General features: G+C 42.0%; 2 protein-coding genes and 1 non-coding gene across 12 annotated transcripts; 2 read left to right on the forward strand and 1 right to left on the reverse strand.

Moving 5' to 3' along the window:
* Positions 1-15,346: 15,346 nt before the first annotated feature.
* Positions 15,347-116,804, reverse strand: LOC120948058 (cytochrome P450 306a1-like). Of its 7 annotated transcripts, none has more exons than XM_049605235.1 (7): positions 114,690-116,804; positions 103,596-109,614; positions 39,487-39,904; positions 20,606-20,751; positions 16,413-16,621; positions 15,838-16,318; positions 15,347-15,746 (listed from the first exon to the last, which is right to left on the reverse strand). In XM_049605235.1, exons 3-7 carry the CDS (start codon positions 39,800-39,802, stop codon positions 15,381-15,383), a joined length of 1,518 nt encoding a protein of 505 aa, XP_049461192.1. In that variant the 5' UTR covers positions 39,803-39,904; positions 103,596-109,614; positions 114,690-116,804; the 3' UTR covers positions 15,347-15,380. The 7 variants fall into 7 exon arrangements, with proteins under 7 accessions (XP_049461192.1, XP_049461194.1, XP_049461190.1 ...); XM_049605237.1 differs by lacking the exons at positions 103,596-109,614; positions 114,690-116,804 and adding exons at positions 39,979-40,098; positions 75,951-76,728; XM_049605233.1 differs by lacking the exons at positions 103,596-109,614; positions 114,690-116,804 and adding an exon at positions 85,513-85,749.
* On the forward strand, positions 28,885-39,480 carry LOC125906437 (uncharacterized). Of its 4 annotated transcripts, none has more exons than XM_049605225.1 (3): positions 28,885-38,621; positions 38,687-38,777; positions 38,866-39,480. In XM_049605225.1, exon 1 carries the CDS (start codon positions 29,650-29,652, stop codon positions 31,672-31,674), a length of 2,025 nt encoding a protein of 674 aa, XP_049461182.1. In that variant the 5' UTR covers positions 28,885-29,649; the 3' UTR covers positions 31,675-38,621; positions 38,687-38,777; positions 38,866-39,480. The 4 variants fall into 2 exon arrangements, with proteins under 4 accessions (XP_049461182.1, XP_049461184.1, XP_049461185.1 ...); XM_049605226.1 differs by having other exon boundaries at positions 38,693-38,777.
* A 13,227-nt stretch (positions 116,805-130,031) lies between the features above and the next one.
* On the forward strand, positions 130,032-130,087 carry LOC125907177 (U6atac minor spliceosomal RNA). The gene has a single exon (XR_007452509.1). It is a non-coding gene; the product is annotated as a U6atac minor spliceosomal RNA (small nuclear RNA).
* Positions 130,088-144,179: the final 14,092 nt, after the last annotated feature.

A 144,179-nucleotide genomic window follows, 5' to 3' on the forward strand; every position in this document is an offset into this window, starting at 1 on the left:
AAGGTAATTGCTGACGCCCCTTCGCTAATATTGCAAAGGTAGTGTTCTGAATCCTCGTCAAACGGTTTTTCTGCGTCTGGAGATTGGAAGCATAAACGGGATAAACTATCAGCTATATTAATTTTGCCGGGAATGTATTTCACATGAAATTTGTACGGTTGTAAGCGAAGTGCCCACCCTTCAGCTCTCGAGCACGCTCTTTTCCCATCTTGATATTTCCTTTCGAATATGTACTCAAGGCTTTTATGGCCTGATAAAATAGATATAGATATAGATAAAATCTTTCTACGGCCCACACTACTGCTAAGGCTTCTCGCTGAGTTTGGGGGTAAACTCTTTCAGGTTTTGTGAGTACTTTGGACGTGAAGCTTATTATTCGGGGTATATTCGAAGGGTTTCTTTGACATAGTACTGCTCCAAGTCCCACAGGTGAAGCATCAACGTAAAGTTCTATCGAGTCCTTTGGGTCGAAGAAGCCTAACCGATGGACGTTTTCCGAAAGTTCATTTTGAAGGCTGATGAATGCCTCTTTTTGTTCTTTACCGAATATTTCAACGTCTCCTCTTATAAACTGGCGCAAAGGTTCTGAACGAGTGGATAAATCGGGAATAAATTGCCCCACGAAATTTATCAAACCCAAGAAGCTACGAACCTTTTCCTTGGTAGCCGGAGTTCTAAAATTATTTATCGCTTCTATTTTCTAGTTTGAGGGGCTAATACCAGCATTTACATTGTATCCCAGAATATCGAGGTAATTAGTTTTGCAAACGCATTTCTCTTTGTTGAGGGTCGCGTTGTTTTCCTTTAATATCGACAACACTTCCGATACTCTTCGGTCATGTGCTTCTTCGGTTTCACCTGCGATTATTATGTCGTCAATGTATATGATAACTCTGCTTATGCCCTCCAACATTTGGCACATCACTCTCTGGAATATTTCGGGTGCGCAGTTAATGCCAAACATGAGCCAAGTAAACCTCATGAGCCCTCTACTTGTCATGAATGTAGTTATACCGCGAGATTTGGGGTGTAACTCTATATGATAGAATGCTGATGTAATGTCCAATTTTGAGAAGAACTTTGACCCTTTTAGTTTGTTTAGAAGCGTGTCGATCATGGGTAACGGGTAGTGTTCCCTTTGTATGGCCTGATTCGGGTATTTCATGTTTATGTAAAGTCTGATGTTGTCCTTCCCTTTTGGGACCACCACCATGGGCGAGATCCATTCTGATGGGCCTGTAACGGGTTCTATAATTTCTTGTTCCAGCATTTCTAGAATTTTTGTATCTACTTTCTCTTCCATAGCCGCTGGGATTCGGAGATAAGCAATTTTTTTGGAGTAATAGATGTATCAATGCAAAGTTTTACTTGTATGCCTGGTGTTCTAGAAGCAAAGTTCTTTCTTCAACTCAAACTTAAAACGTGATCTTTTAACTCGTAGTTTACTGCACTACTTTATTGAACAAAATCTTACAACGTAGCAAAGTAAGTTTCGCGGCGGATCGGTGGTTAAAAAATTTCACGTACGCTTTCTTACGCTTTCTGACTTGATCTCATGGCGCTCGCGCGATGGCCGTTTTTCGATTCGCGCGGCGATGTTTTTTTCTGCTCCCTCTGGTAACGGCAAATCGGCGACGTTTCGGTTCGGCTGTCAACGGCTTATCAATAAACACAAATTGTAAACAACAATTTGTCACTTTTCGCCGACCTCGTTGTTTTCTACAACATTCTCCCGCCCGGTACGTTGCTGGTATACGCAACTTACCCTACTAAAGTCGGCGATCTACTTCAGTCCATCGTTCAACCGTTACGCTGGTGCCGCATCACCACAAATACGTTATGGGTTTGGTGGGTTGACCGTATCGTTCTTCATTTGTTAGGTCTACGAACGTCCAACACGGCTATCTTCGTTGCAGGTCTTTCGATGATTCCGCTTGCTGTCTGCACGGTGGCTCGCCTTACTTGGCCGTCGTTGGCTTTAACCTCTTCTATCACCCTTCCTTTCGGCCAACAATTCCTCGGTAGGTTGTTATCAGCAATCAACACTACATCACCTTCCTCGATCGAACGAGATGGAAGGAACCACTTTGTTCTGCGGGTCAGGGTCGGAAGGTACTCGGCTATCCATTTTTTCCAAAACAAGTTGGCGTTACACTGCGACGCTTTCCATGTCGACTTTACGGCCGTCGCTGTATCATCGAACGGTGCAGGTGGCTTGATGCCGTTTGAGCTGCCCAAGAGTAAGTCATTCGGTGTTATCGGTGGTGCCAAATCGTCGTCTAACGGCACGTAAGTCAGCGGTCTCGAATTGATGATCATTTCTATTTCAGCCATGGTAGATTGCAATACTTCGTCGTTAGGCAGACGTGGCAATTCGAGTTGAGCGAAAACCTTTTTCACTGACTGGACGAGGCGTTCCCAGCAGCCTCCAAAATGTGGAGCGGCCGGCGGGTTAAAGGTCCACTTCAAATCAGGGCTAGTAAACTCTTCTATCAAAGTGTTTTCGTCGACACTCTTTCTGGCCTCCTTGAGCTCTCTCGAAGCTCCTACGAAATTCGTACCTCGATCACTAATGATCTCTCGCGGCGTTCCACGCCGAGCGATAAAACGCCGGATCGCCAGGATGCATGACGAACTCGTCATTGAATGCGCGATTTCTAGGTGGATGGCTCGTGTTGTTAAGCAAGTGAAGATCACTCCCCAACGTTTCTCCACGCGGCGACCAACTACTACGTTGATCGGCCCGAAATAATCTATTCCGGTACATGTGAACGCACGCTGAGCTATAGCCGTTCTTTGTTCAGGAATGCACCCCATCAACGGCGGCTCGGGAACAGCTTTCCGATTAAGGCAGTGTTGGCAGTTTTTTCGAACCCGTTTATACTCCGATAGCAATCGCGGTATATAGAATCTGGATCGCAATTCATTGATGACGGTCTGATGGTTGCAATGTTGATATATCACGTGGTAGTGATGAATGATTAAATCTGTCCCTACATGTCGCCTGGGCAGTATCACGGGCATCCGAAGCGGTTCGTCCACTGCAGTGCAGTTTGCAAGCCGGCCACTTATTCTCAACACACCATGGTCGTCGAGTGTTGGTGAGAGTTTGTACAGTACGCTACATTTTTCGATGCCTTTTGACCACGGATGTTTTAATGTTGGAGGATTCTCGAGGCACTTGATTTCTTGCGGAAATGCTTCTCGCTGAATTTGCTTCAGTATTATCTGTTCAGCTCTTTGAAGCTCTTCTTGTATCAGCGGTTCTGTTGCGATCGGTGTTTTATTGGCCCTATGAGTGCAATTGTTCAAAAATCGAACGACATATCCAATGCATCTCAGAAGTCTATTCCACTTAGAAAATCGATCGATTTGGATGAGTGGCTTAGTTGTGACATGGAACAGCAAGTTGCGACGTAGTTCTTCTGCTGTATCATCTGGTCGTGTCGGTGAAGCTGGCCAATCGCTCTCCGGTTGCCATAGAAAGCTCGGACCCTTGAGCCATCTGCTGTTGGTGCTTAAATCGGGTATTTTTGCCCATTTCGTACCGTCGTCTGCAACATTGGCTTTCGTTGATATCCACTGCCAATCGTCTACTTTGGTCAACTCTAGGATTTCTCCGACTCTGAAGGCCACGAATTGACTGTATCGTCTGTGATCTGAACGTAACCAACAGATGACGTCCCTTGAGTCCGACCAAAAGATTGTTCTTGTGATTGTTAAACGATGTGATTTGTGTATCGTATGTGCGAGCCGTGCGCCAATCACTGCTGCCTGCAATTCTAAACGGGGAATCGATAGAAACCGTAGCGGTGCTACTCGAGTTTTTGAACCTATTAGAGCGCATTCTATTGTTTCTCCTTCTTCAAATCGGAAATAGGCAACCGCTGCCATCCCGTTTTCACTTGCGTCGCAGAATATGTGAAGCTGTACGTTACGAGGTAGGGCCGACGTACGCTGGCGGTAGCACCTTGGTATTTTGATCTGGCAGACGGCAGGTAAAATGCTAGTCCACCTTTCCCACTGTTCTGCTAAACGGCCGCCAATCTGCTCATCCCAGCCGACACCAGCGCGCCATATTTCTTGCAGCAATACTTTCAGGAACATCAACACGTTCCCCAATAGACCCAAAGGATCGTAAATCCTCATAAGGATACGCAGCACTTCGCGTTTAGTCGGCAGTTTCGCTCCTGCCAGTAACTGCTCGTCGTTTCTAGGTGAGACTTTGTACATGAATGTGTCGGCTTGCGTGTCCCACCACATTCCCAATACCTTTTCTGTTCTCGCATCTGTGCCAACGTTAACATCCTTCTCTATCTTTACAGGTACATCTAGCTGTTCCATCACCAAATGCGAGTTCGAGAGCCAGTTTCTAATCTCGAATCCGCCTTTCGCATGCACGTGACGTACGTCCTTCGCCAATTTAATTGCTTCGTCTTCAGTTTCGACACTGGCGAGCATATCGTCGACGTAATGCTCCTTGACAATACATTCAAAGGCACGAGGAAACTCATCTCTATACTTTTCAGCGTTCAAATTCTTTACATAATGCGCGCAGCAGGGCGAGCACGCCGCCCCAAACGTCATAACGGTAACAACATACACGTCTGGAGCCTTATCAGTCTCGCCACCGTTCCATAGAATCATTTGACTGCGCTGATCCTCGGGTCGCATAGCCACTTGAAAGAACATCTCCTTGATGTCTCCTACTACGCCTATTCGATGCTCTCGGAACTTATACAGGACCGTCAGGAGGTCTACCAGCTGATCTGGACCTTTGAGCAGGAACGTGTTTAAACTGACTCCGTTAGACTTGGCGGCTGCGTCGAACACTATACGGATTTTTCCTGGCTTGTTAGGATTCGTTACCGGAAATGTCGGCAAGAACCAGTCTGTATTCCGTGTATCAGCTATTTCGTTTGGTGTGAGGCGCCGGATGTAGCCCTTTGTTTCGTAATCGTTCATCTTGTCGATGATAGCAGCTCTCAACACCGGATCTTTTTGCATTTTTCTTTGCAGGCATTCGAAACGTCTTATGGCCATGAGTTTACTTGGTGGTAGCTGAACATTGCTATACTTCCACAGTAAACCTGTTTCGTAACGATTCCCTTTTAAATGAGTCGTGGTTGCAAGGATCTCCAACGCCTTTTCATCATCTTTAGAGCCAACTGGATGAGGCGATTTAGTAATGCCCATTGAATCGATCGCAAAATATTTCTTAAGCTCAATATCGATTCTATCGTCGATGCTATCTACACACGGGCAAACTTGTGGGCTATGATGGTTTAAGAAGCCATTCGTGCCATTACCGGTATTCGTTGGGTACGATCCATACACTATCCAGCCCAATCGTGTCTTGGCGGCAACAGGTTCATGTGGCTTTCCCTCACGGTATGTCATCGGATTACCTAGATGGCAGTTATCCATACCAATGAGAATCCTAGGCGTGATGTCAGTGTATGAATTAAGCTTTAAGCCTCTCAAATGCTCGAATGTGCTTTGAAGTTTATCTGTGCTAAGTGACTGTCTCGGTAGCGCCAGACTCTGTACGGTATGCACATTTGGTAAGACATACACCTTGCCGATTTCATCACGTCCTGACAAACTTAACGATACCCTCATTGAATTCTTCTCCTCTCTTTTCTGATTTCCGGTCCACCAGAGGCACAACGGATGAGGAGTTCCTTGCAGGCCAAGTTCTTCTACCAAAGCATGTTCGACGAACGTGGCGGACGAGCCGTCGTCCAAGAACGCAAACGTATCAACTTTGCGGCCATTGCCATGAAGTGTAACCGGGACATAACGGAAGAGTGGCGGCTTCGCTAACGCGGTTTGGTGGTGGTTGCTCATATGGTGTCCGCCGGTTCCGACTGATAGCGCTTCGGCTGTGGCTCTCCGACCATCATGAAGCAATCTGTTGTGCAGGAAAACGCAACCATTTGTGCCACACGGCGTTCTTCTTTCACAACGATTAAAGTGTCGTTCAAGACATTTGCGACAAAGATGTTTCTCTCGCACTGCTCGCCAACGGGCGTCTATGTCCATGGCAAGAAAATCAGGGAAGCTTTCTACGTTGGCGCATTGTTGTTGGCATACTGGGCAACGTGGTGTGGCTCTGCTGGAACTCGATGCAGTGTGTCGCGCTGGAGCAGCAGTGAGATGCGCATTCACGTGTCGATGTTGCCTGTTCGCTGTGGCATTCGATGCAGTTCTTGTATACGGACTTTCTGGGACGTGTACCGAGGAAACAGTCACCAAACTGGCTGCTTGGACCAAATGATTCAGCCAATCATTGAAGCTCGACAACGTAACTCGTCCCAAGTTCATTTGATGACATCCCCAATTGAGCTTTAGCGATGAAGGCAAGCGCTCCGTCAGCTCGTATAACAAAGCCACGTTGAACATGTATTCGTCGAGACCTGTGGCTGTGATTGTCGCACAAAGATTCTGGACTGCGATCCCAAAGTCTATCAGCGTATCGAGACGATCCTGTTTAGGTGCGGGCATGGCGCGCACCTTGTTTACTAGCGAGTGAACAATAATCTCAGGACGACCGTAGAGCATTTTTAATGTGCTGATAACATTCGGTACATTGGACGGATGCATCAAGAGGCAACGTACTGACTCCAACGCCTTTCCCTTCAGAGCCTTTTGAAGTCGGTCTAGGTTGTCCACATCACTGTAGACGTACTCCTCCGTGGTGTATTCGAAGGAGGAAAGAAACATCGGCCACTCTTCGGGGTTGCCGGCAAACGTCGGCAAGTCCCGTAGCCGTACTCCACCGTGTCTAACCGTGTATTGCATCTGCGAAGGATCAAAGGCTGAGAAAACATTCGCCTGAAATCTTTCCGGAACGATACTCACGCGTGGTTGCTGAGAAGACGTTCCCTGATGACCAGTTGCGCTTGTTTGCTGATGCGTTGTTCCCTGATGACCGGTGGCCTGGAACGATTGCATCAACTCGTTCCGTTCTCTGAGCTGCTTGATCTCCAGGTCTTCTAAAGCTCGCTGTAGGTCACGATCTCGATCAGGCTGCGTGGCTGGAGGCTGGCTGGGTCCAGCGTTCTGGTCTGCGTCTCTACGCCGAGTTGCAGAAGTGCTAGCTCGCGCGTTGTAACGCAGAAAATCCGGGAAAGCAATGCTCGATCGAGACGGTGCGCTCGCAGGTTCACGGTCCGTGTTGCCGCGGCCAGGTGTACCTTGCGTTAATCTCCGCGGTACGGGCACGGCCGAAGGAAGGAGCACATCTTCGGCGGTTCCCTGGCTGACTGGGGAGACCGTGCCTCCACATTGCGCATTCAGCGACACTCCAAGGCCCCGTGACACACTCGGGCTTAACTGAGCGATTTGCGCGGTTAACCGGATGAAGCTTTCGTTAGCCTCCCTGGCTTGCTGGACCAAGTCCTGTATCGAAACAGTGTCTTCCTCTAACTCGTGCACCGGGGAAAGTTGTCGCACTGTCGAATTCGCGGCGGGGTTGGACTCAGCGTTCTCGCGGTTCATGTTCACTCAACTAAGCTTCACACGGGGCTTTCACAAATTAAGAAGTGAAATTTTTTAAAATGTTCTAGAAGCAAAGTTCTTTCTTCAACTCAAACTTAAAACGTGATCTTTTAACTCGTAGTTTACTGCACTACTTTATTGAACAAAATCTTACAACGTAGCAAAGTAAGTTTCGCGGCGGATCGGTGGTTAAAAAATTTCACGTACGCTTTCTTACGCTTTCTGACTTGATCTCATGGCGCTCGCGCGATGGCCGTTTTTCGATTCGCGCGGCGATGTTTTTTGCTGGTAACGGCAAATCGGCGACGTTTCGGTTCGGCTGTCAACGGCTTATCAATAAACACAAATTGTAAACAACAATTTGTCACTTTTCGCCGACCTCGTTGTTTTCTACAACACCTGGACATTTGGGGAAAGGGTTACACTTGCTGTGTAAGCTGTTGAGGCTTAGACCGACTTTAAGAATTTTTAGTTCTTCCGCTGTTCGTTTACTTAACAGAGACTTGTGCGCCCCTTTTACTACTGCTTTTACTTTTACTACTACTTTACTGCTCCAGAGTCAATAAGAAATTCTACTGGGTATGTATCAATTTTACAAGTTATTATACAGCTGTCACTGCGATTAGCCTGTGCTGGGGTATAAGTGATTTCCATATAATTAGTGAATTCATCAAGCTTAGTCGTGCCGAAACTCAGGTTAACATATTACTAGGATTCTACTAGCCCTCGTATGATCATTTCTACTTATCCAATTATCTTATCAGATATTCCCCCTCCGTCAAGTACTTACGTTATCATGTTGTGCGTTTACCTCTCTTGTAGGACGCGTCTCTTGTGCAGTAGAACGATCCATCTCTCGTATGTTGTTTGTCGATCTTGGTTGCTTCCAACCATAGGAAGAATAAGGCTGTCGTCGTTTGTTGCTGCATTTTCGGGCAAAATGTCCTATCTTTCCATATTCGTTGCATCGGGCTTTCCGGGCAAAACAACCGGTGGATTCTCTTGTGTGCTCACGAGATCCGCACCGATCACATTCCGGTGACATTGCGGACGACCTTTTGTTTCCTGTGCGATCGTGTCTAATGTGTGAAACAGACGCTGCTTCGTGCTCATTATTAGAAATTACTTTCTGCTTTGCAAGGATTTCCCTGTTGAGTGCGAATTGGCTAATTCGTCCAACTTCATGACATTTTCAAGCCCTTTATCTCGGACTTTAATGTCTCTAGCACCTGCCGTAATTTGATGAAGAATTTCTTTCTCTTCGCGCATTCCGAAATCGCATTTCTTCGCCTGAGTGCGTAGTTTCAGCATGAACTGATTGAAGGGCTCATCTGCCTGCTTAATATTTCTAAACACCTCCAACTCTATGCGTTCGTTTCGTTTTCCTACGAAAAATTTGTTTAGGCGTTTGATGGCGTTGTCAAATTCAGGTGTTTCTTGAGCCGCAAATGGCACCTGTGATGGGATGATCTCGTCCTCAGCTTGGCCTAGGTTGAAATATATGCGTTGAAGATCTCTTCCTCCTCGGGCCAGCATATACACGAATTACTCATGCTGTGAAAGTGGCCCTTTTAGTTCCAATATTAGGAGAAGAGCTCGCAACCACTCTTCCCATTCCGTACGTAAATCAGAACAGTTTACGTCGGAATTGAAGGGTTCTAGCGGAAATTTTTCAGGATCCATCTGGAAAAGCATTGTTAAATATATGTACTGTTGAAACCTTTGGTACGATCGACGTACGATTGTGTTTGGCCATTTATTTGATTATCCAAATTTCAACTAGTTTCATCTCAACAACATTATAGAGGTTAATTGATTACATGGGCTTGTTTCTTAAGCTGAGGTTAAGGCGGTCTCACTATTTCTGTGTTACTTCCATCTCACTTCGACGCTGCGGGTACATCCGGACTCGTCTTGTGCATTTCAATCATGCCGTTCTCACTCGTTCTCAATACTCGTTCTCACTTCTAAATAATTCTTCTCACTTCTACGCTGCGACTATCACCGGGCTCGTCTGTTTTACTTTGATAGTACCGGGCTCACTTGTGAGTGAGCTTTCTCACGTCAACGCTACGACTACCACCGGGCCCGTCCTTTGTGCTTCGGTTGACCCGGACTTCCTTCTCGAGAATCGTTTGTTTCTGACACTACGGGTACGTTCCACCAGTCTTGTCTTTTGTAGTATTAGTATGATTGTTCTTTTTTCCACTTGCACGCTACGGGTACACCGGTGGACAAAAAGATAGGAAAAAAAATTGTTGTGTGTTTTTTTGCGTGCAATAGGTGTGTCATCGCCAACAGTTGTTGTTGTTGTTAGTATGGTTTAGAGAGGCTTTGGCTCCTGCGGAGTTCGTTGGCCTCTTATCACCAACAGATCGAGGCGTATGTTGTTGGTAGTATGGTTTAGAGGGGCTTTGGCTCCTGCGGAGTTCTTTCGCCTAACGTTCGAGGCGTACTGAATTTGCAATCGCTGTTTGTTTGCCTTTTATCGCATTTGTGGTGCGCTACTTATCTGATTTTTGAGTAACGGCAGCGTTTTTCGGTAGTATAAAAAGAGATCCAAACCGTGTTGCGCTTCATTCTTCATTCAGTGGTAAAGGTGAAAGTTTGCGATTTGAAAATTCCACAAGTTCATCATGGGTCGCGGAAAGTACTGCACTCCAGAGGAGCGGAAACATATTCAGGGTATGTATCGTGAGAACGTGCCTATCAAAACCATCTGCAAGGCGTTCGGCCGTTCGCGGACGTTTGTGGACAACGCCATTCGTAGCGAGGCTACGGGTAAATCCACAGGTCGTTCGCGAAAAACAACGGCTGACGTTGACGCGCAGATGGTTGAGATAATCAGGGCGGACCCTTTCAAAACTTGCAATCGTATTAAGCAGGAGCTTAGATTGCAAGTTTCCGCGAAAACGGTGTCGCGCCGTTTACACACCGGTGGGTTCTGTGCCCGGAAACCACGAAAGGTTCGTAAGCTAATGCCGCACCACGTAGAAGAGCGCATTCGGTTTGCCGAAGAGCATTTAGCTGCATCCATCTTTTAGTGGAGCAAAATATTTTTTTCGGATGAGTCCAGAATCAATCTGGATGGTTCGGACGGCACTAAATACGTCTGGCGCCTTCATAACAGGCGTATGATCCAAAAAAAAATACTATAAAAACCCTAAAGCACGGAGGCGGCCACGTAATGGTGTGGGGTTGCTTCTCCTGGCACGGCCCGGGTCCTTTGTTCCGTATCAAAGGAACACTGAACTCGGAAGGGTATAGAAACATACTACGTCGTAAGATGTTGCCACACGCCCGACAAAAATTCGGAGACGAAGAGCATTACATCTTTCAGCACGATAACGACTCAAAGCATACATCGCGATTAGTTAAATGTTTTTTGGCAAACGAGGATGTGCAAGTTCTACCGTGGCCTGCGTTGAGTCCAGACCTCAACCCGATTGAGAATATGTGGTCAACTCTCAAGCGTCAGCTTAAGAACAAGCATGCACGTTCTGCCGATTCGCTATGGAGACGCTGCAAGGCTATGTGGAAACGCATACCCAGAAGCGAATGCCGTAACCTCATCGGCGATATGGCCCTACGCTGTGAGGAAGTGATAGCGAATAACGGTCAACACATTGACCGTTAGAATATGTTTCCGCTCTGTGGAACACCGCAACACCACCTCCCAACAACCACTTAAACAGTCCTTTTCAGGGCTATAAAAAATATTTCGGAAAAGAACTATGTTTTTCGGTCACAGAAAAAAGTTCCTATTTTTATGTCCACCAGTGTACCACCGGGCTCGTCTCTTGGTAGATTGATTTTACTGCTTCTTATTTACCTTCTTCTTTTCCTCGTTTGCTTCGACGCTACGGTTACCTCCAGGCTCGTCTTTTGTGCTTCGGTTGAACCGGACTCACTTCTCGAGAAACGTTCTAGCTATTTCACCGGTGATTAGGATGATTACGATCATGCGTTACTTACTTTCATACCTCGTCGGGGTTCTATGTATGTGTATATAAAAAAGGAATACCGGCTGTGCCAATTGTAGAATCCACTGTTTATTCTGTCGCTTATCCAACACTTGTATAATTCGCCGCTGAAGCACACACGTCCGTTGCGCTCGATCGCTCACGCTTGTCTGCCCCGTTTGCTCTGTCTCCGAACTATCTCCTGTCAAGTACGTCTCGATCTCCCTCTCTCTATATCCTCTCTCTCTATTCGTATTCCTACACTCTTGTTCTGGATTTACAATTTCCCTGCCCTGTGCAGTGATAGCAGCAGAAATGTTCGTCACTCCATTAGGGCAGTTCTGATAACTGTGACCCATTTGCTGGCACAAAAAACAGGATCCTGCATGTCGACGAGGTGAAAGGCAGGTACTTTGGTAGCACCGATTTTGTAGCAATTGTAGCAACAGATTTCTTCTATGGCGTTCTTGTTCATGGCCAGAGAAACATTACAGCGGGATGTCGACGGATGAAGCGATGTTCACTCGTTGTACTGAGTTCTGTTGAGGGCGTATCAGCTCGGATTTGGCTGAATAACGTATAGTAGCGGTGTTTATGGGATCACCAATGCCATCAATTATTATGTTGATCAGTTCTTCCTCGACGATTTCATCTCCGGCTATTTGCTTCATTTCTAAAACATATCTTGCTACTGACTCATTGCAAGAAAGCCGACGTGTTCTCAATTGCCGGTACACGTTTTCAATTGATGGAGTTTTAGCGAAGATTTTAAGAAGCTCCTCCTTAAGTTCAGCATATTTTTCCACATCGATTGTTTTTACGAGCAATGTTGCAGTACCTGTCAGCAACCGACGAGCATTGTAGAATTTGGTAGTTTCATTCATTTTGTACGGATGAAACGCTCTTTCCAATTCACGTAGCCATTCAATTTTGTCTGAATTGTCACCGCTAAATTTCTCGATAAATTCTTCGAATTTCATCATCATTGGTGATTGTGTAACAGGCTCATTACTGCGTGTTTTTAACTGCTTGATTTTTTCTCGGAGCTCGAGAATTTCAAGTCGCTTTCGTAGGGAAGCCACTTCATCTTCGGGAGTTACATAATGTGATTCGTTCTGTGCGTCTTGGTCGATTTCAATACTTGTTGCATTATCTCCACCCATTTCGGCAAGTGCACATTTAACATCAACCTCCGGAAGAGCAGGAGCACTGATGTTTGCAGCATGCTTTCCACGTGCATCGGCCATCGTACTCTTAACCTCAATCTCTGCCGGGACAGAAGCACCACCAACAACGCTGGTGTGTAGCTGGCGAATTTCGCGAATGGTGGCAGCGGGACGTATCGAAATTCCAGCATTTTCAAGGGTGCAAATCATTGTATCTTTTGTTTCCATTTCTGACCGATTTTCCACGGTTGTCCCACTTCTGAGATGTAAATTCCATAAGTCTTAAAACACGTGTTTTCTATCCGAATCTTCAATGTAGATTCGCTTTTCTTTATTTTATTTTTTGACAGTTCATATGACATTTTACATCAAGGTTGTTCGAACGAGACGGTAATATTTTAAAACGGTACTTAAGCTAAAGGTATGATCTCTGCCAAGGGACATATTATACAGATGTGATTTTGTATACTCTACAACAGCAATTTTAATTTATTAATAAATCAATGAAGTAAGCATAGTGTACTCAAAATAATGATCTGAAAAGATTAAATGAAAAGTAGATAGACCGTAGATTATTTCCGTCTACGTCTAAACCGTTGTTATGAAATCTATCCATTTAAATAACTGCTGACAATGTCAATAGTTAATTAATTAGATGTGTTCGAACATACTAAGAATATTTTAATGATTGTGAAATTGTGGAGCAATTTTTGCCAAAAAAACAAAGATGTCAAATAGAAATGGGTTGAAAGATGTTGTTACATGTTGTTCTTTGTTTCTACATTACATACATTACCCAATGTTTTGTTTCATATTTAAGGTATGAGTTTAAGGATATTCCAATGAAACAAACCAAAAACAAACTTCACATAACTTTACGACAGACAAGAATTTTTTATAGTTTTCTTTCAGTATGAGCATCATGCCATAAAATACGTGTTTAGGATCTACTGTCTATTTCCCCGAGTTGCGCGATTTTTCTAATTTTGACAAGTTATTCAAGCCTATCATATACTTCAAACGACTCTCGAATCCATCGGAAGCTCCAGAATTGAACGGAAGAATATTTGGTATCATATTCGCCGTTCGAATCGATGAAGGTTTCGTCGACTTTTTTGTTCTTGTTCCAGCGTGCTTGACAGTTGGTCCAAGCAACCGGTGAACCGAGTAAGTGTAAACAAACTGATTGAGCACTTATTCTTTTAAATAAATAATTTCCAAATTTTTGTTATAAATGGGTTAAATGTGAGTGATAAAAATGTTATTAGACATGTGTTGAATATAATTATAAATGTAGACAGCGGTCACAGTTAATTAAATGGTTGAATTTGCGTGTTTCCGACAGCTAGGGCTGTCGGGAGAAAATCACTCGAATCTGCCTACTCGATCGACATATATGATACCAATTTATGCTTCATCAACTCAAAACTGCCGGCGGAAAAGCAACTTAAAAGATAGCAAAATGAACAAAATGAACATTCGAGTGAATTTTCTTAAATGCCGAACGCAATATGATAGGCCTGATTGTCTAATCAGTAAATTTTCACCATCAATTGTTTGTTTTTTGTTGTTAATTTTATTTTTTTTAATATACACAGTTATCCAAATAGCCTGCATGTATTAAATAAATAAATATATCCCTAGAACGCATTATTCGCATAAAGACAGTACATCATTATCGGGTTTTCATATAAGAGACAAGATTGGTTGAGTTTATAAAATAATATACTGATATATTTAATATAAGTCTTACAATTATGTATGATGTAGTGTGTGTACAATTCTAAGTAGCCGGTCTGGTGGTACAGTCGTCAACTCGAACGACTTAACAACACGCCCGTCATGGGTTCAAGCCCCGAATAGACCGTGCCCCCATACGTAGGACTGACTATCCTGCTATGGTAACAATAAGTCATTGAAAGCCAAGCTCACTTCACTAGTGGGTGGGTATAGGCAGGCCTTGACCGGCAGCGGTTGTTGTGCCAAATAGAAGAAGAAGAAGTTACAATTATGATTTCTTTGTGGTTACAAGGAAACAAATAAATGTTGTTGATATTTTGCATGATTTATTTTGTTAGCGTCTATTATTTTTTATATTATTTGATGAAATAGGTTAATAGAATCCACATCACTTATTATTGATGTGTAGGATTGCGCCCTACACTAGATTACCTTAAACTCGCGATTCGAGTTTCAAAGGGAGCAAAAATCAGCACGATACCAAATACACCTCAGAGCGCTGACAAGTGTCAAGTAAGAGCTACCCGCCAAGGACTCTGTACAAGATTGGCCAGCTGGGTGATTTGAAGATATAGAACAATAAATTCTGACTCCACAATCTGTGCTGTTAACTGAATTCTGCATGTATTTCTTGGGGTAGTTATTACAAAGTGCTGTGTTCCGTTAGCGATGTTTACCTTTTGGGGTTTGTACGCTGGCTTAATTTCCCCTCTTTCCGTGAACATACAAATGTTTCCTTATGATTAGCCAATACACCACCCTTTAACCCCATAGTTTGCATAATTAACTATGAAGATGGCGCTACTGTGAAGTGTGGAATAGTTGTGTTATTGCCTCGAGATGGCGCTGCTCTTGGTTTTACGGCTTACTTCGCGTATACAACAAATTGCCTACATTTGGCGCATTTAAATCCTAAACAATTGATATTCATTTTGCTTTATATTTAACAAAAAAAAAGTATAATTATGCGTAAAATTATAATAAAATTGATACAACGTTTTTAACAGTTTTATTTATTATTTTTCGAGAATATAATTATATAGTCTGGGGGAGTTAAGGTTAATCCACAATTTCCTGTTAAATCAATCAACATAGCATCCTCAGGAGATATCCGAATCCAATCGTAATGAGACACTATATTGGCGATGTACAAATGAAGAATATTTCTAGCAAGCTCTTCGCCCAAACACATACGTTTACCGACTTGAAATGGAAGAAAGTAGTTTGGAATGGAGAAGCGCCCCTCTAAATCCAGGAACCGTTCTGGCTTGAAAGTGTTTGGCGCGTTGAATAGTATAGGATTCATGTGCACAGCCCATACTACAGGCATGATCATTGTATTTGATGGAATTTTAAAATCACCAATCTTTATTTCCTGGGAAATATAAAATATAAAGAATAATGTTAGAGAATAAGATCAGAATACGTTGTATTGACGTAACGTGTACTTCAAGAACCATTGTTACCTTAGTTGTTCCATGAGGTATACCAAGCGGAACAACGGTACGAATTCGCTGCACTTCCGCGATGGTTGCCCGTAAATAGGGCAAAGCCTCCACATCTTTCAACGAAGGTGGCTCATTCACGACCAGTCTTTGTCTCAGTTCTTCTCGAAGACGCTTTTGAACAGTTGGATATAGGGCGATATATAGCAAAGCCCATCGAATCGTAGTAAATGTAGTATCCACACCTGCCCCGAACAAGTCTGCCATCAAATGGCGTAGCTGTATGTCATCGCAAAATGCAGCATCCGGTCGACCTGCTTCTTGTCGTTTTGCGGCTTCTTTTAAAAAATATGTTAATATGCACTCCTCCTGCTCTTCAATAAATGTATCACAAGAACGCAACTTGCTTCGTTGATGGGATATCAAAGCATCATAAATAGCATGTGTTTGATGTTTTCCACTGAGAAGAAAATTGATTGTTCTACGAGTAGAAGGTAAATATCTAGAGAAAATAGACGATGTGAATAGAATAGTTATTTAATAATATCTTCAGCTATCTTTGAATCCATGTGACAAAATCAAATTCGTAAATTTACCTCAAAAATGGTAAGAAGTTCACAGCCATAGATACTCCAATATGCTTCACACCTTCTTCTTGAAGGTGCTGTAAATATTTCCATGTAACATTGTTCTTTTCGTATTTTATACCAAAAACTAAATCATTTAATAAATTTCCGAGCACGTGATGTATGATAGGAGATGGGTTTAAACCTTGTGGTGCCTTATCTACCATATTATCAATGTCCTTTCGAAAGGGCGAAAAAACATATACAAGCATGTAAATTATATAGAATGTAACACTTAATTCGAAATAACAAAACTTAGTTAAATAATAACATAAAACACTTAGTTAAGAGATAACAAGTTTTCAAAAATGAACGAGGAACAACTCAAAAACATATTATAAAATTACTATCGCAAAAAAATGCGTTTTTATTGAATACAGTGATTAAATTGAAGCTATGTTCATCGTTAAGTAGTGCGCAAAATGTATGTTAAAAGTATATGACGATAAGCTCTATTGAGCATGTATTATGTAACATAAATGTGTTTTTCTCCCAATGGTTTAGGTAGTCTATATTTGATATTTGTTATTTGTTTAAATTCAACGGACCGCATGGCCCTCTCGAAGCATTACAGTATAGTTCGGTAATCCGCACTTTTTTGAGTCCGCGTTTTGACGTCAATAATATTATTTTTTTAATCATTGTTCACTACTTTTGACGAAACACTGTTCTCATGAATTTAGTTGACAAAAGTACGGATTATCGAGGCGCAGATTATCGAGCGTGCAGATTAAAAAAGTGCGGATTACCGAGCGTATACTGTAATATTATACCTAAAAATTAACATTTTCACAAAATACATGTATACGTTTAGTTATAAAATCAGTCAATCACTCTGTCAATAAAATTAGGACGTAGAAGGACTAACGGCACGGATATTGTTTAGTAGCTCGGCGCGCGACATGTCTGGTTGATGACGATCCAAGGTGGATTTAAAAATATCAGGTGGTGGACTCTAGTGCATTTTGACAATTCGTCACTTGACGTAAGGTCCCCAGGATTCAAACTTTGTTTACATTTTTTAAATTTGTTCATATAATTTATCTATCCCATTTTTTCGATTAAATATTCTTTAAAAATATATTTTGGACTTGTTTTGGACTGCGAGTTCTTATTTAACATTAAAACATAGATCAAAGTGAGTTATTTTGTATTATTCCGTGAATTTATTCTATAAATCATCGTGTTTTCGACATTTTTGATGATAAAAACTAAGAAATCATTATTTTTTTTCCAATTTTCACATTAATTCCTCATTATCTACGAGCCGCATGGACAATTTACGTGAAATAAGAACTCTTACTCACATGATTTTAAATTTCGTGCATAAACAAATTATAAAATCTTTTGTTAATAAATCTCATATTTTCGATAAAATCAATAGACACACAAAAATCAACATAATAACAAAGAAATCTGTTCTATTTGCTAAGCTTTGTATGCGGAAACCAATGTTTAACGGTTTTAAAATGACGTAAAGTCCCTTAAGAATGGCGACCCCCCAAAGGCCCTTATCCACCACCTGATATTTTTAATCCACCTAGGGTAAACGTACCTATAGTGGTGCTAGTACCAATAGTGGTGGTATTGCACTAAAATGCGTCTCATACGATAAATTAACAGTAGTTAAGTTTTTTTATGATAGTGTGAAATGTTCTCTAGCCTTTTACAAAGGATTTAAAAATGAAATGGGGCCATTCCGTTTCTTAGTGACCGAAAAATCCATTATTTTGTGAAAGGTATCAACATTTTTCCAAAATCCTTAGGATTTCATAACGATACTCATATTCTTGTCAACGTTCTAAATGACCACATAACAATGCAATTATTAGTTTTTTAACATAATTGTTATCAAATTATATTGTTTTATTCAAATTCATTGGCTTTTGACCATATTTACGTATTTTTAGGTGTTGTTTACGATAGTGCCATTATAGGTACACCAAACAGGCATGTTCCTATAGTGGTCCTAGTTCTAAAATCAATAAAAACAGCTAATTTTAGATTTTTTTCGACGACATTTTTGACATGTCGTACTGTTTTCATTAAAATAAGCAACAAAAATTAGTTTTCTGTAAGTAATTTATGAAACAAAGGCCAAAATTCGCTTATGTGGCTGAGTGAAAAATCGACTTCAAATCAAGCAAACTCTTCTGAGTATGGATTGACGACAGGTGTTATTCAGTACTTCAGTCAATATTTTCATCAACCAAATTCATACATTTTTTACGATCAAATTACGAAAGATATCATTATTATGGCAATAATCCAAGCTATTCATACGAAAACAGCTTCAAAACTAAGTTATATTGATATTATACACTGTTTTGAGGCATCCTTGTTTACCACCACTATAGGAACACAATACGACGACTATAGGAACCATACCTCCATTATAGGTACAACGAAGCAATCACAAAAATATGTATTTTTTCGTAAATTCGATGTGTTTTATGGTAAAAATGGTTGTGATTGCGAAGATAAAACATATTCCAACTGTTATGTGTTGACATATTCAGAAATTGTCGTTTCTGACACTTTAAATCCATTAAAATACATCTGTACCACCACAAATTGCACCACTATTGGTACATTTACCCTAGATCTAGTTCGGAGAGATCAACGACCGGCATAGTCTATCTGAACACTCCAGAAGCGCAAGACAAACCGCATGAACTTGCGCTGGAATGACTCCAAACGGGCCAGAAGAACTCCAAACAGTGCAGCTGATGGCCACCATACTACCGACGCATTTATTCTTAACATTTATTCTAGTGCCGACTGCACCAAACCGCAGTACAGTGTCTTGATGCAGACCGGATCAGTGATGCCGCGTATAGTAGGTGGCTATCAGGAGGGATCATCCGAGTTACATCATTTAGAAAAATGACGAACAGTGGGGCCCTTCACGATTCTAGTTAGCTTTTTGTTTGGAGTTTGACAGTTCGAGGCTGAAATCATGTAAACTCTCCATACAAAACCACACACAAAACTAGTCTGAAATTTTCAGTCTAGATTATTCTAGCCTCAAAGCTAGAATTAGATTCAAGTACCTGCTCGAAAAATGGCAAAACAAGGTGGTATTAACATTTTTCCCAAGGTGCATTATAGAGATCAAGTTATGGAATCTAGAATCAAATTGTATGAAATCAAGATCGTCTCATAGCATGTTGTTTATAACCAAATTTGAACATCACTTTTTGACAGGACGGGAGAAAACTTTTGCTCAAACAAGCTTTCTGGAGGCTTAACGAATACATAAAACACTTTTGAAATCTTCATTCTGATATAGAAGCGATAAAAATCAGCCTAAATTAAAATTCATGCACCTGAAGCTGCATATTATACTCAATTGATATTTTCGAGCACAAATAACCGGGAATTTGAGCAAAGTACCTTAAACTGGAGTCTTGAACTTCCCTTAAACTGCACAAGTTTAATGGAATTTAGAAAAAGTCCTTTAAAATCAACTGTGATGTGGCTTTTTCGTTACTTTCTTTTATATTCGCTCGGAAATTATGTTTCCTATCGTTATAGTTGGTCACGTAGCCATTATATCCTTTAAAAATAACGATTTTTATAAAATAATGTCATACTAAATTAGCTTTTGTTTTTCATCAAAAACCAAAGCTATGAATGTAACATGAGTTCAACCGCATCGTAAATCGAAAGAAGAAAGTCTAATTTACGAACACACCAAATCTTGGCATTTTCAACACACTTGATCACACACAAATCAATAATTTCAGGCGTATCATGTACTTATTGAGCAGATATGGTAAAACAATTTCGAGAAAATGTCACTAGGGGAAGCTCCACTAGTTGGGTATCTCACAAACATGGTTGTTGAAACAAAACCTGTTGTTTATTTCATCGATGACGCTTACGTGAAAATAAAACACAAAGAAAAATAACCCCCGGCACCGTAGCATAAGGAAGCTGCTTAGGCGCTATTTAGAAGGACCACCTGGAACTTTTATGCAGTTTATCTACTGCAAAAGGCGAATTCAAGCAGTGATCTTTAGCATGCCAAAATTGGCTGCTTAAGCAATTCTGGCTATTTGGGTTAAAACCACAAACCAGATGTTGTTAAATCGTGTGGATTGACAACTATAGCGTGGGACCGCCCCTTGTGTATACAGATACTGTAGTATTCAATTTACCTGAAGCATTTCGATAAGTCCAGAATTAATTCTCCGTTCAAGATTTAATCGAGCACATCCATACTTAACCATTCCCAATTTACGAAGCCAATCGATTGATAATCGGCGTTGATCGCGCCATAAATTGCCTTGAGCGCAAATGATTCCTGCAATAAATTTGTTTAAATGTTTGTGAATGAATTTGTGAATGAATTTATTGAATAATTTTACTATAAATGGAATTATTTTACGATTTGTAAGGGCTATCGATATGAGAGCAACAACAAGGTAGGTTCAATTCCTTTTATTATTTTACATGGTTTTAGAGGATCATATAGACATTTTCAGCGAGTTGTAGATTCGTTCAGGCATATGATAGACTCTTTCAGCGAGATATAAGGCCCGATTATTAAACACAAATTGTAAAGACAAGTTGTCAAAATCGGAAGATTTGTATTATGACATCCGTTTGTGTTGTGTGTTGGAAAAATAAAATTTGACGAAACACAAACTCACAAGCATACTGCCAAGATATGTACAGTAGAACGTCGATTGTCCGGGTAGCTCGGGACCGGACCAAGGTGTATATATTTAGAAGGTTGAGTTATTTAGAGCAATTTGACATTTCTCAACATGACACTTCTCTTCCATGGTCCTCGCGGGGTAGGAGGAGGTGGGGAAGAACAAAACAAGGAAGGGGGTGTGGGTGTTGGTGTTGCGAGCATTATTTACGTTCAAAGCTTTTGGTTCCTTCGTGCAGTTCGGCTGGTGTTTATTTGATCTCTGTTGGCTTTGAATTGAAATTGCTAGGAAGTGTGTTTTCGTTGGTTATTTTTTAGTTATAGTGGAATAGAATTATCGCTTTATATCGTTCTTAGGTTTTCGGATAAGTGATAATAGCTATAACTTGCTTAGATGTGTAGATTCTTTATGAACCGCATCAACAGTTCTTTGAATTAAATTTTTGCTCATAATTTGTTTGGATTTTTGTGCCTTTTTTCCAGTTATTTTCAATTAAGTTAGTTAGGTTTTTAGTCTTTTAAGATTTACGTTAAGTGTAGTTTTATTTAATTTCAAAAGAACTTAAAATTTTTCAATTTTTATCATGCCTGTTCCGTGTTCCGTTTCATTGTGTGGTAACAATCCACGCAATGTAAAGAAACGTGCATTGGAAATTTCTTTCCACATTTTTCCAAACTATGACCCTCTTCGACATGCATGGGTTCAGTTTTGTAACCGGGAAGAAAATTGGGAACCTTCGAAAAGGGACGTTATTTGCTCAGCACACTTTCAAGAAAGCGATTTTCAAATGCCTGAGAGCGGTATTGTTGGAGGTAAAGTGCTTAGAAGGACTCTTTTTCCTAACGGTAAGTTTTTATTAGCTTATTTTCCTAATGATGATACAACTAACATTTTATGTTTCTGTTGGCTTTTAGCGATTCCATCAATACACTCTGTATTATCATCTGAAATAGAGAATCGGGAAGAGGTTTCTTCTGAAAATTTTGTTCCTTCAACTTCCGACACTTTATTGGTAAGTGATGTTTCGAACATACCACAAAACACCAGCACAGCGTTTTTAAAAGAAAATATAAAACTGCGAGAGGCAAACAAAAGGCTAAAAGCCACATTGAGCCACATTGCTTCTGAAAATTATCAGCTAAAAAAAAAAGTACAGGACCTAGAAAAGGAATTAAATTCAATTAAAAATAGTAGTATCCCACCGAGCGATCTAATCCCCAAAATGAAGAACATGTTGAAATCTACTCTAACTTCAAATCAAGTTGATTTGATAATAGGGGAGAAAAAGCGTGTTAGATGGACAAAGGAGGAAGTCAGCCGTGCTCTGACATTGAGGTATTTTGGAAAAAAGGCATACGATTACGTAAAAGATGATTTAAAAATATATTTACCATCACCCTCCACTTTGCAAAAATATGCCAGAACCTTTAAGTTGCGTGAAGGTATCCTAGAAGACGTTTTAGTTTTCATGGGGAATTTTGTTAGTTCTTTGAGCAGTAGGGATGCCGAATGTATTCTTAGTTTTGATGAGATGAAGATCAAAAACGTAATGGAATATGATCCGTCGGCAGATGAGGTTATTGGCCCATATAATTATATACAGGTAGTAATGGCCAGAGGCTTGTTCAAGAATTGGAAGCAACCAATCTATATTGGTTTTGATAAAAAAATGACGGAAGAAATTCTCATGAATATTATAATTAAATTGGATGAGAAGAAAATTAACGTTGCTGGAATTGTGAGTGATAACTGCTCAAGCAATATTAGTTGTTGGAGAGACCTCGGTGCTCATGATTATACTAAACCATACTTCGAGCACCCAATTACAAAAAAAAATATTTATGTATCGCCAGACGCGCCGCATTTGCTTAAATTATTGCGAAATTGGTTTATTGATCATGGGTTTGTATTTAACGGAACAATTGTCACTGCACAACCTTTGCGCGATCTAGTGGAAGGCAGATTAGGAGCGGAGATAACTCCTCTTTTTAAATTAAACACAGGACATTTGGAACTATCTAGTCAAGAACGCCAAAATGTACGCAGAGCAGCAGAACTGTTGTCTCGAACTACAGCTGTATCATTAAGACGATATATGCCAAAAGAAAAAGAGTTAGCTGACATTATAGAAATGGTAGATTTATGGTTCAGTGTATCCAACTCATTCCATCCCAATGCCAAATTGCATTACAAAAGATCGTATACTGCTAGTGAAGACCAACTAAAAGCTTTAGATGACATGTTTAATTTTATCGCAAACATGATAGTTGTAGGCAAAAAAAATATGCAAGTATTTCAAAAAAGTATATTAATGCAGATTAATTCTTTAAAAATGCTGTTTGTCGACATGAAAGCAAAGCACGATATCAACTATTTATCCACGCATAAGGTAAGATCATAAAAAATATTTAAATAATTACACCAACCAATTTAAATAATGGTTTTTATCGTTTTCGTTCGTATCTTTTCAGCTTAATCAAGACCTGTTAGAAAACTTTTTTTCTCAGTTGAGACAAAAAGGTGGTACGTATGACCATCCATCTCCTTTAAATTGTATATACAGAATACGTCTAATGATTCTGGGGAAATCGCCAAGCGTATTGAAATCGGTTACAGATAATGAAAACAACAAAAAAAAATATTGAGCCTGATGTATTTGTCACATCAGCTGATTTTGAAAATGAAACAGACCAGCTAAATGAAATATGCGTTAGTCAAGAACACTACGTATCAGCTACCATATTTCATGAAGCTGAGATTGTTCCTTCCCTTCTGGATTTTGATGCGACAGACGCAGACGATGAGTTTAGCGCAACAAATTTTGACTCACTGTTTATTTTAAATGAACAGGAGAAGGATGGCCTTGAATATATAATAGGCTATATTGGTCGAAAATTTAGGGATAAATATCCATATTTAGGACAATATACGTGTAATTTGACAGAGGACCATTGCTACAGTCAACCACAGTCTTATGTTGAACACATATCGGCTGGAGGTTTATACAAGCCATCCGCTAGCTTCCTTGACCAAGGATTGAAAATGGAGGAAATTTTTCAAAGAACTCACAAGGATGGAAAACTAATTCAAAGTAAACGAATTGTAAATACATTTACAGACCTCCTCCAAACACATTTCCCTGATTTCCCAATAGAAATTCTAAAAACATTTGCTAAACTTAGAATAATCATGAGAATGAGATTCCTCAATATAAAAAAAGAGGAAATTCGAAGGAACAAAAAAAGAAAGACACCAATGGAAAGACAAGCGGCTAAAAAATTTAGAAGACTAGTGAATTAGTCGTTGTATGCATTGCAAACTGTTGCTCATTTTATTTATTTATTTATTTATTTTTGTTCTTGTAACTTTGATTTTAGTTTTGTTAACTGTTACTTAGTTCTGTTTTTTGATATTATTTATGTTAACTTATTATTTTGAATGGCATCATTCTTGATAGCTTTATTGGAACAAACTGTGATATTTTATTAATAGATTACAAAACTCATTAATTTAAAAGATCCTGTGCTAAAATACTGTGGTAGTCCCTAGCTGGTGGAGTAATCGGAACCGGCTGGAGCTGCTGGAATCTTTACAAACTTTCTAAACTATTTGATATAGTGTGACCTCAAAACGTATCACCGAAGTTAGTGTAATGCCGTTGGAATTTATATTTTGGTATTAAGTATAGACAAAATATAGTATTAAGTGCAACTTAATACAGCACTAAAAATAATAACAAAATTTAGAGCCGGTCTGAAGGTATATACGATACACGCGCTGGCTCCAAAAAGCCCGGACGTGTATGACTACAATACAAGTAAGAAATGGCTATCTGGTTGTGTCATACAGTAATCTGTGAAGACTTTATAAGCCAACATGACCTCGCAGAGAAGAAAGAAGAGCACAGGCGGAAATAATGTCAAAGTCTATATGTATAGATATGTACAGAGTGCAGAGAAACATACTATACAAACTGAACTATATCACACCAAAGACATTACACTAACCTAAGTCACACGTAAAGATGTCGATCTGTATTATTCATTTTAGAATATTTGTAACGCTGTCATCGGCTCCGAACGGTTTATATTATTCCAACGTGTTGGTAGAATTTCGCTAACCTTCCAAAGTAGCTTTCGATTGTGGTATTATAACACGGGTACGGAGGTAGTTATCATTTAAATATAGTCTATTAAAAGTAAAATTTCATCAAACTGGATATTGCTGTAGGCGGAGTAAAATGCCGCAAGATTCTTATAATGAACTATATGCAACGAAAACGAACAAAATAAGTACAAGCTACCTTTCTAGTCTGACCATTGTGATATGATACATGTTAATCATAAAGTGCTGAACTTGTAGCTATACATTAGATTTCAAACGTAGGATTTATTAAATTCAAAAAACAGGTATTGACCTGTTTTGTGAACGAACTCAAATTGAAAGGTAACAATACTACAAATAAATTATTTTTTCGAATCAGATCGAATTCCAAAACCAAATGTTTATGTCTACAATTCATTACTTTCACTTCTGAGATATAAATACTGTAAGTATATGTTTCGTCTTTGTTTGGGGGTGATGAAGGGTTATAAAAATATATAATGGAAATTTAAACTCACGTCGATCGGGTGCGCGGAATAAGCACAAATGCATTGATTTCTTTTGAGAATTATATCATCTCCAATTATTCTTTCCTGAACGGAAGTTTCCGTTTACTTCTTTTTGTACTATTTGGCTACCATTTGTGTGTTTATGACTATTGCTTTCGGTCGATCGAGTTTGTGTTCTGATATACCATTACATCCCTCTCATTATCTGTATATACTCTACGCTCAAGAAAGAATGTGTTTCTGCGTATAATAAAGCGTTTTTTTCACTGCACGTTTTTATCTGTAAAGAAGTAAAGAAAAAACTTGAAAGAACAAATAAAAGGAACTATCTGTCGATTTGAGCGAGATAGAAACCACTCACCGGAAGGAGATCACTGTTTTCACACCACCAACCGAAATATCACAATGTAGGATACCAATCTGCAGCGCCACTGGTCTTCAATCACTACCGGGTAAAAATACATTAGCAGTATAAAACTGCTTCTACGTAACCATGCAATGACGATAACAATATTGGTGGATGCTTAAGCTTTAACCAGGAAATTACATAAAACCTTTAAAGATGGGAAATATATAGTTCATTTGTAGAAAAACAGACGAAACCGTTGGAGAGCTAAAAGAGAAGAAAGAACGACTGATGAACTGAAATATTAACACGGAAGCTACTTGCGGATAATGGCTTTGTGGCTGGAAAATCGTTCTGGTCCTTAAGTTGGGTCAACAGATACGTTCGGTGGCCAAATCGAACTAGGTAGCTGTAGTAGACGAAGGTGCGAGACCATGAGCAGTTTCGGAAACTCTTGCAGCAGCTCAAGCCGCAAAGTGGTTTTAACACAGGCTACGTGATAAGCTGGCGAAATTTTAACCTATTTCAACGGAAAATCGTCGTTCATGTGATCGATTAGGTCGAATGATGGATAAATAAAATCACAAGTTAATTAAAATGAACTGAACCGAAACTATTCATCGGCTGCTTGTTTCTTCTTGTTTTGGGCGAACCATGCGAGCTTGTAAACAAACATTGACAGGTCTCCCCCACAATATGGCGCCCAGAAAAAGCTATAAAAATCAACCTTCTAAATATATACACCTTGGACCGGACGGTTGCCGGTTAATCGATTTGCACGGATAATGGTCCTAACTAGTAATATAAAATTATTATATTACTAGTTTTTGATAAGTTTTATGATTAAACCAACTTGAATAAATCGATTAATCGTTATTAAAATATTATTTTAATCAATGACTACAGGTTTAACAATTGTTCATGAACAAAAATGAATTTCGAAAATACCCTTAGACACCTCAGAGGTACACAAAAATCTGGTTGCCCACTTGACTATCGCTGCAAATGTTCGCTGTACAGTCTGTTCCCGAGTTACGCGGTTTCTGCGTTCCCGACGAATCCGCGTAACTCGAATATCCGCGTATGTCGAATTTCACGTTTTTTGATTAAAATACTATTGATTACTCGGAGTTTTTGATTTAATTTAGTTCTTTTATACACTTTATCATTTATTTGAGATAATTCGTGCAGATAAATTCTAATATTTCTGGCTTTTAAGCGGTTTCAATTTGTTAGCCAAAATGCCATTTATACCTAACTTGAAGCAAATTGTACTGATTTGACATTTAATCTGTCAAATTTAGAAAACCGCGTATCTCCGAATCCGCGTAAGTCGAGAACCGTGTAACTCGAGAACAGACTGTACAGGCGTCCCCCGAGATACGACTGTATTTGGGACCAAAAAATGTCCCAAAGCAAGGCGTAAGTCGAAAAAGTCGTATGTCGAATATCTATGAATATAAAGTTTATAACCGAAGTTGAAGAGTTGAAATCTACAATATCGTGTAATTTGGATAAAATATTGTTCGAGAATGTAATAATTTATTCCAAAACCGTTCACCATATAGATATTCAAGATCGGGTAGTTTTGAAATCTTTCGAAATGTGTGTATAACGGTTCAGTGGATCAGCACAGAAACTCAAAAAAATACATAAATTTCTTGTCAATGACACCTTTGAACTGTCAAAATCAAAATCGTCGTATCTGCGAATCGTCGTAACTCGAAGGGGTCGTGACTCGGGGCACGCCTGTACGTTTAAACCGCTGTCACATTTATGCGCACGGTTAAGCCACATTTATCCGCCCCCGGATAATCGACGTTCTACTGTATTATGAAACACAAACGGAAATCTAAAATTGTCAAACTGTTTTCCGTCAGCTTTTTGTCACGGAAAGGCGCCAATCTCAGATTGCTTGACCTACACAACACAACAACAGAGTTGTTGCTGTTGCTTTCACGACAAAATATAAGTGTTTTATTTCAGAAAATAATCAAATTTTAACATTTTAAACAAAAATATGTGTACTGCCATATCCATTCAAATGGCGATAAGCTGGAGATACTGGTAACGTGCTGCTGTTTTGGGTTAAGAAGCTACTGTTATTTCATTCATCTGTTGTTCTTCGATGGTAGTCGAAAGATGAAGGGCTCACGCACTCGGTTTGCGTTCAAAAGCATTGGTGTTGATGACAGCGCCGCATAATTAGGTCATCACGGCCTGGGAACTGACCGACCGAATGAAAACAATTGTAAGCAAATCTAATGTAAACAATATCGACCAAATAAAAACTGCTGATCGCGATCGATCAGCAGAAAATTAGTATATAAGTTAGGAATAAGCATGAATAAATCGACTTTCAAGCACAAGAACTCAAAGACTAAGTTGTTTGTCTGTTCCAAGCCAAGTCGGACGGTAAAATCCTCCTGTCTTGGCGCTTCCCAACGAGTTCAGACTCGGTGCGGAAAATATATGGTGGCTCCAGAGAGGATTAGTAGAGACCTCGCAACGTACAAGTCGGAGGTTAACTTCCGATATTGAAACCCAGAGTCGGCAGGAACATACAAGTCGGAGGTTAGCTTCCGATCTTGACGAACGTATTCCTGACCAATAGAGAAAAACAACCGGCGCTCCAACGGAGGAAGGTTCGTAAAAGCGGAAAACATCGCGAATGTATAATAGTAGCCAAAAACGTAAAGTGCAACAAACCAAACGAGTGCAAAAAAAAACGCCTGAAACAGTGCTTAGGAAGTCCAAGGCACAGAGACAGAATTCAGTAAGGCGCCGTACGATCACCGATATATTGTGATTGAATAAAGACACCGGTGGTAAAAAAAAAAAACGACGTTCGCTATATCGTTTCGGTCGTACCACAGGTTTGTAAACAAAACAAAAAGGGTGTGTGTGTGCAGTGAAACGCAACCTCAGAAAGGGCGTTTAAAAACGGACGACCTGAGAACATCTGATCGAAAATCATTACGTAGCGTACTAGTAACAAAGTGCAGTGTAAACGATTACGCGTGTGGCACACATTCGCAGTGAGAACGTAGTAAAACCCACAAGACGCTAACGACCGCGGTTTACGGACGTTCCCGTAAAGCACCGGCAGTGTACTCCAATTACAACAACACAAGTAAATGTGCGGATCAAGAAAAGATCAACAGTTGGGGAGTGTAAGAATACGGGACGTGCATACAAAAAAGAAATCTTCGAGCTAAACCGTATCCGGCTTTAGCATTTCCGGGAAACCACAAACATAAAGGTGTTGATAAGAGTGCGAACTAGTGGAGTAGTACGTGTCCAGCTTATTGACGTGTGTTGATACGGTGATCGGTAGCCAATGGTCATCGCCCCGGAAGACCCGATTATCCAACGAAAAAGCGTGGCGGCAATACTACCCAAGCAGCGGATCTGAAGGCGACCAGAAGACAGGGGTACTGACGACACCGCGGGGGATCACCTGAAGACGACCTCGAGCAGGATAAGCAGGGGCGTTGTAAGAGCAGCAACGCCACGACGACACCCATCCAGATAGGCAGCGACAGCCCAGTTACTTTATCCACCGGTTACGCAAAGTGAGTAGTATGGATATCATATTTAAAAGCAACCCGAAAGGCAATTGCAAGCTATGCAAGAACCCCGATGAGTGGGACACACAAGTTAATTGTATTGAGTGTGACAGATGGTTACATCTCAAATGTCTGAAGCTAGAAGGTCCCGTTAAAAAATATGTGTGTCCAAAATGCTACACAATAGCTGAGGAACGCAAGGGAAATAGGGAGGCCTTAATGCAAACAGAGAGGCTACTAAAAGAAAAAACTGAAGCGGAAAAAAGAACTAGAGAAGAAAACGAAAGGTGTGAGAAGGAAATCGAAAGACTAGAAGACATATTAAGAAATGAAGAAATACATAACCAATCCGACACAACTCACCTACAAGACGACCTACAGACACTTACAACAAACGTAAATAAAATGGCAAACTTGGGTTTTGCTCCACGCAAGAAGACAGTTTTAAAACTTCCGGATTTCTATGGCAATTATAGAACATGGCCTCGTTTTAAACTACTGTTCGAAGAAACCACTCGAACAGAAAAATTTACGAATTTGGAAAACCTTACACGGCTCCAAATTCACCTTAAGGGAGATGCATTGCGATCCGTTAGCGGGTTGATGTTGAACCCAAGTAACGTGGATGCAATCTTGGAAAGATTGGGGAGGTTATATGGCAACCCAGTTAGCATTTTTAACGCCTTACTAAAAGACCTTATGGTGGTTAAACGGGCATCTTTGGAAAATCCATCTTCGATTATTGAGTTCTGTAACGCACTGAATAACATGGTGGAAAATATGACCATGTTGAACCAAACGGAGTACTTGATGGACCAAAGGCTCCTTACAGATCTGGTCGCAAAACTCTCTCCGGACCTTAAAACCAGGTGGCTCAGAGATTCACTTAACGAGGAAGGTGACAAAATCAAAACCTTGAAAGATTTCAGCAAATGGTTGAAACCAACAGAAGACGTGGCGATCACACTTCTTGCTATGGAAGGTGGTCAAAGAGACAGACCGGCGAGGCTGAATACTCACTATTCAGCCAGCCATCAAATTTCAAATAAAAGCTGTCTAATTTGCAGCCGTCCTCATGAAACCATATCTTGTTACAAGCTAAAGAATGCCTCAGTAAACGAAAGATGGAAAATGCTGAAGGAGAAAAACGTTTGCACTAACTGCTGCAAATTCTCTAACCATGCGACCATTAACTGTCGCTCAAGGCCGCAGTGTACAGTGAATGGTTGTAGACGACGACACAACACCATATTGCATGAAGAAAAATTCAACTCAATGGGCACGGCGTCAAAAGCACATTTAAATTTTCATCAAAACTCGGAACAATACCTATTTCAAGTTCTGCCAATAACTGTCTATAACGAAAACAACTCCATCGAAACATTTGCATTGATAGACCCAGGATCCTCAACGAGCCTCATGACAGAAAGCCTAAGACAGAAACTAAATCTGCATGGCCCAAGGAAGCCGTTAACACTTTCGTGGATAAATGGATGCAACCAGGTAGAGGATACAAGCACGTCGGTATCTCTGAAACTCAGAGGTCCAAACGGCAGGCTGCTTTATGTCAAGGACATTAGGACAATAAATGAACTGGACCTACCCACTCAAAGCATCAATGCAAACGTGTTGAAGAGAAAATTTTCCCACTTAAAGACGCTAAATATTTCAAGCTACAAAAATGCTAAACCCACCATTCTGTTAGGACTTCCACATGCTTATTACACGCAAGCTGTGGAGTCCAAATCAGGAGCGCCCAATGAACCAGTGGCACACAAAACACGCATTGGTTGGGTCGTATTTGGAAAGTGCAGAAATGGTGATGCAAAAGAAAATCAACATCTTTTCACAATACAGGATAAGAAAGAGGAGGAAGAAAAGTCAATGAGGGACCTGATGAAAAGGTTTTTTTCAACAGAAGAATTTGGCGTAAGGGAAACTAAATTCACCCCAAAATCAAAGGACCATGAAAGAGTCCTAAGTGTAATGAATGACACACTGAAATATACAAATAATCAGTATGAGATTGGCCTACTTTGAAAAGATCCCAATGTATCCTTACCAAGCAGCTACGCACAGGCGCTAAGAAGGCTCGAAAGTCAAGAACGGAAAATGAAAGGTAATGACGAGATGAAAACCTGGTATAAAAATCAAATTACTGATTATGTTCAGAAAGGTTACGCTCGTAAACTAACACCATTTGAATTGCTGAATAGAGATCCAAAGATCAATTACATTCCCCATTTTATGGTCATCAATCCAAATAAGCCAACTCCAAAACCAAGACTGGTTTTCGATGCAGCTGCAAAGAACGAAGGGATTTCACTTAACTCTACTCTCTTGTCCGGACCAGACGCCACTACGTCAATTTTTGGAGTATTAATCCGCTTTCGCGAATACCCTATCGCCTGTTCAGGGGACATCAAGGAGATGTTCCATCAGATACGGATCCGCAAAGAAGATCAAGTGGCTCAACGATTTTTATTCAGGGATAATCCACGCAACGAACCCCAAGTATACGTTATGAACGTCATGACCTTCGGTGCCACATGCTCTCCTGCTTGTGCCCAGTTCGTTAAAAATGAAAACGCCTTAAAATATAAAGACAAATACCCCACTGCAGTGGAAGCAATAGTAAAAAACCACTATGTTGATGATTATCTTGATAGTTTTCGGACTATCAATGATGCAATCAAGACTATTAACGAGGTTTGCCTCATACATGATAGAGCGCATTTCTTTATGAGAAATTTCGTTTCTAACTGTCAGGAGGTAATAAGAAGCATCCCAGATGATAGATCCTCACAACAAGAGCTGCTGCACATCTCTAATAAAGATATGAATTTTGAGAAAATTTTGGGGCAATACTGGGACAAAACAAACGATGTGTTAAGGTATAAGCTTAAGCATACCCCGTGTTCCATAATTTCAAAAAGAGAAATGCTAGCCTACTTGATGAAAATATATGATCCATTGGGGCTAGCGGCAAACTATACTACGCAAGCGAAGGTCATCATCCAAGAAATTTGGAAAACAGAACTGGATTGGGATAGCCCAGTACCAGAACGCATAATGGAACAATGGCAAAGATGGAAGGAAAGAATAAAGGAACTAGAACACATACAAATACCTAGATGCTACTCGGTGGCTAGCAATATCGAAGTAACTGAGTTACACACTTTCGTTGACGCTTCGGAGAAAGCGTTCGCAGCAGTAGTGTACTTAAGAACATTAACAGAAAAGGGGATTGACGTAAACATAGTGGCGGCAAAAACGAGAGTGGCACCAATAAAACCACTCTCAATTCCTAAGCTGGAACATCAAGCAGCAGTACTCGGAGTCAGACACGCCGAGACTGTTAAGGAGGAATTAAGAATTACCACTGATAGGGACTATTATTGGTCAGATTCCAAAACCGTCCTAGGATGGATCAATGCCGATCCACAAAAGTACAAACAATTTGTGGCGGTAAGAATTGGAGAGATTTTAGATACTACCATTGCTAGTCAATGGAAGTGGGTCTCCTCCGAAAGTAATCCTGCAGACGAAGCAACAAGGTAGTTACAAGAAAATCTATATGGCTGAATGGCCCAGTATTTCTTAAACAAAGGGAAATTGAATATAGGGACCCCAAGCTAATCATTACTCATGAAGAAATCCGTCCAAATCTTATGATTAAAACCATAGAGAAGAGAACATTCAACTTTATAAAAACCGAATGGTGTTCAAATTGGCTAAGACTGAAGAGATCACTGGCAATCAATTTAAAATATATAGAATTTTTGAAAAGCAAGGTCAAGCGATTAGCATTTTCCCCGATAGTAGAAAAGGAAAACCTGGATAAAGCAGAAAAACTCCTATTGCAAAAGGCACAATGGGAGATATACGAAGATGATTTAGTTCAGCTTTCACTCAATGGACAAGTCTCTAAAAATAGCACAATAAAGAATCTCAATCCACAAGTAATAGAAGGACTACTACGAGCAAGGGGACGATTAGCAAATATATGCTACCTCTCCGATGACGTGAAACAACCCATAATATTACCCAAGAGGCATCACGTGACAGAATTGATCATACAGCATTATCATGAACGCTACATGCATAAAAAGATGGAAGCAGTTATTGCGGCAATCCGGCAAAGGTTTTGGGTAATCGACCTTAGGGCCGTGGTAAGAAGTGTGATCAGCAAATGCCAGCGTTGCAAAAATGAACGCGCACGTCCCATTGCCCCGATGATGGCCCCCCTTCCAGAAAGCCGAGCCGCTGTGTTCAAAAAACCCTTCACCCATACAGGTGTAGATTACTTTGGACCCATGACAGTGTCAATCGGAAGAAGGGTAGAAAAAAGATGGGGAGCGATATTCACGTGTATGACAACGCGCGCTATACATTTAGAAATCGCTAAAGACTTAAGTACAAATTCCTTCATAATGTGCCTAAAAAATGTGCAGCATAGGCGTGGAAAGATTTGTCACATATACAGTGACAATGGTACAAACTTCGTTGGGGCAAACAGGCAAATAACGGAACTCATCGAAAGATGTGCAACCAACGGTATCAAATGGCACTTCAATCCCCCGGCCGCGCCTCACTTTGGAGGTGTATGGGAGAGAATGGTCCGAGAGGTCAAGAGCTTGCTGCCAAATAATGATAATATGCCAGAAGAAGTATTAAGATCGGTCTTTATCGAGATCGAATTTATTCTCAATAATAGACCTCTTACTCACATCCCCCTCGAAACTGAAGACGACGAACCTCTCACACCGTTTCACTTCTTGATAGGGTGTTCCGGAGAGGCCGAACCTACGCCAGCCGGGATTTCAGCAGCTGAAGCTAGCACAAACAACTGGAAGAAGGCACAAGTTATCACCCAAAACTATTGGGAACGTTGGTTGAAGGAGTACCTCCCAACATTAGCCAAACGAGAAAAGTGGATAGAACGCTCAGACCCAATACAACCTGATGACATAGTCGTCTTCCCAGACGAACAACGCGTGGGTAGGTGGTTAAAGGGCCGGGCAGTAGAAGTTTATCCCGCTAAAGACGGGCAAGTTAGATCCGCAAAGATTAAAGTTGAAAACGGCGAATACAAACGCCCTGTTATCAACTTATCAGTACTAGAAGTAAAGGGCAAGAAAATTGCAGACGTACCTTCGTGGGGAGTTAAAAGACCGGTCAACATCGCCTACGTCAAGAAATTAGCTGAACAATTAAAAACTCCTCCTGCAAAAAGGAGGAAGCATCTCGTAAAACCTTATAATGGCCCGGTATCTATGCATTATAGGCCTGTTAGCCGCATGGAAACTAACAGACAATCTTTCAGTTAAACCAGTTGAAGAAGCTGGTATATTCTTCGACCACGAAGGAACGCTTCTCTTGAAAAGGGGTGTGTGGGAAACAACCTTCCACACGAAAATACACCCCGAAAATGACACAGAGACTTTACTGACAATAGAGAAAGAGGTGACCACAGTATTCAAGGCACTGAGCGACATGGACACTAATCTTCTAAATTTGAAATTGACATTACAACAAAACATTCGACACGCACTTCAACTCTCACAGCCTGCAGTAAAAAGACGAACCAAACGATCTAGCGGCATATTTGGATTTTTGAAAGGTATTCTTTTTGGAGAAGACGATATTGACGAACAGTTAGCCCTCTTTAGAGCTTCTGAAGACCAGAAATTGAAACATATATCGGAAGACATGACTCATAAAATCAAGCAGGGTGACAGACTTAGAAACGAACTTAATATGAAAATAGACCACATGAACGAAGGTATTAAGAGTCTTAATAAAAGCTTCAATGAAAACAAAAAAAAAACGTACTTATAAAGCATGTCACAGAAACAATCATGCTAGCTGAAGACATAGTACAATACATTACGACAAGGTATCTAGAGTTAGAAATCCAGCCCCTTAGCATATTCGACTCGACGAAAATTTCCGAGAAGATACAATCAAGGTTACCCGATGGGTATATAATTCTAGACCACCCCCGAATTTCTAGCAAAGAGTTATTTAGGGGAGAAATAATAGTACATATTGAAAACGTCATCGTTTCGCAAGAGAGATTCGAAATATTCCATATCACTGTAATACCAAACCTAAAAAACTTTACAACTCTGGACTTAGATGAAAATGTAATAGCTATAAACGAAATACACTATATATACCCTACAGATATTACGCGATACAATAGCACTCATCACGTGTCCTCAGATGTAGCCGTTAGAAGAGATTTGGATTGTATATCCTCATCTTTCAGACATATAAAAACAGAATGCTTGTGTGGTATAAAACCAATTAAAAACTCAATAACCAAATTTGTAAAGCTCTCCCAGCCGAACAAAATCCTATACTACTCTTTTCATCCTAACGAAATATACCTCAAATGTAACAAAACACTGACACATCCCGCGTATCAAGCTGGGGTAATAACACTTAGCCAAGACTGTAAAATACAGACCAAGAACATAGAAATCCAGCCAACCATGAAAATTGAAGCTGTAGAAACAAAAATGTATTTCAAGCCGCTGGCCAAAATACTGAATTTAAGCGCAGAGCAAAAAGAAGAAACAAATAGGGATCAGCTCTATCTCATAATAATTACAAGTACAATAGCCTGCGTCGCCACTTTAATATTAGGAATAACCATAGCATTTATTATCAAACAAGTACGAGCTAAAATGTACACTTTACGCCCCCCGCCGTTTAAACCGTCACCAAATAGTAACCCCTCTACGAGGAATTACGGGGGTCAGGATGTTGATGACAGCGCCGCATAATTAGGTCATCACGGCCTGGGAACTGACCGACCGAACGAAAACAATTGTAAGCAAATCTAATGTAAACAATATCGACCAAATAAAAACTGCTGATCGCGATCGATCAGCAGAAAATTAGTATATAAGTTAGGAATAAGCATGAATAAATCGACTTTCAAGCACAAGAACTCAAAGACTAAGTTGTTTGTCTGTTCCAAGCCAAGTCGGACGGTAAAATCCTCCTGTCTTGGCGCTTCCCAACGAGTTCAGACTCGGTGCGGAAAATATAATTGGATTCCAGCAACTTCTTCAGTGAGTGACTGCTTCAACAAGCAACAACATAGGCACATGTAATTATCACATCTAATACTGCATACACTTTTAGGATCATTCTGCAGTTTGGATCATTTTCATCCAGTGACGGATTTAGGGTGTTGGGGGCCCTAAGCAGTAAAAGGAGTTGAAGCCCCCTGTTGGTGTCGAGGGGGGGGGGAATATTACAATTGGCTTTGAATCAAACTCACCGTAATGGTTGGAGATTGGAATTTAATCCGTATTAAAATTGGAATTTAATAAAATAATCTCTTTAAATGCGTTGGTCGTTAGGCCGGTCTCGTAGTACAATCGTCAACTCGTACGACTTAACAACATGCCCGTCATGTGTTCAATCCCCAAATAGATCGCGCCGCCATACGTAGGACTGACTATCCTGCTATGGGGGGGAATCAATTAGTCACTGACAGCCAAGCCCACAAGTGGGTACAGGCAGGCCTTTACCGACATCGGTTGTTACCAAGACAAGACATGACTACATTATCGGAATTGTCGAAAGATAAAATATCTTGTATAACTTGTTAACAGTGTTGTCAACGTGTAAACGGAAATTTAAACTAAAGTCCAGTGTAACGCCTAGATCACAAACTTCTTGACGACAATCTAACACACTGCCTAACAACGAATTACGAATTATACTTGATCGTTTTTTCAAGTCTATGAAACGAAATAATAAAAAAAACAAGGGCTAGCTCGATATCATTTTTAGACACCATGTACCAAACACCAGGCATGAGTTTCTTCGTCCATGGGGCCCCTATTGGGCACAAACGTTCTGGATGAGACTACTGTACACATTGTTGTATATGCTGGTATTACCATCCACGGGGCCCCTAAATAGATGGGGCCCCCGCGGCTGCTCAGTCCGCGTTCCGTTAAATCCGCCACTGTTCTCATCAGGAGGTAAACACACGGTTTCGAAAAAATATGTTTGTTTCAACTAAATCATGTATTAAACAGCTTGGAGAATGATTATTGGCTATTTTTAGGACATTTAAGAATGAAAAATTAATCGCTACGGCACAGGGTGTAAACAAAACAAATGACAGCACTACAGATTTGCTGAACATGTCAACGCCTACTTCCGAACATTTCTATCAGGCCTATTATTTTACTCGAATGACATTCGATTCCGTCGGAAGCACTCGAGTCGAGCCGGAGAAAAATCGGTATCGTTTTCGCCATTCGTATTGATGAAAGTTTCATCGACATTTTTGTTCTAGCATCTGTGTGTTTGACAGTTGGTCGAAGCAACCGGCGGTCGGAGTGAGTGTAAACAAACGGATTCAGCACTTCTTTAAAATCATTTTTTACCATAATTTTGTTGAAAATGGGATAAATATGAGTGATGAGAGTGTTAATAAACTTATGTCAAACTCAATTACACACATAGACAGTGACTTAAATTCTTTGTGAGTTTAAATTTGCGCGTTTCCGACAGCTTGAGCTGTCGGCAGAAAATCTCTCGCATGCACCTTCCCAACCAGCAAAACCGAAGCTATTGGAAAACTTTCCTGTGTGCCAAAGCGAGAGAGCATGTCTTCTTTCTCTAGATTTTGGACGGCACAACGCCGATCGTGTGGCCTATGAACGAAAAACGGGAGAAGGGGAAACCGATATCCTTCGAGTGACACACACGCATGCATCTGCATGCGTATTCCGCTCAACCGAGACTACACATCTCTCTCGATCTCCCATGATTTTTCTGCTATCGCGCTCATCCGGGTGTTAGGCATCCTCAGTCTGTCCAGAACTTTCACTGTGGAAGGATGTGTTGGAGTGATGTGTGATTTCTTGTGCCCCGTACTTTGCTCGTTTACGTTTTGTGCCGTGTTCCTTCTTCTTCAAATATGGAATGATTTATCCTTGTAAATTTCTAAGGTAAGTTTCTTATCCTCGTGTGTGCTTCAATGGATACATTCAACTTACGCTTGTCGTCTAAAAAGTTACAGTGCACGCGCATGTTAATCGACGGTTGCCAACATCCAGCAAAACGATCGACAGAAGGAAAACGGTGTCCGGTTTTAAAATATAAAGGTAAGCGTTTCTATAATCCTATGTGCAAAATATTGTTTAGTTTGTTATAAAAAACATGGATTAATTATTGGTTAATTTTCATCAACAGATTTCATTACTGATCTTTCGTAGAAGAGCGCACTTCAAGGACGCCTAGGATACGGCTAAACATGCGCAGCACCAGTCCGTGACGTCATTTCCAGACAGGCGCCGGCTGAACACGCGCAGCACCAGTCGAGGATGTCCTAGCGCAGAGGGTAGAGGGAAGAACGAGAGAAAGGGTAACAGAAAGCAACCGCAGCATTTGGAAGGGGTGAAGCATCCTGCCGTATACAGAGTGTGAGTGTGCCAAAACGCATGTGGAAAGAGTAACACCAATAAATAGCATGCGAAAGTGTGCATAAAGCAAAAAGAAAAAGCGTCACTACTACAACCAGCAATCCGAAAATATAAGGGGAGGGATAAATACAAATGTATGCGTAAGCAGGACCAGCAATCCAAGCATTTGAATGTGTGCGTCGGTTTGTGCCGTGCTGAAAGTTTTTACTTTAGCTGCTGCTAGTGTAAAAACTTAAGGAAAGCTTAAAGTAATTTTTTTTTACACGGGGCGCCTTCGGAAATCGTTGGCTGGGATTATAATCAGTATGTATATATGCCTGAACGAATCTAAAACTCGCTGAACATGTCTATATAATCCTCGAAAACCCTGTAATGGTGCTTGTTTACTTACCATGACCTCCCATTATACCGTGTGTAATAAACAAGGGTGCTCGACCGGTGGCTTCATCCTTTGACAAAATGGTTCGAATTAAGGTAGGATCAGTTAGTACTACAGTATAAACTTGTCCCATCCACAACCCGTATGTAGTACCATATTGTCGTGCAAGTCGAGAAAAAGTTTCGTATGGTTTAAGAGGGTCAATTAATGTTAAGCATCCAATGAATGGAAAACCATATGGTCCCGGAGGCTTTTTGTGTCGGCTCAACAAAGTTATGAAGATACAGCAAAACAATAACAAAATTACTAAACACATCAGCATTATCATTGTGTAACTATATAATTTATATGAATATACAGTAGATCCTCGTATAATAAATCCGCTCCAGTAACTCTCTCCTTGTACTTTACTTGAAACTTTGTTTTTAATCTGGAAAAGAGATAGAATGCAAAAAATGTAATGGGACACTGATTAATAGAATCATGAAAATGTAAGTTAATTACATAAACAAAATTAATTTTAAGCAGTCACATATTATGTTTAAGTAATTACACCTCGCCAGGCTCCGGTGGGTTTGCCATGTTGTACGCAAGGAAACGGACCACCCAGCCCGTAAAGTCCTCCTTAAAGATCGTCAACAAGAAAAAAGGAGACGTAGTATGCACAATTTGAGGAGACAGAATGGCATAGAGCGTCCGCTATTAAGGCAGGGGTAACGGATTTCGAACACACCTGTGGCAGGCCAATACCGAAAAGTAGCGCCGGATAAGTAAGAGAGTATGTAATCACATGTTATATACTCCCTGTGTTATGTTAGTTTATATTCACTAGTAAATTTGGACCGGTTATAGCGATACGCAACAGAAACTCATATATGTATACTGAATGCAGGAAATATTTCATTCAAACATCTCGAAAAGCAAAACATTTCTCTTGTGATAATTTTATAATTGCCCTATAAGGCCGAGTTGCTATTTTGGTACTGATTTCTATTCAAATCTTATGTCGGTTCATAATCCTTCCAAATTTTTGCCTTATTTACAATTTTGGTAAATGTTACTGTTTCAATAACATTTGCAATCGTGTTCCAATTTTTTTCTAAGTATTGACTATTCCGTTATCAATGACCATTTTTTACAAACACTTACAACACACACATTTTTAATTTAGTCGTTCTTGACAATTGGAATAGCTACTATTAAACATCATGGCATAAACATCTACTATCAAATCATGGGCCCAACAATACGAGGGGTTTTAGGGTATATCGCGCTCTAATTCTCTAGTCGTCTTGTTCTCGCCTAAAGCAGTTCGGTCCAACCAAACTTTCAGGCCCCCTTCCACTGAACTTCTTGGAGGCTCGGCTATGCTCGAATGACGTCATGCATTAGGCCATTTGTTGTGTTGGTGCGCACAGCTGGCATCAGTCAGGCTTTTTCTTTCTCGCCTGCTGTGCTATAGATAACCAAATTTTGTTGCAGATAAAGTGCAATTTTTTTTTCTTCTAATTTTGATGAAAACCTGATACAGCGAATTAAAAATAAAATTAAAGAAGTGTTAGCAAGCTTTAACTGTGCTGTACAACGCGTTCTTCCTCGATTCGAAGGGCTGCATGCATGTACCGGTGAAGGAGAGTGGTGCATTGAACAACACAACACCAGACCGCAAGCAAGTGTAATCCAGTGATGATCATAATAATAAAGTATTCTTGTAATAAATCATCGTATCTTTCAACTTATATTATTTTTTAGATATAAGATATAGTGCACAAACTATGCCCTTGGTGTTTGCCGCTGTGGGTAGCACTACGTTATAAGTAGACCTCCTTATTCTTTGGTGATTGTTTTCAAGATTGTTTTGGCAGGCTAACCACAATTTTCTGTGTTGTGTTCGTGGGGTTGTGTAACGATCGTGCTGTGTTTATTTCAAAATGGGTATAGGGACTAGGAGGGCTTGTAGGTTTGGCGGGAAGGCCATATTGGACGAACGAATGACATAAGTGGATTCGATTGTGATACGTAGTTTTTCACCCACACTACGACACATCAACCAAAACAGCCATTAGAATTCACACGCATACTTCAACAAATGATCGAACACAGCAGCAAATCATACGATTCTGCTAAAGAATCGTTTTTGAGGTTTTTGTGTCGCTTTTGTTTGGTCGGATCAGTTTGAACCATTGTTCACAAAATCGATAAGGTTCTCATAATTTAAAAAAAATCTTTTTGCATAGATTTGGATTTAAAAAGAAATATAGGCGATTTTTTTTTAAATTTTTGATATTTTTCCAAATTACATTTTGATAATTACTCCTATAAAACTTATTAAACCTTAGAATAAGTTATAAAACACTTTTTAAAAGTCGTTAAAAAAAATACCTGTAAACCCATTCTAGAATATGTTATTTATATTTTTGAACGATTTTTTAATGCGTTAGTTTGCACAAAAAAACAGTTTTTCGAAGTGTCTTTATAGTTATGGTACGACCATAAATTTGTATTTTCGTAATAAGTCGTGAAAAAACGTTTGAAAAAAATTGGAAAAAATATACGAAGATCTGAAATAGTACTCTGCACAACTCATACATTCACTGTTTTTTCTATCTCTAACGGATTTTCCGCACATCGCAAAAAACGACTGTCCATATAGCTGTGGTAGGCACTGTATAACAGTTGGTAGAATATTGGCACTGTATTAGTAAGGAGGGCCACGTGGGTGATGGACGTTGGGGCCCGTGCTAGACGAACCTTGGATGCTTGGTAGCCCCCGGTAATCATATACAGAGGGCCTCATCTATTCTTAGGGCCTTCGGTTAGAGCCTCCGACACTGTAAACCCGCCACGCCACAGGCCTAGCTCGTTAGACGATCGCTGGTAGTCCCAGCAGGCCACAGACGAAACCCCGAAACGGTGACAAACATTTATCCCAATCGGGCTAAGGTTTTGCGTACGGTTATCATAACCGTGCAGTCTGTGTATCTGTTATCGTGCTGGCGTCGCTCGTCACATAAAAAACTAAATAAAATAAAACAAAACTTGTTAATATTTTCATAAGTCTCTTCATATTTCAAAACAAGTGAGTAGTTAGGATAATTTTTCATTATAAAATTTTGCTCGGTTTTTTTTTCAATTTTGCCAACAACGGCATTGCTAACACTAAAAGAGTAAAAAATTAAAGCTTAATTGTTCAAACAATGAGGAAAGAAAACGCATTCAAACCCATTACGAATCCATAAGAGCATCCATTGCACACGGTACAAACATTTTACTATCAATAAAAACTTGTCTTACTAGTCAAAACAGGGGAATATTCATTTAATCTATTTAATGTTTGGTTCCTATTTACGATTGCCAGTTCATTTTGACTGAATTGTTTTGGATTGCTCGTGCAGCTATGCTTCGTCTCGTGTGAGTTTTCGCAATAGCCAACAGAAGAAATACAAGCATAGCGCAGGGATAGTTGTAGTCAATCGGTATTCAATCAATCATTTAGTATGCACCTAATCAGGTCTAAACGTCGGATAACTTCCCGAGCTGCAAACTTACCAGACCGTAATTGGCTGGTCATGTCAATCCCACGATACTGAACGATCCCGCGCGTAAACGTTATCAAGGAAGATGTCTTCAGTGACGTTCTTTTTTGGTTGTTTCACACTGAGTGACTGTTATCTCTTCCAGCACTTTATTGTGCCTATTCGTCTGATTTATTTCATTTATTATATGATAATAAAATCAAAGAGCTGTGCAACGACAGCATGTGTTGTTATGTAGTACTTTGTGTGTAAATATTTTGCGAGTACAACAGACATTTCAGTGTGAAGAGATAATGAAAAAGGAGTTAGGAATGAATGAGGAAGTAGAAGCTTAGATTTAGATCTGTGTTAGGAAAGAACTTAAACCAATTACCTGTGTAATTGGGCATCCACAGGTCTCGGGCTAGTGCGCTATGGCCAATTTCAATTGTGTCAATTTTAGCCTTCCATCTGATTGGCAAACCCTGGCGTCTTCTCATACCGTACCGTAAAAATTTTGACAACGGCGTGTCAAATGTAAAAATGCAAAGTGCTATCTGGCCGCAGGGTAGTTCAAAGTAGCTTAGTTCACCCAGTCAACTTACTTGTTTTTTTTTTTGTTTCAATACATTAAAGAAAAGTTGAAATGTGCTCAATTTCATTTTGTATAGTTTGGCATTAATGTGGCTCTTAAACAAACTGGATAATTCCACTGTTTCGGATGTAGTAGAAATATGGCGCGAGACAAGTAGCTCTGTTATCAATATTGAGCTGCTTTTTGTCGATCGAGACGTTGTCATCTGCTATTAAAAACACCGATATTTGTTAATGTATGGTGTAACAAACATATTATAAAATGGGTGCATACGTGTTGGTTTAAAATTTTTGGTTTATGAAATTACATACAGTGAGGGACGCCATAGTGCGAACAACCGCTACGTTAGAACTGTAGTTTTGCCAAATATCCAGAGTGTTGGCATGCAAGACGGTTAGAATCCTTACCGACCGTGGATTGCAACCGTGTTTCTTGATTGTATCACTCGATTATAGAATCTAGAAGGTAGGTGATAATTTAGCTTGAAACTGAAGTTACGCATAGTAAACGCATAGTAGTATCTATTTTTTCTTTGGTTTAGTTTAGTTTAGTTTAGAGTTTATTAATCGATGCACTATAAAGCCCTCTCGAGTAAAATTTTGTTAACAATAGACATTAGATAACGAACAGAACATTTATATATAATTATTGTTGGTCGCATTCCGAACACTTAAAAATGAAATCAATACCGTTATCATCATTCCAGGCTCATAGATATCGTCAGCTGAATTTAGTAGACGGCACATACAAAAAGGGGGTTGCGAGAGCCAAAGGTTGTTCGGGTTTCAGCGACTGCCAGCATTGGCCGGCGACGGAGTATTCTGGCAGGAACATAGAGGTGAATCCTTGAAAGCAACTCGGGACAACCAATGGTTCTGTTTAAGATTCCCGTGATAAATGTCAGTCCGGCGTGCCTTTCGTACCTTTTTTACAGTAATCAACGTGTGCAACAGGATCTACGCAGATATTAGACAACTTCAACGTTTGCATCGATGGAGCGATCAATTTTATTTTAGTCAAATGTTGTGTATCAACTTACGTTAATGTGTGAAATCGTGTAAGGTTAAAATGTAAATGTTTCAATAAAGTGTTGAAAAAAAAAATATACGCGTGTTTGTGTTTTTGTTTAGCTTTAGATAACAAAAAAATACGCAGCGAGTGTGAGCGATCGCTGAACGAAAGAAACGCACACAGCGCAACACGAAAGCAACAAACACAAGCACACGAAAGGATGCTCGCACATGGGCGCGAGCATTGAGAGAGCGCACCGTGTATTTTGTATGGGAGCGGGAGAGAACCGTAGAACCCGTTCCCGCCCCCTTTTTTAAGCCTAGGAAATCGAAGATCTTCCATCGGCTTAACCCGACAGACAAAGAGAACGAAATTTTCAGGCGAGGGGTAGGTAGAAACACGCGGTGGGGGTCCGGCCCAAGCACGGATCCGAAGTCCGTTGTTTTGGGCTGAGAATTAAAAATGGCGGATGGAGCGCTACCACGGAGAGAATGCGCTCTCTTGCTTGCCTTTAAAATACACGAGGCGCTCTCGCTGTAAAGAACGCTCGCTCGCGCTGTTTCATAGTATTTTCCTCATACCCCTTCCTTACCGTTTCTTTCGGCTTGCGCAGCGCTGAACTGGTACCCCCTCCCACTTGATTCCAGCGAATTGCGCTGCGCTGGACTGACACCCCCTCCCGCTCGTTTCTTTCGTAGCGCGCTGTGCGCTTTCCTTCATTCGGACTTGGTACACCCGAATCAAAACAAAAACTTGAACACATCAAACTTGGTTTATATTTTATCACTTTTATTGCAAATAAAGGGGCATTTTCACACATAGCTTCACACAATCTTGCCACAAAATCACACAAATTCTTAATATAAAAAAATCGTCGTATTTCAAAGAGCCGTCAAACTGCGTGGATCCCGTTGTTGATGTTCGATACAGCAAAAATAAACATTGAAATAAAGCAGCGCATATCACACATTTAAGATAAATGGTGAAAGAAAAGCGCAGCTTCATTTCAATGTGCACAACACTTCAACACTTAGCGAAACTTCGATCGCCCGGGACTTAGGCTAACACGCGCGCAGCCTTTCACGGCGAACGCTTGAGCTGAACTGACGATTTCGTGTGGTGGCAAGAAGGGGAGCGCACAGAGGAACACTCGCTGCACTAGTGCGAGCGAGACACCGATACCCGCATGCCGCTGCGAGAAAACCAAACTGAGCGCGCAGGCTGAAAGTGAACGCACACATTCACACATGTGTAATTGTGTGAGTGCAAAAACTGTGTAGAAACCAAAACACGCTCGCGCCTCCGAGCAATTCCGCGAATTTCCAACCGTCTCCCCATGCTTCTACATGCCCCTCGCCTGAAAGTCGCACACTTTTTCATTCTCATTGCTAGTAGGGAACTCTAGGTTTTTACGCACACCATGATAAAAATTACCCTTGTGTTTGTTTCTTTCGTGTTGCGCTGTGTGCGTTTCTTTCGTTCAGCGAACGCTCACACTCGCTGCGGATTTTTTTTGTTATCTAAAGCTAAACAAAAACACAAACACGCGTAGATCTTTTTTTCATCATTTTATTTAAACATTTACATTTTAACTTTACACGATTTCACACATTAACGTAAGTTGATACACAATATTTGACTAAAATAAAATTGATCGCTCCATCGATCCAAACGTTGAAATGGCCGAATATCTACATAGATCTTTTTGTACACGTTGATTTCTGTAAAAAAGGTACGAAATGAAGCTGCGCGATGTACATAACATGCATAACGAATCATTCGCGCAGCTTTATTTGAATTCGCACAACCCTTGAATACTTGAACACTTTACAAAATCATAACATCAATCGTCCAGGACTTAGGCTGACGCACGTGCGGCCGCTCGCTGCCGATCCTTGAGCTGTACTGACGATTTCGTGTGGTAGCAAGAACGAGAGCACACAGAGGAACTTTCGATGCAGCAGTGCAAGCGAGACACCGAAATCAGCACAGCGCTGCGAGCAGATCAAACTGAGCGAGCTGGCCGAAAATGAACGCACACATTTCCACATGTGTAACTGTGTTAGTGCCAAAACTGTGTCGAAACCAAAACGCGCTCTCGCCTCCGTGTATTTTACACCGATTATCCGCTTAACTCTAGGTTTTTACACACACCATGATAAAATATTCCGCTCGTTGTTTGTAGGGCATGGTCTGGTATACAATCCTCTGCTCTACCGACATCCATTGAAGATATCTAGCATAACAGTGGTCGGCGTACCGCATCCTAGCACTAACCTCATGATGCGATTTTGCAACCTTTGAAGCCTCTTAATTTGACCCTTGTTGCCATCCTTCGCCAATCTACTTATTACTCCACACTTCTTAGCCACTTTAGCGATGACCCAGTCAATGTGAGCGAGGAACTTTAACCTGTCATCTAGGATTACCCCTAAGTATTTAGCCTGTCTAACTCTTTCGATTCGTTCCGAATTTATCACAATAGATGGAGGTTCGTCCAATACACCCGCAGACATCACCATGTAACAAGTCTTGTTAATGTTTAATGCCAGCTTTTTGTGCTTCAGCCATCCATCCAAAGCATTTAAATCGATATTAATCAGAGACTCTGCTTGCTTGATATCTTTGTGCGAGATAAACAGAACAGTATCGTCAGCAAAAAGATTGATCTCACAAGCCTTCAAAACCTGTTTCATGTCATTGATATACATGAAAAACAAAATTGGTCCAAGAACACTACCTTGTGGAACACCAAGGGTGTTTTCTATAGGCTCTGATACAGAGTTACCAAATAAAGTTCTCTGAGTTCTTTCTTTTAAATAACTTTCGAACCAACTGAGCTCCCTCCCCACAATACCAAAACGCCTTAAGGTACAAAGCAATAATGGCCTAGATATTGTTTCAAATGCCCGTTTTAGATCCAAGAAAACAGCAACTATCGATTCTCTCCGATCCATCAACACCCTCCACCTCGCCAGTACAAGATTCAGAGCAGTCTCACAAGAGTGTCCTTGCCGATATCCTGATTGCTCTCGGATCAACAGCTCGCTTCCATTCAGAAACTGAACCAATTGCTCCTTAACTACTGTCTCCAGCACCTTTTCGAACACATGCAACATGTTGATAGGACGAAAATCCTCCACATTGGCAGCTCCGCTCACCTTAGGAATAGGTATTATCAATGATTCCTTCCATGTTTTTGGGAAATTCCACTCTCTAGAGATTCGTTTATCACTATCAAAAGTTCATCTCCTGTCACATGAAAGCAATCCTGTATGGTTGTTGAACTCACGTTCCATATACCTGTGGTTTTTCTCAGGTTGAAACAAATAATCTTTAACTGACTAAGAGTTATTTTTGGAATCTGAAATGGTTTCGTGGAGTTTCTCTATGCGACAAATAATAAGGCTCATTAACATCATCAATGTTTTGATTTATATCCAAAACACTGTTGACAAAAAACGAGTTAAACTTGTTACATATGATGGAGTCTTCAGATTCAATCAAACCGGTAAATTTAACAATAGAGACATGTGCTTCATCTGGCCTTAACATGCTTTTTAGCACTTTCCACAATTCTCTGCTATCTCCTTTGTGCTTATATATCTCATTGCAATTTTTGCGTGTGTAATATCCTGGAGATTTGACCTCTGATAAGACCATAGTGCCCAATATGCCGGATCAGAATATGACCATCACCGTGACAACTATGCAATAATCTGAATGTCAAAATAAAGATCATTCGTTTACGGATCGTTGTACTGACAACACCTTCAGCCTTCTGTTAATTCTTCTGCCTTGCGATTTTGTGCCTTTTATAAGTTCAATGTTTAGTTCAAATCGATAAAACTCGAGGTTTTACATCTCAGAAGTGGGATACGTCTTATCGCCTGCACCTGCTTTTCTGTCCAATCCAGCACGGCACAAGATTGTGTATCAAAGAGTTTGTGTGTTTGTGTGTGAGACGACGCTACCATCTGCCATCACGATGCGCAAAAACGAGAAGCTTCTGTGTGTGCTTGCCGGTATAGGCAGCAAATTCGATGATTAGGCACGATTTGCCTCATGGGTAGATGGCCAGATTCACCAGCCGCAACGATCTCGATCCCTGCAACCGCATAGACACCAGCCATCCAGCATTTGCATTTTGTGTGGCCGCCATCTTGTTCATGTTGCACGACAATGACGACGCCGCCATTTAGTATGAATACGGCCGCTGGCTATTCTTTCATCATCGCTCATACTTGGAATACTGGAAAAGCTTCGCGCATCACTTCTGTTATTGCATGTGCACCGCATGCCGTGTTGTCATCGCCTCCGATTCATCGTGTGTATTGCCTTCCGCCACTTTATGGATTGACCCCGCTACCACCCTCTACCGCCGCGTCATGTTCGAGTGCTGTGGCACCGGTTGTAGCCTACTGAGCTGTTGAACAACAATCATCGTGGTGTCGTTCAGTATTCAGGTTCATCCTGATCGACATTGTTCTTATGCTTGGCTGTAACTTCTGTAAACTTCAGCAAGACTTCCGGAGGAGATGTTGGTCAGAAAAGCAATTGTGATTGAAAGTATGTGAGTTATTCTCATGCCAGCTCTGTTCAATAAGTATTGAAGATTTCTACAGTAAAGCCGCTCAAATTGAGGTCAATTTGTTTGTCAGGATAGCCGAGCTGTAATATCCTGGAGATTTGACCTCTGATAAGACCATAGTGCCCAATATGCCGGATCAGAATATGACCATCACCGTGACAACTGTGCGATAATCTGAATGTCAAAATAAAGATCATTCGTTTACGGATCGTTGTACTGACAACACCTTCAGCCTTCTGTTAATTCTTCTGCCTTGCGATTTTGTGCCTTTTATTTTTTTTAAGTTCAACGTTTAGTTCAAATCGATAAAACTTGAGGTTTTACACGTGAGTTTTTAAGATTTCTACTGTATAAATTTCTGAGTGTAGAATACTCAGTCCAATCATTATCTCTATTCGTTCTAATAAATTTTTTAAACACTTTGTCTCTTTTCCGTTTAGCACGTGCGAGATCCAAAGTATACCACCTACTAGTTTCTCTTGAAACAATTGTCTTTTCTTCCACCAAGGTGTTCATTGCATTTTTCAACGTGGTCCATCCAGCATTGTTCAACGTGACTTGTAGCTGCTTCATCCAAGTTGGACGCGACATACTGTAAGCCTTGTGACACATTGTTGCAAAGAGCAAGTTTCGAGTACCTATTCCAGCATTTAACTTTACGTTGAACCGTTTTACAACGCTCATCGTTTATGATCAAAACAAGTGTTTCGTGATTCGATATTTTCAATAACGGATCAGAAGTGACTTTGATTGAGTCAATACTACTGTAAACCTGATCAATCAATGTCCTGCTCTGCCTAGCAATTCGTGTGAATTCGTTGACTTTTTGGAACATATTTACTGAATCCATTGAGCTTTTCAGCTTCACAGATTTTTCAACATTCACCCAGTCAATATTGAAATCACCGACGACAATGTTCATTTTGCTAAAATCCAGAAACCACTCTTCCAAAATGTCTACGAACCTTGAATCACTTGCACTAGGTGAGTGATACAATATGCTATAATTTCCTGCCGGCATACCCCGAGAAACCGCTAAACCGAGAAACCAATTGCCTTCTAATGACTCGTTTACGATCACTTTAAGGACAATATCACTTCTGGCCTAAGCTGCAATACCTCCTGTGTGACGTGAATGTGATAAATACGACACTACCCTATAACCTTTTATATAATATTGCTCAAATGCTTCCTCCTCGGTCACGTGAGTTTCTGAGATCAAGACCAACAAAGGTTGAACTTTTTCTACTGTCTCACGAAACATAGCATAGTTAGATGAAAGACCGGCAACATTGAAATATAAAATCTCTCTGAACCGCCCTAATTCCACCCCTCCCTGCTATTGAGAAAGTTGCATTCGTCTCTCTACCTGTTTTTAAACAGCGGGCATTCATAGCTATTAGCCGCATGTTGTACCTGTAGTTTCTAGTTCCTAGATGTGTTAGCCAAAACACAATTCACACACTTTAGGATGGACGAGGTACAATCCGACGTTCGGTGCTCGCCACTGCACTTTGAGCAAGCTTCCTTATTTTGGCATTCAGTGCTCTTGTGGTTAAACTGACCACATTTAAAAAAACGCATAACATGTATGCTCCTAGAAATTTTACAACGATCAAATCCAATATTGATTTTATCGATTTTTTTCCAAACATCAGTCTCATTGTCGATTTCCAATACTGCGTTGTGTTTCTGGTACCTGTAGTTCTTACTCTCAAACATTCCAATTACTTTCACCTGTTTCCAGGGAATTAACTCATTTTGAGATTTCAAAAGATCTACGTCGGACTCAGAATATTTTTCACTCATTCAAATAATTTTTACTCATGCCATTGGCAAGGAAGTCAAATACTCGTCTCCTAAAATGCCTTCTACTTCATTTCTAACATTATCTAAATTCGCCTGAGCAGAACATTGAACGTAAACTTGACCGCCCCTGCCATTACGGAATTCCGATATTTGCTGTCGCCTCGGATCCAACTGAACCACCTTAGGAACAATAACCAGTGTTTTATTCTTATTTTTGTTTTTATTTTTTTCCCATGGACTCCTTCATATCGTCATTTTTCCTAATTTTGGGAGTAACTTTATTGTTTCCCTCGTCAAATCTATTAATAATAGTTTGAACATTACTGGCCCCACTATTTGTCCTCTTCCTTTTTTTAGTGACCGTCGCCCATGATTCTAAATTTACTTCTTGCACTGTTTCGCTGGTTTTCAAAGTGTCAGAAGTTGCACGCAAGGCCACCTTAGACGTTTTTGAGGCTTCTATAGCACTTAACGTTTCACGCAATGTTGTCTCCAACTTACGCTCCACTTGCGCGCAAAGCTCAGTTTTGAGAGTCTCGATTCCTCTCTCTAAAGCGTTAGATATCCACACGCTCACATTGATCTCTAAATCCCTCAATGTTTGTGCAAGCAAATCATTCGATTTAGCTGCATCCATATCCATACAGGAAAACACAAAGAGCTAAACAGTAACAGAACTACACTTGTCACCAGTAACCTGTCAGAGTACTTGGTCTATCTGTTCTTCGAAGGAGAGTTTAGCATCTAGGAGGACTCCTAGATCCTTTACACAGTTCGCTCTTTCGAGTTTCTGACCATCAAGCGTATAATTAAACAGCGCTGGAGCTCTTGAACGGCTGTATGAGATTATGGCGCATTTATCGATACAGACGCTTAGTGCATTACGCTTGCACCAGGAGACAAATTCAGTCAGGGTGGCTTGATGTTGAAGATGATCCTCTGGCTCACGGATTACACGATAGATTTTAGCATCATCTGCGGCAACTATTATCCGAGAGTACCATGCACAAGTCGTTTATGTAGAGCAGGAACAACTGAGGCTGCTGCCCTGGGGCACGCCGGAAGAGGCACCGATGGATCTAGATTGGTGGGAGCCCATTTTAACTGCATATAAACGACCACATAAATACGATTTCATTCACTTTACCAAGAATGGTGATAATCCGAGTCTATCAAGTTTTTCCAGAAGAATTTTGTGGGACACATTATCAAAAGCCGCCTTAATGTCCGTGTAAATGGAATCAACTTGCATACCATCATCAATGGACTTATAACAGCCGCTAATGAATTGCATCAGATTTGTCGTAGTTGATCTCTAAGGCATGAATACGTGTTGGTTGCTGATGATGTATTTGCCGGCAGATGCTATTAATGGTTCATAGATGAGGAGCTCGAACACTTTGGCGAAAGCAGCCAAAGAGGTAATACCTCGATAGTTCAATGCTTCGTTTTTGCTGCCCTTTTTGTGGATGGGTGTTAGCCACGAGACCTTCCACAGTGCGGAAAGGTTCCTGTACGCAGAGATTCGTTAAAAATCTTAGTCAAAACAGGAGCTACCGATACAGCACAAAGCTTGAGAATTGTCGCTGACATAGGTAGGGTGACATGAATTGCATCTACAGTAGTATTCGAATTGCATCTACAGGAGTGCGAAAGGAACAGTCTCCGGTCGTGTGATGTTTGAAATGAAGCTACCCGCCATGCAATATACAGTGATTTGCGAGGGCACGCGAGGGCTCACATGCCATACAAGCAGTGCTGCAAAATGTCACTGTCAATGTCATAAAAAATTGACTGAAACAAAATCCATATCAACGTCACGTACTCAATTGTGATAATCAGAGGTGATACTCAGAACGGTTGGTGTGAGCAATACATGCTCATGACATGTTTGCGACCATCGCTTGGTCAGTCACTATTTCACGACTTTTTTTTTGCTATGATCAGTATTGCAAAATATCACTGACATAGTCATGACAAATTCTGGCTGAAACAAAATCATCTATGCGTCACGAGCTCTATTGCGAAGATCAGGGGCGAGCCTCAAACAGTTGGTGCGACCATCACATGCTTGGTGACATTGTGTGCAACCAACTCTTGCTCAGTCACTTGGTCGCGACATTTTGAAATTCCAATTAAATCAATCATTCATTAAGCCAGTATAGTTGGCTTCATGCGCCTTAAGCACCTCGAGTACTACACACATCGTCGTCATCGGTAGATAAAAGTGGTGTAGAATATCCTGTAAAACGGGATGCTATACCCAGGACGTCGAACATGTACACTCCCTCAAATCTACTACTCCGCATTATTGGCTGAGTCCGGACAAAGAAAACGCATGACAATAAGAGGCAGATGTAGCCGAGAGACCAGAAGCAGCCATATGCTAAAAAGCCTTGCTGATATTTCCAGCGAGAAAGCAGCGGGAGTATTGATGGCTGGAATGGTAAAGTCGAAAATGCAACGATTTACTCGCGGGCGGGAAGAATTACTTATTTCAGGATTTCGTTGCGGAACAGAGCATTAAAGAGAGCGATGGTTCATTGCGCAACATGACTGCAACACACTACACGTATAGTGAGGCAACTTTGCGCACTGCATTAAACCGGATCAGCATCGACTACAGAATGATCAACAATGGAAATATGCCCAAGAGGGCAGAAAAGGATTCTGATGGTATGTACCTATCAAGAGAGATTAGGTGATTGTTCTATTGATGGTGTTGGTTAAGAACAACCACGCTATAATTAAGGATACGTCAAATTAGTAACAAAATCTGTCAATTGTCTCATACACAAATACCAATTCAGTTCAATACTCCAAAACCAGTTTCAGGTCACAAAAATAAAATTTTGATGGCGTTTTTGGAAATGACCCTCATGAAATTTAAGACCGATAAAATTTACATTGAAATTGTTCTAAGCATCGATTACTTATTCCTTAACGTAGAAAACATGAGTCGAAAAAAGGCTCCGGCAAAACGCTAAAATATGCAGCTGCTCCGCATGCTAGCAAAGCCGTAGCACCGAAGGCTTCGACAGCGACACCGAAGGCCCCGACAGTAGCACCGAAGGCTCCGATTGTGTCACCGAAGGCTCCGACTGTGGCACCGAAGGTTCCGACCGTAGCACCAACGGAACCGACCATAGCACCGAGGGTTCTGACGGTGGCTCCGACGGAAGCAAGCAACGCACCGGCAGCATCGACATCATCAGCACAAGGGAAGGAATACGAGTGCACTACGGCGCTTGTTGTACCTGTGTTCAAAATTCCTCGAGATCCTTCTCCCACACCTCCCGTCACCAATTCTGACCCTGATACTAAAGATAAGCGCAGAAACGTAGACGACACAGACAGTGACACGTCTAATGCATCGATCGAGGGAATAGTCAGGCGTAAACCTGGCCGACCACCGAAAAATGCAAAGACAATTACACTTACTTGTATACACACTGATCGATAGAAAAAAATATTAGAGACGAATCGATACGAAAGTTTTTTGTTTGTTTCTATTAATCTAAACACCATCTCAAACACGACCAAAATAAATACGATGCGTTCATTTGTTCGATCAATTGATGCAGATGTTATTTTCTTACAAGAAGTGTATGATGGCAACATTTCGCTTCCTGGGTACAAAGTGCTCTCGAATGTGGATATTGATAAACGCCGATAGCTTTACGGGAAAACCTCAAATATTCTCACGTCGAACGCAGTTTAGACTCACATATAATCTGCCTTCGTCTTGAGAATACTACTACACTCTGTAACGTTTATGCTCCCTCTGGACGCCAGCGCTGGTCAGAGCGGGAGGAGTTTTTCAATCGCACCCTAGCGTACTATCTGCGAAATGCATGTCAGCATGTCGTTCTTGCAGGGGATTTTAACTGTGTCAAAAGGATCATCAATCAAAAGGACGCAATGGGTGAGAGAAATATCAGCCTTGCTCTGAGGAACGATGTAAACGGTATGGGGATGTGCGATAGTTGGGAAGCTCTCAAAGGTGACTTTGTAGAGTATTCCCACATCGCACGCGGCTCGGGTTCTCGCATCGCTCGATGCTACGTATCATCTACACTCAAGACACACTTACGCACGACTGACTTACACGTACTAGCCTTTTCTAACCATAAAGCTCTGACGGTTCGAGCCTTCCAGTAAAAATTTGCTCAAGATCACGAAGCAATGGATACTGGCAGCTAAGGCCTCATATTTTAACACAGGAAAATATGCAGGAGTTCAGGTGCAAGTGGAATGTATGGACAAGACAAAGAATGAATTTCAGCTGCTGGATGGATTGGTGGATTCAATTCGCCAAACCAAAAATTAAATCATTTTTCCGCTGGAATACGAATCAAAAATACTCCTCGTTTCGCTTGCGTATGGATATACTGCATAAAGTTTTAAAAAACTCTTACAATAACTACCTAACAAACCCTGTGGAGCTTAGCAACATTAACAGAGTCAAGGGTAAAATCCTGTCTCTTCAAAGACGCTTCTCAGAAGAATACACACAAATTAACGAGACACGTGTTGCTGGCGAAAGTGTGTCTACGTTTCAATTTGAGAAACGCAGGCGAGCTCGAACCGTATTTGACAAACTTTTGTCTGAAGATGGCAGAGTAATTGATCAAGAAGGAGACATCAGGCAACACAATCACACATACTACACACAACTATACTCTGACGAAGACTTAGATACGGACGACACGTTTACAGTGACCGGCAAAATAAAGTGGCCACTACTTACATTTTTTAAATTGTCTAATTTTTTTCGTTAATAATAAAGCTATCTTTGTTCTATATTTTTTTAAACAATCTTCATTCTTTGCTCTTAAATGTGCAATCAAAAATTTCTGTAAAAATCAAAGGTTTACCAGCACCAAAAATATTTTTAAAAAAATTAGTCAACATCACATTGACAAAAAAATTGCCCACTATGCAAATCGATCAAACTTATCGTTTTTACCGTTTTGTTTTTACAGCTTTTTTGTTGACATGAGGTGATTAGGCAAGCGACCGGTTGCATGCATTAGCATTTGGCATTAAAGTGGACTCGTACATTAATCTTGGACAATTTGGCTCAGTTGCACGAAATAGAAAACAACACAAAACAAATTCCTCTGGCTGTTCGAAAATTAGTTGTTTGTGATGTTCAGAACGGGGAATCACATCGAGCTGTTGCTGGCAGGTATAGCATCAGCAAAGGTAGGAAGAGAATAACAGATAGCAAAACATACACCAGGACAAACATACATCGTGCGCGAAGTGAAGAAAAACCCTAAAGTAACAGTCCTTGAAATCAAAAATACACTTCAGTTAAATATTTCCGATGGAACGATTCGCCGCCGCATCATAGAACGGGGGTACAATAGTAAATTGGCCAAGAAAAGACCCTTCATCAGTAAGGCTAACAACGCAAAACGGCTCAAATTTGCTCAAGAGCATGCGGATAAGCCGTTCGAGTTTTGAAAAACTGTTCTTTGGACAGATGAGTCTAAATTTGAACTGTTTAACCGAAAACGACGGTCCCATGTGTGGTGTAAACCGGGAGAGGAGCATCAAGAGCACAACATCCAAGGAACGGTGAAACATGGCGACAGGGCGATGTGTTACCGTCATACCATTCCCGGTGTCTGCTTTTAGGGATTCAGTCGTTGAAAAAGCGCCGTGAGATAGGTAAATGCCTTTTTATACCAGGACTACTTAACCACCACATTGATGCTCCTACTCTATTAGCTACGATAGAATTTAACGCGCCATCTAGGAATCTACGTACACGTCAATTCATATCCGTCCCTCGTTATAGAACTCGTTTTGGCCAGTCTGATCCTATGTCAGCTATGTGTCGAACTTTCATAAATAACTTTGATTTATTTGATTTCAACATGCCACAGAATGTTTTTAGAGATAGACTCAGGACACAACTTACGTAATAATTTTATTTTCAAAATACATTTTCTATTCTTGTGCACCTGTTCTCCCCGATCGATTTATGTACCTTACATAGTCTATAAGCACTAATTTAAGTACATTCATGTAGGATCTTCAATATCCCGATGGATTAATCAATAAACATAAACATAAACATAAACATAAACATGGAGGGGGCAATGTTATGGTTTGTGGGTGTTTTTCTAGGGGAGGGGTAGGGAGCCTGGTGCGAATCAGCGGCATTATGACAGCTGATACTTATATTACCATCCTACAAGAAAATTTAGAGGTATCTCTAATAAAAACAAGTCTAGAAAATAAATTTGTGTTTCAGCAAGATAACGATCCCAAACATACCGCGAAGAAAACAAAAACTTTTTTCAACTCATGTCGCATAAAACCGCTTGAATGGCCTCCACAAAGTCCTGATTTAAATCCCATCGAGAATTTGTGGGCCATTCTCGATGCTAGAGTGAAAAAAACTGGCGTAACCAATAAAGATAAATATTTTGAAGCTCTAGAGAACGCCTGGGAAAATCTTGACCCAAATCATTTAGAAAATCTAATGAAGAGTATGCCAAAACGCTTACAGTTAGTCCTAAGATCCAAAGGGTGGCACATTAAATATGAAATAGTTGTTGTTTGTGTTTAATAAGTCAATTTATTGAAAATAATTCATGTGGGCACTTTTTTTTGTCAGTGTGATTTGGACTATTTTTTTTAAATATGTTTGGTCCTGGTAAACCTTTGTTTTTTTTCAAAAAATTTTGATTGCACATTTAAGAGCAAAGAATGAAAATTGTTTAAAAATTTATAGCACAAAGATAGCTTCATTATTAACGAAAAAAATAGACAAATGTAAAAATGTAAGTAGTGGCCTCTTTATTTTGCTGGCCACTGTGCCTGCAGTCAAATCATTCCAGAGGGTTGTGATACCAATAATAATTGCATGGGTGAGATCACACCTGATGACATCCTGGATGCAATTAAAAAATCTGTGCCGCGAAAGTCTCCCGGTCCTGATGGTATCCCTAAGGAATTTTATTTTCGTGCATACGGGATAATCCATACACAGAAAACTTTTTTTAATGAACTTCAGTAAAATTTTACTGAATTTTTTTCAACTGAAGTTTCAGTAATCCTTTCAGTAAAAAGAATGTTTACTGAATCATTCAGTAATGTCCGGTGCTCACCAAAATGACAGCTCGTTTACTGAAATCCCAGCAAAGCTATTCTCATATTACTGATTTTTCAGTTGTTGGTAGCGATTAAAAAATGACGAAATATTTATTTTAAATTGAGTTTTTATTGATGCGCAGATATTGCCAGTCCCTCAGTTCATATTCATACATGTTTTGTGTTGTTTTATACAGTTTTTATACTGTATTTTGCCGCCGCAAGTGTAGATGGTACAGTAAGCGCTCACAGACACCACGCAATTTCAGCAAGCACAGTGGATAGTAGCAAACATTTTACACACCAACACGGCTGCCAATTGTTTTAAATTAATCCCATAAGCCGAAATATCACCTGAAATTTCACCAGGGTGCCTGTAAGCGCCTACTAAATCAACTTTTTGCACATCACGAGCATGTAGGTACCGCATTGTTTTGTTTTGATGTTCTGACTGACAGGTCGATTTGACAGAATGAATTGCTGCATTTTCAGTAATTTGTTTTACTGATATCCAGTGAAACGACTTATTTGACACTTATTTTACTGATTTTCAGTAAAATGCGTATTACTGAAATGAATTCAGTAAATTATTTTGCTGAAAGTCAGTAAAAACATGACATTCATACTGAAAATCAGTTAAATATTCTATTACTGAACCGTTTCAGTAAAAAACTTTACTGAATCAGGATGAGAAAATTTGCTGTGTAGGGAATTACATCTCATTTTGAAACGAGGCTCTAGAAGGTGGGTTTCCACGGGACTTTTGTTGACAGTGGGGGCCTTCACGATTCTAGTTAGTTTTTTGTATGGAGTTTGACAGTTGGAGGCTGAAATCATGTAAACACTCCATACAAAACCACACAAAAAACTAGCCTGCAATTTTCAGTCTAGATTATTCTAGCCACAAAGCTAGAATTAGATTCGAGTACCTGCTCGAAAACACGGGTTTGTTTACATTTGTTCTAAGGTGCATTAAAGAAATCAGGTGATCAAATCTGGAATCAAAGTGTATTTAGTCCAGGTGGTCTCATAGCATTTTTTATAACCAAATTTGAATATCACTTTTTGAAAGAACGAGTGAAAACTTTTGCTTCAACGAGCTTTCTGGAGGCTTGAAGAATACACCCGCTGCGCAAAGCGACGCAAGAAATCATGGAGTTCTGAGAATTTTATCATGCCATCTTTTTCCCTCCAACGGCAAATTTGTCAAGCAGCTCGTCGAGCTACCCGTCCCTGGCTCCGCCTCATACCCCTCGCCTGAGCGCGCTGCAAAAGGTTTGGATGTGTTAGTGCGTCAGACGGCCAATCGCTGTCAGCCGTCGTCCGTGCTTTTTCCCTCCATAGCGCTATCTCTTTCTCGCGTGTGGACAATGCTCATAAGTTGCTGTGGCACTTAAAAAACCGTTTATACACATTGCGGCGATGAAGTTGCATTTTTACAAATCAAACCAAAAAAGCGCAATGAGTTTAATCGATGCAATGTAAAAATGACTACGGAATCGCTAGCGCACGATGGAGGGTTTGCTGTGCAACGCGCAGAACCCTAATTCGCATTTACACGTTCAGCCCGGCGCTTTTTTTTCACAACTTTTCTATCCGCCGGCATTTAGAAGGCAACCTGATTGTGAAACCGGCATACTGGAAAGCTCACTTGCAGTCCCTGGGGCATGTCATCGTGCTGAACGTGTTAAGCATTAAGCATAACTTTGTTACCTTAACCTTTTGCTTTCGTATGCTGTAGCTTACACAGATATGCTGAGCCATCTGCGCGTGGGTGTGAGCGTGCGTGTGTGTGCAACACTTTCACCAAATGTGTTTTCTTCCGGCATGTTATGATCCATCGGTCAAAGAAAGGAAGGTGTTCATGAAAGGCGGAAAGACGAATTGAGGCCCCTGTCAATGGTAACTGATGACAGGGAGCAGGGGGTACTGGCACACAGCTGTTGGAAGATTGAACGGTATACTTAATTTGCCAGCGGGAAGGGGGGTGGCCATGGGACCCCTACGATCATCTTTCCGGGAGCCTTTGTCGCTAATACTTGTAGACATACGGCATATCACAGACTAGACATCTTCGGTGACCGCCTAGTCCGCCTACCGTTAGATCCACCGCTGGTTCATGACGGTGTTTTTTTATCGTGGAGGTGCATCCTTCCCCCTGCCTGCAGCGTATGCATCCAGCAGGAGACAGTGTGGCAGTATGCAAGTTGCACACTGGATAGGAGCGGGCCCGCGACACCGCCATCATTCCGCACATCTGCATGCCCGTCGTGGGTTCTAATCGCGTATGAACCGTCCGCCGTAGGAAGGGCTGACTATCCGGCTACGTGGTACTCAAGTCCTGAAAAGGCCGGCATGATCGCGTAGGCCATTACGCCAATAATGCAAATAATAATGAGAAGAAGAACTTAGCATAGCAGTCCCCACTTGGGGAAAGTTTTTGTTTTCACTTTGTTGCTGCCGAGTCTACCGCTGTGACGTGACAAATGCACGGAATGCACTCGATCAAAACATGAACCTACCGATCCGAACCCATTCCAAGGCATTGCCGGTCAATCGGCGTCATGATAACTACTCCAATCCAACAAGCCACCAGATTCTGGACGGACAGGTGCAGCACCATACGCGCACCGTAATAAACAAATCCAGAATCCTCTTTTGTAGGGATTCAATTCAAAATGTTGTTTCCACTTGCGTCCGCTAGCTGAATTAGAAATAAATGTGCAACAAATCACACGCACGTTTGCTTAAATCATGTGTCTTTTTAATACCCCCAACAGCAGAGCCGATCGCAAAAATGCCAATGCCAATGGTTGTGTTGTCTCTCAGGTAGCGAGTTCGAAAATGCATGGACTTTATAGCCGCAGCGGATGAAAATGTACCCATCAGAATCAAATAGTTTTGGGGTTTCCAAACGCACGCACACACACAAACACACAAACACGCGCGCGCAAACTCACACACAAACACGCGCGCGCAAACTCACACACAAACACTCACGCGCAAACTCACACACACACACACACACACACACACACACACACACACACACACCCACACAAACACGCGCGCGCGCGCACACATGCATGAACGCGCGCACGCCAGCACGCACGCACGCACACACACACGCACGTACGCGCGCCCGCGAGCATGAAAGCGCGCACGCCAGCACGCGCCCACGAAAGCGCGCTCGCGAGCACGCACCCCCGAAGTCGCGCTAGCACGCATTCTCTACTGCGAGGGAGGGAGAAGAAGCGGACGAAAAAATGGGCGCCAATTTTTTTAAATTTTTTTGACCGTTTTTTTTGCTCCGCCGCCATAAATAGTTCGTCTATTTCGCCAGCAGATGGCGCTAAACTTGCTCGACCCTGCGCAGGAATCGCTGAAGTCCAGCGCGGGGATAAAATAACCCTAGCTACGCGTCAAATCAGGTAAACTCATGTTGATATATTAAGAGACAACATTTCATGAACAAGCGACAAAAATTGGTGACCATGAGACAAAAATTGGTGCCTTCGAGACAAAAATTGGTGCCTTTGAGAAATGGTGCATTTTCTGCGCTGGAAACTGCTCGAATTTGCGCAGCGGGCATAAACACTCTTACAATCTTCATTCAGAAGCAGAAGCGATAAAAATCAGCCTTCTAAATTCATACACATTGGGATAAGCCCACCTGTATATTATACTCACTTAGATAGCTGCTCGAAAACTGCTATACAATGCAAACAGCTGACAGGCTGAAATTTCAGCCTACGAGCTTCAAACGGAAAGGGCCCCAGTGTCATAGTTCTCGTGGAGAAAAGAGAAAGTACAAGCACCGCTTCCTGTTTTCGGCCTATATCCCTGCTTAACACGGACTATAAGCTACTGTCGAGAATTATCAAACTACGCCTTGATTCTATAATCAGGAAGTGGGGGATAATATCGACAGCGCAAAAGTGTAGCAACAAACCTTGCAACATTTTTCAAGCGGTGCTCTCTGTTAAGGAGCGGGTGGTTGATCTCAGGAATCAACGAAAGTGTGGTAAGCTCGTTCCCTTTGACCTCTCGCAGGCTTTCAACAGGGTTAACAGGTTGGCTGATAAGTCCCCGGTCTGACACATAGATGGCGCCGCTAGTATTAAATGCATATTATTTTTATATAGTACCAACCTTCAAATTATTCGAGTCAAAATTTGACGTCTGTATGTCAATTGGTTTGTGAGACAGAGCGTCTTTTGTCAAGCAACTTTTGTTATTTTGTTGTTCCACCAAGACAACGCACCGTGCCACAAGTCATTGAGAACGATGGCAAAAATTCATGAATTGGGCTTCGAATTGCTTCCCCGAATTGCGCATTCTCCAGATCTGGCCCCCAGCGACTTTTTCTTGTTCTCAGACCTCAAAAGGATGCTCGCAGGGAAAAAATTTGGCTGCAATGAAGAGGTGGTCGCCGAAACTGAGGCCTATTTTGAGGCAAAACCGAAGGAGTACTACCAAAATGGTAACAAAAAATTGGAAGGTCGTTATAATCGTTGTATCGCTCTTGAAGGGAACTATGTTGAATAATAAAAACGAATTTTGACAAAAATGTGTTTTTCTTTGTTAGACCGGGGACTTATCAGCCAACCTGTTAATAGAGGTTTTTTTGTGGCAAACTATGTCTTCTCTGGGCTTCAATCCAAGACTACGGGACTGGACACTGGTCAATAAAAAACTACGGGACTGGACACAGGACACATCACACCAACAACCACTCCGTTGCATGTACCGTGGCTGCGGGAAGTAGAGAGACTGCGCCTGCTCGGCATATTGTTCACTAACAATATACGGGAGGCCATAGGGCATAACTGGGAAAACGCCATTCAACAGTTCCGGCATTTGATCAGGCTGCACCGTGTCCGTGACCTGAATTTAGCGCAGAAGGTGGTGCTTTTAAACACCTTCCTTCTGCCCAAGCTTTGGTTCATTGCATCGGTGTGTAGTGCACGGTCAATGGACATAGACTTAATCTCTAGAACGGTGCGGTCTTTCTTATGGGGCGGGTCTGGGAGATTTCGAATCCCATTGACCTAAATGGCCCTTCCACGCAGACGAGGTGGTCACAATATCCACATTCCCGCGATAACTACAACGGCGTTGCTGGTGAATCGGTACATTGCTGAGCAGCGATGCCTAAAAGTTGGGGCTCAGCACATTGCTTATGCTGGAAATCCCCCAAACATAGGCTCCATTACTACAACATATCCTCGCCTTCGGACGGTAATCCAGCAGATTGAATACCATTCGGCACCTACCATCACGACCAAAAGTTTGTAGTAAATAATGATCGACAGACTTCCGGACACCAAAGTGGCTTTGGAGTCACCTTCCACTGATTGGCGATGGATATGGAAAAACGTCAGCAGCTTCAAACTATCGTCTCATCAACGGTTGATGCTGTACTTGCTGGTGCACAACAAGGTGCCGCACGGACTGCCGCTCGATAGGATGAATCGTACTTCCTCAGCTTGCTCATTCTGCTCCCGGATAGAGACTCTGGAGCACAGATTTGCTCTGTGTTCAAGGGTATCTAGTGCTTGGAGCATACTAATGCAGGCTATAGAAGCCGTCGTTCCCAAACACAACCTAAACTTCCCATCCCTCGTCTTGCCTATTTTACAGGCGTTGCCGTCAAATTTTGGCCGTAAGTCATGTATTTTTGTCTCGTAGCCGTCAATTTTTGACTGCATCAATTTTTGTCCCGAAGGCGTCAATTTTTGACAGTGCGCATCAATTTTTGTCTCGAACGCGTCAATTTTTGTCAGTGTGCAACAATTTTTGTCTCGAAGGCACCAATTTTTGTCTCATGGTCACAAATTTTTGTCTCTTGGTATTTTTTCGTTATTTTAATATTTTAATAATTGCAGAATGCACAACAAAATTAGAGCGGTTATACAATGCAAAGGAATTAATTCAAGAATTCTGTTTATTTCACATAGTTTTATGTCTTATTTATAATAATATCAAAACAATTTAGAGAAGATTAATCCTCGATTATTTCTTCATTTTGGCATCGTGGCAAAGCTTCTTCTTCTTTTGGCTCAACGACCGTTGTCGATCAAAGCCTGCCTGTACCATAACTTGTGGGCTTGGCTTTCAGTGACTTATTGATCCCCTCATACCAGGATAGTCAGTCCTACGTATGGCGGCACGGTCCATTTGGGGCTTGAACCCATTACGGGCATGTTATTAATTCGTACGAGTTGACGACTGTATTACGAGACCGGCAATCGTGGCAAATAGTTAAATAAATTCCTAAAATAGTTCTCGCAATCCGTAAGGTTTATCATGGTACTGTCATTTTCGATTGAGGAGTACAAAGTATCTTCATTGTTCAAAAGCAATCAGCTGTGTTGATCTACGTACCTGAAATTTAGTCAAAAATTTTGAAGCATTTTCCTTAAAATACCAACAAAATATTCAAAAACCATAGATTTTATTGAAATTAAATGTTAGGTATAAAATAACCCTAGCTACGCGTCAAATCAGGTAAACTCATGTTGATATATTAAGAGACAACATTTCATGAACAAGCGACAAAAATTGGTGACCATGAGACAAAAATTGGTGCCTTCGAGACAAAAATTGGTGCCTTCGAGACAAAAATTGATGCACACTGTCAAAAATTGACGCCTTCGAGCCAAAAATTCATGCACACGGTCAAAAATTGGTGACTTCGAGCCAAAATTTCACGGCAACGGCTGTAAGTCACATTAGTATACGTAAGAGGGTTCCCATCCTACGTTAATTTGCAAATTACATCATCCACATTGCTGGAAACAACAATGCTGTAATTGATGAAGAAATCCTTAAATGTTCTTTGTTATTTGTTATTTGTTATTTATTAATTAAAATTCAACGGACCGCAAGTGGCCCACTTGAAGCGAATTCATTTACATTCATTCATTATAACATAGTCACATTTCGGTCATTCATTTGTCACGCTTAGTCTTAAGTAACATAATTAACATGTAAAAGGTCGCACGACACGAATACTATTTAACAATGCGGTGCGCGACATGTCAGGTTGATGACGATCACAAATAACATTAAACTCACGGCACATACTAATAAACGGATCAGAGGAGCCAAAGCGAGTGCGGCGTTCCTCCATGTCAAGTAGCGATCTAGCTCGGAGCGATCACGGCGGGACATACATGTTGAGCCTCGAAAGAAGCGCGGGCGAGTCGATCCGATTGTCAAGAAGTCCCGCGACAAACAGCCTCTGAGCGTTGCAGTTCCGCTGCTTCAGCGTCTCGATGCCAAGCAACGCACAGCGTCCCTCATAGTCCAGTTGGACACTCCAGGAGCGCAAAGCGAACCGCGTGAATTTGCGCTGGATCGACTCTAAACGAGCTAGGGGACGAGCAGTTGTAGGCCACCATACTACTGAAGCGTATTCTAACACTGGTCGCACCAAAGCACAGTATAGCGTCTTGATGCAAATCGGGTCAGTGATGTCTCGTGCTATTTGTTTTAGTAAGCCGATCAATTGGTTACCCTTAGTGACAACGTGCTCTAGCTGGTCGTGGAAGCTCAACTTTTCGTCAAGGAGCACTCCTAGATCCGTGACACAGCTTTTGCGACCAATGGTAGATCCATTTAAAGCATAGTCATACACTAAGGGGCACCGCTTTCTCGCAAACGTAACGACAACACACTTCTCGACGCACAATTCAAGACCATTCAAAGAACACCATGACTGGAAGGCACTTAGAGTGGCTTGAAGGCGGAGTTGGTCTGACCGGTCGCGGATAGGCAGGAACAGCTTCGCGTCGTCTGCATACAGTAGGTGGCCGTCAGGAGGGAGCAACCGTGTTACGTCATTCAGGAAAATGACAAACAGCAGCGGTCCAAGGTTACTCCCCTGCGGCACCCCCGAAGAAGCATCGATACGGCGCGACGTATGGGGTCCCATCTTCACGCAATATGTGCGACCAGTAAGATAGGAGCGCATCCAGGCCAGCAGCTGCACAGGCAGACCAAGCGTTTCGAGCTTTGCGAGCAGCAAGGCGTGCGGAACGCTATCGAAGGCAGCCTTGATGTCCGTGTAGACTGCGTCGATCTGCGAGCCGGCATCGATGGTCCTGTGGCAGAGGCTAACGAACTCAACCAGGTTGGTGGTGGTTGAACGCTGAGGGACAAATCCATGTTGAGCTGTGCTAATGTAGTTCGAGGCAGCTGCGAGGAGAGGTTCGTACACCAGGAGCTCGAAGACCTTAGCGCAGGCACAAAGCGATGTAATGCCACGGTAATTACATGCATTTGATTTGTCTCCCTTTTTGTGCACTGGAACAAGCCACGAAGTTTTCCAGCAGGCAGGATAGATGCCCGAACGCAGCGAGTCGCGAAAAATCAAGGCCAGGATAAGCGCGATGGTGGTGCCACTACGCTTAAGCGTGGAAGCCGGGATCCCGTCAGGCCCTGGAGCAAACGAAGATTTCAGCCTGTCAATCGCTTTCGAGACTGAATACTCATCGATGATCGGCAAGTTTGGGGCCATAGCATCCACCGGTACGTTTGATAATGCGTCGGCTATCTGCCTCTCATCAGTTACAGCTGGAAGGAAGGTGGCGGCAAAGCGCGAGGCAAAAATATCACATACAGCAGACGGATTGTTGCCGTTGCGCCCGTTGTAACTGACGGAGCTAGGAAAACCAGAGGATTTCCGACGATTGTTTGCGAAGTTCCACAGTACACGTGAATTGCCGCGGCAGCGCAAAACCGTACGCCGTACGTGCCCCAGGTAGCGGAACCTGTTATAGCGCCGATAGAGAGAGTGCGCAGTATTATAGTTGCGCAATGCAGCGGGACACCTACGCAACAAATAATCGCGATACGCGGCAGCTTTAGCCGTTTTGAGCCTGCGCAGCGTTCTGTCACCCCAAGGGGGGCCTCGTTTAGGTCGTTTCACCGGCGTGCATTCATTCAGGGCTTGCAACATGAACCGCTCAAAATCTTTCACAGCGAGGTCAAGAGTGGCGTAACGGGAACAATCGAAGACATTCGCGAACGAGGCGATCATCGGCAGAAGCCTGTTAAAGTCCGTCCGCGCGTAGTCAAGGCGTGGTGTTAGCGCAGGAACGGCTGATTCCTCTCGTGGTAGCGGGATGGCCAATTCAAGCGCAGGGTGATAGGTGTTATTTGCTAACAGCGGGGTGAGGCAAAGTTCAAGCGGAAGGCAAACAGAAGCAACTGCATTATTTGCAAACACCAGGTCTAAGACGCGTCCGCTGCTGTTAAGATGACCATTGATCTGGAAGAGTCCGCTATGATGCATCTCGTCCATAAACAGAGCGGAGAGAGCCGATCGCGTACGTGGCTCATAATGCAGAAATGGCAAATCCGGATCATGCTGAGCGGCTGACCAGGACACGAGAGGTTGGTTGAAGTCTCCTAACAGTAAACCGTCTCCGGGATGCATAGTTGAGCATAATGAGCGAATGCAGTTTTCGATTTCACGGAGCGTGGCAGCATTTGCGGCAAGTCTGGGCGGGAGGTATGCAGCAATGATGAATAGTCGGGAATTGCCTAGTTGTATTACAACGCACACTAGCTCAAGCGATGGATGCACCGTTGTGTGCTCCCGTGACGTCAGAGACTGAGAGCACGCAATCAACACACCTCCACCGCGGGAACATGTACTGTTGTCAACACTACGATCGCATCGGTAGACTCGGAAGCTATCGTCAAACAGCAAAGCCGAAGGTAGACTAGGATCGAGCCAGGTTTCCGTAAGCACTATTACATCGAAATTGGATTCCAACACCGACAGGCGAAACTCATCGACCTTCGTGCGCAGTCCCCGCACGTTTTGATAGTAAACAGAGGCAGTGGAACGGGCAGTGCGATGCGCATTAACAGCAGGAACATAACAGGTAGGTGTTTGTGCAGACTTAACAGAGGTTCGTCTATTCGTGAAAGAAACGGTCAAGTGTGGTCTGTTGTAAGTTGGTGTTGGAAGTGCGGCGAATTAAAAGCGGGCCGTCAATGAGTGTTGAATTAGGACCATGAGTTCAGCGTGTGTTCTCCCAATTGTGGTGATGTTAGTGTTTGAGCCTGTGAAGTTGATGCGTGTGCCGGTGCGTGATAGACAGTGGATGTTGGTGTGCGAGGCATCGATCGGCGATCGATGACAACAGGTGTGCGTGTGAGAGAACGGTGTTTGATGGTGATTGGTGACGATGAGTGTCCATGCTCTCGTAGACGGGATTGTACAAATTCACGTACACCAATACCGACAGGCCAGGACGATGGGGCGAGTGCTGCGTCACGAAGGGCGGCCGGTACTCTCACTTTGAAAGAAAGCCAGTTTACGCTGTCAACACTGACTCCCTTCCTCAGCAAGCAGTATGTCATCAATTCATCAATACATATACAAGCGGAAAACCATCTGTCAAAATCGGAGCCCAGGGGGGGGATCGCCAAAACCGCTATAACTACACCTCATTATACATTCCACCTTGGACAAGCGCAATGTACGTGATCTGACCTGGACGCAAAAACGAGATGTCAAATTGTTTGCTGTCATCTGGCGTAGGTGCGACCAAAGTGGGTAGAAAGGAGGTGTCTTCATACAGAACATTTGGCCATCAAGGCTTTAGAAAAAAAAAAAACACAAAACCAGGATCGACGGCAGTTGTCAAATGCGACGAATTTTACTAGTATACGGGCATGATAAATGAATTGTTTTCTTTTAATAAATAAACGAAATGTTTCGCCTGCTGCCTGTAAACAAATATCGACGGCTGTTGTCAAACTGAATCTCAAAATGGCAACATGCCAAACGCCAAGAAGACACCTCCTCTATATTCTACCTTGGGTGCGACGACAAGGACAGTTGCGATCGAGACGCCGAAGGAAGAAGATTAATTTTTGTTATTTGTTATTTGTTATTTATTAATTAAAATTCAACGAACCGCGAGTGGCCCACTTGAAGCGAATTCGCTTACATTTATTACATTCAAGTCACGTTTCAGTCATCCATTTGTCACGCTTAGTCTAAAGTAAAATAATAAACACGTAAAAGGTCGTACAGTATCGGACAAAATGATAGGGCTTTGGTTTTTTCAACGCACCATGCACCCGTTGGGACAGGTTTATGTGTGGTTTGTATTTGTTTGTTTGTGTGTGTATTTGTATGAGTGAATGTGCGTGTTTGTATGTCTGTATGTGTGTGTATGTTTGAGTGTGTATTGGTGTGTGTGTTTCCGTAACAAGTAAGTCGTTTCGGATAGATTTGTTAGTAGTTTTTTTGTGTTTTGGGTTAGGTTTTTATTGTAATTAGCAGGACCACCGCCCTCAGTGTTTCTTCGATATATTAACAATCTTACGGTCTTCTTACGCCGTGGTCTTCTGAGGACGTCCGGGTGACTTGCGCGTTTCGGTTGTCCAAGCGCGTTTCGTTTGTCCAAGCACGTTTCGGTTGTCCGAAGCTCGTTTGCCACAAAAGTGCGCGATCGTTCCATTACGAACTCGATCGTTTTGCGCTTAATGCCAGCAGCCGCCATTTGCTTTATGATATGGCGCTGATAATCGGTACAATGTTTACCTCGACCGTCAAGAACGCACTGGTTAAAAACTTGGACACGACTAATGCCGTGCACTGCCTGCGTTCTGCTTCTATACGCAATGAACTACATCATTGTCGAGCAGCGAAAAAAGCGTATTGATAAAAACAATCAATGAGTAAGCAAGAAAGCATATACCCATTTAAATCGAGAACAGAATACTGCCGCGCTCATGACACAAAACGCCTATTGAAAAGAACACCTGCGCGCTTGCTCAATGCACTCTTAAAGTTTCCCATGCACACACAACGTGCAACGCAGAGATGCATGCAGGCCTTTCAATGGCGTGCACTGGAGAATCATCTGTGAGGGAATGCCAAGTTCATTGTTATTGTGCACGTTTCCATTTCGCATCGCTGTCGCATTCACATTCATCAAACAGCACACCTGCGTTTTCGTTCGAGGAACAAGCGCTGCTGTCGATGCAAACTTTAGCTTTTATCCAAGTGTGAATGCACGCTGTTTCACATGATAACACACATTATTACCGTATTAATACACGATGCGCAATCTCAGATTGCGCATATATTCGTTTTATCAAAACATACTTCATTTCGCGTAGCCAACCCTGAGCTATAAACGTCATTTCCATACATTTTCAGATTGCGCCAAGATTGCGCATAAATTTTCAAGATTATATATCCGAGATATATATATATTTTTTTGACAGATAAATATATCAAACCGGCCCGTTTGACAGATAAATATATGCGCAATCTGAGATTGCGCATCGTCTATTGCTACTGTTAGAATACTTTCGACGCAATAGGACATCATGTCAAGCTACGTTTCTTCAGACACAAACCCGCGCACTCACACATACACACACACACACACACACACACACACACACACACACACACACACACACACACACACACACACACACAAACACACACACACACACACACACACACAAACAAACACAAACACAAACACAAGTAAAGTGGTAAAACAAGTGCACGGTGCAATGAAAAAAAGGCCCTATCTTATTGTCCGATACTGTAACTGCTCAAAACTGATCCGATCAAACAAAAGCGACATAAAAACCTCACCAACGATTGTTTAACAGAATTTAAATATTTGCTACTGTTAGGCTGGAAATAGACGAACCGAGATCGTCGCGGTACCGCGAAATTCGCGCATTGTTTATAACAGTTGTATAACAGTAGAGCTGTCAAATCTTCCGCGCCTCCAATCGCGCCTGCTGTTTCGCAGAGATACCCAACTTCGGTATTGCTGAGATTTTCGCGGTAGCGCGAACCGATTATTTTTCCTTTTTCTGGTGGATTTGTGTGAAAACTCGTGTCGAGAAATGAGTTTTGTATTTTATTTTGCACAAACTATGTGAAATAAATAATTTGATTCGCAAATTGATAGAAAAATATTTCTTCTTGGCACATTCAATCGTCACCAGACCTCGGATGGTTCCATACACGAACCGCGATTATCTCGGCTATCTGTCAGATTTTATAACATAATTGACAGCTCAAGTCATACGCGATTTTCGCGGTACCGCGACGATCTCGATTCGTCTATTTCCAGCCTTAGGCTGGAAATAGACGAACCGAGATCGTCGCGGTACCGCGAAATTCGCGCATTGTTTATAACAGTTGTATAACAGTAGAGCTGTCAAATCTTCCGCGCCTCCAATCGCGCCTGCTGTTTCGCAGAGATACCCAACTTCGGTATTGCTGAGATTTTCGCGGTAGCGCGAACCGATTATTTTTCCTTTTTCTGGCGTATTTGTGTGAAAACTCGTGTCGAGAAATGAGTTTTGTATTTTATTTTGCACAAACTATGTGAAATAAATAATTTGATTCGCAAATTGATAGAAAAATATTTCTTCTTGGCACATTCAATCGTCACCAGACCTCGGATGGTTCCATACACGAACCGCGATTATCTCGGCTATCTGTCAGATTTTATAACATAATTGACAGCTCAAGTCATACGCGATTTTCGCGGTACCGCGACGATCTCGATTCGTCTATTTCCAGCCTTACATACAGGCGGTCCCCGAGATACACGGTACCTCTTATACGCGGATTCGGAGATACGCGGTTTTCTAAATTTGACAATTCTTTGAGCAAATTGTACTGATTTGACACATCAATTGCAAATTGCCAAATAATTTCCGTTTTGATCGAATGTTAAAAACTCTTTCAAAAGGTTTAAAAGAGTTATATTCAGTCAGAATCATGTCAAATAATTCATAAAGTGACTAAAACCGCCCCCTACTTGAAAAATTACACGAAAATTTGTGATATTTTAGCTGGAAATCACGAGATTCGACTTACGCGGAAATTCGAAATACGCGGTATTTTGCGGCCGTTTTCGGTCCCCATTAACCGTGTATCTCGGGGAACGCCTGTACATAGTTAGGGAATGTAAGCGTCCAAATAGACATAGAGCGACAACGTCGCGCGCGACGAAAAATAGCTCAAAATTTCACTCGGTGTAGATCAAAGTAGCTCATTTGACTCAGTCAACCAACTTGTTTTTTTATTTGAAAACGCACAAAAATAGGTTCAAATGTGTTCAAATCTATTTTTTGCGTTTGGCATTAATCTGGCTTGTAAAAAAACTAGAAAATTCGATTATTTAGGATGAACCAAAATTGTCGCGCGCGACGAGTAGCTCTGTTTGCAAAATTGAGCTACTTTTTGTCGAGCGCGAAGTCGTCGCGCGCGACATTGTCGCTGTATGTCTATTTGGACGGTAATGCTAGCCTGATTTTTTTTTCCTCCCACCACCCACTTCACCATCGATGTCCTCTTAGGCTGGAAATACACGAACCGAGATCGTCGAGGTACCGCGAAATTCGCGCGTTATTTAAAACAGTTGTAGAACAGTTCAGCTGTCAAATCATCCGCGCCTCCAAGGTAGAATATAGAGGAGGTGTATTTTTAGCGTTTGGCATATTGCCATTTTGAGATTCAGTTTGACAACAGCCGTCGATATTTGTTTACAGGCAGCAGCCGCAATATTACGTTGAAAATGCCGATTTATAAAGTGTGGATGCAAAATACAAGTTTTTTGTGCTATACAAATATTTAGTAAACGAAAACAATTCATTTATCATACCCGTATACCAGTAAAATTCGTCACATTTCACAACTGCCGTCGAAAACTGCCGTCGGTTTTGTGTTTTTTTCTAAAGCCTTGATGGCCAAATGTTCTGTATGAAGACACCTCCTTTCTACCCATTTTGCGCGCCTCCAATTGCGCCAAAAACAATACAATACAACAATACAATACCCAACTTCGGCTTTGCTGAAATTTTCGTGGTAGCGCAAACCGATTATTTTTATTTTTCTGGTGGATTTGTTAGAAAACTCGTGTGGAGTTACGAATGTTGTATTTTATTTTGCATAAACTTTGTGAATAAATAATTTGATTCACAAATTGATTAAAAAAAATCATCTCGGCACATTCAATCGTCACCAGACCTCAGATGAGTCCAGACACGAACCGCGATTATCTCGCCTGTTTGTCAGATTTCATAACAGAATTGACAGCTCAAGTCATACGCGATTTTCGCGGTACCGCGACGATCTCGATTCGTCTATTTCCAGCCTTACAAAATTGACAGTACAAGTCATACGCGATTTTCACGGCACCGCGACGATCTCGGTTCATCTATTTCCAGCCTTGGACCGCTACAAAGGCGCCCATAAATGTTTTGGATTAAGTGCAGACGAATACGATATTCAATTGCAAAGGGCCTACATTAATATTCATTGCACATATTCCTACCCGCATTACAAATACTTATCTAATACATATATATATATACCACATACTAATTCAGCCAGTCCTTATTTAGGCTCATAAACTACCTTACGAAGTCACGATCAAAATTTACAAGCAGACGGTTACGAGCGCCTTTGTGGCGGTTTAAGAGAATATCGATGGTGAAGTGGGCAGTGGGAAGAAAAATATATCAGGCTAGCATCAAGGTGTATGGATATTAGGAGGTGAAGTGCTTCAGAGCAAATTGACATTTCACGACTTGACATAACAATACTGGGGGCTCCGGTATTAAAATCGGGGAGGGCTGGAGGGGGGTATAGAAAATTGTATGCGATTTGACATAACAATACTCAATGATGGCGCCCGGAAAACGCGCTAACAATTCACCTCCTTAATAAACACACCTTGGGCTAGCATTACATTCCGTAACTATGCATGTAACATAAGCAAATATCTAGATTCTGCTAAAAAATCGTTGGTGGGGTTTTTGTGTCGCTTTTGTTTGATCGGATCAGTTTTGAACCATTGTTTACCAAATTGATCAGGTTTTCATGGTAATTTCAAAATAATTTTTGAAAATCTTTACATATTTTAGTTTGCATTTTCAAAACAATATTACGTGCAAAGAAAACATTTTTTTTACTTTTGATATTAAACAATATTTTGATGATAAGTCTTAAAAAACTCTCAAAACTTTAAAAAAAGTTATTTTTCATTTAAACCTTCCACACTTTTTAAAAATCTATCTATATTTTTCTGTAAAATCTTTCTAGAATATGTTATTTCTCGATTTTTGAATGATTTTTGTACGAAATGTACGAAGATGTGAAATAGTATTCTGCACAACTAAAAAATCCCCTTTTTTATCTATCTTTTACGGATTTTCCGAAAATTGTGAAAAACGACTGTCCATATAGTTGTGGTGGGCGCTGTATAATAATAAAAATAAGAGGAATTCACGTAACTCGAAAACTTAATCCATCGAACGATTTTAATAGTGTAGCGAGTGAAAGCAATAGCTAAAATCAAAATTATATATTTGTTAAATGCATTTTTGCAAGAAAACCTGATATTCTGTTAACGTGGATGTAACGGGAACGCAAAAACTGCGCAACTAGAGAACAGACTGTATTTCCGAATTTTCATAAAGCGAAAGGCCACGGGAGTGACAAAATGCTGACAAATTTTTCAAAATTTGAGCTTTTGTCACTTTTTTGAGCTTGTGTCAAAATTTTGTGACCTGGAGCAGCCAGGAAAAAAAGTTGACAAAAGTTGACAAAATTTGATGTTCGTGAATGCATGATTCTAATTGATTTATGTACCTAGTTAGTGCTTCTTAAACAAAATATCGATGATATTCAGATGTTGGAGCTTTTTGTCGCTCTTGTGTATGTTTTTGGTGCGGCCACGAGAAAAGCTCTTTTTTGCAGTTGACAAGCAATTTTGACAAAGTTGAAAATTTTTTCAACATTTTTTCAGCTCCGTGGCCACGCGCTAATAGAATGTACACCGCGTATGTCCGAGACTAGATGAATAGGAGACCCCCGAGATGTAAGCCCTAAAGTAAAGTGTGAGTCGAAAGAGTGGTTTGTCGAATATCTGTCAATCCAAAGGTTGAAACCAGAGTTGAAGAGTTTTAATTTATAATATGAGCTTGTGATTTATGAAATACACGAATTTATTTTAAAAATCTATTCAGAGGTTTCCATCTTCCTTTCGAATGTAAACATTGTTATTCATCGCGTGAAAAAAATGTTATTCCACATAGATCGGACATTCTATTTCCATCACAATAATTGTAATTTTGGACCTGGATTGAATTGGACAGTTCTTTGTTATGTGTTGAAAATGAAATTTCATGTTGAAGCAAATACACCATTTGAAAGCTGTTGAAAAACATTTTGGATGCGGTGAATAATTATGTGCACATTTGAAAGTGACTTGGAAAACCCTGCAATGATTTTTTTATTACAAAAATTGTTTACCCTACATAAATATTCAAATAAGGGTAGTTAGGGAATCTGCATAAATGTGTATGTAATGTTTTTATTTCTTACCGACTTTGGGTTAATTATTCTCATTCGCCTCTTTATATGTAAAGGTCATCAAATATAGACCACTATAAATTATCAAAATCAAAATCGAGTGAGTCGTATTTCGAGGGTCGCCTGTATTAGAGGTGTTGTTTACATTTTTGGTTATGTGTATTAGTGTGTCTATGGACTATGTTTACACGTATACGGAAAGAAAGTTCTCGTGTTTTACAATAATCTTAAAAACTAAATCACACTAATGAGGTCGAAGAAATGGAGTTCCTTATATACGCTCGATCAAACGTGTAAATGATTCATTTGTAATATAATACACACAAAACTTTTTCGCTTTTTTACAGATATGTTGACGATCTCCAAAATAACAGCTAAGAATTATGGTTCTAGCATGCTAACAATGGGTATTGAAACAAAGATACAATATCGTAAAAGAAAAAAAACACTTACAAATCACTTGTTGAATCAATGATTTTGACCGACCAACATAAAAATTGTTCGCAAAAAATGCTGTCACTATTTTAAATTCCTAAAACCAGATGTACCAGATGTATAAAATGCAAACACTTCACGATGCTTCGTTTCCTACTGTCCAATAACAACTGCAGCCATCTCTTCACAACCTCCACATAAATATCTTTCACCACCACTAAATTTGGAATTCCAATTGCTTCAGACTTGTAAATGTGAACACTGTAAATCATTTATTCACTCCATTTATTCTATTTGTTGTACGTAACTTCCGAATGCTGGCCATCGAAGAACTGCATAGCTAGCAAAAAGCCAGAGGGGAGCGTTCTTTCAATTTTGGTTTTTCTTAGTTTTAGTGTTCTTCTCACTCAATTAGTTTCATTCCATTTTCGGTTTACTTTCGTTTACGTTCCATCGTTAAGCACAACACAACAAGAAAACAAGTAACGAAGGATTTTTCTATTTCGCTCTCATTCATTTAAACCATTGATTTCGTTTCATTTAAAACTGAAAGAGTGTATATTGTGTATATAACAATAGTTCTAGTATTTTATTTACTTATATTAACACGTGAAACGGTAACTACGTGCATTGCATACGTGTTTATGTATTGACGGTCATTCCTAATTATTTCAAACTTGTCAAATAGCAATCAGCAAGCGTAGAAAATAATATATCCCCATACCGTAGCATATTGCGGCAATAACAAAAGTAAACAAATACTTTTGCTGATAGAGGCAAATGAACTTCGAGGTTGTTTTTATATGGCAAAAAATACTTGAACAATCATTAAATTGTTTCCTATGAGTATTGTTTCAATATATGAGTAGGACAATATATGAGTAGTGTTTCAGAGATTTAATAAAAATAATGTTGTATGATCTGAACATGAAAAAATTAAAATTATAGAATGAAAAAATAATGCTAGTTATTATTGAAGAACTTCAATAAAATCAATCCATAACGCATTAAAACCCGTGAAATAGTATGTATGCAAGGAAATATAAGAACGTATAGGAATCAATGAACTAACAAATAATGTGCATAAACTTACATATTACATACAAGTCAACTTGGCAAAATATATGTTATTGAGACATCTTACCGGTGAGCAACTTTAACATTCCTCCTTTCGATCCCTTTACACCCGTTTTTTTCTATTTCTTCAGTGTTTGGCCTTTCTAGCCAACTTTCCTGGTTTAATTGTTCGTTTCTTCTTCTTCTTCTTATTGGCGGAACGACCTACGTGGTCATTTCGGTGTTTACAGGCTTTCGAGACTTGTTTAGTACCACGCAGCCGGAGAGTCAGTCCTTACTATGCAGGGATTGTCAGTTGAATCTTGAACCCACGACGGGCATGTTGTTAACACTTTAAGTGAATCGTCATATTGATCCGTTTGACGGCTTTTGCTGACCCCTCAGCTTTGTATCTGACGTTCAGCGATTCTCTTTAGAACGAATAAGGGAGGAAAGAGAGAATGAGAGCGATATATGCAACGCCGCTTATCGCAATGAATCAAAAGAGTGATAACAGTCGCACAAGAAATTGACGATCTCTTGCCATCGCGATACTTGTTCCCCCATAGCACTGCGATGTAAGGCCAGGGGTCAAAGTGTTAATTCATGCGAATTGAAAACTGTACCACAAAGCCTTCGTAGCTATTCAAGAGAACAGCGATGGAAAAGTGGGTCTGTAACAATCCCAAACATTTCGACATTGTTAAAATATCATAGAAGGGTGTTTTGGGTCAAATTTGAAAGATCAAGTCAGTTTTGAACCGTTATTGAACCTCTTTATATGTGATCCTCTAATGATTGTAAAATAATTTGTTTCAATCTCTGTTTTGAACATATTGGTTCATACCTAGAAAACAATATATTTTTATGAGGAAGAATGTATTGAAAAACAAAATCTTATTCTTTTTCTTTGGCATAACAACCGCTTTCGGTCAAGGCCTGGCTGTACCCACTAGTGAAGTGAGTTTGGCTTTCAGTGACTTATTGTTACCATAGCAGGATAGTCAGTCCTACGTATGGGGTCTATCCGGGACTTGAACCCATGACGAGCATGTTGTTACGTCGCACGAGTTGACGACTGTACCACCAGACCGGCCCCAAAAAAATTTAGTTCTACAAATTACCCGAGATTAAGTATCCTCATGAAACTAACAAGTGTATGTGTGTGTGTGTGTGTGTGTGTGTGTTTTTTTTTTTTTTTTTTACAAGGAGGGGGAATCTTCGAAAGACTCCCGTTGTCGCACGGGGTGTGTGTGTGTGTGTGTGTGTGTGTGTGTGTGTGTGTGTGTGTGTGTGTGTGTGTGTGTGTGTGTGTGTGTGTGTGTAAAGCAAAATCAAAATATTTTATGAGAAAACTAAGTATTCCCAATTCTTTTTCTCTAGATCAGTGATGTCAAACTCGTTTTGGGTCGCGAGCCGGATTAGTTTTGAAAATATTCTAACGGTCCGCAATTGAACGGTGTTGGGTTGGTGTGTGGGTGGGGAGGTGGGGAGTAGGAGAAGGTAATTTGTATGGAGAATCAAATTCTACCTTTTTATACCATAATACATCATTTAGATATTTAAAGAATTTGGTCAAGGTTTTGATTTCACCATCACGCGCTACTATACCGCATGGTGCTTTCGATCGGCGAAAATCATTAAAGACTTATTCTTTTACCAATAATCGTATCTCGAATCGTTCTAAATAAAAAATATGGAAACACAAATATAATACGCAAATCAGTTTACATTTACTCCTACTTTACTTTAGTGGCGGTCGCTCTAACCCGGAAATTTTATCATTCTTATGCAATGTCCCAGATATATGTGGGAATGGGGTTCGACAGCCCTGATATAATTTGTCAATTGGGAACGAAAAGAAATTTACTTCGAGTACAGTCTCTTCCCGAGTTACGCGGTTTCTGCGTTCCCGTCGAATCCGCGTAACTCGAATATCCGCGTATGTCAAATTTCACGTTTTCTGACTAAAATACTATTGATTACTCGGAGTTTTTGGTTTAATTTAGTTATTTTATACACTTTATCATTTATTTCAGATAATTCGTGCAGAAAATTCTAATATTTCTGGCTTTTTAGCGGTTTCAGTTTGTTAGCCAAAATGCCATTTATACCTAACTTGAAGCAAATTGTACTGATTTGATATTTAATCTGTCAAATTTAGAAAACCGCGTATCTCCGAATCCGCGTAAGTCGAGAACCGTGTAACTCGAGAACAGACTGTATAAGTGTGTGAGGAGTAGCAGTAGCAATCGGGAAGTCGAAGCGAACAGTCAATAAACGAATTTCATGAACCTATTCTAACCCTTTCTACATCGGGGCTCGTCCGGGAAGGATTCAATAGAAGAATTCAAAGTTCTGGTTTCGTCAGCCGCTCACGCATACCAATGTGTTTGCTACACCCCCTTTTTCGGATTGCTAATAGAAATGATGAGGCTGTTCACATTTGCTTTATGCACACATTCGCAAGCTGTTTATTGAATAATATCTCTCTCTCTTCCCACATATGTTTTGCCATACTCTCGCTGTGTAGACGGCAGAACGCTTTCCCCCTTCCAAATTTACCGTTCTTACTCCTCTCGTTCTTCCTTCCTCCTAGCGCGCACGGGATCCTAGCAGCACTATCCGTGCTGCACGTGTTCAGCTGGCTTCAGTTTAATGATGACGTCATGACCAGGCGCTGCGCGTGTTGAACAGGCTTCTGTTAAGTAATGACGTCCTCACCGGGGGCTGAATGAAGCAATAATGAATGAATGTAGTATGTATTACTATGGAGAGTTTAGCGCATAGGATTTGATCAAAACTTACACTCTTAAAAAAATTTGCCGAATCTCGGTTAATTTTTGCCGACATCTGCACAACTGAGATCTCGGCAAAGATCTCGGTAAAATTTCTGTTGCCGACATCTCGGTTAGGGCGGTGGCAACGCTCATCGGATGCGATTTTATCGGACGAGATTTGTATGGGATTTGACAGATAACGTCGGACGTGCGAGTTCGTCGTCCGACGTTATCTGTCAAATCCTATACAAAAATTTGACAGGGCGTCCGATAAAATCGCATGCGAAAAAGCGTTGCCACCGCCCTTAATGTCATTTTGTTTTGACGTTTACGTTTAACCGAGATTTTCGGTTAGAACAAATCGAGATCTCGGCTAAATATAAAAACATTTTATTTTTATTTTAGTGATTTTATTTGCGTATCAAATGGGTTTTTTTGATGTGATGGAAAGCGTTGGGCAGGCGCCGATTCAACCGCCGGATGGGGCACAGCGTTTGGATGTGGTACCGGTACAGGAAAATGAGCCGGACAAGGAGCGGGCACTGGTACAGGCACGGTTCTGTAAAGCGGGCAGAGTGAAACAAGTCTGAGTAAACCCTTTTTAGATTTCATGTGATCGAGTGTTGATACTTACCTCGTGTAGGTGACCGGAAATGAATCCTGGAAGTATGAACGGTCTGGCAAAGGTTGAACCAACCGGATTAGCTTCCTCATCTGATCCTTGAATAGGGACTGCTCCGAGCGACGCTCTGAAGAGCACCGGTTGCGTGCGCTGATGGAGTTTCCAACCCCGCTCCATACCTGAGCTCGATCGCACGCTACTGATTCTCGTTTTTTTCACGCTGAGAGACTCATTTTCACTTTTTTTTACATTTTTTATTTTACATCACAACATCACTCCGACAGGTTTTCGTTTCATTAGCACGAGATTAACAGAATGGCGAATGACAGATAGAATACCGAGCCTCGGCTAATGCAAGTAGTAAAGCTGAAATCTCGGTTATTTTGACGGATTATCTCGGTGACAGCAGTGTTAACGTATGTGCTCGGCATATTGTGTTGCCGAGTTTCGGTTCAAATATTTATTTAACTGATATTTCAGTTTTAAATGGTACTGATTTTCGGCTACTGGGTTGTTTCAACTGACATATCAGCAAGAATCGAAAGAGACGACGGATTTCGGCAGTTTTTTTAACCGAGGTCGTGAAATATTTTTAAGTGTGTACCTTAATATTTTAAAACTGGAAAACGTTTTCTTTCCGTCGCTCACTTTGAAGATTGTTGACGAGGCTAGTAGGTATTCGTTGATAAATAGCGCACACACCTGTAACTTTTTAGTACTCGGTCCAGCGATATCCGCTGGTAAATGCATGTGTGTATGACGAACGAAAGACTGCAAACCCCGCTTCCCCCGTATTTAATCCATAATTTTTCGTCACACGCACACACCTCTACACGGGTGGCGGTTTGCTACTTGGGATAACAGGTTTTGTGCCAATTATCTGATGACGTCTTTGTGCGATACGTGTATGAACGTCATCACACAATGACGTCGTGTATCAGAGGCGCTCTCGTGTATGTGTTGGTGCGTATGAGAGGAGTGCATTTGACGGTGCGCTCGTAGTAGCACAAAAGAACGCAGGTGGCGTGATTGTAAAAAAAAACGTTGCAAAAAGACGGCGCGCGTGTTGAGCAAATAAGTTCGGTGTGCGTGAAGTAAAGGTGTAGTGTGAAGTAAGCGAAATGGCGGAAGAAAGAGTGTTGAACCTGATACAAGACTATACGCGCACGGAACTCATGCGGTTATGTGAGTTGAAAAGTCTACCTGCAACGGGAACAAAGGAAGAGATGGCGATACAATTGATGGAATATGATCAGCAAACATCAAAAAGTGGATCGGCTGACATAGAGCAATTTCATGATGTCGATTCAGAATCAGTTCAAGATTCGGGACAGGCATCAGGTGTACATGAAATGGATTCGGCGGTAAAAACGTTAGTAGTAGTAGTTTATTTGAATTCGAAGCATTAAATTTAATTATGTTTTACAAGTTTTCCTTGCGATAATGGGTTCGACTCTTAAGCTTTCCTCATTAATGTTTTCTGTGTAGCAATTGCTGGATTTTTCGATTTTGTTCTGATGTTGAGTAGTAACGTGGGAAAAATTTACAAAAAAAACCCACAAATTTTGTTTTAGAAACTATCCTATCTAAATATGCTAACTAAACTAACTAACCTAGTTAAGCAAACTACACTAACTAACTTTACATTATATATTACAAACAAGACCATAACCTATAACTAAGCCTAAAATTTAGCTAAATTATATGCTAAGCTACCAATTGATTTAATATGGGAATTTCGCTCGATTCACAACTATCGTGATATTTTCTATAGATTCTTTCAACGTATTCTTTAATTGTAGCCATATTTGTAATCCTATGAAGCTCTCTTGTGTTAAACCATGGATGGACATTAATAATCATTTTAAGGATTTTGTTTTGCTTAATTTGTAACTTTTTATAATGAGACTGAGCAATTCCCTTCCAGGCTGGTGCAGCATATGTCATTACTGGCCGAAAAAATGCCTTATAAATAAGTAATTTGTTTTTTAAATTCAATTTAGATTTCCGGTTTAGGAAGGGGTACATAGTTTTAACCATTTTGTCTAATTTTATAAGGGTATTCTCAGTTTGTGTCTTGAATGTAACACGTTGTTCAAAGTGCATACCAAGGTATTTTATTCTCCTTTTCCATGGTATGTTTTCTTGTCTCATCACTAGATCTCTTTGGGGAAGTCTTCTCATACACGTATTCCTTGTAAAAAAGATTGCTTCTGACTTGGTACTATTGGTTTTGAGCTTCCAGTTTATACAATATTTAGCATACGCCTCTAGTGCGATGTTTAAGCGTCTAATGATTGTTTTAGGATTTTTCGCTGAGGACGAGATAGCGAAATCATCAGCATAAAGGAAATTAGAACAATATCTTGTGTTTGGTATATCTGCTATGTAAATATTGAATAACAGAGGAGACAGCACGCTTCCTTGTGGTACACCAGCTACATTATGGTATGGTTTCGATTTGGATTTTCCAATGTGTACAGAGTTTTTCCGGTTATTCAAAAATGATCTTACTATGTTTGTTATGTAAGGAGGAAAATTAAACTTATTAAGTTTGAAAAGTAGTCCCTGGTGCCATATCGAATCAAAAGTCTTTTCATTGTCTAAAAGCACTAAACCAGTAGATTTTTTTATTTCCCTATTTTCAAAAATGCTATTTTTTAATCGATGGATCTGATGTGTTGTACTTCTAGCAGGCTGAAACCCAAATTGAGATTCAGGTATAATATTATTGTTATCGACATGTTTGCGAATTCTGATAGCAATCAGTTTTTCCAAAAGTTTTCCCAAACAACTTAGAAGACTGATTGGTCTGTAACTTTCAGGATTCGTATGGTCTTTACCAGATTTAGGAATAGCAATTATTTTAGCAATTTTCCATTCAGAAGGAAAATATCCTAGTTGTAGACATGCGTTAAAAATAAGAACTAGATAGACTATGGCTTTTCTCGGGAGATGCTTAATGGTTTTGTTGTTGACTCTATCACAACCAGTTGATTTTTTATTTATTGAGTTTTTAATTAATCTCGTAAGCTCGCTTGGTTTAATAAGTTCAGATGAATGTGGTTGTTTTCTCATATTGGAAGTCAAATATTTTTCATTTTTGTTAACTATCCTACTTTCAATGGGACTAACATTATGATGTGTTATATTATGCGCATTTTGAAAATGATTTTTAAGAGCTTCACATTTTTCTTTAGTCGTAAGTAAATAGTGGTTGTGGTTTTTGAGTATAGGAATATTTCTTTGTTGGTTTTTTATAGTGCCTAAGAGCTTCCAGAAGCGATTCGTGTTATTATGACGGGGATTTATACTTTCTAGAGTATTAGCCCATGCCTTATTCCGTTCCAGGGTTATTAAGTATTCAATTTTCCGTTTAAGAAAATAATAATTGTTTTGGTATGAAGGATCTAATCTGTGTCTTTGCCATTTTTTTCTAAATTTATTTCTAAGTTTTATCAAGGTTTTTATACGATCAGGTAGTATAATGTTAAATTTACCTGGAATCACTGTTGGTATGGCTCTGTCATGTGCTCTGTTTATGTTTGAAGTAAATTTTTTAATCATTTCATCGATTTGAGACACATTATGAATATTACATAAATGCGTTGAGGTTAAGTCAATAGATTGATTAACAAGGGATTTAAAATTGTTCCAATCTGCCTTGCTATAGTCAGGGATTTTATACTCAGGGATTATATTTGCTCTAGAATTGTAAATTGTAAAGGAAACGTTTTGACGTTTGACGTTTAACGTAAAAGTCGCTTTCGCATATCGCTCAGTATCTTTTCTTGAAAATCGCGCTGTTTATCTCACTATTTTTCGGTTTCTGTATAATCACAGTATTTTAGAACACCGTTCGTATTTCGTGCAATAGTGCGTTTATCTCTGTGACCCAAAAACTCGCGCATATTTCGCATTTCGGATCGCGTCTGAGTTCACGCGTCCTGACCGCCATCGCTCTTGTTGCTGCAACGACAACCTGCACCGTTTCCCGTAGAATGGCCCGTATTTGCAACGCCTGCACTATGGAAATTGCGGAGGCATCTATCAGCTGCTGCCTGTGCGACTCCCCATTTCATCAGCGCTGCACTTCGGTTCCCGCTGATCTGTTCCTGCGCATTTCGGAATATAAACAATTACACTGGTGCTGTATTGGCTGCAACAACGTCTTCATGAATCCGCGCACCAAGTTCGTAAAAGACGCAGCCATGCAATCTGGGTTCCAGGCGGCAATAACGACAGTAGCCGAAAGCATCAAGACCGTTATGGAGCCATTGACTAACGAAATTAAAACTGGGTTTGCACGGATGAGCCAACTTGACCTAAAAACTCCACGTAGCAGTCACCCTCCCGCAAAAATTCGTCGCATAAATCCATCCAAACGTTTGTTTTCCGATGTCATTAAGGACAATCACGCATTGTTTACATTCGGTGCTACGAGCAATCAAAGAAATAGCCAAAACAACAATACGAAGCGAACTGACGATGTTCAACGCAAAACTCATGCACCACCTGTGATAACTGGCACAAAAAAGGATATAGCAGCATTTCCAATCAAAATAGTACCCGCTCATTCCGCGGTGCAAAAATGCGCGTTGTATATTTCCCGGCTCTCTCCCGATACAACCAGTGACCAAATTGTACAAATGGTCAAACAAGCTTTATCCATTGACGATGCTACAGCATACTGTCTTATTCGCCAGGGTACAAATACGGCTACACTCTCATTCCTGTCGTTTAAAGTGTTAGTGCCTTTATCACTACGTGACAAGGCTCTTTCCCCTGACACCTGGCCTCTTGGCCTATCAGTACGTGAATTCATTGACTACCGAACTCAACAGCCGAGTGCAAATTTTCGTATACAACCGCCAATGGGTCTCTCCACCCCTACAACTTTGCCTACGGTGCTAAATATTCGGTCACCGCCACTGCTGGATCACACAATTTTATCGGCACACACTCCACGCACATCACCAACACCGCAAACCCACTAATATTCACCGGTATTCAGTCCACGCACATCGCGCACACTTACAATCACACAAATCATCCTGACACGTCTCAAGAAACGAAGAACACCGGCGCTGAAACAACGTTAGTAAATAATAATTGCACTTACCAGACGATTGTTTTTCCTACAACAAACAATATTTTTTCGACTGAGGCAGTGCTTGACGAAAGGCGCACGCAACTTAATGATCGTGAAACCAAAACAAACCATCGCCAAAGAACGGACACTACACTCACACAATCGCACGGCTATCATGTCAATCCTACAGGGGTCGCCTGCCGTAATAATACTGACGAATTATTGTTCCTGTACCAAAACGTTAGAGGATTGAAATCTAAATGCAATCAAGTATTTGACTATGTTTCTACAACCCACTATGACGTTATTATCCTGACTGAAACATGGTTGGATTCAACGATTGATTCCTCGGAATTGTTCCCGGATAATTATACAGTGTATAGAACAGACCGCAGCAGCAAAAATAGTAAAAAATCAATCGGTGGCGGGGTTCTCATTGCCGTTGCTTCACACCTACGTACAATACTTTGTCCTACACAGGATACCGTTGAGCAACTCTGGGTAAGAGTTTATGGTAATAAACGTACTTTTATCACGGGTGTAGTGTACATTCCTCCAGATTTAGTAAACAACACTACTACCATGCAAACTATCTGCTCCACCATAGATAATATTGCTTGTGCAACCACCGATACGTTTCTCCTATTCGGGGACTTTAACTTCCCCAATCTTTCCTGGAACACCGATGATTCTAACGTTCCTGCACTGCGAATCAATTATGAGAATTCACGAATTACGGACAACTGCCGCTCTTTGCTTGACTGCATCTATAGTAATGGACTTTCTCAGATCAACTTTATACCTAATGCATCGAATAACATTCTCGATCTCATAATTGTCCCTGACGAGATCCTACATTATTGTGCCCCACCGGTGGTGTCTCCTTTCCCTATGGTTGCCGTTGATGTTCATCATCCTCCTGTTGAACTACACTTAACTGGTGCTGGCAATACAGCTCGTTCCTGGCGTTCTACCTCACCAAACCGTGAGTCCGGCACACGTAACTACAGGCGAACTAACTTTATCCGTCTAGCTGAACTGCTTCAATCTACTGACTGGTCTTTCCTGGAAGGTAATCCGGATGTTAACTCAGCATTGGAACTATTTAACACAACACTACTGGCGCTTATATCTGATTGCTGTCCTCTAATGCCACCGCGTCGCAGTCCACCATGGTCTGATGCACGTTTACGCCGTCTAAAGCAAAACAAAGCGTCATGCTTTCGCTTTTACAGTACAAATGGTACACAACACTCCAAGTTAAGGTTCATTGCTGCCCATAATGTATATAGAAGCTATAACAGACAACTTCATACTAATTATCTCATTCGAGTGAAATTATCGCTCATCAGACACCCAACACGATTCTGGAGGTATGTTGAATCAAAACGCGGTAACAGCTCGCTCCCCGATGTTCTCACATATAACAACGTCTCCACAAGCAGTAAGGAAGGCATGTGCAACTTATTTGCTGATCGTTTCAAGGACTGCTTTACTACGGATGATGCAAGCTTATCATTAGAAGCAGCTTTAAATAATGTGCCCCGTGATGTTGTTGACATTGATGTACGCGATATTATTATCTCGGTAGATACTGTACTACGTGCTCTGCAGCAGGTCAAAACCTCATACAACCCTGGACCCGATGGTATTCCTACGGAAATCCTTGCCAAATGCCGCGAATTTTTAGCAGAGCCTCTGTCTCAAATCTACCAACTCTCCTTTGCACAAAGTACTGTACCCACGGCCTGGAAATCCTCTGTGATGTTTCCGGTGTACAAAAAAGGAGATAAAAACTCTGCTGAGAACTACCGCGGTATAACCACCTTGCCTTCTTGTGCCAAGGTGTTTGAGATCGTCATACAAAACTCGCTAATGTATCACTGTCGTTCTTATATTTCTACACGCCAGCATGGTTTCTTTCCTCGACGCAGTGTTACCACAAACCTGGTGGAATTCGTCTCCAACTGCCACGCAGCCTTTACTTCCGGAGCTCAGATGGATGCAGTATACACTGATCTTAAGGCTGCGTTTGATCGTGTGAACCATCGCTTGCTGTTGGCTAAGCTCGCCCGGATCGGTCTCTCTACTCCGCTGGTGAATTGGTTCAGGTCCTATATCTCTGAACGTAGCTACTACGTACAAATCGATGGTGTCTCCTCTAAGGTTTTCGAGAGTTCATCTGGCGTCCCTCAGGGCAGCAACTTGGGACCACTGCTGTTCTCGCTTTTTATTAACGACGTCACACTGGCCATTACGGAAGCAGATTGTCTGCTTTATGCGGATGATGTTAGGCTGTTTCGTATCGTACGGAATACTTCCGACTCTCTTTCACTGCAAAGATCGATTGATGTTTTCTCTGACTGGTGTATCAACAACGACCTGCTAATTTCTGTTGATAAGTGTACGTCAATGTCTTTCTTTAGAATAGCTAGTCCGATAAGGTATATCTATAGCATATCAGGGACACAACTACCGCGGTGCAATACGGTCAGGGATTTAGGAGTCACCCTGGATCGCAAACTAGATTTCCGACAACATTACTGTGATATTTTAGACAAAGCTAACAAAATGCTAGGATTTATTCGTCGACATTCGAGAGAACTTAATGACCCACACTGCCTGTTAACTCTGTATAAGTCCTATGTTCGTTCCATCCTCGAGTTTAGTTCTACAGTTTGGTGTCCGTTCTCTAGTGTTTGGTCCAATAGAATAGAAGCTGTCCAAAAGAGAGTTACTCGTATTGTCCTACACTTCACTCCGTGGCGTAATGTAACCCCTCGCCCATCGTATCATACTCGTTGTTTGTTGTTTGGTCTGGACACACTTGCTAGGAGACGTGATAATGCCCAATGTACGTTTTTGTCCAAACTTATTGTCGGTGAGATAGATTCGCCAGAACTACTGGCTAGAGTCAACATAAATGTCCCTCCTAGAGTGTTCCGTAACTACAGACTATTAAGAACTGACCTTACAAGACGTGCATATAGCGAGAACGACCCAATGACTGCGATGGCCCGTAAATTTAATCAGCGTTACATTTTATTTGACTGGCACCTACCTACTAGATTCTGTTGATCGGTTTTGTCATTGTACACTGCGTTAGTTATTTAAGTTTTAGTTTAAATTCAGTGATAAGGCCGCTTGTTTGGCCAATCACTTATACAATAAACAATACAATACAATACAATACAAATCGGTAGATGATCAGAAGTTAGCGCTGTAATTGTTTTTAACTGAGAAAAAAGGTTAAGGTTATTAGTTAAAGCTAGGTCAAGTATTGATGACTTTCTAGAGGGATCTCTAGGGACGTAAGTTGGTTTATTTGGGTAATAAATAGAAAATTGACCTCTTTGTGATTCCTCAAAAAGGATTTTTCCTGCTTGATTACGAGAAGCACAATTCCACATTTTGTGGCGAGCATTAAGATCACCACAGATGAAAAAATTATCTTTTCTTGACGTTAGTTTTATAATGTCATTTTTGAATGCCTGCATATTAATATTCGAGCCGGGATGATATGCAGTGATAAATGTTAAATTATTTTGCTCCGTGAAAATTTTAACTCCTATTGTTTCAATTATTGAGAGGTTTAAGTGTTTTATCAACTGGTGTTTAATTGTTTTACTAACAAGAACCATCACTCCTCCTTTGGGGCCCGATAATCTATCTAGTCTATAGCTATTGTATCCTGGCATGTTAAACACGTGCACCGGTTTTAGGAACGTTTCCACTAACATCATGATGCTGATGTTGTTTTCATTTAAAAAATGGGACAACTCTGTTTTTTTATTGGCAATGCCGTTGGCATTCCAGTATGAAACTCGTACATTACCTTGGAAATCCATCACGGAAAACAAAACTTGGCAACCACTTGGAAGATTGCTGTTATCTGGTCTTGTTTGCTTCTGCATTGCTCCAGCTTTATGAATACTTCCTGAACAATGGGAATTATTTGTTCTGCGCTAAACAGCTCCTCATGAGCCTTAAATCTTTCACCCTGACCTATGCGCGTTGGTATCGAATTAGATGTGTGTTGCGTAGGTTTGTCTACTCGTGAATTTACTTTCCAACCCGGTATCGGTTTAGGTTGAGGAAGTGTAGGAAAGTCTCCTAAGTTCGGTCGATAGCCTTTCGTAGTGTTTGTAATGCGTTTTGCTACGACGGGACGTTTTGGGCAGTCCATATAACCCGCTGTGTGGTTTCCTTCGCAATTGGCACATTTCAGTTTATGTTCTGGTACTTTACCGTCACTCGACGATATCCCCGCGGTAAGGGGACATACCGATGATGCGTGTTCATCGGCGCATTTATTACATCTTTCTACGCGGTTGCAGTTCATTGCTCCGTGACCGTATAGTTGACACCTTTTGCATTGCATGGGTCCGGCTTTTTTGGAATAATATCCCCACTTTACCACACAGTGGTCTAGAGCGGTGATAGTTCGTAGTAGTTGCATAGACACGCTACCCACACTAAAGTGGATTAGGTATACTGCGTGTTCGTCATAGCGTTTTTGTCTTAGTGCAAGCTTTTTTACACTTTTAGGAACTAGGTTTTCCTCTTTTAACAGGGTTTCTACTTCTTCATCTGGTAGTTCATGTAAATCATAAAGAACGATTTTAGTCGTTTTGTCCTCTTCCAGTTGGTACGTGTGAAAAGGGATATTTGTTTTTTTGAAGTGATTTACTACTGATCTAAAATCACTTGTATTGGTGACCTGAACGATCGTGCCGTTATACGTTGCTTTCGTGTTGTAACGTACTACTCCTGCTGCTATTACGGCTTTGTGTACAAAACCCACTGATGAACTTTTAACCACTATTGGTGGTAGTTTACCGGTATCACTGCTTGGTGTATTTGACGTATTAGTGTTGGTCACTGGCTGAGATCTCTTACTCTGCTGATTAGGTGGCTCTTCTTCGTTGTCGCTAAGCAGAGCGAAACTGTTTTCGGATAGATCCGAACGACTGCGCGTATCGGTTTTGTCTATGTGTAGTTGTCTTGGTGGTGCTTTGGGCTTTCTGCCCCTTCTTCCTCTTGCTCCCATTGCGAGAGAAGAGTATGTGCGTACCTTCGTATACTTTGTGATTTTGTGCGTTTGTACGTATTAGTTTTGTTATTCGGAGCTATCTGGAAGTACGTCTGTGCTTGACCAGAGCCGATTTGCAACTGGGTAAAAACGTTAATGCGTCCTTATTCGTTTAGAGATGTAGAGGAAAGTATTCCTACGTACGGTTCCGATAAGACGATCGATTTATGTGTGTGGATGAATGAATTTGAAGCGGTTGCGCGAATGGCAAAATGGGTCGATGAACAAAAAGTCATCATGTGTCGCAAGAAAATGACCGGCAGTGCGCGGAATTTCTTACTCACGATTGGCAACATAACGTCATTTTCGGCATTGAAAAAAGCACTTTAGGTCGAGTTTGGGAAAAGAGTGCGTCCCACTGATGTTCATCGCCAGCTAGCAACATGTCGACGTGCAAAGGACGAGACGACGCTTGATTTTATCTATAGAATGCAACGCATTGCTAAACAGATAGATTTGGACGAGGAGAGCATATGTGAGTACATCATAGATGGGATTACGGAAGACGAAACGCAGAGAGCTGCTTTATATGAAGTGCGTACGATCAGTGCTTTAAAAGTGAAAATTCAATTCCGAGAGCGTGCTATTCAGAAAGGAGCGACCCGAAAAACATTAAGAGCTTCGCAGAATACCGTCGCCAAACAAAAACGATGAGCACAAAAGTTCGTTTTTATAATTGTAGTGAAACCGGTCATCGTAGTTCTGAGTGTGTGCGTAAGAACAGCGGACCGAAATGTTTCAAGTGTGGTGAGTTTGGACATGTGTCGTCGAAATGCACAATAAAAGATGATTGAGCGACCAACCAACAAAACGTGTTACTGGTGAAAAAGCTTCCAAGTATTTCAGTAAGAATAGCGAGCGAAAAATATAATGTGGCTGTCGACACAGGTAGTGATAATCAGACGTGTCGATCAGACGTGCATAAGCTGATTCCAAACAATCTGCAGAAGTGGAGCCCAACGACACAAAGGCTTTACGGTCTGGGTGGCAAAGTAACAAACACTTCAAGAGAAGCTATTGTCTTTGCAACTGTCGGCGAAGCAGAATATGAGGTAAGATTTGACATTGTTCCTGATGCGGCACTTGAGGTACCGATGTTATTAGGAATGAATTTCCTTAGAAGTGTTGATTTTGTGATTACCAATACGGGCGTAACGGTACAGCGTAAAAAAGTAGATAAAAGCGAGACAAGTGGTACAGGAAATGATGAAAACGTGGAAGAGAATCCATCGTGGATTTTTCAAATTTCATGTGAACGTGATGAGTTGGATGTTCCGTATGAGTGGCGACAAGAGGTAGCGAATATAGTGAACAATTATGTACCCGTCGAAAAAGTGAATTCCAATTGTAAGCTAAATATTGTGGTGCAGGACAATAGTGTTGTTCGGATAAATCCGCGTAGGTTGGCTCCGTTGGAAAGAAAATTGTTCGGGAGAAGATCGAACAATGATTTCGTGACGATATTATTCGACCAGAAAGTGCATTCGCGAGTGCAGTGGTAGTGGTTCCGAAAAAGACGGCCCGCTGCGCAAATTCGAGCAGTTTTCTGCGTAGTTTTTTGCGTAGTTTTGCGTCAAAAAATACGCAAAAAAAATACGCTAAACTTCAGCCAAAACTACGATAGCCGGCGTATTTCTTGCAGTTTTTAGGTTTTAGGCTCGTTAGCGGAACGAGCGCCATCTGCTGAAGGAATGGATGAACTATTTCAGACGGCGGAGCAAAAAAACGGCTGAAAAATTCAAAAAATATTGGCGCCCATTCCTTCCTCCTCTTCCTCTCACTCCCTTTCCCCTCCCTGCCTTGCCTTACTTGCGCTTCAGCCCGTGCCTTTCGCCGTCAGCTGATTGTGTGTATGCGTTGGTATATATGTACATTGCGGTTGTGTATTGTATTTGGTGGGTATAGCATTTATTTATTGTGTGTGACCTTGACGATGCGGGAGAAGCTGGTTCATTTTGGGATTTAAAGTGTTATCGGTGTATTGATGGTTTATTTTATTTCGTGCCGCTGCTGATGAGACCATTCGATGCCCCTGCCAATTGAGGGTGAAGAAGCCTATTTTAAACAAGCGTATGTAGCATATCTGCTACGCAGAACATATTGTAATACACACTATCAATTCCGAGAGCGTGCTATTCAGAAAGGACCGACCCGAAAAACATTCAGAGCTTCGCAGAATACCGTCGCCAAACAAAAACGATGAGCACAAAAGTTCGTTTTTATAATTGTAGTGAAACCGGTCATTGTAGTTCTGAGTGTGTGCGTAAGAACAGCGGACCGAAATGTTTCAAGTGTGGTGAGTTTGGACATGTGTCGTCGAAATGCACAATAAAAGATGATTGAGCGACCAACCAACAAAACGTGTTACTGGTGAAAAAGCTTCCAAGTATTTCAGTAAGAATAGCGAGCGAAAAATATAATGTGGCTGTCGACACATGTAGTGAAGCGACATTGTTACGATCAGACGTGCATAAGCTGATTCCAAACAATCTGCAGAAGTGGAGCCCAACGACACAAAGGCTTTACGGTCTGGGTGGCAAAGTAACAAACACTTCAAGAGAAGCTATTGTCTTTGCAACTGTCGGCGAAGCAGAATATGAGGTAAGATTTGACATTGTTCCTGATGCGGCACTTGAGGTACCGATGTTATTAGGAATGAATTTCCTTAGAAGTGTTGATTTTGTGATTACCAATACGGGCGTAACGGTACAGCGTAAAAAAGTAGATAAAAGCGAGACAAGTGGTACAGGAAATGATGAAAACGTGGAAGAGAATCCATCGTGGATTTTTCAAATTTCATGTGAACGTGATGAGTTGGATGTTCCGTATGAGTGGCGACAAGAGGTAGCGAATATAGTGAACAATTATGTACCCGTCGAAAAAGTGAATTCCAATTGTAAGCTAAATATTGTGGTGCAGGACAATAGTGTTGTTCGGATAAATCCGCGTAGGTTGGCTCCGTTGGAAAGAAAATTGTTCGGGAGAAGATCGAACAATGATTTCGTGACGATATTATTCGACCAGAAAGTGCATTCGCGAGTGCAGTGGTAGTGGTTCCGAAAAAGACGGCCCGCTGCGCAAATTCGAGCAGTTTTCTGCGTAGTTTTTTGCGTAGTTTTGCGTCAAAAAATACGCAAAAAAAATACGCTAAACTTCAGCCAAAACTACGATAGCCGGCGTATTTCTTGCAGTTTTTAGGTGCGGAACGAGCGCCATCTGCTGAAGGAATGGATGAACTATTTCAGACGGCGGAGCAAAAAAACGGCTGAAAAATTCAAAAAATATTGGCGCCCATTCCTTCCTCCTCTTCCTCTCACTCCCTTTCCCCTCCCTGCCTTGCCTTACTTGCGCTTCAGCCCGTGCCTTTCGCCGTCAGCTGATTGTGTGTATGCGTTGGTATATATGTACATTGCGGTTGTGTATTGTATTTGGTGGGTATAGCATTTATTTATTGTGTGTGACCTTGACGATGCGGGAGAAGCTGGTTCATTTTGGGATTTAAAGTGTTATCGGTGTATTGATGGTTTATTTTATTTCGTGCCGCTGCTGATGAGACCATTCGATGCCCCTGCCAATTGAGGGTGAAGAAGCCTATTTTAAACAAGCGTATGTAGCATATCTGCTACGCAGAACATATTGTAATACACACTATCAATTCCGAGAGCGTGCTATTCAGAAAGGACCGACCCGAAAAACATTCAGAGCTTCGCAGAATACCGTCGCCAAACAAAAACGATGAGCACAAAAGTTCGTTTTTATAATTGTAGTGAAACCGGTCATTGTAGTTCTGAGTGTGTGCGTAAGAACAGCGGACCGAAATGTTTCAAGTGTGGTGAGTTTGGACATGTGTCGTCGAAATGCACAATAAAAGATGATTGAGCGACCAACCAACAAAACGTGTTACTGGTGAAAAAGCTTCCAAGTATTTCAGTAAGAATAGCGAGCGAAAAATATAATGTGGCTGTCGACACAGGTAGTGATAATCAGACGTGTCGATCAGACGTGCATAAGCTGATTCCAAACAATCTGCAGAAGTGGAGCCCAACGACACAAAGGCTTTACGGTCTGGGTGGCAAAGTAACAAACACTTCAAGAGAAGCTATTGTCTTTGCAACTGTCGGCGAAGCAGAATATGAGGTAAGATTTGACATTGTTCCTGATGCGGCACTTGAGGTACCGATGTTATTAGGAATGAATTTCCTTAGAAGTGTTGATTTTGTGATTACCAATACGGGCGTAACGGTACAGCGTAAAAAAGTAGATAAAAGCGAGACAAGTGGTACAGGAAATGATGAAAACGTGGAAGAGAATCCATCGTGGATTTTTCAAATTTCATGTGAACGTGATGAGTTGGATGTTCCGTATGAGTGGCGACAAGAGGTAGCGAATATAGTGAACAATTATGTACCCGTCGAAAAAGTGAATTCCAATTGTAAGCTAAATATTGTGGTGCAGGACAATAGTGTTGTTCGGATAAATCCGCGTAGGTTGGCTCCGTTGGAAAGAAAATTGTTCGGGAGAAGATCGAACAATGGTTTCGTGACGATATTATTCGACCAGAAAGTGCATTCGCGAGTGCAGTGGTAGTGGTTCCGAAAAAGACGGCCCGCTGCGCAAATTCGAGCAGTTTTCTGCGTAGTTTTTTGCGTAGTTTTGCGTCAAAAAATACGCAAAAAAATACGCTAAACTTCAGCCAAAACTACGATAGCCGGCGTATTTCTTGCAGTTTTTAGGTGCGGAACGAGCGCCATCTGCTGAAGGAATGGATGAACTATTTCAGACGGCGGAGCAAAAAAACGGCTGAAAAATTCAAAAAATATTGGCGCCCATTCCTTCCTCCTCTTCCTCTCACTCCCTTTCCCCTCCCTGCCTTGCCTTACTTGCGCTTCAGCCCGTGCTTTTCGCCGTCAGCTGATTGTGTGTATGCGTTGGTATATATGTACATTGCGGTTGTGTATTGTATTTGGTGGGTATAGCATTTATTTATTGTGTGTGACCTTGACGATGCGGGAGAAGCTGGTTCATTTTGGGATTTAAAGTGTTATCGGTGTATTGATGGTTTATTTTATTTCGTGCCGCTGCTGATGAGACCATTCGATGCCCCTGCCAATTGAAGGTGAAGAAGCCTATTTTAAACAAGCGTATGTAGCATATCTGCTACGCAGAACATATTGTAATACACACTATCAGCCATAGACACATAGTAACACACTTTGGAAAGCCAAGTCACACCATTGTAACACATTCATTATAACACATTCAGTAAATCAGATCATACCATACACACCCGGAAGAGCTCAGGCCACACCGTTCATATAAAAACAATTGTGACACACTTAACAGAACCAACCGAAACGTACAACATAAGCAGGAACAGTTTATGCTTTATAACCCAAAGCAGGAACAGTAGAAGCATTAAACCCAAAACAGGAACTTAGTGACAAGAACCATCGTTCTTGTCAACAAAAGACAAACGTAACAATAACTTTCCAACATACAATCCGGAACCAAATGTGAGAAACCCTTAACTTCATTTGAGTATAAATAAAACCAACTCCGGTCATGGCAGGTCAGATTCGTTCGGACTGTCAGGATAGGACTATGCCCATCCTACATCTATCGATTTCTCATTTAAAGAGTTTAGTTATGTCCCCCTGCCCAAGGTAAGGCCTCTAAACGTTTCCAGTAAGGGAAACCTCCTAAAGGTTTCTATGATCGCCTGGACGATCAAGTGCCGAAAGTCCGCTTCGAAACAGAGTCCACCTCAGTTCTGCTTAATTCGGCAAACGATGACGAAGGCCACCCTGGCCAACGCGAGTTAAAAGCTACCACATGGCGACCGTGACCTTAATCTGCAATCGACGGGCAGAAGTATAAACAAATTATTTGTGATACGTACAACGGTAACGTACAGCAGTGTCGTGCTAACGCATCAAATAGTGTAAAAAAAAGTGCGTTTTTGACCATAACCGGTATACGACGGAAAAAAGTGTCAAATGTGCAAATTTGTATTGAACAACGCAGCTGGCACAAGTGACCCATATAAAAAAGAAACAATAGCTATGAATGAGCGACCAAAAGCAAGTACAGTGTGGTGTACAAAATGATAACTCAGCGAAAATATAAGTGATGAACCGTTTGAAGGGCGAAAAAAAAAGTCTGATGTACAGCAATTATGCAAAAAAAAAGTGTTGTGACAACCTTCCTCAACGTGCAAAAATGCAACAACATTATAAATAAACCGTTAAGTGATCAGTTTGCAAAATAGAACAATCTTGAAGTGATTAATAACGCAACGAACCCAAACCAACGTAAGCGGAAATAACGATGTCACCATCATTGTGTGATTGAATGGAACAACTGTTCCCAACGTGGAAGACGAAAATACAAGACGAGCCCATTACCCAATCTGGATTGGCAGGCAAGAATGGACAAGTGTCCCAACCCCGACAAGACATCGAGCGACAACAGATCGACGACAACATCGTAGAACTTCACATCAATCTCCGAGAATGAACCAAGCAACGAGTTTACGCATCAAGCACCGAAAGACGATACAGTGTGGCATCATCAGCAGCTGCAACAACTAATACATGCTATGTATTTAAACAAGGTACCGTAAATATGAATTTTATCGACAAAAAAAAAAAAACAGACAAGGATCGTATCCCTTCGCTTAATAGAAATAAGCAACATGAATCTCCAAATCAGATATACAAAATAATTATGTTGCGTCCATGCTATTCAACCACATTACTATAAATCGCTAAAATGGCAAATTCAAAGCTAAAGGAAAATGTGTATAAACCAAACTTTAGAGTTTGCGTTGTTTCAAATATTCCACGATACAAGCAATATTAATAGTACGACTATTAATAGTAGTAGTCATTGCAAATATTACAAAACAGTATCTGTATTATTAGAACAGGAATGAAATATGAATAAAATACCATTCTATTTATAAATTGAATTCAACTTTGACAAAAAAAAAATTTGTATTTGAAGGCAAAATGGCGTTCAATCTGGCAAACATTGGTTTCTCCATACTAACAAGTATGAAAACATTCCACGGTAGAGAATCAGAATTGATTCAATTTCTTGACATAATCAATGCTGTAAAGAGCATGATACCAGTAGATTATACTCAAATAGCTATCAATCTCTTACTTGCAAAGCTAGGGACAGAACCAAGAGAACTTTTCAATAAAATCCCTAACTCTTTTGACGAAATAGTTATTACCATCAAAGGAAAATATACCGTCTCAGTCACCAAAGCTCACAAAAGATTTTGGGACTTAAAAAAGGATACATTTCAAAATTTCAACACTTTCGCCGAAAATCTACATAAATTGGCAAACCAATTACAAGCAGCATACATCCAAGAAAATATGACGCTCAACAGTGCAAAGGGGCTAACAAAGCAAAATGTCATATTTAAACTGAAGGAAACAGGTATCAGCCGAGAAAGCCAACTTATTTTGGATATAAAAGAGTTCGCATGCATCTCCGACATGCTAGATATGATTAAAAGCTATGAAAAAGAAAAGTCATGCGAATTAAACTCATACCAGAATCGAGAATCAAACAGTGGTACCAATGCCCAAACAAACAAAATAATTAAAGAAGATAAGAGCCTTAACTTTTATTACAAAGCTGATAATAATCAACGAAAGGTATATCATACTTATAATCAAAATAACGAAGATTATACAAATATTAACCAATCGAGCAATCAGGTTTACCTTGAGCAAGAAAATATAAATTTAAACAGTAAAACAGTCTGTTATGATAAAAAGTATAATTTCAAATCCGAGCGAAGTAAATCATTTGAAAATGAAACAACTAATGAAACAAAATGGTCCAGAAACGACTCAGAAAAAATAATTATTTCATCAAATGAACTTAAAGAACATATACCAACAAACATTATGTTAAAAGAAACTAACAATACAAAAATAAATTCCTTAAAGGAACTAAAAACTAAAACGCTCATGATAAACACTAGAACCATGATTAAAGAAGCAAGAAAAATAATCCCTCTGAAACCCATCGATATTTGGTACGATCAACCAGCGATGTGGTCAACAGACACACCGTCTAAAACTAGGAAACTACTCAAGGTTAGAACCAGTATTTCCTATAACATACTAACGTTTGAAGTATGCAACAGCAGCTACAAGAAAGTCTTAGGAAAAGCTTACGCAAAATCAGAAAAAAATGGAAGTCAAGCATTAGAGCTTGCTCTTCTCAGCATCTGCAACATAGCTAAAAACTTCAAAAACAAGAAGCTAGCTTGGTCACTAAACGATGAAATATTTTCCCAGTACTCTCAACAAACCATTGAGGAAATCGCCAACAGAGCCATTACCGAGTTTGAATTCATACTGTATACACCACCTAGGTGGGTTGAAACTGAACATGATAGGCTGAGAATAATCCATGATTATCACATGACCCCTTCGGGAGGACACGTAGGCCAATTCAAACTTTATAAGAAATTAAGAGATACATATACGTGGAATAATATGCATAACGATATCAAAAATTTCGTAAACAAATGTGACATATGCTTAACTAAAAAAGTAAACAGATACACTGAAGAGCAAACGGTTACTCAAAGTAACGAAACAAATATTTTCGAGGAAAATGTTAAAGAGGATACAATAATGCAAGATAACGTAAAAAGGATTGAAGAGATCAATGATAAAGATATTCATGCAACTGAGCTAATAAATAAAGAGAAAAGAAAACGAAGCATAAAAACGACCAAGAAATAAATGAAACAAACAATGAATTGCATTGCCAGGAAATACAGACTGGAAAATTGAATGATTTCATACCATATGAATCAAGAAAAACTGTTACTTACGAAACATATCTAAAAGAGCTCCTAGAACATTTGCATAACATAATCTTCATGATACCCATGACGAAATCTATAAACGCAGAGTCCTCAAACAATGAGACTAACAATTACAATATGGCAAAATCAAAATATCATGAACCATATTCAAATATTCCCAATACTTTAACACCATTAAATAGATCAATTTACATAAAATATTACCCACCTTAAGAGATAAGAAATGATTTTATTACTAAACCAACAAAAAGCATAGCAAAAAAAAATCTGTTTAATTAAATGAAAAGAATAACTTCAAACAATTTCATTATTTATGTTATTCTATTAAAGGGGGGAGGTGTAGCATATCTGCTACGCAGAACATATTGTAATACACACTATCAGCCATAGACACATAGTAACACACTTTGGAAAGCCAAGTCACACCATTGTAACACATTCATTATAACACATTCAGTAAATCAGATCATACCATACACACCCGGAAGAGCTCAGGCCACACCGTTCATATAAAAACAATTGTGACACACTTAACAGAACCAACCGAAACGTACAACATAAGCAGGAACAGTTTATGCTTTATAACCCAAAGCAGGAACAGTAGAAGCATTAAACCCAAAACAGGAACTTAGTGACAAGAACCATCGTTCTTGTCAACAAAAGACAAACGTAACAATAACTTTCCAACATACAACCCGGAACCAAATGTGAGAAACCCTTAACTTCATTTGAGTATAAATAAAACCAACTCCGGTCATGGCAGGTCAGATTCGTTCGGACTGTCAGGATAGGACTATGCCCATCCTACATCTATCGACTTCTCATTTAAAGAGTTTAGTTATGTCCCCCTGCCCAAGGTAAGGCCTCTAAACGTTTCCAGTAAGGGAAACCTCCTAAAGGTTTCTATGATCGCCTGGACGATCAAGTGCCGAAAGTCCGCTTCGAAACAGAGTCCACCTCAGTTCTGCTTAATTCGGCAAACGATGACGAAGGCCACCCTGGCCAACGCGAGTTCAAAGCTACCACACGTACGAGAACGTCTAACACTAATCTAATATTTTTTTAATTTGAATATGTTTGATGCTTCAACGACCTTCTAAGCATCATGTAGCACGGTGTATAGTGGCAATAAAAAAATTTTTTTTTCAATGTGCCGGAATTTGTCTCGAGTTTTCTGGCCACGACACACACACACGGACACACACACAGCGCGGAGAAAGTGATCGTCCACTCTATCATGCCGCGATCCCCCTCCCCTCCCGGTGCTTTGAGTGAGGAACCAGCCTTTCTTCCGATAAGGTAGCCGTAATCGATCATGCGGGAGGGGGGGGGGGGGTGGGGGTTGATGGGGGGTGTGTGCTCGCCTGCGCGCTTTCGTGGGTGTGTGCTCGCGTGCGCGCGTACGTGCATTCGTGCATTCGTGCATGCGTGCATGCGTTCGTGCGTGCACGTGTGTGGGTGTGCGTGCGGGAACCCCAAAACTGTTTGATTCTGATGCGTGTATTGTCACCGGCTGCGTCTACACACTCCATGCATTCTCAGAAAACGCACTGTACGCCGCCCGGTCGATTACCGCTACCTAGGAGACAATACAACCATTTAATTGGCACCACCATCTTTGCGACCGGTTCTGCTGTTGGGGGTATTAAAAAGACAAACGAACGAGGCAAACGTGCATGTGATATGTTGCACATTTCTCTCCAATTCCGCTAGCGGACGCAAGTGGAAACAAAACTTGAATTGAATTCATACAAAAGAGAATTCTGGTTTGGTTTATTACGGTGCGCGTATGATACTGCACCTGTCCGTCCAGAATCTGGTGGCTTGTTGGTTTTGAGTCGGTATCATGACGCCGTGCGACCGGCACTGCCTTGGAATGGGTTCGGATCGGTAGGTTCATGTTTTAGTCGAGTGCATTCCGTGCATTTGTCGCGTCACAGCGGTAGACCCGGCAGCACCAAAGTCAAAACAAAAACCTTCCCCGAGGGTGGACTGCTATGCTAAGTTCTTCCTCTTATTATTATTATTATTATTATTATTGGCATAATGGTCTACGCGATCATGCCGGCCTTTTCACGACTTGAGTACCAGGTAGCCGAATAGTCAGCCCTTGCTACGGCAGACGGTTCATACGCGGTTAGAACCCACGACGGGCATGCTGTTAAGATGTGCGGAATGATGGCGGTCGCTGGCCCGCTCCTATCCAGCGGGCAACTTGCATACTGCCACACTGTATCCTGCCCGATGCATACGCTGCAGGCAGGGGGAAGGATGCAGCTCCACAATAAAAAAAACACCGTCATGAACACCTTCCTTTCTTTGACCGATGGATCATTACATTCCGGAAGAATACACATTTGGCGTCAGTGTTGCACCCTCACGCCCTTGCGCAGACGGCTCAGCCTATCTATGTAATCTACGACATACGAAAGGAAAAGCATAGTGTCACATAAAGTTATGCTTTATGCAATTAGGTTTAAGCTTTCCTATGCACGGCCATGGCCACCTGTGTTGCGTGCGCTACTTCGAAATAGGGTTCTGCGCGTTGCACAGCCAACCCTCCAGCGTGAGCTAGCGATTCGTTAGTTATTTTTACATTGCAGCGATTGAACTCATTGCGCTTTTTTGGTTTGATTTGTGAAAAATCAAATGCAGCGCCGCAATGTTTGTTAACGGTTTTTTTAAGCGCCACAACAGCTCGCGAGCATTGATCACACGCGTGAAAGAGATAGCGCTATGGAGGGAAAAAGCACGGACGACGGCTGACAACGATTGGCCGTCTGACGCACCAACACATCCAAACCTTCGACAGCGTGCTCAGGCGAGGGGTATGAAGCGGAGCCAGGGACGGGTAGCTCGAAACGCTGCTCGACAAATTTGCCGTAGGAGGGAAAAAGAAGGCCTGAGAAAATGCGCGAAAGGGAATGATATCTTCCGTCGCTTTGCACAGGGGGGGTTCTCATCGGGTGTGCATCGACTATCATGAGATAAACAAGAGAATCGTTCGTGATCCCTATCCTATGCCGAATATAGAGGATCAAATTGATCAGCTTGCTGATGCTAGAGTGTACACCACTTTAGATTTGAAGAACTCATACTTCCACGTACCGGTAAAGGAAGAATGTAGAAAGTACACACCCTTTGTAACATCAGAAGGGCAGTACGAGTTTATGCGTGCACCGTTTGAGCTTTGTACGAGTGGTAGTGCGTTCGGGAGATTTATCAGTTCAGTGTTCCGGAACTTGATAAATGAAGGAGTAATGTTGGTGTTTGTCGATGATGTCATCATCCCATCGCGAGACGAGGAGCAGGGGCTAGCAGCGATCAGGCGTGTGTTGCATGTAGCGCAAAGTGCGGGCCTGAAATTTAATTGGAATAAATGCGTATTCCTGCAACGACGTGTCGAGTATCTGGGATACCAAATCTACGAAGGGCGAATCGAACCATCGTCGCAGAAAGTGGAAAAGGTAAGAAGTTTTCCCGTACCGACGAATGTGACACCGCTTCAGCGTTTTTATGGTTTACCCAATTATTTCCGGAAATTTATTCCTGATTTTGCGAATTTGATGAGGCCATTATCGATGTTGTTAAAAAAGGAAGTTGAATTTATTTTCGATCGTAGTGCGATGGAGGCATTTGAGAGAGTGAAGCGATTACTAACGGAATATCCAGTTTTGCACATTTTTAAATTAGGTCTTAAAACAGAAGTGCATACGGATGCAAGCAATTATCATTCTTTTGAATTAGAAGGATTAGCAGTGGTTGAATCTCTCAAAAAGTTTAGATGCTACTTGTTAGGTCAAAAGTTTAGTGTCATTACGGATTGCGTGGCATTCAAGCAAGCACTAAACAAGAATGTAGTCAATGCAAGAGTTAGTAGATGGCTTGTCGTATTAGCTGAGTTTGATTTTGATATTGAACATCGACCCGCTGAGAGAATGCAACATGTAGATGCATTAGCATGAGTAAGTGTGTTAAAGGTATCGGTATTGATTTGTAAGAAGACGATTAAGTCTCAAAAAGAAGACGAAAAATGTTGTGAAATAGTACATACTATACTAGCACGGAGGAAACTGCACGGAGGAATCTGTGGTAATTTCGTATTTGCTAATGGATTACTCTATAAAGAAACAGGGGGAGACAAAAGAATTTACGTACCACGTTCCATGGAGGTTGTTGCGTCCAGCAACATAGCTCTTTCTTTCGCGAATTTAAAGTTGAAACATCAGTTTTCTTAATTCACTTAAACTGTATTAAAAAATTCACTGAACTTTCTTCTCTTGGCGCGATGGTAGAAAGAGGTCGATTTTCGTCTTCGTGCCCGTTTTAAAACTTCACGCAAACCCGATTGCGGTCATTCCACTTAATTTGCGCAGGTTCATCCGTTGCACGCGAAGCTCCTTCGGGATGAACCATTCCTACTCTTTCTATTTCGCCCGTGTTTGTTTCGCCTGTGCTACCTGTCCCTCTCTCTCACTTCACCACAACGCAGCTGTCAAACTAGAACCGCTGTTGGTAAACAACAGAGGTAGAAATAGTTAGGCGAGCGCATGAACAAGCACATTTTGGAGTGAAGAAACTATGGAGCGGTTAAAGGCTGTTAATGATTAATGACTGTATTAACAATTGTGTTGAGTGGATCATTGATGTTCATATGGATCATTTGGGAACCATGCCATCGACTCGAAAATCTTATAATTATATGTTGACTATTATTGATGCGTTCACCAAGTTTGTTTGGATGTTTCCGACAAAGACGACTTCAGCGCAGGAAGTTTTGAAGAAATTGTAGTGGCTACTATGTTTGGAGATCCTAGGAGCATTATTTCTGACCGTGGAGCAGCGTTCACGTCAGGAGCTTTTCAAAAATATTGTGAAGATAGTGGAATAGAGACACATACGATAACTACAGGGATTCCTAGAAATAATGGTCAAGCCGAGCGAATTCATCGTGTGATCATACCAGTACTGACGAAACTTTCTATTAAGAATTCAGAAGAATGGCACAAATATGTCACTGACGTTCAGAAAGTGATGATTAATAGTTGGCAAAGAGCGATACAAACAACACCGTTTGAATTACTATTAGGTGAAAATGATGACTAAAGAAAGTGTAGGATTAACTACTCTATTGGCAGAGCAGCTGCGAAATAATTTTCAAGAAACCCGGAATGAATGGCAAAAATGTGCTTGAGATGGAATTCAGAAGATTCAGGAAGAGAACAGGAAGTATTATAATCTTCGCAGAAGACCAGCACGCATCTATCAAGTGGGTGATATTGTAGCCTTGCCTGTAACACAATTTGTCACAGGAAAAAAGGTTAAGCAAAGGTTTTATGGTCCTTATGAAATAATTAAGAAAATGCCATATGGGCGGTATGAAATGAGAAAGTTAGATGATAGTAAGGAAGGTCCTAGAGTGACCACTAGTGCTGCGGATGTCTTAAAGCCATGGGGTCATTCGGGACGAATGTAGGTCAGGAAAGGCCGTGTGCGAATGGAACTCGACAACCCTGGTATAATTTGTCAATTGGGAACGAAAAGAAATTTACTTCGATTATAAATGTCTGAGGGGTAGCAGTAGCAATCGGGAAGTCGAAGCGAACAGTCAATAAACGAATTTCATGAACCTATACCCTCTCTACAAATATACTAACTTTGAGACTGTCTGGACAGTTTTTTAAACCTCGTATATCACCTCAACATATCGACACACGAAGAACAAATGCTGCAATTTCACAACGCTAATCACTAATAAGGATAACTCATAATTTTAGCACTATGTCGGCAAATATTCGTAAACTATGTGGCTTTTTTTAAGGAAAAGTAACTACCAACTTCTACTAGGCCTCATACAATTCAAGGCTTTTTGAAGTGCTTGGATTCTCAAGATTTTCTCAGATATCGGCCTGATTTTTCAGAAGTCTTGCTAAAGAGTACCTTCATCAATTAAGTGAAGCTAGTGGTATTCCATTTACATTTACATTTACAATATACATGGTTTCTGAATTTTTCAAAAAGCCTCAAAGTGAGAAAATTGACGAAAATATGGTAAAATCCGATTTTGTTGTAGGTAATCGGCCAGCGCGGACTCCGTTCGACGAAATCCGTTTCGGCGCTCATTACAAAATGAATTATGTTCCATTTAAACTGTAGAGTAACGACAGCGAGCCCTGTAACGATTTGACATAAAATCGTATACGCGCACGTAGCGCGATATAATAAGCTTGGCAGTAGGACATAAATATTAGTGTAAGCGATTAGCGTAAGGGCGTAGGTGGAGGTAAGAGAATAAATGGACACTCTCTTTTATAACGGACCATCGAAGGATATCGACGTGCCTTATTTCTCCCCGACCGAAAGCTAATCTAATAAAAAAGACGAAAGGATCGTCTTCAAAACAAACATTTATACCCTCCAAATTGAAGTGTTCACATACAAAATACGGCATGTCTATGCTTACCCCTATGTGGCACTTCTTAGTTTATACTCAGCACTTGAAATCTTGCCGAAGCTTCGATTAACCCTATTCTAGAACCGGCTACACGAGTAGCCAATTCGATTTTGATTACTTATTTCTCTGTTTCTGGAAATTCAACACTTGATACTGGAAACGTTGAAGTTTAGAAGCCTTACCTTGGGTAGGGGAACATAACTAAACTCTTGAGATAAGTTGGAAGGTGAAGTTTTTTGGGCAGCGTAACGTCCTGTCTTGACAATCCGAACGAATCTGACTTCCACGGTCGGAATTGGTTTTATTTATACTCAATAGATTTCGTACATTCGGTTTTGGAATGTGTTTTGTCCCAATTAGAGGTTATTGAGGTGCAATTTATACATTGTATTGGAGTAAGGTGTCTGTCATTACAGGGTTTCGAATCATATAAGGGAATAGTTCAATCACTTAGGGGAATGTTCCAAATCGGTAGGGGAGTGTTGCAAGCACTCTGTGGATATTTGCAATCATATAGGGGAATCTTTCAAGCAGTTTGGGGAGAGTTGCAATGTCATTGGAGAATTTTGCAATCCGTAGGGGAATTTTATCCGGGTTTCAATCCAACCCTGCGAATGTCAAGTGTCAGAAGATAGTTTGTTTACATTGCGTCGATGCCGGCTCATAAACACTCAATCAGGCGAAGGAAAAGGTAACTAATTACAATAATTTTATCAAATTCCCATGTTTGATGTGCTTTTTTCTTTCAGGCAAAGGATTTCATTAGAAACAAGCAATCAAAGATGCCGTCCAGAAAAAAGATTTCACTGGAAGACAAACAAAAAATTGTTAAATTGTATCATGAGGAATACCGAATGACGGACATTGCTAGGATAATGGATCTGAATATCCAAACTGTTTCCCGAATTATTCATAAGTTTTTGAAAGAAGGTGAGATTACAAACAATTCTAGCGAAAAAGGAGGTCCACACAACAAAAAACTCACTGCGGAGCAATTGGAAATCGTAAAATCGTGGGTGGACGAAGCCTGCACAACGAGTCTGAAAAAGATTTCCGAAAAGTGTGCCCGTGAATTTGGGGTTAACGTTTGTCAATCCACTATACGAAATTATTTGAGCGATTTAAATTACACTTTAAAAAGAGTGCAACTATTGCCAGCGCGACGCAATGCTTCAGATAATGTTCAAGTCAGGAAAGAATATGCGTCGCGTTTTTTGGATTGACAGTCGGACTTAAATGACCACAACTTCATGTTTGTGGATGAAATAGGTTTTAACATCTCATTACGATGCAAAAGAGAGTGGTCGGTTTCCGGTAAACCTGCAACACAAGTCGTACCATCCATCAGAAGCCGAAATGTAACTATTTGTTGTTGCATGTCCCGAAATGGGATCATTGCTTATGACTCCACGAATGGGGCGTTCAACCAAAATCTTTTTCTGGGATTTCTAGAAAAACTGAAGGAAAGCATAGCAACCAATAATATCACTGATCCAGTAATATTTTTAGACAATGTTGCTTTCCACAAAACAAACTTAGTGAAACAATTTGCAGAAGAGAATAATATAAGATTAGAGTTCCTTCCTCCGTATTCACCCTTCCTCAATCCTATAGAAAATATGTTTTCTAAGTGGAAGTGTTTTCTGTTAACTCAGACATTTATTTAACTTTCTTAAATAGTTTACAGAATGTACAAAAGCTTATCGTCTTCTTGTCTCGGTGTCTCTATTCGCAATGGCGCTATCGCTCCACTGTCAGTTATGCAGCGCTCTGTCAAGGCACAGTTATACCGCGCTCTGACACTGCAACCTCGCACAACACAAACATCTATTTACAAATATACAACAGGAAGGAAATAGTACGAAGAGCTCGCCCAACAAACGAAACTGAACTAATGAAAGCGATACGAGATGGCAGTGAGCTGATAACTAGACAGGATTGCGATGGATATTTTCGAAATATGCTTAAGTACATTCGCAAATGTATCAATGAGGAGGAAATTGTTGATTGATAAGTTGGTATTAGTGTTATTAGTACGAATGATTGAATTTTTAGTTCCTGTTAAATAAGATATTAGGATTAAGAATTTAAGCTAACACCTGTGATTAAACTATTTTAGACTGTTTGAATTCTTATGTAATTTTATTCAAAATCAAAACCAAACGAAAAATGCTGTTAATTTAATTCTTATGAAATAAACAACTTTTACTGAATTGTCCATTGTTAAATTGTGTTCCACGAAAGAAAAGCCCATTACTAAAACATTGATTGAGATATGACATACACATGCATGAAGCGAGCGTCAGCAGCATCGCAAATATGTTCTGTAGGACTACCGCTCTATTGATACCGTCGGTCCAACTGCATCCGTTAGATGCTTCTGTGACAGCTATTATAAATGCCGACTGTCTGGTCAGGGTCAATTGCGAACGTGTAATGACGTGCTCAGTGGCGGATTAAGGGTGTCGGGGGCCCTAGGCGGTAAGACGAGTTGAGGCCCCCTGTAAATGGTAAACGGTGTTCGGGGGGGGGGGGGGGGGGGGGTCCTCGGGAGGCCTTACGATCATCAGTCACAGACTCTGACACAGATGTTTACTCTTGGCGCTAGTACTCTGTCCATACAGCATACTATAGAATGATGGCCTACGGGGCCCCTTAATCGGCGGGGCCCCAGGCGACCGCCTAGTCCGCCTACCGTTAGATCCGCCATTGGACGTGCTGGCATATATTATGTGTAAAATGGTTATACACGTTTTAAAACATTCATCGTTGTCTCTGATAGGTTTATAGTATCGTTGGCTGTACCTGGAGAGTTGGGGTGAAGATAAGCGAGGAGAAGATGGGTAATAGTTTTTTCCTACCGAAGAGAAAGGTGACCAGGAGTACTGTCAGCTACGTGCCCTGCCGCCTATGGAACCCTATACTACAATGGAGCTCCTGTCAAGATTCTAACGCCAACTCCACACACAGTAATATATGCTTGACTTGTATAGACTCTCAATAGCTCAATCCGTTGATCCCGCTGATATATCACCATCCTTCATCAATAAATAGTTTTATGTAAGGTAAAAAATTTTAATTTTTATTTTCATAAACTCTTGCTTGCAAACTATTCAGCTTTCCAAGATACGTATTCTTTGCTGGTCTTTATTAAATGATGAAAACAGACATTCCTGCAGTAATTCAACACGCATTTGAGGCAGCATCCAAACAAAAACAACAAAATACATATACACTAGCTTTCATCATCATTAGCCACAGTTGAAAAAATAACACTAATTATCAGTTATCTTAATTAACAAGTAACTAATCACTGCAAGTGGTAACCTTCTCTAAACTGTAAAATATGCATTATAATACTATCTTGAGTTACTTCGGACAACGGCTTCATTGACTGCTGAGAGCCAGAAGTCACGAGCCTACAAGAAATGTGAGATATATCGTATATGATTCGCCCGGTGGTCCTCTATGGACAGGAGTCTTGGACCATCCTAGCGGAGGATGCAAACGCTCTATTCGTGAGAGACGCATCCTCCTGGTCATATTTAGCGGTGTGTTCAAGCATGTAGCGTCGAGAAGAAGGATGACCCAAGAGCTTGCGGATGCTGACGGTAGCGAAGGCTGGCAGGATACGATGGCTGAGGCATGGCATGAGGATGCTGGATTCGGTATGAGGCAAAGCGGAGCACAGCAAACTCGATGACTGGATCATGTGATCATGCGCTAGAATAAATATGTTATGTAAAATTTTAATATTATGAATTATCTTAAATCAATACATATTGAATAATTACTCATATTTCTATGACACCGTCGTGTAGTTGGTGCAAACAAAAGGTGCGTAAAAAACTAGGAGATCCAAATGTGTTACAAGCATTTGATGCAGTTCGGATGCAAACGAACAAGAAAGGACATAGCCTTTGTTGGAACCTTTTCGCAAGGTACCCAACGACCTGTCGTAAACGCGCGTTTTAAAATATGTAAGATATCGGTTCGGGTTTCAACCGATCGCGTTCGGTTCGGCAAGGAAAGGATAAAAAGGGGCGACAGGACACGGAGAAGGTCTCTAAACCAAAAGCGGGATTCGAAAACAAATTTTTTGGCAAACGTAGAAAAATAAATCGTTTCGGCAAAGAATTTACACCGCGTTGGTTTTCATTTCGCAACAGCCTTGGACCGACCGTACAGGAAAAACATTACATATGTATAAGCTGAGTATATCGACACGACTAATGTGACAGACCACACCAAGAAGGAGAAATTTCCGAAATTAACGAAGAATGTCTAGATGTTTTACATCTGGCAGCGGGCACGCTAATAGCTGCTATCTATGTAGATAAATTTCACGTGCATAGTAAACTACAACGTTTCCACTAGCATTTAACTTCAATGAACCTTTGCCTGAAAGAAAAAAGCACATCAAACATGGGAATTTGATAAAATTATTGTAATTAGTTACCTTTTCCTTCGCCTGATTGAGTGTTTATGAGCCGGCATCGACGCAATGTAAACAAACTATCTTCTGACACTTGACATTCGCAGGGTTGGATTGAAACCCGGATAAAATTTCCCTACGGATTGCAAAATTCCCCAGTGACATTGCAACTCTCCCCAAACTGCTTGAAAGATTCCCCTATATGATTGCAAATATCCACAGAGTGCTTGCAACACTCCCCTACCGATTTGGAACATTCCCCTAAGTGATTGAACTATTCCCTTATATGATTCGAAACCCTGTAATGACAGACACCTTACTCCAATACAATGTATAAATTGCACCTCAATAACCTCTAATTGGGACAAAACACATTCCAAAACCGAATGTACGAAATCTATTGAGTATAAATAAAACCAATTCCGACCGTGGAAGTCAGATTCGTTCGGATTGTCAAGACAGGACGTTACGCTGCCCAAAAAACTTCACCTTCCAACTTATCTCAAGAGTTTAGTTATGTTCCCCTACCCAAGGTAAGGCTTCTAAACTTCAACGTTTCCAGTATCAAGTGTTGAATTTCCAGAAACAGAGAAATAAGTAATCAAAATCGAATTGGCTACTCGTGTAGCCGGTTCTAGAATAGGGTTAATCGAAGCTTCGGCAAGATTTCAAGTGCTGAGTATAAACTAAGAAGTGCCACATAGGGGTAAGCATAGACATGCCGTATTTTGTATGTGAACACTTCAATTTGGAGGGTATAAATGTTTGTTTTGAAGACGATCCTTTCGTCTTTTTTATTAGATTAGCTTTCGGTCGGGGAGAAATAAGGCACGTCGATATCCTTCGATGGTCCGTTATAAAAGAGAGTGTCCATTTATTCTCTTACCTCCACCTACGCCCTTACGCTAATCGCTTACACTAATATTTATGTCCTACTGCCAAGCTTATTATATCGCGCTACGTGCGCGTATACGATTTTATGTCAAATCGTTACAGGGCTCGCCGTCGTTACTCTACAGTTTAAATGGAACATAATTCATTTTGTAATGAGCGCCGAAACGGATTTCGTCGAACGGAGTCCGCGCTGGCCGATTACCTACAGCAAAATCGGATTTTACCATATTTTCGTCAATTTTCTCACTTTGAGGCTTTTTGAAAAATTCAGAAACCATGTATATTGTAAATGTAAATGTAAATGGAATACCACTAGCTTCACTTAATTGATGAAGGTACTCTTTAGCAAGACTTCTGAAAAATCAGGCCGATATCTGAGAAAATCTTGAGAATCCAAGCACTTCAAAAAGCCTTGAATTGTATGAGGCCTAGTAGAAGTTGGTAGTTACTTTTCCTTAAAAAAAGCCACATAGTTTACGAATATTTGCCGACATAGTGCTAAAATTATGAGTTATCCTTATTAGTGATTAGCGTTGTGAAATTGCAGCATTTGTTCTTCGTGTGTCGATATGTTGAGGTGATATACGAGGTTTAAAAAACTGTCCAGACAGTCTCAAAGTTAGTATATTTGTAGAGAGGGTATAGGTTCATGAAATTCGTTTATTGACTGTTCGCTTCGACTTCCCGATTGCTACTGCTACCCCTCAGACATTTATAATCGAAGTAAATTTCTTTTCGTTCCCAATTGACAAATTATACCAGGGTTGTCGAGTTCCATTCGCACACGGCCTTTCCTGACCTACATTCGTCCCGAATGTCCCCATGGCTTTAAGGCTGGAAATAGACGAACCGAGATCGTCGCGGTACCGCGAAAATCGCGTATGACTTGAGCTGTCAATTCTGTTATAAAATCTGACAGATAGGCGAGAAAATCGCGGCTCGTGTATGGAACCATCCGAGGTCTGGTGACGATTAAATGTGCCAAGAAGATATATTTTTTATCAATTTGCGAATCTAATTATTTATTTCACATAGTTTATGCAAAATAAAATACAAAACTCATTTCTCGACACGAGTCTTCAAACAAATTCGCCAGAAAAAGTAAAAACATTCGGTTCGCGCTACCGCGAAAATCTCAGGAATACCGAAGTTGGGTATCTCTGCGAAACAGCAGGCGCGATCGGAGGCGCGGAAGATTTGACAGCCCAACTGTTCTACAACTGTTATAAACAAGGCGCGAATTTCGCGGTACCGCGACGATCTCGGTTCGTCTATTTCCAGCCTAAGACATCCGCAGCACTAGTGGTCACTCTAGGACCTTCCTTACTATCATCTAACTTTCTCATTTCATACCGCCCATATGGCATTTTCTTAATTATTTCATAAGGACCATAAAACCTTTGCTTAACCTTTTTTCCTGTGACAAATTGTGTTACAGGCAAGGCTACAATATCACCCACTTGATAGATGCGTGCTGGTCTTCTGCGAAGATTATAATACTTCCTGTTCTCTTCCTGAATCTTCTGAATTCCATCTCAAGCACATTTTTGCCATTCATTCCGGGTTTCTTGAAAATTATTTCGCAGCTGCTCTGCCAATAGAGTAGTTAATCCTACACTTTCTTTAGTCATCATTTTCACCTAATAGTAATTCAAACGGTGTTGTTTGTATCGCTCTTTGCCAACTATTAATCATCACTTTCTGAACGTCAGTGACATATTTGTGCCATTCTTCTGAATTCTTAATAGAAAGTTTCGTCAGTACTGGTATGATCACACGATGAATTCGCTCGGCTTGACCATTATTTCTAGGAATCCCTGTAGTTATCGTATGTGTCTCTATTCCACTATCTTCACAATATTTTTGAAAAGCTCCTGACGTGAACGCTGCTCCACGGTCAGAAATAATGCTCCTAGGATCTCCAAACATAGTAGCCACTACTTCCAATTTCTTCAAAACTTCCTGCGCTGAAGTCGTCTTTGTCGGAAACATCCAAACAAACTTGGTGAACGCATCAATAATAGTCAACATATAATTATAAGATTTTCGAGTCGATGGCATGGTTCCCAAATGATCCATATGAACATCAATGATCCACTCAACACAATTGTTAATAGAGTCATTAATCATTAACAGCCTTTAACCGCTCCATAGTTTCTTCACTCCAAAATGTGCTTGTTCATGCGCTCGCCTAACTATTTCTACCTCTGTTGTTTACCAACAGCGGTTCTAGTTTGACAGCTGCGTTGTGGTGAAGTGAGAGAGAGGGACAGGTAGCACAGGCGAAACAAACACGGGCGAAATAGAAAGAGTAGGAATGGTTCATCCCGAAGGAGCTTCGCGTGCAACGGATGAACCTGCGCAAATTAAGTGGAATGACCGCAATCGGGTTTGCGTGAAGTTTTAAAACGGGCACGAAGACGAAATCGACCTCTTTCTACCATCGCGCCAAAAGAAGAAAGTTCAGTGAATTTTTTAATACAGTTTAAGTGAATTAAGAAAACTGATGTTTCAACTTTAAATTCGCGAAAGAAAGAGCTATGTTGCTGGACGCAACAACCTCCATGGAATGTGGTACGTAAATTTTTTTGTCTCCCCCTGTTTCTTTATAAAGTAATCCATTAGCAAATACGAAATTACCACAGTTTCCTCCGTGCTCTATAGTATGTACTATTTCACAACATTTTTCGTCTTCTTTTTGAGACTTAATCGTCTTCTTACAAATCAATACCGATACCTTTAATACACTTACTCATGCTAATGCATCTACATGTTGCATTCTCTCAGCGGGTCGATGTTCAATATCAAAATCAAACTCAGCTAATACGACAAGCCATCTACTAACTCTTGCATTGACTACATTCTTGTTTAGTGCTTGCTTGAATGCCACGCAATCCGTAATGACACTAAACTTTTGACCTAACAAGTAGCATCTAAACTTTTTGAGAGATTCAACCACTGCTAATCCTTCTAATTCAAAAGAATGATAATTGCTTGCATCCGTATGCACTTCTGTTTTACGACCTAATTTAAAAATGTGCAAAACTGGATATTCCGTTAGTAATCGCTTCACTCAGCCGGTCTCGTAGTACAGTCGTCAACTCGTACCACTTAACAACATGCCCGTCATGGGTTCAATCCCCAAATAGACCGTGCCGCCATACGTAGGACTGACTATCCTGCTATGGGGGGAATACAATTAGTCACTGAAAGCCAAGCCCATAAGTGGTACAGGCAGGCCTTGACCGACAACGGTTGTTGAGCCAAAGAAGAAGAAGAAGAATCGCTTCACTCTCTCAAATGCCTCCATCGCACTACGATCGAAAATAAATTCAACTTCCTTTTTTAACAACATCGATAATGGCCTCATAAAATTCGCAAAATCAGGAATAAATTTCCGGAAATAATTGGGTAAACCATAAAAACGCTGAAGCGGTGTCACATTCGTCGGTACGGGAAAACTTCTTACCTTTTCCACTTTCTGCGACGATGGTTCGATTCGCCCTTCGTAGATTTGGTATCCCAGATACTCGACACGTCGTTGCAGGAATACGCATTTATTCCAATTAAATTTCAGGCCCGCACTTTGCGCTACATGCAACACACGCCTGATCGCTGCTAGCCCCTGCTCCTCGTCTCGCGATGGGATGATGACATCATCGACAAACACCAACATTACTCCTTCATTTATCAAGTTCCGGAACACTGAACTGATAAATCTCCCCAACGCACTACCACTCGTACAAAGCTCAAACGGTGCACGCATAAACTCGTACTGCCCTTCTGATGTTACAAAGGGTGTGTACTTTCTACATTCTTGCTTTACCGGTACGTGGAAGTATGAGTTCTTCAAATCTAAAGTGGTGTACACTCTAGCATCAGCAAGCTGATCAATTTGATCCTCTATATTCGGCATAGGATAGGGATCACGAACGATTCTCTTGTTTATCTCATGATAATCGATGCACACCCAATGAGAACCGTCTTTTTCGGAACCAGTACCACTGCACTCGCGAATGCACTTTCTGGTCGAATAATATCGTCACGAAACCATTGTTCGATCTTCTCCCGAACAATTTTCTTTCCAACGGAGCCAACCTACGCGGATTTATCCGAACAACACTATTGTCCTGCACCACAATATTTAGCTTACAATTGGAATTCACTTTTTCGACGGGTACATAATTGTTCACTATATTCGCTACCTCTTGTCGCCACTCATACGGAACATCCAACTCATCACGTTCACATGAAATTTGAAAAATCCACGATGGATTCTCTTCCACGTTTTCATCATTTCCTGTACCACTTGTCTCGCTTTTATCTACTTTTTTACGCTGTACCGTTACGCCCGTATTGGTAATCACAAAATCAACACTTCTAAGGAAATTCATTCCTAATAACATCGGTACCTCAAGTGCCGCATCAGGAACAATGTCAAATCTTACCTCATATTCTGCTTCGCCGACAGTTGCAAAGACAATAGCTTCTCTTGAAGTGTTTGTTACTTTGCCACCCAGACCGTAAAGCCTTTGTGTCGTTGGGCTCCACTTCTGCAGATTGTTTGGAATCAGCTTATGCACGTCTGATCGACACGTCTGATTATCACTACCTGTGTCGACAGCCACATTATATTTTTCGCTCGCTATTCTTACTGAAATACTTGGAAGCTTTTTCACCAGTAACACGTTTTGTTGGTTGGTCGCTCAATCATCTTTTATTGTGCATTTCGACGACACATGTCCAAACTCACCACACTTGAAACATTTCGGTCCGCTGTTCTTACGCACACACTCAGAACTACGATGACCGGTTTCACTACAATTATAAAAACGAACTTTTGTGCTCATCGTTTTTGTTTGGCGACGGTATTCTGCGAAGCTCTGAATGTTTTTCGGGTCGCTCCTTTCTGAATAGCACGCTCTCGGAATTGAATTTTCACTTTTAAAGCACTGATCGTACGCACTTCATATAAAGCAGCTCTCTGCGTTTCGTCTTCCGTAATCCCATCTATGATGTACTCACATATGCTCTCCTCGTCCAAATCTATCTGTTTAGCAATGCGTTGCATTCTATAGATAAAATCAAGCGCCGTCTCGTCCTTTGCACGTCGACATGTTGCTAGCTGGCGATGAACATCAGTGGGACGCACTCTTTTCCCAAACTCGACCTAAAGTGCTTTTTTCAATGCCGAAAATGACGTTATGTTGCAAATCGTGAGTAAGAAATTCCGCGCACTGCCGGTCATTTTCTTGCGACACATGATGACTTTTTGTTCATCGGCCCATTTTGCCATTCGCGCAACCGCTTCAAATTCATTCATCCACACACAGAAATCGATCGTCTTATCGGAACCGTACGTAAGAATACTTTCCTCTACATCTCTAAACGAATAAGGACGCATTAACGTTTTTACCGCCGAATCCATTTCATGTACACCTGATGCCTGTCCCGAATCTTGAACTGATTCTGAATCGACATCATGAAATTGCTCTATGTCAGCCGATCCACTTTTTGATGTTTGCTGATCATATTCCATCAATTGTATCGCCATCTCTTCCTTTGTTCCCGTTGCAGGTAGACTTTTCAACTCACATAACCGCATGAGTTCCGTGCGCGTATAGTCTTGTATCAGGTTCAACACTCTTTCTTCCGCCATTTCGCTTACTTCACACTACACCTTTACTTCACGCACACCGAACTTATTTGCTCAACACGCGCGCCGTCTTTTTGCAACGTTTTTTTTTTACAATCACGCCACCTGCGTTCTTTTGTGCTACTACGAGCACCGTCAAATGCACTCCTCTCATACGCACAAACACATACACGAGAGCGCCTCTGATACACGACGTCATTGTGTGATGACGTTCATACACGTATCGCACAAACACGTCATCAGATAATTGGCACAAAACTTGTTATCCCAAGTAGCTGAGCCGAAGTTGTTGAGAGGTTTTACTGTGTGCCAAAGCGAGAGGCCCTGTCTTCTTTCTCTAAATTTTGAACGGCAAACCGCCACCCGTGTAGAGGTGTGTGCGTGTGACGAAAAATTATGGATTAAATACGGGGGAAGCGGGGTTTGCAGTCTTTCGTTCGTCATACACACATGCATTTACCAGCGGATATCGCTGGACCGAGTACTAAAAAGTTACAGGTGTGTGCGCTATTTATCAACGAATACCTACTAGCCTCGTCAACAATCTTCAAAGTGAGCGACGGAAAGAAAACGTTTTCCAGTTTTAAAATATTAAGGTACACACTTAAAAATATTTCACGACCTCGGTTAAAAAAACTGCCGAAATCCGTCGTCTCTTTCGATTCTTGCTGATATGTCAGTTGAAACAACCCAGTAGCCGAAAATCAGTACCATTTAAAACTGAAATATCAGTTAAATAAATATTTGAACCGAAACTCGGCAACACAATATGCCGAGCACATACGTTAACACTGCTGTCACCGAGATAATCCGTCAAAATAACCGAGATTTCAGCTTTACTACTTGCATTAGCCGAGGCTCTCATACGCTTGTAAACGTCAAAGTGAGAGGACGTGTTTTGATCAATTTGCAAGCCATCATGAGCAAGTTTCAGCGGTACGGAAGTAACACCTTCCGTATCGATTATTCGGAAGCTCCTATTAGACCAACGCTAGACGAAACGGCAGATTTTCTGTTTACCGTTCTTAAAACTGGCGCGGATGTCTCGATGGTGCAACGGAACACTGCACAAAGTGCAGTATATGTTACCATGCCAACACTCGAACGTGCATTGGCCATAGTGAACGAGCACAACGGGAAACACTTCGTCACGCACGAGGGGAAGCAGCACAAGATCGCAATCGAGATGGTGGATGATGCGACAGAGGTGAAAGTGCGCGATCTGCCACCAGGGATTCCCGACGCAGATGTTGTTGCTGAACTGGGCGGTTTTGGTGAGGTACTCACGATTGTTCCCGGCGTTTGGGGCGCAGAAACGCGGCTAGCTGGGATCCCGTCGGGTGTGCGCATTGTCCGCATTAAACTGGCTAAGCCCATACCATCTTTCATCACTGTGTGCGGAGAGGTGACAGGGGTGATCTATCGAGGACAACAACAAACGTGTCGTCACTGCAATGAAGCCGTACACCACGGTCTCAGCTGCATCCAAAACCGCGTGTGTCACTTTCGGAACAACGAAAAATCATACGCTGGAGCCGTACGGCAGACTCCCACACCAACAGAAGTTACAACTTCACCATCAGTGGCAGGCACTAACACTAAAGGACGCGGACGTAGAGGAAAGGTAAGAATCACTACGCTTACTAATACAACACCGCCCTCGTCAAGTGCTGCTCAAAACACAGCACCGCAACGTCCAGCAGGCGCATCAAAAATAGCTAACCGACTGGTCATCCCGATCGTGCCGGTTTCTAACGTTCGGCAGTCAAGCCCGAAACCGAACAAAAAAGCTAGGGAAGAGCAACCCCAAGGAAAAGCGAATATTAATTATTCTGCTTCAAGCACTACGGTGGTTGCTATGCATGCTGCAGTTACGTCAGCCACAGCGTCTGCCACCGCTCCTGCCGCTGTTCCTGCCGACGCTCCGGCCGCCGCTCCTACCGCTGCTCCTGCCGACGCTCCTGCTGCCGCTCCTGCCGCTGTTCCTGCCGCCGCTCTTGTCGCTGCTCCTGCCGCTGCTGCTGCTGTTGCTCCTGCCGCTGCTCCTGCCGCTGCACCTGCTGCTTCTGCTGCCGCTGCCGCTACTGATGCCACCGTTCTAGCCGCCACGGCAAACGAACACATGAGAGTGGACTGCACGGCGGTAATGTTCAAAGCACCGCTCATAATCCCTTCCTCCTCCTTTCCCATCTGCTCATTAGATGAACAGTTTGCGGTAAAACGCAAACAATTTCCGGAGACGGATAACGAGAGTGACGCCTCAAGTTCATCAACACTTAGCTTTACGAGCGTGACCAAGCGCAAGCCTGGTCGGCCTCCCAAGCGGCTCACCACTACACAACCATGATTTTAATTTTGTCGCAATGGATACAAACAAAACAAATCGTGTTGTTAATGGTGGCTATAATTTAGCAACTATTAACATTAATGCAATATCTAATGCGACAAAATTAGAAGCCCTCAGGACATTTATTCGGACGATGGACTTGGACATCATATTTCTTCAGGAAGTGTGTTGTGCAGATCTCTCGATTCCTGGATACAATGTTATTAGCAATGTTAACGTGGTGGAGAGAGGTACGGCGATTGCTTTACGTGACCACCTAAAATTCTCTCATGTTGAACGCAGCTTGGATTCACGTCTAATTTGTCTTCGGCTTGAGAGTAATGCCACCCTATGCAATGTTTACGCTCCATCAGGGAGTCAGCGGAGAGCGGAGAGGGAGGATTTTTTCGAACAAACGTTACCATTCTATCTGCGGAATGCATGTGATCATGTTATTCTCGCGGGCGACTTCAACTGTGTGTTGGAATCGAAGGATGTGACGGGCGCGAGAAATTTCAGCCTTTCTATGCGAAACGCGGTAAATAACATGGGTTTGTGTGACAGCTGGGAGGTTCTCCGAGGAAACGAGGTGGAGTATTCTTATGTCACCAGTGGTTCTGGATCACGTATCGATCGGTGTTATGTTTCTTCCTCTCTGAAAACACAGTTAAGAGCGACCGGTATGCATGTCCTTTCCTTTTCGGATCACAAGGCTCTCACCGTTCGTCTCTGCCTACCAATCGCGCCGAGTCGTATGCGCAGCAACGGCTATTGGCAACTGAGACCACACGTGCTATCCGAACAAAATCTGGGGGAGTTCAGATGCAAGTGGAACTATTGGACCAGACAGCGAAGAAATTACGGCTCGTGGATGCAGTGGTGGGTTGAGCTCGCGAAGCCTAAAGTAAAATCGTTTTTCCGGTGGAAAACAAATGAACGCTATCAAAGTTTCCGCTTGCATCATGAACTCCTTTACAGAGAGTTGAGGTCCGCATACGAGAGATATCTTTCTGACCCATGTGAGTTAGTAAATATCAATCGTGTGAAAGGAAAAATGCTAATGCTCCAGAGGCGTTTTTCTGAGGACTTCGCCCGCATAAACGAAACACGTCTATGTGGCGAAAGTATTTCAACTTTCCAGTTAAAGGAGCAGAGGAAAAGGCGAACGGTGATCGACAAGCTTACATTAGATGACGGTTCGCACTTAACTGAGCCTCATGAAATAAATGTTCATATTGAGGGCTTCTTTAGAAATCTGTACACAACACACGATACACCCAACACAATTACAGACAACACATTCACAAGCACACGCGTTATTCCCGAGGACTGTGAAACCAACAATCGTTGCATGGACGAGATCACTTCTTGTGAGCTTTTCGATGCAATTAAAAGATCAGCTTCGCGGAAGTCCCCCGGCCCGGATGGAATACCAAGAGAGTTTTATCTCCGCGCCTTCAGCACCATTCAGCGCGAGCTTCTGCTCGTGCTCAATGAGGCTCTCTTAGGAGAGATTCCTCCAAGTTTCGTTGACGGGGTCATAGTGCTGGTTAAGAAAAGGGGAGGTGGGACTACCATGTCTGCATTTCGACCTATATCACTTCTTAACGTAGATTACAAGCTTCTGTCGCGGATTGTCAAACACAGAATCGATGGCATCATCGGTAGGTGGGAGATAGTCTCGACAGCGCAAAAGTGTTGTAATAAACCATGCAACATTTTTCAGGCTGTTCTTTCCGTTAAGGAGAGGGTGGTAGATTTGCAGAGGAAACGAAAGTGTGGTAAGCTTGTCTCCTTCGATCTTTCACATGCTTTTGATCGCGTCAATAGGGACTTTCTCTTCAACAACATGCTCTCTTGGGGTTTCAATTCGGGGCTAGTGGGGCTTTTGAGAACAATTGGTGAACGGTCCACCTCCCGTATCCTTATCAATGGAATCCTCTCTCCTTCCTTCCCGATCCTTCGTTCCGTCCGTCAGGGAGATCCCCTTTCCATGCACCTTTTTATCCTCTACCTTCAACCCCTCATCACAAGATTACAAGGTATTTGTTGCGATCAGGATGACCTGGTCAATGCATATGCCGACGACATCTCTGTGGTGACAACCTCTCCTGACAAAATCGAGCGTGTGCGAGAACTATTTGAGGCATTTGGAAGTGTCTCTGGTGCTCGTCTCAACGTGGACAAAACCAACGCACTCGACGTAGGAATCGTTAGAGCTTCCACAATAGTATCTGTCCCATGGCTACACAGTGTTCAACGGCTTCGACTGCTCGGAATTCTATTTTCGAATAACATCCGAGATGACATGGGACAGAATTGGGACGTCGTAATCCAGCACTTTAGATCTCTAGTGTGGCTGCATCGCATGAGAGATTTAAATCTTGTGCAGAAGGTATATCTTCTCAACACCTTCCTGCTACCGAAGCTGTGGTACGTGGCGTCAGTATGTGGCGCCAGAGCATTGGACATTGCGAAGGTCACTAGTGTTATTGGTTCCTTTCTGTGGCATGGCACTGGAGGAATTCGGATCCCACTTCATCAGCTGGCACTACCACGGAAGCGAGGTGGTCTGAATCTGCACATACCAGCAGTTACAGTTAATGTTCTCTTGACGAACAGGTATGTTGCAGAACGAGAGTGCCTAGCAATTGGTGAGCCACACATCATCAGGGCCGGTAATCCACCGGATCTCTCAAGCATTCCGACTACATATCCTTGCCTGAGAAACGTGATCAAACAACTTGCGTACGTGCCACCAGAGTACGGTCAAAGGCCATCGTCTCGGCTGTTGTGGCGTATGCTTACGAGCAGATTACCAGACGCTAAGATAGTGCGTGAGACACGACAACACAGCTGGAGAAGGATCTGGAGAAATCTCAATTGTCCAGCCTTATCATCCCTTCAACGTTCGACACTTTTCCTGTTGGTCAACGGAAAAATTCCAACATGCGATCTCCTTTTCCGAATGGGGCGAATTGTGACCAACTCGTGTTTGTTTTGTCCGTTCGTGGAAACCCTGGAGCATAAATTTTCATGTTGCAGAAGAGTTTCTGCGGCTTGGGAGCTATTGCAACAGAAAATTACTGCTCCAGGTTGTGCTCGTTCTTTTAACTGTTTGCAATTCCCAGTACTAGCCTGAGTACTAGTACTGAACAGAGAATAGGTGTTTTGCGTTTGTTTGCAAACTATATCATCCACATCGTTGGTAACAACGATGGTATGATTGATCTAGGCGTACTCAATTGTTGTCTAACGTTATAAAATATGTTATTTTTTTCCCTGTGTCATTCTGTTTTTGTACATAAATTAGTTCATAAGCATTAGACTTTACTCGCAAATATACATATGTTTAAAAAAAAAAATCGAGCACAGGTATGGAGCGGGGTTGGGGCTAGGAAACTCCATCAGCGCAAGCAACTGGTGCTCTTCAGAGCGTCGCTCGGAGCAGTCCCTATTCAAGGATCAGATGAGGAAGCTAATCCGGTTGGTTCAACCTTTGCCAAGATTCAGACCCGTTCAGACTTCCAGGATTCATATCCGGTCACCTATACGAGGTAAGTATCAACACTCGATCACATGAAATCTAAAAAGGGTTTACTCAGACTTGTTTCACTCTGCCCGCTTTACAGAACCGTGCCTGTACCAGTGCCCGCTCCTTGTCCGGCTCATTTTCCTGTACCGGTACCACATCCAAACGCTGTGCCCCATCCGGCGGTTGAATCGGCGCCTGTCCCAACGCTTTCCATCACATCAAAAAAACCCATTTGATACGCAAATAAAATCACTAAAATAAAAATAAAATGTTTTTATATTTAGCCGAGATCTCGATTTGTTCTAACCGAAAATCTCGGTTAAACGTAAACGTCAAAACAAAATGACATTAACCGAGATGTCGGCAACAGAAATTTTACCGAGATCTTTGCCGAGATCTCAGTTGTGCAGATCTCGGCAAAAATTAACCGAGATTCGGCAAAATTTTTTAAGAGTGTAAGTTTTGATCAAATCCTATGCGCTAAACTCTCCATAGTAATACATACTACATTCATTCATTATTGCTTCATTCAGCCCCCGGTGAGGACGTCATTACTTAACAGAAGCCTGTTCAACACGCGCAGCGCCTGGTCATGACGTCATCATTAAACTGAAGCCAGCTGAACACGTGCAGCACGGATAGTGCTGCTAGGATCCCGTGCGCGCTAGGAGGAAGGAAGAACGAGAGGAGTAAGAACGGTAAATTTGGAAGGGGGAAAGCGTTCTGCCGTCTACACAGCGAGAGTATGCCAAAACATATGTGGGAAGAGAGAGAGATATTATTCAATAAACAGCTTGCGAATGTGTGCATAAAGCAAATGTGAACAGCCTCATCATTTCTATTAGCAATCCGAAAAAGGGGGTGTAGCAAACACATTGGTATGCGTGAGCGGCTGACGAAACCAGAACTTTGAATTCGTCTATTGAATCCTTCCCGGACGAGCCCCGATGTAGAAAGGGTTAGAATAGGTTCATGAAATTCGTTTATTGACTGTTCGCTTCGACTTCCCGATTGCTACTGCTACTCCTCACACACTTATACTTAGCTCAAGTGCCACAAATCCATTAAACAACCACTAAACGGCTTCTAAACGACTCAAGTTCTCTACCTAAACGGAATATAGAAATACTTCGTTTAGCAGATGGCAAACGACTCATGCATTCTAAAAATAGCAAAAAAACTGGTGGCGCTATCTGTTGGTGGGATACCCCAACCCGTTGAGCTTTATCACTTGGAGGATAGCTTTCTCATTTCCTCTGTACTGTTGTATGGTTTCGCATTGAAGTTATGCATCGCTAGAACTAGAACGGCGATACGATTGTTTAAATACTAAACTCCAACGGAAACTACCAGCACTGAAGCAAGTGAGATTTGAGTAATGGTTGTTGGTGTTGATACCCACGTATCTGACCACACGACCATTCATATAGATTTTTGCTCGGAAAGTTAGAAGACTATATAGGTCATGATAAGATGAAACTTGTCGAAACACATTGCAAGAAAAGGATAGTAATATAATAATCAGTTTTAATACGCCATCTATTGATCAAACCAATGAAGCTGTGGAGCTTTCATTTTTTTTCTATGTATATTCAATTTTCCAGTCGTTTAAGCTTAATCGGTGGCGCTTGGGAGGCATGGGCAAAACGATTCTTTTCACCGAACGCGAACGAATTAGTTCGCTCACCAAAAAGAATCGAACGTGAACGACGATGCTTTCGTTCTTTTTTTGTTCATGGTGTTTTTATTCACAAAGAACGCTCGTTATCTTTTTCATTTACCCACCATAGACGCATACTGTAGCCAAAGAAGTACTCATTCTGCGGTTGACACCAATAATTTAAAAAAAACATTAAACACTCGGCCCATCTGTTGTCTGGTCAACAAAATCTATCGCAAAACCGACCAAAAACTAGCATGTAAAAAACTGATACGAGCAAAAATGTCTCCAACATATATTGTACCCTATGCCTTATATACACTCAAGGATTCTATAAAAAAACTACTTAAATATGGATCAAAATGATGAGCGCAATCAATTCCAGTTCAGTTCATTCGCGAATAATGAATAATCCGTTTGAACGGGATCGATCTATTGAATTGTATATGTATAATTTCCACACCAACAGAACACAGATCGAACACAAATGAGCCAGTTCGAATGCGTTCGATGAATTCAGTTGTGTAGGTACGAATTACACACCAACAGAACACAGATCGAACACTAACGGATCAGATCGAACGTGTTCGATGAATTCAGTTGTGTAGGTACGATTTACACACCAACAGAACACAGATCGAACACAAATGAGTCAGTTCGAACGCTTTCGATGAATTCAGTTGGGTAGGTACGGTATTTCCACACCAATAGAACACAGATCGAACACTGATGGATCAGTTCGAACGCGTTCGACGAATTGAGTCGTATAGATACGATTTCCACACCAACAGCACACGTATCGACCACTGCCTGACAAATTCGACGGCGTTCGAGGAATTGAGTTGTATGGGTACGATTTCAACACCAACAGGGTACATTTTGATCTCTGACGACCCGTTCGCACGGTGCGAGAAAGAGCGAGAAAGCAATATGATTTTGCACGTTTCATTACCACATTTATGTGTGCCGTCGAACACTGAACGAAACGTTCGAACGCGTTCGGTGTAGTTATTTTCTTCCAAAAGTCCTGGTCGTTCTTTTTGTTAAGAATCTCGTTCGTTCGTGCACTTTACCGAACTGTTCGAACGGTTCGATTCTCGTTCATTTTACACATGCCTATAAGTATAAATTATACTCCAAGTAAATTTCTTTTCGTTCCCAATTGACAAATTATATCAGGGCTGTCGAACCCCATTCCCACATATATCTGGGACATTGCTTAAGAATGATAAAATTTCCGGGTTAGGGCGACCGCCGCTAAAGTAAAGTAGGAGTGAATGTAAACTGATTTGCGTATTATATTTGTATTTCCATATTTTTTATTTAGAACGATTCTAGATTCTAGATACGATTATTGGTAAAAGAATAAGTCCTTAATGATTTTCGCCGATCGAAAGCACCATGCGGTATAGTAGCGCGTGATGGTGAAATCAAAACCTTGACCAAATTCTTTAAATATCTAAATGATGTATTATGGTATAATAAGGTAGAATTTTATTCTTCATACAAATTACCTTCTCCTACTCCCCCCCCCCCACACCCACACACCCATCCAACACCGTTCAATTGCGGCCCGCTAGAATATTTTCAAAGCAATCCGGCTCACGACCCAAAACGAGTTTGACATCACTGATCTAGAGAAAAAGAATTGGGAATACTTAGTTTTCTCATAAAATATTTTGATTTTTCTGTACATCGTTTGTTAGGCTCGATTCTAGAGTTTTCTGCTTTTATAGATCTTACACACTTAAAAATATTTCACGACCTCGGTTAAAAAAACTGCCGAAATCCGTCGGCTCTTTCGATTCTTGCTGATATGTCAGTTGAAAAAACCCAGTAGCCGAAAATCAGTACCATTTAAAACTGAAATATCAGTTAAATAAATATTTGAACCGAAACTCGGCAACACAACATGCCGAGCATATACGTTAACACTGCTGTCACTGAGATAATCCGTCAAAATAACCGAGATTTCAGCTTTACTACTTGGATTAGCCGAGGCTCGGTATTCTATCTGTCATTCGCCATTCTGTTAATCTCGTGCTAATGAAACGAACACCTTTCGGAGTGATGTTGTGATGTAAAATAAAAAAAATAAAAAAAAAGTGAAAATGAGTCTCTCAGCGTGAAAAAACGAGAATCAGTAGCGTGCGATCGAGCACAGGTATGGAGCGGGATTGGGGCTAGGAAACTCCATCAGCGCACGCAACCGGTGCTCTTCAGAGCGTCGCTCGGAGCAGTCCCTATTCAAGGATCAGATGTGGAAGCTAATCCGGTTGGTTCAACCTTTGCCAGACCGTTCAAACTTCCAGGATTCATTTCCGGTCACCTACACGAGGTAAGTATCAACACTCGATCACATGAAATCTAAAAAGGGTTCACTCAGACTTGTTTCACTCTGCCCGCTTTACAGAACCGTGCCTGTACCAGTGCCCGCTCCTTGTCCGGCTCATTTTCCTGTACCGGTACCACATCCAAACGCTGTACCCCATCCGGCGGTTGAATCGGCGCCTGTCCCAACACTTTCCATCACGTCAAAAAACCCCATTTGATACGCAAATAAAATCACTAAAATAAAAATAAAATGTTTTTATATTTAGCCGAAATCTCGATTTGCTCTAACCGAAATTCTCGGTTAAACGTAAACGTCAAAACAAAATGAAATTAACCGAGATGTCGGCAACAGAAATTTAACCGAGATCTTTGCCGAGATCTCAGTTGTGCAGATCTCGGCAAAAATTAACCGAGATTCGGCAAAAAATTTTAAGAGTGTATGACTTTCAGCATGGAGATAACATTATAAAATTATACAATAATCTCTATATGTTGCCTCGAGCAACAGAATTTTCTCAACTCGAAAAAGTCTGCGTATTGTGAACGCAAAAAAGTTCTTAACACTTTATTGAAACGGAAGGGGGTTAAAAAAATACTCTTTCTTCCGGGACTTTAATACGCGAGAAAAGGGCGTTTCTTCAGCCGTTCCATGAATACCCGACAGACAAAGAGAACGAAATTTTCAGGCGAGGGGTAGGTAGAAACACGCGGTGGGGGCCCAGCCCAAGCTCGGATCCGAAGTCCGTTGTTTTGGGCTGAGAATTAAAAATGGCGGATGGAGCGCTACCACGGAGAGGTTGTGCTCTCTTGCTTGCCTTTAAAATACACGAGGCGCTCTCGCTGCAAAGAACGCTTGCTCGCGCTGTTTCACTATACCCCTTCCTTCCCGTTTCTTTCGGCTTGCGCTGTGCTGAACTGGTACCTCCTCCCACTTGATTCCAGCGAATTGCGCTGCGCTGGACTGACACCCCCTCCCGCTCGTTTCTTTCGTAACGCGCTGTGCGCTTCCCTTCATTCGGAATTGGTACACCCAAATAAAAACAAAAACTTGAACACATCAAACTTTGCTTACATTTTATCACTTTTATTGCAAATAACCCAAGCGCCACCGATTAAGCTTAAACGACTGGAAAATTGAATATCCATAGAAAAAAAAATGAAAGCTCCACAGCTTCATTGGTTTGATCAATAGATGGCGTATTAAAACTGATTATTATATTACTATCCTTTTCTTGCAATGTGTTTCGACAAGTTTCATCTTATCATGACCTATATAGCCTTCTAACTTTCCGAGCAAAAATCTATATGAATGGTCGTGTGGTCAGATACGTGGGTATCAACTAGTGATGGGTAAAGTTGGCAAAAATCCGGAGTCGACTCCGATCCGACTCCGATAAATTCGAATCGACTCCGGAAGGTAGGTCTGCGCTCCAATATCCGGAGTCGTTCGGAGTCGTCCGGAGTCGTCCGGAGTCGCCCGGAGTCGGAGTCGTCCGGAGTCGTTCGGAGTCGTTCGGAGTCGTCCGGAGTCGTTCGGAGTCGTTCGGAGTCGTTCGGAGCCGTCCGGAGTCGTCCGGAGTCGGAGTCGTCCGGAGTTGTTCGGAGTCGTTCGGAGTCGTCCGGAGTCGTTCGGAGCCGTTCGGAGCCGTCCGGAGTCGTCCGGAGTCGGAGTCGTCCGGAGTCGTTCGGAGTCGTTCGGAGTCGTTCGACTCCAAACGACTCCGGACGACTCCGGGCGAGTCCGGAAGACTCCGGACGACTCCGACTCCGGACGGATCTAGTGGTTCCATTTTGCTGGAATCGGAATCGAACTAACAATAGTCGGAGTCGGATCGGAGTCGTGGGTGCGCTCCATACAGCACATCACTAGTATCAACACCAACGACCATTACTCAAATCTCACTTGCTTCAGTGCTAGTGGTTTTCATTGGAGTTTAGTATTTAAACAATCGTATCGCCGTTCTAGTTCTAGCGATGCATAACTTCAATGCGAAACCATACAACAGTACAGAGGAAATGAGAAAGCTCTCCTCCAAGCGAGGAAGCTCAACTGGTTGGGTATCCCACAAACAGATGGCGCCACCAGCTTTTTTGCTATTTTTAGAATGCATGAGTCGTTTGCCGTCTGCTAAACGAAGTCTTTCTATATTCCGTTTAGGTAGAGTGCTTGAGTCGTTTAGAAGCCGTTTAGTGGTCGTTTAGTGGATTTGTGGCACTTGGGGAAAGCACATTTTAACATATAGCTTCACAAAATCTTGCTACAAACCTCACACACCCTATAACAAATTTTACAAAAAGGTTCTCATTTTCAATCTCTCACTATAGAGCGTTACTTTTTCACTCTATGGTGAGACGATGTTGCTTAGTGAGTTTATGTTAGGTGCGGATAACTTGGATGGTTTTTGTACCGTGTTGGTTTTCTTGCACACTTTGCACCGACATAGCGATTCATCGATGTAGGCGTGTGTCGTAAAACGACAACCATGTTTTCGTCAAAAGAATATCGTCCATTTGTATGTGAAGTTGTGTAATATGTATGAAGTAATCTAAATAGCAGAAAGTTTAAATAAGTCCAGGTAAGTTTAAAATTAATTGCAGCAGCTTCACAGGTACATTGGTACGGGTAACCAGTAGATCGTGCACCACTGCCATACTAATATCGTTATTGGCTGCATGGTGTACTGTTGATGTTCGGATTGCTGCAGTACGACATCAAAATATCCAGGACCCTACAGGTTGCAGTCTGATTTAAAATGCTCAATTATCTGCGTCACCTATTTGCTTTTATATTGCTGCAACTCATTGATCAGCACCTGCGCGAAATGACGCCGCAGGAGACGCTGACGATGTTTCCGCAGTTAACCGACTTTGTGCAAATACGACCAGACCTGCTACAATCTGCCTTATGCTATCGATATGCGGAGCCTTATGGGAGCACTCTTATGCTATCGATGTGATGAACAACATATTAGCAAACGTGACCCGAATGAACAACGAACGGTGTAAGATATAGTTACTGCAGCAGTGAATGGATAATGGAATGGAATCTATTTTTGATGAACCTGGTGGCACCGGGTAGCCGTTTCTGCTCAAAACTAATCTTGCGTACACGCGGCGTCAATTGAACATTGCAATAGCAGTGGCTTTGAGTTGAATTGCTGCTCTGCTGCTGACCTGGTGACGTACGCTACACTCTAAATTCAAGCTATCGCTCAACCTGGACGCCAACAGTTTCTGTAACATCCGTGTACAGTCAGCACAGGCTGAATTGATGCAACAGGCTTCACTGATCGTTTGGTTGTGTCATTTGAAAGTAGAGCAGGTTAGCACTCCCCCTTGACAATGTTGGAACACATACCCTGAGATCAGTGGGCACCACTACTGATCGTATGGAACGAGACATCCATGAGTAGCCGCTATGCTCTTGAAACTCGCGCCCTCCATCACACCTTGCAGGACGTTATGGGAAATCGCCAAACGTTCGGTGATAAGGTGGTGCTGCTATGTGGTGACTTCCGACAGATACCAACGTCTAGGTTTTGCAGCAGTGTATCCGGCAGAGCATGCTGTAGGGCAAATTTAAGGTATTGCGTTTGCGGGCAAAAATGCGTGTGCAGACAGCCCAGACTGTTCAAGATGCTGAAGAGCGGAAAGAGTTTGCAGAATTGCTGCTCCTCATCGGCAAGAGTTACATATGGCAGCAATGTGAATTTCGATGAATAAATTATTTATTCCAAGACGTACACTATCCTCAATTTAACTTATAGAATTTTAAATAATAGAAAATTAAGAAATCATGGTTGTGTGTATACTGAAATGTAGGTTGTAAATACTATAAGCATACAAAACTAATCAAAATCAAAATCAAAATCAGCATACAAAAGTGCAATTCTCATATGTCCCATAATAAACGTTGCAAAGCCCTGTAACCGGGCCATTTTAACTAGTTTTTATATTTAAAAAATCGTCGCATTTCAAATAGCCGCGTAACTGCGTGGATCCCGTTGTTGATGTTCAATACAGCAAACAAATATTAAAATGAAGCAGCGCAAATCGCACATTTAAGATAAATGATGAAACATAAGCGCAGCTTCATTTCAATGTGCACAACACTTCAACACTTAGCGAAACTTCGATCGCCCGGGACTTAGGCTAACACGCGCGCCGCCTTTCTCGGCGAACGCTTGAGCTGAACTGACGATTTCGTGTGGTGGCAAGAAAGGGAGCGCACAGAGGAACACCGCACTAGTGCGAGCGAGACACCGATAGCCGCATGCCGCTGTGAGAAAACCAAACGGAGCGCGCAGGCTGAAAGTGAACGCACACATTCCCACATGTGTAATTGTGTGAGTGCAAAAACTGTGTAGAAACCAAAACACGCTCGCGCCTCCGCGTAATTCCGCGAATTTCCAACCGTCTCCCCATGCTTCTACATGCCCCTCGCCTGAAAGTTGCACATTTTTTCATTCTCATTGCTAGTAGGGCCCGCCGTACTTGACCGTCGTTTGATTCGATCACCTTTACAATGCGTCCTTTCGGCCAGCATCTACGTGGAAGAGTCTCGTCGATTATTAGTGCGATGTCACCCTCTGCGATCGGTTTCACCTGTGCGTGCCACTTTGTGCGCCGTGTTAAAGTTGGCTGGCCAACCACTTTCGCCAGAATACGTCAGCGTTTATTTGTGATGTTTTACAAGTGTTCTTTAACATTTCGGGCGAGGGGTCCACTGTTGTGATCGGTTAGGCACCGGATGATGAGCCCACAAGAAAGTGATTTGGTGTCAAGGGAGCGTCTTCTTCGCGATCAACCGGAACATCAGTCAATGGGCGTGAATTTATGATATACTCAACTTCAATCAACCAACTGTTGAATACGGCATCGGTCGAAGACTTAGTGAACTTCGTTAAATGTTCGTTAACGTACTTTTTATCGACCAAACGAGTCGCTCCCATGCTCCTCCGAAATGCGGAGCCGCTGGAGGGTTAAACGTCCACTTGGTGCTGGTAAGGCTAATCCCATCGACGATCTTATCAACATCTATTTCTTTTAGGACTTCCTGAAGTTCGCGGCTCGCGCCTACAAAATTGGTTCCTCTATCGGATATGATGTCATTGGGTACGCCCCGGCGAGCTATAAAATTTTGCAGTGCTAATATACAAGAGCTTGTTGGTAATGTATGGGCCACTTCAATATGCACTGCGCGTATCGTTAAACAGGTAAATAATACCCCCCATCTTTTTTCGCTTTTACGTCCATTTACCACGGTGAATGGGCCAAAATAGTCTATGCCGGTATGCGTAAACGGCCGGGCAAAGGGTGTGAGGCGACATTCGGGTAGATTTCCCATCATCGGTGCTCTGGGTCTAGCATCTTTTATACGGCAAAACTGACACCCGTTTCTTACTCGGTGACACGTTGCTCTCAACGCGGGTATATCGTAGATTTGACGTACTTCATTCATTATAGTGAGGTAGTTCATATGGCGGTACTTTCTATGATATCGATCGACGATCAAATCGGTAATGTAGTTGCCTTCAGGAAGGATGATAGGGTGTTTCTTCTCCTCGCTGATAAAGGCATAAGCGTCGATTCTACCTCTCACTCTCAAAATTCCTTGTTCATCCATGTAAGGGCTTCTTTTGTACAATTTACTCGAGGGGGATAAGCGAGGCCAAATATCGGGGTGGTCTCTGTAGTGTAGAAGTATTTTATATTCGTCGTGTAAAGCTTGTTGCTGTACTTCGCGTATTATGCTTAACTCGGACAGTTGCAGCTCTCCCATTGTTAGTGCTCCCACTTCGCGTCTTGCTTTATCTGCCTTCGATATTCTGCAATTGTTGATGAAACGCCAAACGTATCCAACCGAGCGTTGTAACCTTAACCATCTTGAAAAACGATCTAGTTTAAAAACAAGTTCTCGTACTATATGAGCGCATATTGTTTTTCGTAGCTCTTGATTTGTCGCTAGTCCGTCTACAGCTTCGTTTGGCCATTCTGATACTGGTCGACTTAGGAATTGGGGTCCATTGAACCACTCGCTGGTCGTGAGATGTCGGCTTAACTTCGACCATTTGGTACCCTCGTCGGCGACGTTGCTTTTGGTAGAAATCCAGTGCCATTCATTTACCTCTGTGTTTTCTAATATCTCACCAATCCTGTGTGCTACGAATGTACTGTACCTTCGATGATCGGAATTGATCCATAAAATTACATCTTTAGAGTCGCACCAAAAGAAACGCTGTACGACTTTTTCACGGTGTGCATTGGTTATACTCTTAGCCAGTCTAGTACCTAAGACGGCTGCTTGAAGCTCGAGTCGTGGGACTGACAAGTACTTCAAAGGTGCCACACGGGTTTTCCCGCCGATGAGTGCTATCTCGACATCCTCCTCGCTTGAAATTCGAAAGTAGGCCACAGCGGCAAAACCATCTTTTCCAGCGTCTACAAATACATGAAGCTGAAGTTTAGAGGTCTCTAGTGATAATGATTTTCGGTAGCATCGAGGAATGGTTATTGTTTCTAGATGCGGGAGACATGATAGCCATTCATTCCATTTTTCTTTAAGCTCATACGGGATTGGCTCATCCCATCCAGTACCGCTTCTCCAGACCTCCTGGAGCAGAACCTTCAGGTACAATAATAGTCCTACAATTAGGCCTAAGGGATCAAAAATCCTCATTAACACCCGAAGGACTTGACGTTTCGTCGGGACTATAATCCCTTGCAGAAGCTCGGAGTTTAGCATAGGTGATCGGAAGCAGAATGAATCGGTTTGTATGTCCCTCTACATACCTAATATTTTCTGTGTCGCAGATACTTCGTTCATGTTGAGCTCCTTTTGAGTAGATGTGCTTCCTGTGGCATAATTGAAAACCTCTGGAGAGTTAGACAGCCAGTTATGGAGGAGGAAGCCACCTTCGCCATGTATTTTGGTTACTTCATATGCTAAGGTTTTCGCTTCCGTTGCAATCTCTGTACTAATGAGCATATCGTCTACGTAGTGGTCTCTCTTTATACATTCGACTGCACGAGGATGCGATGTGGCATATTTGTCGGCGTTGAGGTTTTTCACAAACTGCGCACTGCTGGGAGAGCAGCCCACCCCAAACATCATTCTTTGCATGACATATTCATCAAGTTCAGTTTGCTCTCTATTCCAACGCCATAGGAATCTCTGACTGTGCTGGTCGTCTTCCTTTACCAAGACCTGGTGGAACAACTCTCTTATATCAGCGGCCACTGCCACTCGATATTCTCGGAATCTTTGAAGGACTGATGAAAGGGAGGACAGTAGATCTGGACCTGTTAGCAGCATCGAATTCAGAGAGACCCCATGAAATTTGGCGGCGGCGTCCCAAACCAACCTCACCTTTCCCGGCTTGTTAGGATTTACCACAGGAAAGATAGGAAGATACCACGTTTTGGGACCGATCGCTTGTTTCTCTTCTAGTGACAGCTTTCGTGCATAACCTTTTTCTAAATATTCTGTGATTTTTTCATTTAAGGTCGTTCGTAGTTGGACTTCACGCGTCATGCGTCGTTCTAGACAGTCCAGTCTTTTTAAAGCCATGCCTCTATTATTAGGCATCTTCACCATATCGAAATGCCATAACAACCCCGTTTCGTATCGTCCATCTACCTGCTTTGTATGCGTGCGTAGTAGGAGTAAGGATCGTTCATCTTCTTTGGACATAAATGCCGAAGCGTTGCTGGAGTAAACATCTTCTAACGCAAAGCTTCCCTTGATTGCAGCTTCTACCCTAGCTTCCAGGTCCCGACAATCGCACGGATGAAGTCTATGCATCGATACAACTTGTTGTTTCGCAGAATGGTTTGATTTGCCGAAACAACCGGACACTACCCAGCCTAATCGAGTTGTTGTTGCCGTTGGCTCATTTACCTCGCCTTCAACGGTTTTCAGGGGTGAGACAAACTGTAATTATCGATACCGATGAGTAGTCTTGGGACGGCAGATACATATGATGGTAGGTGCAGAGATTGCAGGTGTTTATAGCGCGTTGATATGTCGCATCCATCAGCAAACTGTGGTGGAAGACCCAGGGTGCGAACCGTCCGCACAGCGTGCATATCGAAGCGACGGTCTCCCTTACGCGCACCGGAAATTATGATCGATGTCTCTACGGAATCGCTCTCTTCGCGGTTTTCATTTCATTTCATTTCATTTCATTTATTAATTCAATATCCGCCATCAGGGCTAAATAAAGCAGACTTAAAACTAAATAAACCCTAACAAATAAACAAAATAATCCATGAAAAACTAAGCCTAACTAAACTAGTGTTGACCTCGCAAAAAAATTAAAGAAAAAAAACATAGGTAGAGCGTAGAGACTATCATAAACTTAATGAAAACATAGAAGAATAATTAAAGAGAATTAGAAGAAAAAATACGGTTACGAAAAGAGTTGAGAGAGGAGTCGAAATCAAAGAGATGGTAAAAGTGGTTAAACAACCTGAAACAGGATAGAATAGGATCATTGAAAGTATAAAGAGTATGACGTGTTTCAATTGACAGAGGATCACGAGGACGAAGGGAACGAGAGGGAACATACAACGAGATGGACGAGAGTAAATCAGGAGCATCAGTATCAGAAAGTAATAAGCCACCAATAAAACATGCTTGACACACTTGGCGGCGGAAGCTTAAAGAGTGAAGATTGAATAACTGCAATCGCGTTTCATAGGGAGGTAGTGAGGCAGCACCGAACAAACGACGAAAAGCAATCCTGGTAAAGAGGCGCTGAATGCTTTCAATTCTCGAACAGCCATCAATAGTAGGAGGATTCCAGATGATACTAGCGTATTCAAGAAGAGGCCTTACCAGAGCACAATAAAGGTTTTTTAAGAAGCTTTGATCTCTAAAAATAGAGGTAAAACGTAAAATAAACCCAAGGATTCGATTAGCTTTTAGTAGAACCTCATCAAGCTGCAGTTTAAAGCTAAGACGACTGTCAAGTATAATACCAAGGTCACGGATGGACATAACACGAGAGAGGGACGAGTTAGATACAGTATAGTTGAAAAAAATAAGAGAAAGAGAGTGAGGAAAGAAATAACAGAACATTTTTCAAGGCACAGGCGAAGTAAATTGGATGAACACCAATGAACAAATGCATTAAGGTAATGCTGAAGTCTCAAACAATCAGAAGAAAAAGACACAGGTAAAAAGATTTTGATATCATCCGCATAAAGGAGATGACCATCAGGAGGCAAAACATTACAAACATCATTGATGAACAAAGAAAACAGAAGAGGACTTAGCACACAACCCTGAGGGACACCTGACGTACAAAAAAACTCCTCAGATAATTACGACCCAGTTTTAACCCTGCAAGATCGATTACTTAAGTATGAGGACAGCCAGCTAATAATGCCATCACCAAAACCAAGTTTAGATAATTTAGCTAATAATAAAGAGTGAGGTAAACTATCAAATGCAGCATGAAAGTCAGTGTATATTGCATCAAGTTGGGTACCTGCCTCAAAAGATCTAAAAATATTGGAAACAAAAGACACGAGATAAGTTGAAGTAGACCTACCAGGCATAAACCCATGCTGTTTAGGGCTAATAGCTGAACTACAACTATGCAATATGGTTGGAAAGATACATAGCTCAAAAGTTTTGGCTGTGGCACATGTTTGGGTTATCCCACGATAATTAGAGACCATGCTACGGCATCCCGTTTTTGTGTACCGGAAAAAGCCAACAGGATTTCCAAGGAGCAGGAAAGACCCCGAGAGAAAGGTTGAAAATTTTAGCAAGGTGTGGAGCAAGCACGTCCTTACAGTTTATCGAAACTGAGGCAGGAATGCCATCTGGACCAGGAGTAAAAGAACGTTTCAACTCAAATAACACCTGAACAACTGTTTCAGAACTAACCGAAATATCAGAGAGATTAATTAAGTTCTCTGGCGTGTAGAGAAGCCCACCCTCGATAATGATAGGGTCACTAACCGGTGGCTCAAACATTTTGAAAAATGAGCAGAGAAGAGTTCACAAATCTCAACAGGAGTAGAGGCAGTTAGAGAATCAAGTACCATTTCATTAGGCAACGTATTGCACCCTCTTCGTACCCTTACAAATCGCCAGAAGGATGCTGGATCAGAACGGAAACGCAATTGCAGTCTACTCGAATAGGCCTCAAAACGAGCCCTGTTGTACAATCGATGCGCAGAGGCAGCGTACTTAAATAAACGAAAGTTGTATGCAGATCGGTTCAGACGATACCTGCTAAGATATTTCATACGATCCTTTTTCAGGTTGCGAAGAGAACGATTGGACCAGGAAGGATTAGGAGGGGATCGAAAAATAGGTGTACATGAAAGGAGTGCAAAGGTTAACAAAGCATTAAACGATTGGACAGCCTCGTCGACCGATGTTCATTGATAAAAAAAGACCAGTCGGAACGAGATAGAATAGAATTAAGTTTACGATAGTCTGTGAGACGAAAATTATAACGAACACTCAATGAATTAGGAGTAGAAGGCAATACATTCCTAACCCTACTAGCCCTAAATAGCCCTAAAACTGATAAGGCCAGTTAGAATGACTATGACCAACGTCACATGCCAGGTGAGGGTGGATGGAAAACTCTCAGGACCTTTTGCTACCACCAAGGGTCTGCGCCAGGGAAAGAGGAAGAAGCAGCGTGAAGCTGAGCAAGCAGCCAGCCTCGCCGCAAACACGCCACCTTCTGCCTCCCAACCGAAGCAAAACCCGGCACCTGCTTTTAACCCCAGGGCCGGCCGAATGCCAAATGCCATTGAGCTTGAATCAATTGGAGGATTCAAGCACGCGGACATGATGCCTATCCTGAGGGAAACAGTGAAAAAAGAGGATGTGCAGAGAATTCGCACAAACTTTAAGGGTCATCTACTCCTGGAATTAGCACCCATGTCGCACACAGGAGCCGATGAACCTTTGGAGAGAGGTGTCTGCGGCCCTTGATGGCAAAGCAAAATGCCGTCCGCGGACACCCTCAGTGCGGGTGAACTGCACCAACATTCCGCCGGGCACTTCGTCCGAAGAAATTTCTTCGGAAATGAGTGCCGCGCTGGGCGTTGACATTTTCAGCGACCAGATCACGACCGCAAAAACGCATTACGGTACGTTGGTCGCATTTTTCGACTGCCCAGCAATAGCGGTGACCGACCAGGCCCTGGCGAGGCAATACACGGTTGGTTTTAGTAAATGCTGCAGGCTTCGGCTTTTGGAGCGCCGGCGGCAATGCTACCGGTGCTACGAATACGGGCATACTGCTGCCCGTTGCCGCGGCAAGGACCGCAGTAGCAAATGCCATCGTTGCGCAGAAGATAAGCACGAGGGACCGTGCACTAGGGAGCGGAAGTGCTTGGGATGCGAGGGCCCGGACGCAATCCCGCATTCGCTGGGCCAGCGCAGATGCCGCTACTTTGGAAAGGTAACCCCACAGCCCAGTCATGATTAGAGTGTTCCAACAGAACCTCAATCATGACCAAACGGCACAAGACTTGCTTTTGCAAAGTGCTCGTGCCGAGGGTTGTGATATTCTGATTATCTCGGACCCCTATTGGGTGCCGAATAATAACAGCAATTGGGTTACCGATACCACTGGTCGGGTAGCAGTGGTATCAGTTGGGGATTATCCTTTTCAGCGCATCATTGACAACCAACGCGAGGACTTCGTTGTGGTCGAGATGCGGGGAATCGTTTTCTGTTCCGTCTACCTACCACCCGTGGGTTCCGATTTGACTGTCGAGGAGTACAAACGCAAATGGACCGAAATTGTGTCTGTACTCCCACGGAATCGGGACACCGTGATCGGGGGTGATGTAAACGCCTGGTCAGGTGCATGGGGGATGGAGCGGAGGCCAAACGATGGGGAAAGGGTATCTAGGGGGGGAGTTGTGATGGATGCGGCGGCTGCTCTGGAATTGGTTCTCCTGAACCAGGGCAACCAGAGCACTTGGATTGGGGCAAATGGTCGCAACTCCATTGTGGACGTATCCTTTTGCAGCCCCTCCTTGGTAGGGGACAACAATTGGCGCGTGTGTGACGAAACCCCAAGTGACCACAACACTATCAAGTTTGTGGTCGGCAGGGTTCCGAGACAGCGCGCCAACAACGAGGTACACTCAGCAGTGAATGGGGGAAGGTGGTCCACAAGATTCTTCCACAAGGATTTGTTCGTTGAAATCTTGAGGGACCAGGACATTTTTGGGCATGTTGCTACGCCAGAGGAGCTGACCCAGGCCATTACGGTGGCCTGTGATGGCACCATGCCTAGGCAACCCCCAAGGCGACAGGGCCGGCGGCCATTTTATTGGTGGACGTCCGAGATTGATCGGTTGCGCAGCCATTTTCATGGAATGAAACGGCGGTACAACCGGGCTCGGACCGAGGAGCAGCGCGAGGAAAGGCGTCAAATGAAGTCGGACGCACGCGCTGCCCTGGAACGGGCCATCAAACTCAGCAAGGACCAACACAAGCAGGATCTGCCGGAACTATTGGAACCGCACGGCTTTGGCCCTGCGTACCAAATCCGCAAGCAGCAGTGGGAAGGAGCTCGGGTTCCGATGGAACGGGATGCCAATAAGCTCCAGTTCATCGTGAATGAGCTCTTTCCTGATCGTCCCCCGATGGAGTGGCCCGAGACGGAAGTAGGTGGGGATCCACAGGATCTGGTCTCGGAGGAGGAGTTGGCGGAAGAGTTGAAGGAGATTGCCCGCTCACTCAACCCCAAGAAAGTTCCGGGGGACGACAACATTCCGAACATGGCTGCAGCTGCGGCAATTCTGGCTTTTCCGGAAGTTTTTGCCAAAAGCTACAAGCAGCTACTGGAGGCGGGCACTTTTCCCGATGCATGGAAGCGGCAACAACTGGTGCTGCTTACCAAGTCGGGGAAACCACCTGGGGAGCCCTCGTCGTACCGACCAATTTGTCTGCTGAGTGTGCTGGGGAAAATTTTGGAGCGGTTGATTCAGCGGAGGCTGACAACCCACCTGGAGTCGACCGGGGGACTTTCGGACGCCCAATACGGTTTTCGTAAAGGGCGTTCAACCGTTGATGCCATCACTCGGGTGATGAACAACGGGAAAGTCGCTTTGGATAAAAAGCGAAAGGGGGATCGTCTCTGTGCGGTGGTAACGGTGGACGTCCGGAATGCCTTCAACTCGGCAAACTGGACAGCGATTGGCCAAGCTCTGCAGCGTAAAAACACTCCGCCTTATTTGCAGGCGTTGCTGCGGAACTATTTCATTGGCCGAACGCTGCACTATGACACGGATGAAGGAGTAGTGTCGAGGACTGTATCTGCTGGCGTTCCTCAGGGTTCGGTTCTAGGACCAACACTTTGGAACGTCATGTACGACGACCTACTCCGCTTGCCGCTCGAGGGACTACGAGCAGACATCATCGGGTTTGCTGACGACGTGGCCTTCACATTTTTGGGAAGGACCACGGAACAGGTCAGCGCATTAGCAACGGCTAACCTGGAGAGGATCGAGCGGTGGCTGCAAGGAGTCGGATTGGAACTTGCCCACCAAAAGACCGGGTTCATGATCTTTTGTACCCATCATGTCCCGCAGCTCGCAGAGCTTCAAGCGGGCGGTCACTCGATCCAATCCACGGAAACGCTGAAGTACCTGGGAGTGGACCTCTGCCGCAAACAGCACCACAGCCGGCATCTGGAAAAGGTGGTCAATAAGGCTTCACGGATTACGAACGCCTTGACCTGCCTAATGCCGAATAAGCGTGGTCCTAAGAGCCGCAGTAGGAGACAGCTCGTAAACGTCGGCAACAGTATCATCCGATACGGAGTTGCCACCTGGGGGCGATGGGTGCTCGACAAGGAGACCCATCGCAAATCGGTCCAAAGGGCGCATCGACCGGGGGCTCTCCGAGTCGCCAGCGCCTTCCAGACCGTGTCTTATGATGCCGCTTGCGTTGTCGCCAACACCACCCCGTTAGTCCTCCTCATGCAGGAGGATATCCGCTGCCACGACGAAAAGGTAGCGAGTGGTGGTGTTCAATCAGACATACGGAAGCGACAACGGGAGGAGACGATGAGGCGCTGGCAGGACCAGTGGACAACGGGTGCAGGGCAACCAGGAGCACCAGGACTGAAGACGAGGAGGCTGATTCCAGACATTAATCTCTGGGTCAGCCGCAAGCATGGGGAAGTCGACTTTTTCCTCACCCAGCTCCTCACGGGGCACGGGTTCTTGCGCTCCTATTTCGTCGAGAAAGGCATCCTGGAAGGCTCGTCCAACTGCCCCGAATGTGGGGACGCCGTGGAAGACGTTGAACACGTACTGTTCCACTGTCCACGGTTCGATCGGATCCGGAACGAGATGCAGCAGCGGTGCCATTCCCGAGTAACAATGGATAACATCGTCTCGAAAATGTGCGCCCGCAGCGATACGTGGGAGGCCGTCCGCGCCGCCGCCAGGACAATCTTCTCCACTCTCCAAGCGAGATGGGATGTTGAGCGTCCACCAACGGCAAGGCGACGCAGGCGGGCCAGACGGCGGGCGAGGGACGCAAATGGTGGCTTTCTTCCAGCTTTCTTCAGCTTTCTTCTATCTCTTTCTCCTTTTTCTTGTTTCCGCTATCCAAATTTTGTTTCAGGAGAACTGCATTACGGGCTTGGAGTAGTGACCAACGATGCAAACCCCCCATTGCCCACCCGAAGCATGGGCGATAGGACCAAAGGGACCGCGTCGCACCACGGAAAGCAGCGTAATAAGCAGAATCATCAGACCAGATCGCCGCAGAAGATGCGTCGTGACCCAGGGTGCAACCGCACACACGACTCCGCATGAAGTAATACGCACCACAAGCGTACCGGCCGAGTTGGGTGAGTCGGAGAGGGGGATGGAATATGCTCACTCTTCGTTAACAAAAAAATAAAAAAAAAGGGTCTGCGCCAGGGTGACGGGCTTGCCTGTCTCCTATTCAACTTGGCGCTAGAGAGGGCCATCCGCGACTCGAGGGTGGAGACTACGGGAACCATCTTCTATAAGTCAACCCAGATCCTGGCATACGCTGATGATATAGACATCATTGGTCTGCGGCTCTCCTATGTAGCAGAAGCCTACCAAGGGATTGAGCAGGCGGCAGAGAGCCTCGGATTGCAGATAAACGAGGCAAAGACCAAACTGATGGTGGCAACATCAGCGGACCTACCAATAAATAATCCGATTCTACGTAGGTGTAATGTGCAGATAGGTGAACGCACTTTTGAAGTCGTCCCACAATTCACCTATCTGGGGTCAAAGGTCAGCAATGACAACAGTATGGAAGCTGAGTTGCGCGCAAGGATGTTGGCTGCCAACCGGTCATTCTACAGCCTGAAAAAGCAGTTCACCTCAAAGAAAATGTCGCGACGGACGAAGCTGGGACTATATAGTACCTATATAGTACCAGTACTCACATACGCCTCTGAGACATGGACACTGTCCAGACACGACCCAGCCCGTAAAGTCTTTTTAGGCCGTCCACAAGGACAGAGGAGGCGTGGTAGGCCCAAATTGAGGTGGCAAGATGGCGTAGAGGCGTCCGCCATTAAGGCCGGGATAACGGACTGGCAGACGAAGGCGCGAGACCATGAGCGATTTCGGACACTCCTGAGGCAGGCCAAGACCGCAAAGCGGTTGTAGCGCCGGATAAGTAAGTAAGTAAGTAACTAGCCCTAAATAAAGAAGACGGTAACTCAATTTCTAGAGCAGGATGGTGGGCATCCTGGGGCAGGAGCAGAGACGAAGCAGGATACACAGAACAACAAGCAGCAGCAGCAGAGTTGGAGAGCACCAGGTCCAGATAATGATTTAAATGGTTATGCACCCCGTTCAGCTGATAGATTTCATGCAAATTTAACACATCCAAAAAGCAAGAACTGGATGAATTCGAAAAGATATGTGGCACATAATGTCTCATAGGTGAAGATGAATCTGACCTTACTGCGGCTGCAGGCGACCACTCTAACGCCGGTTGATTGAAGTCGCCAAGAAGGATAAGATGATCATTCGGTTTAATTTGCATGTACGCATCGCTGATGAAAGCAGAAAGGGATTCGAAATAGTTGCGGTCGCTGCTCAAATACGGTGGCACAAAAACCCCTCATCCTAGCGACGGTGCAAAGGGCGCATTTCTAGGATGCGGTCGATGTCGCCTCGTCCTCGGAGAGACAGGAGATGTGGCACCATCTACCACAAGGAATGCACAGTATCTTGTTTCCTGCGTCCGTCTTCTCGCAAACGTAGCAACGCGTTCTGACCTGCGGGGTCTGAGGAGACTCACTGTTTTTCTTCATACGTGCCTTCATTTGGTCGAAAAGCAGGCTCCTTCGATATAAATTTGACAGTTTCTGAGGGAATAGGAAAGGAATTTTTATCAAATTTATGTTAAATATTTAAAAATAAAATTCTACAAAGTGTAGCTTACCATGTTTGCCGCATTTTTTATTCGAAGTACCCCCCCTCCGCGTCGATGGCCGCTTGCACCCGCTTCCGGAACCGCGCGCAAGCCCGGACAACCATGTCTCTGGGGATGGCCGCAAACACGGCCTTTATTCTGGCCTTTATTTCGTTACGTCAACTCAACCCTGAGAAAGGCCAGGTGTCAAATTTAGCCCGCACACCCTGTATATGTATATTGTAGAATTTTGTTTTTAAATATTTAACATAAATTTGATGAAAATTCCTTTCCTATTCCCTCAGAAACTGTCAAATTGATATCGAACCTTGTATATATATAAAAGAAGAAAATTTAGCATCAAATAAAAAATGAAGCATATGAATGAATAAAAAAAAGCCGGATAAAACGGCAAGAAAAATGAATTATACCTTATTATGTGATGTAAAAGTAAAAGAACCAAGAAGTACTATTGCTTACGAAAAATATCTTATAGTGTTGACAAGCATCAATTCATCGTGATGCTAGTTTGAGCAGATGAACATAGAGGGCGCTGTCTTCGTAGAGAGGATGGCATCGATGCCACGATCGTAGGGCGAAAAATTTCAACGTGACTCAGCCATCCCAAGCAGCAGAGCCGAAATTTTTCAGAGATTTTTCTGTGTGCCAAAGCGAGATGCCCTGTCTTCTCTCTCTAGATTTTGGACAGCAAACCGCCGCGCTTGTAGAGGTGTGTGCGTGTGACGAAAAATGATGGATGAAAAACGCGAGGACCCAAGTAGCTGAGCCGAAGTTGTTGAGAGATTTTGCTGTATGCCAAAGCGAGAGGCCCTGTCTTCTCTCTCTAGATTTTGGACGGCAAACCGCCGCCCGTGCAGAGGTGTGTGCGTGTGACGAAAAATTATGGATGAAATACGGGGGAAGCAGGGTTGGAAGTCTTTCGTTCGTCACACACACATGCATTTACCAGCGGATATCGCTGGACCGAGTCTACCCATCTCTCTCGATCCACCATGATTTTTCTGCTATCGCGCTCA

This window comes from Anopheles coluzzii, chromosome 2 (genome assembly GCF_943734685.1).
Source record: "Anopheles coluzzii chromosome 2, AcolN3, whole genome shotgun sequence".
Taxonomy (NCBI): domain Eukaryota; kingdom Metazoa; phylum Arthropoda; class Insecta; order Diptera; family Culicidae; genus Anopheles; species Anopheles coluzzii.

Bases quoted from the DNA above. Each gene is read 5' to 3' on its own strand.
- LOC120948058 (XM_049605233.1), bottom strand. From the start codon at position 85,659: ATGATAGCCGTGCGATTGTGTGAGTGTAGTGTCCGTTCTTTGGCGATG. The intron at 39,905-85,512 runs GTAAGTGCAATT...TCTCTTTTCCAG, and splicing joins GTAGGAAAAACAATCGTCTG to ATTAAAAACAAAGTTTCAAG. The intron at 16,319-16,412 runs GTAAATTTACGA...TATTTTCTCTAG, and splicing joins AACTTCTTACCATTTTTGAG to ATATTTACCTTCTACTCGTA.
- LOC125906437 (XM_049605225.1), top strand. From the start codon at position 29,650: ATGGATATCATATTTAAAAGCAACCCGAAAGGCAATTGCAAGCTATGC.